The sequence below is a fragment of the Nelumbo lutea genome, chromosome 4 (genome assembly GCF_056320005.1).
Source record: "Nelumbo lutea isolate HS-2025 chromosome 4, American lotus-T2T, whole genome shotgun sequence".
In the NCBI taxonomy this organism is placed as follows: domain Eukaryota; kingdom Viridiplantae; phylum Streptophyta; class Magnoliopsida; order Proteales; family Nelumbonaceae; genus Nelumbo; species Nelumbo lutea.
The window spans coordinates 83,072,394-83,216,572 of record NC_142687.1 but is presented as its reverse complement, the minus strand read 5'-3'; the positions used below and the strand labels follow the sequence as shown (position 1 = coordinate 83,216,572).

The 144,179-nt window shown below is 40.3% G+C and overlaps 3 protein-coding genes across 11 annotated transcripts; 1 reads left to right on the top strand and 2 right to left on the bottom strand.

Annotated features, from left to right (window-relative positions):
* Positions 1 to 8,842: 8,842 nt before the first annotated feature.
* On the bottom strand, positions 8,843 to 35,203 carry LOC148861387 (Galactose oxidase/kelch repeat superfamily protein). Of its 5 annotated transcripts, none has more exons than XM_088941653.1 (4): positions 35,108 to 35,203; positions 34,515 to 34,580; positions 11,707 to 12,282; positions 8,843 to 9,920 (listed from the first exon to the last, which is right to left on the bottom strand). In XM_088941653.1, the coding sequence occupies exons 1-4, from the start codon at positions 35,146 to 35,148 to the stop codon at positions 9,359 to 9,361; spliced, it is 1,245 nt and encodes a 414-aa protein (XP_088797779.1). In that variant the 5' UTR covers positions 35,149 to 35,203; the 3' UTR covers positions 8,843 to 9,358. The 5 variants fall into 5 exon arrangements, with proteins under 5 accessions (XP_088797779.1, XP_088797778.1, XP_088797782.1 ...); XM_088941652.1 differs by lacking the exon at positions 35,108 to 35,203 and adding an exon at positions 34,697 to 35,064; XM_088941656.1 differs by lacking the exon at positions 35,108 to 35,203 and adding an exon at positions 34,813 to 34,989.
* A 36,280-nt stretch (positions 35,204 to 71,483) lies between these two features.
* On the top strand, positions 71,484 to 135,800 carry DUO3 (Homeodomain-like superfamily protein). Of its 5 annotated transcripts, XM_088986789.1 has the most exons (11): positions 71,656 to 71,797; positions 71,944 to 71,997; positions 89,306 to 89,451; positions 109,760 to 111,469; positions 111,576 to 111,939; positions 124,092 to 124,176; positions 124,958 to 125,014; positions 128,194 to 128,253; positions 128,370 to 128,585; positions 130,512 to 132,077; positions 135,090 to 135,800. In XM_088986789.1, the coding sequence occupies exons 4-11, from the start codon at positions 109,861 to 109,863 to the stop codon at positions 135,672 to 135,674; spliced, it is 4,542 nt and encodes a 1,513-aa protein (XP_088842915.1). In that variant the 5' UTR covers positions 71,656 to 71,797; positions 71,944 to 71,997; positions 89,306 to 89,451; positions 109,760 to 109,860; the 3' UTR covers positions 135,675 to 135,800. The 5 variants fall into 5 exon arrangements, with proteins under 5 accessions (XP_088842914.1, XP_088842918.1, XP_088842915.1 ...); XM_088986788.1 differs by lacking the exon at positions 89,306 to 89,451 and having other exon boundaries at positions 71,484 to 71,797; XM_088986792.1 differs by lacking the exons at positions 89,306 to 89,451; positions 124,958 to 125,014 and having other exon boundaries at positions 71,484 to 71,797.
* LOC148861386 (uncharacterized) lies at positions 72,834 to 73,768 on the bottom strand. Its single transcript, XM_088985038.1, has 3 exons — positions 73,734 to 73,768; positions 73,514 to 73,581; positions 72,834 to 73,357 (listed from the first exon to the last, which is right to left on the bottom strand). The coding sequence occupies exons 1-3, from the start codon at positions 73,766 to 73,768 to the stop codon at positions 72,834 to 72,836; spliced, it is 627 nt and encodes a 208-aa protein (XP_088841164.1).
* Positions 135,801 to 144,179: the final 8,379 nt, after the last annotated feature.

Sequence of the window (144,179 nt, the reverse complement as noted above, 5' to 3'; positions counted from 1 at the left end):
TGAACAACTATAGGAAGATCAAGATCACAAATAGGGTCATAAGAAAAAACATTACCTAGTTTAGAAGGACATACACTACTCTTCAAGTTTGCCTCCTAATAATCCACTAGTACAGTAGTTTCAAGATCCTCTTCATATGGTGGCGTATATTGCTCCGGAGGATAGGAACGAGAACTAGAACAGGAGTAAACATAATGAACAGGAGCACAAATAGGAGAATGAGAACGATGCAAAACAATAAGGGAAACAGAAGACTTAGGTGTGGAAGTGGGAACCAGAATACGCTTCTCCTCCAACCTACTATTCTCCCCTTGGGGAGAAACCAGGAAAGAAGGTTGATGTTCAACGAAAGTCATCCATGGAGACAAAGGTGCGATGGAAAGAGGGATCATAACACTTGTATCCCTTGTAAGAAGTGGGATACCCAAAAAAAATACAAGGAATAAAATGTGGATCAAGCTTACCACGAGACGAAGACAAATCCTAGACAAAACATAGTCATCCAAAGGTACAAACAAGAATAAAGAACATTGGGGACTTAGGAAACAAGAGTTGGTGTGAATCCTTGAACTTAAGAACATAAGTAGGGATACGGTTGATAAAAAATGTAGCTTGCAACACAACATTAGCCCAAAACCTCTTACGAATATGCATGTGTAACATCAAACTTCAGAACTCTTCAAGGAGATGTCTCTTCTTTCTTTCAACAATGTCATTCTGTTGCAAGGTCTTGGGACAAGTACTCAGATGAATAGTACCATGTTAGGAAAAAACTAATTCTAATCATCTCTAAAGTATTCTCGAGCATTGTCTGAATGAAATTTTTTCACTTCACATGAAACTGAGTGAAAATCATTTTTTTGAAAATCTTGAATTATTTTTGGAACCCTTCTTCAGCAATAATATTAATAGGACCCCACACATCAAACTAAAGAATTTGAAAAGGAAATTCAACAATTTTATTTCTTGGAAGAAAACTTGTTTTACAATGTTTTCTTAAAAGATAAGTTGGACACTGAAATGAAGACTCATATACTAATTTAAACAAAGTTGGAAACAAGACCCTTAAAGACAAAAAAGACAAATGACTAAAGCAAAATCTAGGCATCATTACAAGGACTATCATACTAATTCACAAAACTTGTTGTATTATTCGAATCTGAAGCTACAACATCATCTAGAATGTAGAGGCCATCAACCACACAACCCTTACCAATTGTTCTCTCAAAAGTCAAATCCTAAGGAACACAGAAATCGTGAAAAAATGTTACACTATAATTCAAAGATTTGGTAATATAACTAACAAACAAAAGATTAGTAGGAAATTTGGGAACATGATAAACTGAATGAAGAACTCCATTCTGTAAGGGCACTACACCTTAGCTAGCAATGGTGGTGTGTAAACCATCAATTAGGCTTACCATTCCTATGGTTGATTACCCTAGAATCAATAGTCCAAGGTTTGGAGGATGAAGTAGACACATGAAATGCAGAAGCTTGCTTACCTTAAGTGGACAGATGTAAGGTAGGAGTGATAAAAGTCTCCTCAAGTTAACAAAGAGTCCTACCATATTCTTCTAATTGATCATGTAAGGCATTCACTATTCAGTAGTCCCTCCTTAGGGATAGAACCAATAGAGACACCCTCTTGAGATAAACCACCATAAGCAACATTAATCGAGCTAGAATTCTTCCTAGAATGTTGTGGTGGCTTCTTTTGGAAGGACTAGAAATTTTTTGACTTCCCAACATGTCTCCTCAGTGTGTCTGGGTCTACCACAGTGAGTACATCTTAACTTGTATTTATCAACTTCCTCAGTCTTATTCATCCCTGCACCACCCTTCTTATTTGTACTATCTCCCTTGGCAAATTGAGCTCTTGTTACTCCCCCTCTAAAGGATTCATGGCTATCCTCCTACTCTCCTCAGACTACACCAATGAGTACATTTCTTGAAGTGATGGGAGTTCTTTTCTCCCTAAAATCTGAACCCAAATGGGCTCATAACTAAGATTAAGACCTGCTAAAAAGGCAAAATCTTTCTATTAATTCACAAGTACTCTCTTGCATCTGATTCATTCTTTCAGTCAACACTCTGATAATAATCAAGTTCCATCCACATGGAGGTAAAGGAAGAATATCAACCTGACAGACTTTTCTCCCTAGGTTTACAATTGGAGGACTCAACTTGTAGTTGATAAATACGAACATAGTGTCTTTTCTTAGAGAAAGTGGCTTTAGCCTAGTCCCACATCTCCTTTGCGGTTTTAGCCCCATAAAATTCTTTCTTAGAATTGGATGAATAGAAGTTATAAGCCAGGACATGATCAAATAATTCTCTTGAACCCACTTATCATAGGCTACACCAGCCTCTTTGGGTTGAAGAATGTCACCAAACAAGTATTCAAACTTTCCTTTAGACCCAACATACATCTTAACACTTTTGGGCCACTCTAAGTAGTTCAGTCCATCAAGGATTGTAATAGACTAATAGCAATAGGGAAACCCCAGTTTTAGCCCCTGGGTTAACCATATTCTGGCCTCTAGTGACTTCATGCATGGCTGAATCATTAATCAACATTGTTCTAATTAACAATCCACTTCAAACAGCCCAACAAACCCTTGAGTCAAACAAACAAATAACAACGCTAACAAGAGAGTTATCAGTTTTGATTCCCCCCCCCCCTTTTCTTGACTAACAATCTGTAAGTACATGTTGATCACCACAATTGTAGTAGCACAGAAGGTGCTAAACCAATGCCACAAATGTACCCATGGCGAGTTCAGGATTCGACACAAACCTGTGATGAGCTCTGAGTCTGCACAAGCTTGCGATGAACTTAGAGCCTAAAACGAGCTTGTGATGAGCTCAAGATCACTACAGGCATGCGATAGACCCAAAGCCACAATATCAAAGACAAATTCAGAGCCATTGCAAGCCTGCGATGAGCACAAAGCTATTACGAGTCTGTGATGAGCTCAAGTTCATCATAGGTCAGAGACAAGCAAAGAAACACGTGCTTCACCAATGCCGCACGTGAAAAAATGCCCAGTAAGATTAGATAAGACACATAAGATTAATATTGACATCACTCGTGCCATGTCAGTCTAGGAGACTCGCAAAAGGAAGTAGCCCACGTGTATTATAAGAATCCTCAGACAAAAGAAAACATCTTCCTTGAGGTATCTCAGAAGACAAGTGGCGAAACCCTAACGGTGTTCCCTAACAATTGACACCGAATCAAAGATTCCCTTCCCTAGTGGGAATCGAACACTTTTAGCTCCTTCCTTTCGGGACCTCGGGATCTCTCCCTATAAATAGGGGTGTAACTCATAATAAGAACATTAATCTATCATTCTGTCAACCATAGCCTTTAGCCTACCCTTTGCCCGCAGCCTTCCTTCATGACACACTACACTGAACACCTCCCACAAGAAGTGAATAGTAGTGTATGAAACCTCCAAACACTACCAAAATTAAAATAAAAAAAAAATAGTGTAGAAGAACACAACAATCAAACTTTACAAAAAAACTATAACAGTCTTGTGTCTTGTAGAATGGAAACGCAATAGAAATCAACCAGCACAATGGAATGTAACAATCTTGAATACTATAGGTCCAAAAAAAAATGTTTACATTATAGTCGAATGGACCTCAGAGCACAACCATACAGGATACGAGTGAAACACCCAAAACAATCACCCTCTTGGTTCCACAACCAAAGAAGAAAAGAACATAGCATAGAAAACCCTTACCCGATCAGGTCCTTCTCATATTTGTGTGGCCACCATCTTTTCCAAAGAACACTGAGAGAGAAAGGAGAGAAAGGATGAACTTGAGCTCCTCTTGCAGTCAAACCTGCCCTGGTTCCATCTAAAATAGAAAAAAAAAAGAAGAGAAGAGAGGAAGATAGCAAAGAATAAAGAAAGGATTGGCAAAAGGTGATAGGGGTGGCACCCCACTTGACTTATATATTAGGGTGTTCAAATAAAAGACAATATTACAAGTATGCCCCTGATTATAACTTAACATAAAAACACATAAATAGGCCCATTAACAGCCTACTAATGACCTATTAGCAATCATAATAACATTCCTTACAACAATCTTTTTAGCCTCAAACTTTACTATGATGGAATTAAACCAAAATAATAAATATGCTGTCATTTAGTTATTATAACTTTAAATTATATTAACTAATATATGATATTGATTTAAAAATTATCATAGCTATCAGAAATTCTAAGATACATGTAGTGGTGGAACCAGAAATTTTCTTTTTTTTTTTTTTTGGGGGGGGGGGGGGGGGGGGGGGGGGGGGGGACCCACTTTCTTATGCTTTTTTTACCCTACCTCCACTTATTAACTATATAAATAATGGTTTTAACAAAAAGTTTAGGGGGCCATGGACCCCACCAATATACTTGGCTCCCATACCATATGCAATTCATAAATTTTAATTACTAAAATAATTATTATGTTCTTATTATATCTATTTCTCTAATTATCAAAAAAATAAAAATTATTTTTGACATAATGATAAATGGATTTCATAGATCCATCTTATAGTTCATTCCTACCTTTTCCCTTTTCTAGGAAAATTTATAAATCTACTAATACAAAAACATTAATATCGATATATCAATGCATTTTAAACACTCAAATATGTAGATCTCCCATTGAATAATTAAATGAAAAGAAAATACATTTTACTTTTTATTCTTGATTATAATGAATTTTTCCTTTTTTTTAATGCAAGATTCAAGTCATTTCTATAGATAGAAATTCTCCCATAGACATCTAGGATGGAAACAAGGTTCAAAGTATCATTACGTATCAACCCGTATTGGCTGATACGTATCGTTCCAGGACCCTTTTGATACGCCCTTACAGTGAGTTTATCGGGCGGGGGTCTGACCAGTTCAGGGGATGGAGGGGTCCTAGACCGGCTCCCCTGAACCAGTTTTGAAAAAAAAATAAAAAATAAAAAGTAAAAAAACAAGTATCAAAACGCCTGATACGCCCCTACAGTCCATATCGGGCATATCGATATTTTTTATTTGAAAAAAATAAAAAATAAAATAAAAAACAAGTAAAAAAACAAGTATCAAAACGCTTGATACGCCCCTACAGTCCATATCGAGCATATCGATATTTTTTATTTGAAAAAAATAAAAAATAAAATAAAAAACAAGTAAAAAAACAAATATCGGGCATATCAACATTTTGAACCTTGGATGGAAATGGAAGGCTTGGAACCAGGAGTAAGAAAATGTGTCGGAAAAGTGAAACCAGCATAAATATAGTCCATACCGCCATACGAACCCATGCGAAGTGAATAGATACCAACACCATTCCATTTGTGCCATGTACCCATCACTATGGAAATGGATACAATGTTCCGTAAGTATATCGTATTAATACTTCAAACCTTAACATCGGCACTTATTAGGGTCCATTTCAAATCTATCATCCCCCATAACTCCTTCCTTCAGAGTTGTTTGAAGCCCTATCTTTTTCAAAAACATTATTTATTTTTAAACACAACATAAGAAATGTATCATACTTTAGAAGTTAGTCTTGGAGCAATGGTTGACCAAAGTTCAAATCTTGAAAACAGTAGGGTAAGGTTACACTGTTGCTCCCCAGACATTGCATTGACAATACCCTAAGCTTTAGAAACAAAATCCAACTGATTTGAAAACAAACTAGTTCTTAAAGCAAAGGGTAAAATACAAAAATCTCCCTTGAATTTTCTGACAATCATAAAAACCTCCCCCATAGTATCATTTTAATAAATACATCCCCTAAACTTTTGAAAAACTCAACAAAAAACTCTCTCCCATAGTGAACTAGAGGAAAAGCATTAGACTAATGCACCAATTTTTTTTCAAATACTCATTGTACCCTTTTGTAAATTATTTTGCATACAAAATTACTAAAATAAACTTGTTTTAAAGAGAGAACCTGTTCGATTCGAAGAGAGATGATCCCTATTCAAAAACTCCTATCACTGATGATGATACGTTTGGTTGCTGAGAAACGCATAGGAAGGGAAGCATCTTTAAAGAATATTCCCTTTTTCATGCGTTTGTTTCAAAGGAAGCCTCGGGAAAGGATGAGAAAAAACTGGGTCGTGAGTTCCCAAAAATCAATAAGTTTTGGTGAGACCCCACTGAGAAAGGCAAACCGTGAGAAAATATTGTCGAGAGGGACCTACCAAACTTTGTCTCCTTCCTTCCAGCCGGCCAATAGTAACATCTCCGGCACCATCTCCGGCGTTTTCGTCATCAAGTAAATTTCGATTTGGCATTCTCTCGTCACCAGCTCCGTCTTAACTTGGTCGTCCAGATCTGTCTTTTGGCATTTGAGTTTGAATAGAGAAGAAACAACTGTTCATCTTCTCTTTCTTCCAACTAAAACCGGAGGCACTGTTTATCTTCCTCATCTGGACATGGCGAGCCGGCGGCAGCAATTCTCAGCTTGGTAACCTTCTCCCTCTCCGGTGTATTGTCTCCCCTCTCCGAACTGTTCATCATCTCTGGGCTCTCGACAGAGGCGGTGAACCAGCAGCGGGCAGCGGCTACCCCTTCCTCTTTCACCCTCTCTGTTTCTTCTCGATCGTCGCTGTAATTCACAGCAGCGGCAATCTGCTTTCTCTCAGCCATTCTACCTCATCAATCCTTCCATTTTCATAATTCCTCTATTATTCATCATTCATACCAGGCGATTTCAATACACCAGCTTCCCTAACACATCACCGATCCCTATGTCCACCTTCGTATATGGCTGGAAAGAGTAGACGTTAACCACAACCTAAACTTCTATTCCTCGTTGGAACGCATTGACATTTGAGACAATACCTCCATCGACGAACCACTCGACCTCAGGCCAAATCTGACACCAGTAAATCTACCTCTCACTCTAGTCACTCCACATTGTTGTAATGCTTAGGTTTGCTAGTTTAATATTTGGATTATTGGCAAAAAATCTGGGTAGCCGAAGCTAGTGGTAAAACTCTGCTGTGACAAGACTCAAACAATTTTTTCATCAACCAAACACTAGAAATCAAATTCTATGGGATAAAAGGTCTCGGCAAACAAATAAGCACCCTAATTGAGAAAATAAAATTTTTCTTTCTCATGCCATCCCTTCTCGACAACCAAACAGACCATAAACTCGATCGAGGAACCCTAACTCCCCCCCCCCCCCCCCCCCCGAGATTCTTCTCTAAGTAGTTGTATGGCTTGATCAAGCATTTGGCCATGCTCTCCATTCTTTCTTAAGCTCTGAACTCTTGAGTATTTACAACTTCCTTCCTTTTTTCAATGTAAGAACATCAATATTCGTTGGAGTTATTAGTTCAAGAGAAATGTGAATTATTTTTTCTATGGATATCAAGGTTTGGGCATGAGAGTGTCCTAAGTATATCCTTTTCCAATGAATATCTAAGCTGAACCTTCGCTTTCCGTCCTTGCTTGTGCTTCTCACCACTTTTGGTAGTCTCTGACTCCCTGTAACCTCGGCCTCCTCTGCGTCCATCTCCATCTCAACCCCCACCTCTTCCATCAATATAGCTTCTTCTCCAGTCACAATAGCCCCTTTTCCAACCATATTGATGAGGTTGGAAAAGCTGCAAATCATTCATTTGATCTGGAACAACGGGTGATCCCCCAACAAGCTGCAAATCATTCATTTGATCTGGAACAACTTCGCATTGTTGAACATTTGGAAACTCCTCAAGCTCCTGCATCTAGTCATGGTTTGAATGCTCGATTTCCAGAGAAGGCCTATAAACACCTACACATTCCTCCTCTTCTTCTATGGCAAAGTAGAAACCCTAAATTAGAGCAACCACAAAAATCCTTACTTCACAATCTTACTACTAATTCAATTTTTCGCTACTTGGTAGTGCGAGAAGAAGAAAACTGATTGAATCAAAGGCTCAATAATCCCAGTCTCATTCAACAATTAAGATTCACTCGAAAAATTAAGTGTTGAACTGTTTCAGTGAAGAAACCGAGAGATTCAAAACGAATGGAGTGAATGAGTTTTCAAACAAAGAAGGGAAATAGAAGAACATTCGCCTGACAAGAATAGTCGCCAATGAAGAATGGTAGCCGAAAAATGGAAATTATTCTCCGACTATGGCGCCACTAGTGTTTTTTCGTTCCTTTCTTTTGTTCTGGAAGATTTTGTTTGAATGAGGGCAATTTTGGCATTTTAAATGATGCTCTGACGAATAGTCAGGGGTTATTTTGTAAATTTGTACAGTCTCCGTTTGGTTCAGTGACGGAAGGGAGGCTTTTGTCGATAGGGGATGTTTTTATGATTGTCAGAAACTTCAGAGAAAATTTTTGTTTTTAATCCTAAAACAAAAAAAGAAAAAAATTAAAAAGCACATTTTTGGTTGTGCTTTTTGTTTTGAAAACTGAAACTAGAAACCTGTTCTTGAATTGCTGGTTTAGAGAACATGTTTTCATCTGGTATTTAATACCATACTCCATTAGTCATATAATTTCTATAGTCGGCGCCTGATTATTCCCACTTGAGAAACTTCCCTCCAATTAACATATAGATGATAGATGATGGCTTAATGCAGCAAGACCATAATATGTTGTGACAAATTTTTGGTTTAAATAACATTTTTTCATTTGATTATTTAATGCCATGTTCCATTAATTATATAATTTACATACTAAAAATTTGTTTTTTGAAACAAAACCCAACATGATTTTTTTTTCATTGACGTGGCAATTTCAAAAAAAAAAAGTGAAAACAAAAGCATTCAATGGCACCCCCCCCCCCTCTCAAATGATGAACTCTGTCAAGAAAAAAAAACTTTGTTTACAGAAATAGAGATATAAATAAATAAAACAATACTATGTAAATGACAAAATACAAGTTGTGATTTATACACCAAAGAATCCAGACAATTTTCAATATTTCAATCAAAGAATACATAAAACATTTCGGAGCAGAGATAATGGCCCAATTCGCCCAATCTACTGTGCCCCAGGCTACCCGACCAACATCTAGGAACTAACATCACAATCAGCTTTCATTTTTCCTTTCCCTGTTCCCCCCTGGTCAGCATGATCTATCATTTATCTTTTTCTTTGATCGTTTGGCGTATCTTCTTATAATTGAGAAATTCTCCAACAAACTCAAGGTTAAACTCACTGAATTGCGTCAACTATTAGCTGAGATCTAGTAACGCCTTTCATTCTATCTCAATGTGCACCATCCATGTGCAAGTCCTGCAGATGGAAATCAATTGTCTCTTTTTCCTGTGGCATGTTGATTCTTTAATTTTGACTAGAATTTAGATCACCTTGCAAATGACATTAGGAAAAGTTCATTCTTCCAAGGAAGCACAACCTAGTATAGCCCCCCGTGCTGATCCGCACATTGCTCGAGTCTCCATCCATTTCAATGGCAGAACTCTGGGGTCACAGAATCTCACCAAATCCAGCTTCACTATGTCAAATCTCCCTGCCCCTGATTCCACCCACTTGAGAACCTTACCTCCGATAACATATAAATGATGGCTGACTGCAGCAAAACCATAACCAAAGGCCTCCAATTGCCGGGAATGGTCAGGGAGAACCACAGAAGGAACTGAACCTAGATTGTACCACTCTCCTTGATTGCTATCCCTGGTTTTGATTGAGCTTTCACCCCAATCAACTATGGCATATGCCTGATCATCTTGCACCACTGTAACTGCAAACTGCATTGCCCTTGAGAAAGGCCAAATAGACTCCACGGTATGCCATGTTCCTTCCACTGGATTGAAAACTTCAGAAGTGTTCTGGTCTGGAAATCCCAAATGGTCACTCAGAACATGAAGACAGCCTTTGCATGATAAGCCCAAGCAATCCATACGAGGGATGGGCATTGGGGGTAGTTCTTCCCATCTGCAACTTATTCTTAGTCAACACTAAAATAAAAATTCTTCCCAAAAACAAAGAAAATGAAGCAGAAAATAAAATCAAAGAGATCAAACATATTCTTATTCGACAATTTGTCGTCTACACAATAACACTGACAACAAGAAACCACCAGGTAGACTTGCCTAATAAATAAAGCAATAATCAAATGGAAGAACAATGGAAGTTTTTAAGCCATTATGTTGCTGAAAAACAATCCAAAGAGATTAAATATATATAAAAACAGATAATTTCAACTCCTACATGTCACATTGCTTTAAGCAATAGACATCATGTGACTGAAAATTTTCCATCCATGATCTAATATCTTATTGCTTATTTTTTTGGTCAGTATACCATTACTGCATGTCAACAACCATATTTATATTGATTGAAGAAAAGTGAATATTTTAGCACTTCCAGATTGACGACTTGCTCATCAAGGCCAATGTATTTTTTAGGGACATCAATTCAATTTATATTAACAATTTTTCTATCAATAGGTATGGTTCCTTTTAAAAATTACAAAATAATTTTAGTTAGATGAGATGTATCCAATTACAAGTGGTCTTACAAGAATATAAGCTGATGGAACCAGTGTTGCACAGAGACAACATCAGAATCATAGCTGGACGATACGTGTAGAAGTCCAATTCATCAAGACAAATAAACAAGAACTGTTGGATACATCTATAGAAAAGCTAAACCATTAAAATAGTAATCCATATTTTGCTGAATCTAACATTGTAAACCATAGGAAAAGGTCTTAAAGGTTATATTTGTTAATAAAATTTTATAGGAAAAATGCATTCATTGTAAGTTGTCTACTACAAGAAAAAAAAAAAAGAAAAAATGTTACATAGAAGTTTCCTTCAATAATCGATGGAGTGTCACGGGCCAACATGTAACAGACACTTCATCCATTGAAGAGAGTCCATGTGACCATGCAACACTGGATGGAACAGATTTTAGAAAATATTAGAAAGACGAGATAAACACCAAGAGGAACTAAATCTGTCAGAGAATATCAGCCAGTGTTCCAACAACACAAAACATCAAAGATATGTTGATTTTAGAAAATGTATGGAGAAAGAAAAGACAAACTTAAAAGAAAAGCAAAGACAACCACATCAACTATCATATGCATATTAACTGAAGATGAAAATTTTGTTATGTTGATAACTTATTCAACAAAGCACCATAATCATATATAGGAAGCACATCAAAAGAATCATGTTATCATGTTTCAGAACATAACAAAGTTTAGCTTTGCAAGCATTTGTGCTGAAAATCAGTCCTCCAATGGGATGGTGGAGATGGAGCAATTAGCAGAAATACTGATAATCATGACAAACCAAGGGGAAAACATAATTTCAGCAAACATAAACTAGAGACTGAGAAGATGTACAGAATGTATAAAGATGGATGAAAAAACAACTAAAAGAAATTACGAAATTGATCAAGGGTGGTTTTAAATGTCAAATTCCCAATTCCTAAAAGCATTACCTGCATTGAATGCAAGGGAAACAACTTGAACAATAGTATTTATGGCAATGTTATGAAACATTTGGTCAGAAAATTGTAAAATCATTATGTACCATATGAAACAAAACTGTAAACATCAGAAGGAAACCGGTGAAGGTGGATTTTATACACATGCCAGGTACTATATAAATGGAAGGCAATGTCAGTTGCTTGCTAAAGAATTATTTTAACTAGATAAAAGCACTCTATGCACTGCAATATAGTAACAATCAGTGTCTCATGAACACACCTATCATTTAATGGATCATAAACTTCAGAAAGAGCTAATCCTCTAGTGCATGATGAGGTACGCCCCCCAGCTACATAAACCTTACCAGAGACAACACTGCAAGCAAAGTGAGACCTTGTCGTTCGCATACTGGCTAGCCTACTCCATTGTTTTTTGAATGGATCAAACTGCATAACATCATTTGTAACCAAAGGTTTCTGTGGGGGAAATACCGAAACATGTGGTGCATAGGAGCCGCCAATCACCAGAAACATTTTATTCACACTTACACATGAAAACCCATAGTGGTGCCAGCTGGGATTGGCACTTGGAAGCTTAGGCAGAGGATGCCATCTATCAGCTTCTGGATCATAAGCAATCCAATGGACGTCAGTCCCTTCCGTTAGAACAAACAACCAGTTCCCAGACCATCCTTCTCTAGCTTTTAAGTTGGAATAATCTGAGCTGTGGATTGCATCTCTCCATCTCTTGGACACAGTTTCAAGCAGCCCATGATATCCATGTGACACTTTCGCCAAACATCTCAAGGCCAAGTCATCCGGCAATCCTGGAATAATAGCCTGATGCACGAATTCCCTGAGTGTAACAGTTCAGGATATTAACATAACATATTATATCAAAAATATAAACAATTTAATAGGATCGTTTAGAAAAGAAATTATATCAATCACAACTCTGATCCAACTAAATTGTTTTACCAGTACTAACTAGAACAAAAATTTCTTATCAGGGGAAAAAAACACTAGAACAAATCATTGAGCATATGAATGTCAAGGACTAATTTGGATGACCAGAGGACTAGGTGACGTGTCTCAAAATTGTATTAACTCAATTTCAATCCCAATAGTGGACGAGCTTGGTTGAATTAAATCAACACAGATGGGAGACCACATAGCCTTAAATCTGATTTCCAGCCTCTGAAAATTTTTTGTAACTCTCAGATGTTGCACAGAGAGCATCCAGATCCCTATATATGGATTTTGAGACATGGAGAGATAGAGAGAGAGAGAGAGAGTAAAGATCTCTTCCAGAATTGAAAACCAACAAAATTAAAAAACTTGGATGTATGCAATAATTTTAGATGAACTATTCTTATTTGTTCATCCTATAAAATCAAAATGATCAAATCATCTTTAATGAAATTACATAGGTATGGCGAACAACAGGAAGAAAAAAAAAACAATAAGAAAAAAACAAACATGTTGATAGTGTATTGTCATTCTTTCTTGTGTCTGAGAGGGTAATATTTTTCTTTTCTAAGATTCATTATAAATTACTAGCCTGGCTGCTTGGGAGACAATTCTCTTCTCTTCAATTGGCAGCTCTCTTTCTCTCTAACCTCCCTTGCTTCTCTGCTATTTTAATCTGAATACCATTTTTTATCAATAATTGGTAATTCATTAAATGTTAAGAGAATTACAAGTATATAGAGAACAAATGGAGATAAAACAGCTTGTCTCCAAAACCAAAAGCATTACAACTTAGCCCAAAATATTTGATTTCTCTCAACCCCTTGTTCTGCCAAAGAACCAACCATGCTGATAGCCATTATTCGTACCCATTGAATTGTAATATCCATGCCCCCGGTTATCCTTTTAAACTTTCAACTCATTTTTGTAAACCTACAAATCATTCCCCTTGTTTAGTAATAATTTTGATCACCAATTGTGAATCTCTTTCAACAATCAGTTTTTGTACATTCAGCTCCTTTGCTCTATTCACCCCTTCCATACAATAACTTCAGCCTTCAAGGAACCACCAATGCCTATTGGACCTGAGAACAGTGTCAATACATGCCTTAACTCATTTCTGAAAGCGCCTCTGATGCCTGAAGGGGTTGGATTCCTTTGCTGCTTCCATCGAAGCTAATTTTAATGTACCCATCTTCCAGTGGCAGCCAAGAACTACTAGTTCTTGATTTCAGGGTTGAAGCAAGAGCCACTTCCTCATCAAATCATCCACCAAAAAATCAGAGAACAACTCCATGGATTTTAGCCAGTGAACCACTCTAATGGCTATATACTTTAGTCTGAATAACATTTTACATTTGCAGCATTTGTACATAGAATCAAAGCATTGATCCTGCACGCACACACTCCCTCCCTCCCACTCTCTTTCTTGGTGATTGATGTTAGATCCTGTATATGTCATTCAATAAAGGACAAACATACTAGATTTGCACTCATTGTGGTAGAACATGATTCAATATTGTAGAGATTTGCATGGTGTTCACATTGTGGACATTAGGTTGTGTTGGAAAGAGTACAAAAACAATATGCATCGATAGTACAAATGCAAACTTAGTTTGGTTTTGCATTAATAAATTTTGCATTGTGTTTGGTTGTGATGGGCACAAAGTACAAAAACAAATTTCAAGACTGGAATCTACTACCTATTTTACATTGACCAACTTTGAATGCAAAGTTTGCTTACAAAGACATATTCTTACCAAATTTCAGAAAAAGAAAAGTTACTTTCATTTTCAGTACAAAGACATTCTCTTACCAAACAAGAAACAACTGCAAAACCAAACCAGAGTACAAATTTTCCTCAGCTCTACATTTGCTCTTACCAAACACAGCCTTAGGGATATACTGAGGTTTATTTCCAATTACTTAAGAAGCAAGGTAAAGTAATTTGTTGCAAGTTGAAGAAGTGTTTTAAAAGGCGCACAGGCGAGGCACATTTTGGAGTATGTGCCTCACCTAGATCCTAGGCGCACTGCACCTTGCACCTCAGCCCAGGCATGCGCCTTTCTAAAATTTTGTGCTTTTTGCTTTTTTTAGTCTAACGGCTGGGCAGGGGGCTCCACCTCACCGAAGCTCTGATACCCCCCCCCCCATTTGTTAATGTTGTTCATTAATTCATTGCAATAAAATATCTTCTTAAAAGGTAATGAAAGTTATAAAATCATTATTTTTTATGTGAGAAATAAGAATTTCAGACCCTAACATAGACTTGTTCGGGCTTGCCTCAAGGGGCGTGGTACAAAGGCAAACCATAGAATCATGAGTGCAATATGTTTTACATCACATTAGCTACTTGAAGCAATGCAATTAAGGAAAAAAAGAGATTGTCGGTTTTACATGCTTGAAAATGCTTTATATGTTTGCTTTTATTTTTAAATTTTCATTTGAATACGCTTTACATGTTATGTTTATGTATTTTAATTTTAGATAATAAATTTTTTAAAACATTTTATTTTAAAATTTAACTTTATATTTTTTATTATGTTTAATATTTTTATTTTTTGCATTTTTTTAAATTTTCTGACTTTTTTTTGTAATTTTGCGCCTTGCTTAAAAAGGTGTGTGCCTCGCTTTGCACCTTGTGCCTCAAGTGCAAATTGGCCCTTACACTTCTAAAACACTGAGTTGAAGGGAAGGGGCTAAAAGGGCTAAGGGCAGATCAAAAAGGACATGAATTGTAGTAACAAATGATTTAAGCACTCATAATTTAACAATGGATATGACATAAAACAAAATGGTGTGGCATAACAGGATTCATGAAGCTGACCCCATACAGTTGGGATAGTTATGCTAACTATGCATCACTTCATGATGACACATCTGTTCCACAGCCATCCACTCTATAGTCAAACTATGACTATCACTCAGGAGGAATATGTGATGCTCATGTGCACTTCATAAGCATCCACTCTACTACTACTATAGCACAACCTTCAGGTATTGACTCCAACAAACAAGCGATGTAGTTAGCAAAACAGGATTCATGTAGCTGACCCCATACAGTTGGGATAGTTATGCTAACTACGCATCACTTCATGATGACACATCTGTTCCACAGCCATCCACTCTATAGTCAAATTATGACTATCACTCAGGAGGAATATGTGATGCTCACGTGCACTTCATAAGCATCCACTCTACTACTACTATAGCACAACCTTCAGGTATTGGCTCCAACAAACAAGTGATGTATAGCAAGTCATTATGAGTCGTTGACTTTAGAGTGACCCACATGACAAGTACTCCCACATTATATTCTCATTTTAGTTTTTCATCTACTCCTTCACAACATGCCACCTTGGCTATGGCTAATGGTATATCATCTTGTGAGTATGGGAAAGGACAAGTTAGTCCTAACCCTAATATTCAATTGACATTTGTTCTATATGTCCCTCAGTTTCCTTTTTCATGTCTATTAGCAAACTTACCAAATCATATAGAATTGCTTAGCCACTTTTTACTCTTCTATTGTATCTTTAGGACCTAAAGATTAAGAAACAGAGGGCTTGAGTTAGAGGCCTCTATTATTTATATCAGGTTTCACTGATGCAAATTGGGCTGGTTCACCTACAGATTGTAGATTCTACAACTGAGTATAGTACTTTTCTTAGTGGAAACTTGGTTTCTTGGGAAAATAAAAATCAGAGCATTGTAGCCAAGTGTAGTGTGGAAGCTAAATATTATGCAATGAATGCAATAGGAGAAATGATGTAGCTCAAGAGCTAATTACAATATCATTCATATTGTTACATCTTACTAATATGCATGTTACTACATTCTATTATATACTATACAAATCATTCATACTTTGTTTAAAAGTTTTACAGTTGAAATTTAAGACTTCCAACGGTTTTGAGAAAATAAAAAGAAAAATAAGGAATAGAAATATAGAGAAGTTTCTTTCTTTTTTGTTTTTTCTACTCTCTCTCTCTCTCTCTCTCTCTTGTATTAAATAAAACAGTAATTCCACCGTGGTCTTTTTCCCTTTTGCATAATTCTCTGTCTTAAATTTTACCATATAAAAACATAACGTTCTTTAGTTGCTGATTTGATATGAAATTGCTTTTTTGATGAGTATATGAAATTGCTTTATTAAATACTTATCATATTAGTATCAGTTTTGAAAGTATAAATTAATATAATTGATATATAATTGTCCAAGATATGTTGATTTTCCATTTTTGAGAGGAAATATAATGTTATTAATAAAGAAAATTGCTAATTTTCCAACTAACATGCATGCTGAATTGTATATAAAAGTAGAGAACAAGGAATATCTTAGTTTTTTTATTTTATGAAATTAATATCACTAGGCACCTTAACAACTATGCAAGAGATGAGAATCATAATGACATTTCCTATGCATCTTCACTGTAATAATTAGGTAGCTACACAAATTGCATCAAGCTCAATGTTTCATGAGAAGAAGAGCATATTGAGGTGGACTGTCATTTTGCTCATGAGATAATTCAAAATGGTGTTGTGCTGTAGAGACCCCATTTGTTAAATCAAATAATCAACTTGTATATCTATTCACTAGAGCCTTGCATTGACCCCAACAAGCTAGGAAGTATAGATGCTCCAACTTGAGGGCAAGTGTTAAAAATATACATCAGCAAAATAAAATGTTTAGGCAAATATATGTTAACCAATGTATTTAGGTTCTGTATAAAAGGATCTGAACTAAACTTTTAAAAATCTAAGATATCAATGAAAATATCAATTTAGCATTAATTAACATGGGAAGAGGTTAAAACAGTGCTGCAGACATTCCAAATTAAGAACAACAAAGCATGATAAGAGACATGTGGATGGATAGACTTGTCCACAAATAACACTTGAAAATCTTTTTAGATGGCAAAAAGAAAAAAGAAGACTATAAGAAAGGTGACAAAAAGGCACATGAGAGAAGAAAAAATCATCTTCCACCCAACCAAATCATAACTCTAAACCCTCAACACCCCAATCAATTCCCAAACTAAATGAGACCTCCCAAAAACAAAAACACCAAAAACCAAAATAAAGACAGATCCCTCCAGAACAATTCTTCAACCATAGTTGGTCGAGGTTATGATATAATCCTTACACCTGACCTTATTCTCAACCCTAGAGCCTACCCCTCTTTTAACCTGCCTCCATCCAAAACAAGTTGCATTTCAACCCTATCACCCTTCCTTTGATTTTCCAAATCCCCTTGATCTCCCCTTTGTCTGCTAATACATTCCCTTTCTCTACCCCCACATTCTCCCAAACCTTCCTAACTTCCACCCTCTCCACTTGCCCCTCTTCATTTGAAACCCCCTTTTTTCACGTCCAAAGTTACTAATCTCATCATGTGATTTTTTTATCAGTAACAGTAAGATTCATTAATTAAGAATAGGATTACAGAGGGGAGCTAAAATATCTTAACTCCCCACAAATGCCAACAAAGAACAATTACAACTGAACCCAAAAAATAGAACTCTTATTCACCCTTGCCTAACTAAGTCATCTGCAAATGAATTTGCAGTTCTCCTTACCCATGTGCATCATACTTCAATGTCCTTAGTCAGCCATTTAAATTTCCTATTTTCATTGTTGTAGTTCCAGAGCCTAGAGTTGTCTTCTTTTAGCCATCTCACTGCAGTCCCAGAGTCTCCTTCTATGATCAGTTTATTGACTTTCAGATCTTTAGCCCTTTGTACCCCTTCAAGAGCTGCTAATATCTCAGCCCTCAAAGAATCTCCCACTCCAATTGGGCCAGAAAACATGGCTAACGCATTTCCTTTTTCGTCCCTTATAACTCCCCCTATACCCAAGGGCCCTGGATTGCCTATGCTGCTGCCATCAAAGTTCAGCTTCATAAAACCAAGAGGTGGAGGGTTCCAGTAGCAACTTGAGACCTTCCTGACTGAAACTGAATTTGCAATTTCCTTCTATTTTCTTAGCAAATCGTCCACTGAGAATTCTGCAACAAATCCAGTGTTTTCAACCTATGTAGTACCCTTATATGAGTCACATCTAACACTGCTTCCAAGTTTCTCTCCTTTTCTAAGAAAATCCTTGAACTTCTTTCTTCCCAAATAGTCCAATATACAGCAGCCCTAACACATCTCCACATCATCCTTACCCTTTTTGTTGACCAGTTGGAGGGAGGGGAAGTAAACAAGCTTTGCACATTCATTGGGAAAGTCCACCTGCAACCAAACAAAAAAGTAAACCATTCCCAAATAGAGAATCTCATCATGCGACTGTTTCTCAACATTGATTATACAAACCATGCAACCACCCACCAAAGCTACTAAAAGATTCCAAAACTGCATTCTTCTCATAAGTCTTAAATTCAACCACCTCACCACCCTCTTTGACAACATCCCCAATGGCTCTTTCTGATCTCAAACTATCTTAAGCCTCCTTTACTCCTAAATTAAAACTATCTTGAGCCACCTCACCACCCGCTTTTTTAGGCAACCGAAGAGACGTGGAAGATTAATGTGGAAAGCCACAAGAGTAGCTATCTTATGGTCAGTTTGGGAAGAAAGGAACAATAGAATCTTTAAAGGAGTGGAGAAATCCAAGGAGGCAATTGTAGAAAGGATAATTATTGTGACTATTCAATGGTTGAAAACTTTGGATTTGTTTAAAGACTTCTCAGTTGAAGACATTTACAAGAATTGGAAGTGGTGGCATCTACAATGTAGAGAACACTGATGTGGGCCCCACAGCTGTGGTCCCACTCTGTCCGTAGGGTAGAATGTACCTAGTCATTCTAGGGTTAGCTGATGGTCAATCTGTTATTCTAGTTGTTATTTATATTTCAGTTTTATATTGTTTTATGTATTATGTAAATACCAAGGGCAGATGTGTCCTTTCATGTAACTAGCATAACCTATAAATATTAAATAGAAGTGGCGGCGACAGAATATTGAGATTCTGTCCTTCCTTTCAAATCTTGTGTTCTACTGCTCTCTCTCTACTCTTTCTCCTCTTTCCTCTATACTTTCTCTTTTTTCGAACCTGAAATTTATTAGTGCTCAAGACTGATAGCAGTCTTGAACATCTACATGGTATCAGAGCAAGGCTAGGGTTTCTAATGTGTGTCTAGTACCAGCCGACCACATGAGAATCTCCTAGGACTAGAAGTTGAAAAGGTGGAGTTCGCAGACTGATTCTTGGAGATCACTAGAAGGTTTAGCAGCTGTTGAAGGCTTGTCACGGTTGTAGAGTGTTGGTGGTCAGGAAGAATCAGAGAAGACTAAGGTTCGGGTAACCTTGGAAGGCAGCGAACAGTTTTTTCTTGTAAGTTATTTACTTTCCAAGAGAAGTTCTATCAAAGAAGATAGGTTGGACCTATCTGGAGAGGGCGGCCGAACCATTCTAGGGTTTTCTCCCTTCTATTCTCTAGGGTTTTACAACAAACCCTACTGTTGGGCCGAACTGCCTTAGCTTTGTTTCTCTCTACTCTAGGGTTTGAAAGTGATCTTGTGGCAAGCCCTAGTGTTAGACTGAACCTTGCGATTTACCTGGAGCTGTCCTCAAGTTTTTTTTGTTAGCATTGATCAAATTTTAGGGTTCATATTAACCCTACTGCAAGTCTATCTGTACGGTACTTATTGGAATGTGCAACTAAAATGTTCTCTTTAAGGACTGATTAAAACCCTAATTCTGCCAAGCATATCAGACCTACTTCTAAGCTGTTTTTTTCAGATCCTTTTGGGGTTTTCGAACTCTCTTAAGGGGTGAGAACTGTACGGACAGCTGCTGTTGTGTTTGCTAGTTGGTTTCAAATCAGAGTTATACCAGTTTTGTGCACATACACTGTGAATACAGATCGGTCATACACTGTTTTGATTGTGATTGGTAGTCCAAGTGCTGTTTTTGAGACTTGACCGAGATGGAGTTTAACCAGGCAGAAGGCAGCTTTGGGAACATCAGTTATGGTAGTGTTTCTGAGACGGGTGGTCAGGTTACAACCGTAAAGTTTGATGGATCAAACTATTTTGAATGGGCCCAATCAGTCGTGATGGCTATTGGGGTAAGAGGTAAATTAGGGTACCTCTTGGGAGATGTGAAAGAACCCCCCAAGGGAGACCCTACGTATACCAAGTGGATCCAAGAAAACTACTTAATTATGACATGGTTGTGTAATTCTATGCAGCCTCATATTAGCCGAAATTACTTGTGGGCAAAGACAGCTAAGGAGATATGGGATGTTATGAAAGAAACTTATTCCCAACCCCTTAATGTTGCCATAGCATATGAATTGAAATGTGAAGTGAAAAACCTTAAACAAGGAGAGAAACCGATTTCAATATACTTCTCTACCTTGCAGTCACTGTGGCGTGAGATTGATCACTTAGAGACTCTTGAGTGGGAGAGTTCCAAAGATGCACAGATATATAGAAAGCAGGTCGAGACAAACTGGGTGTTTGAGTTTCTGGAGGGCCTAAATTCAGAGTATGATATTGTGTGGCAATAGATTTTGACTAGAGACAGTGTGACTCTCTCTTAGGCATACTCATTCGTACATAGTGAAGAGACCAGAAGGAAAGTTATGATGCAACCTCAGCCCCTTACACCAGCCTTTGTAACTGTCACACCCAAATCAGGGGGTGATTCAGAGAAGGACAGGAGGAAGGAAGACAAAAAGGATGTGGTATGTGAACATTGTAAGAAACCCAAACATACAAAAGAAACATGTTGGAAACTACATCCTCACTTGGTTCCGGCGAAGTTGAGAAGCAAGAAGGGCACTGCTCATGTGGCCGTGAACACTGATTCAGCATCCTAATCTAGCACAAGAGGAACACCTTTAGAGACCTTAGTTGCAGTTCGGGCTGCCCTAATACAGTTAGAAAAGGAAGTTGGAAATTCAGCTCAACCATCACAGCCACCATTAGCTCCTGCCACATCTGCCTTCGCACATTCAAGTACCCGAGCTTCAGCCTACCATGCCTCAGCTTCAGGTACTACTGAACCTTGTTGGGTAATAGATTCAAGTGCATCCGACCACATGATTAGCTTGCCTTCACTATTTACCACTTACCATTTGTCTTCTAGTAGGGATAAAGTCTCTATTGCTGATGGCTCCCTGGTTCCTATTTTTGGGAAGGGTGACATCAAGTTATCAGATACTATCTCCCTGTCATCTGTTTTGCATGTTCCTAAGCTTGATACTAATCTTCTTTCAGTCAGTAGTATTACCAAGCATATGATCTACTCAGTAACCTTCTTCCCTGACCGATGTGTTTTTCAGGACTTGGAGATGAAGAAGGTGATTGGGACTGGCCATGAGACGAATGGGATCTATCTACTCGGAGAGAGGTCCCGTCAGGAAGAGTCAGTAGGGAAGATGTCTTTTGTTTCTCAGAGTGAGTCCGGTTATGCTTTGGCATAACCGATTAGGTCATTTGTCCTTTTGGTCTCTAAAGAGTCTGTTTCCAGCTTTATTTGAGTCTATTGAGTTGTCTCAGTTGCAATGTGAAAGTTGTGAGTTTGCTAAGCATTGTAGAAACTCTTATTTATTGAGCAATAAAAGGAGTAATAATTTTTTTGATATTGTGCATACTGATGTTTGGGGGCCCTATCACATCCCTTCCACGGGTGGGTACAAATATTTCTTGTTATTTGTTGATGACCATACCCGTTTTTCTTGGGTTTATCTCATGCATTCACGAGATGAGGTCCCTGCCCTGACCCAAAACTTTCACCAAATGATCCTAACCCAATTTGATGCCAAGATCAAAGTTCTTAGATCTGATAACGCAAAGGAATACTTTGCTAAACCATTGACATCTTACCTTCTTAATCATGGGGTTATACACCAGAGCTCTTGCCCTCATACACCTCAGCAGAATGGAGTTGCAGAAAGGAAGAATAGGCACATCTTGGAGGTGGCTAGAAGTCTCATGTTTACCTCCAATGTCCCTATGCGCTTCTGGGGTGATATTATCCTCACAGTTGTATATTTTATTAATTGGGTTCCTTCCCGTGTCCTTGATATGAGATCTCCTTTTTCCCTTCTATACCCAAGTGAGGAGTTGTTTTCTATTCCCCTTAAAATATTCGGTTGTACACGCTTTGTTCAGCTTCTCGGACCCCATCACTCCAAGTTCGAACCCAAGGCCTCCAAATGCATCTTCCTTGGTTATGCACAAACTCAAAAGGGTTATTGCTGCTATGATCCTGTCTCAGGGAGGAAGTTTGTCTCCATGGATGTTACTTTCTTTGAGGAGACACCCTATTATCCTCGGGTTTCTCCTCAGGGGGAGAGTAGTGAGAGTGGGGGTTTGAGTTCTTTTCTTCAGGGGGAGAGTAGTGAGAGTGGGGGTTTGAGTTCTTTTCTTCAGGGGGAGAGCAGTGAGAGTGGGGGTTTGAGTTCTTTTCTTCAGGGGGAGAGCAGTGAGAGTGGGGGTTTGAGTCCTTGTCTTCAGGGGGAAAGCAATGAGAGTGGGGTAGTTCCTTTACCTATTCCATTGGGTGATGAGAGCTGCAATGGTGAGGGTGGCCAGAGGGATCAGGAGTTGAGGGTCTATCACAGGCGGTGCAGACAGGTTGATCCCGGTCATCAGCAGTCCAAGCCAGCTCCAATCTCATCTGCAGCTCCAAGTCCAGGTATTACAGTCCTAGGGCCCACAGAGACTTCCTCTATTGTTGCCATTTCACCTCCTACAAATGACCTTGACCTTCTGATTGTCGTCCGTAAAGGGAAACGACATTGTACCACTTCTAAAGCCCACTGTATTTCCCAATTTTTATCCTATGATCGCCTATCTCCTACCTATAGGTCCTACCTTAGTTCCATTTCCAATGTCCCTATTCCAAGAACAGTGCAAGAAACCCTATCCGTCCCGGAATGGAAAGATGTAATGCAAGTTGAGATGGATGCCCTGTTGAAAAATAACACTTGGGAGGTAGTTGATCTGCCCAAAGGAAAGAAACCAGTTGATTGTAGATGGGTATTTACTGTGAAACATAATGCAGATGGATCCATTGAGAGGTATAAAGCTCGGTTAGTTGCAAAAGGGTTCACCCAGACTTATGGCATAGATTACTTGGAGACCTTTGCCCTGGTAGCCAAGATGACCACCATTCGAGTCATATTATCCCTTGTAGCAAGTCACGCTTGGCCTTTATACCAAATGGACGTGAAAAATGCTTTTCTGAATGGAGACCTGCAGGAAGAGGTTTACATGCGTTTGCCTCCTGGATTCTATGATGCAGAAACAGGCAAGAAGGTCTGCCGGCTCAACAAGGCTTTGTATGGTTTGAAGCAGTCACCTAGAGCTTGGTTCGATAGATTCAAACTAGCCCTTGTGAAGTTTGGTTACGTACAAGCCCAATCAGATCATACTCTATTCATCAAGAGGGTAGAGTCCTCCTTGACACTACTTGCAGTATATGTTGATGATATTGTGGTGACAGGGAATGATAGCCATGAGGTTGAGTCCCTTAAACAGCTCATTCATCAAGAATTTGAGGTGAAAGACCTTGATGTACTCTGGTATTTTTTGGGTATTGAGGTTGCTAGATCTAAACAGGGGATCTTTATCTCTCAGAGGAAATATGTCCTAAACCTGTTGGCAGAAACTAGAAAGTTAGGTGTCAAGCTTGCGGATACACCCATTGAACAGAACCATAGGATTAGTGCAGAGAGTGGGGAGCCTCTTGAAGACAAGGTTATGTTCCAGCGATTGGTAGGAAAGCTCCTATATCTCTGCCTCACTTGGCCAGATATTACTTATGCTGTTAGTGTTGTCAGCCAGTACATGCATTCTCCTAGAACCACACATTTTCTTGCGGCAGAAAGAATTTTAGCATACTTGAAGAGATGTCCGGTAGGGGTATACTGTTCAAGAACAATAACCACATGAAGGTGGAGGTCTATACGGATGCCGATTGGGCTAGGAGTGTTGATGACAGAAGGTCTACCTCAGGATATTGTGCCTTTGTGGGAGGTAACCTTGTCTCTTAAAGAAGTAAGAAACAAAGTGTTGTCTCCCGATCTAGTGCTGAAGCAGAATATAGGTTCATGGCTAACAGAGTAGCTGAAATCCTATGGCTAAGATCTCTACTTGAGGAGTTGGGTATTGAGTATGAGAAGCCCCTGATGTTGTATTGTGATAATCAAGCAGCTATTAATATAGCACATAATCCAGTGCAGCATGACAAAACCAAACACATTGAAGTTGACCGGCATTTTGTACGAGAGAGGGTCTCATCTCAAGAAGTATGCCTCCCTTACATCACATCCAGTATGCAACTAGCAGATATCCTCACTAAATTCGTATCAAGAAAGAAGCTAGAGGTGGACCTATCCAAGTTGGGAATGATAAACATTTACTCCCAACTTGAGGGGGAGTGTAGAGAACACTGATGTGGGCCCCACAGCTGTAATCCCACTCTATCCGTAGGGTAGAATGTACCTAGTCATTCTAGGGTTAGCTGATGGTCAATCTGTTATTCTAGTTGTTATTTATATTTTAGTTTTATATTGTTTTATGTGTTATGTAAATACCAAGGGCAGATGTGTCCTTTCATGTAACTAGCATAACCTATAAATATTAAATAGAAGTGGCGGTGGCAGAATATTGAGACTTTGTCCTTCCTTTCAAATCTTGTGTTCTACTGCTCTCTCTCTCTACTCTTTCTCCTCTTTCCTCTATACTTTCTCTCCTTTTTCGAACCTGAAATTTATTAGTGCTCAAAACTGATAGCAGTCTTGAACATCTACATACAACTTCCATGAAACCTATTGTGCAGGAATTGTAGTCCCCACCAACACAACAAAGAGTGAAATTGAACTTCGATGGGAGTTCTAGAGGTAACCTGGGCCCTTCAGGTATAGGAAGAGTATTCAGAGATGAAAATGGCAGAATTGTGGCTTTGTTTTCAGGACCAATAGGAGTGGGGGACCTATTGAGAGCGAAAGTGATGGCCTTGCTTCAAGGTGTTAGATATGCCAAACAATTGGGGTTACACCAAATTGAGATAGAGGAAGACTCTAAATTGTTGATTGAGTGGCTACAATCTGGTAAGTTGGGAGCCTGGATTTATAGACAGCCCATAAGGGAAATCCTCAACATAACAAGGGAGATTGGTGCATGCTTCGAATGGACAAGGAGATCAGCTAATAGTTTAGCTGACACGTTGGCTAAACAAGGGACTGTGAGGGAGAGAATGTTCTGGGCAGTTTGGTAAGAAAGATTACTGGGGGCTCAACACCTACTTAGGGGTTGACAGTTGTACTTAAATCTGGAAAGTTATTCTTAAGTTATACCAATGAAGTTACCATTCCCAATCAAAACAAAATCCAATTTTTCTTTCACTCGACCCTTCTCCATCTCTTTAAAAACTTTCTTTTCTTTGCAAACCTTTCATCCCCCAAGAAAAACAAACCCAACATTTTAGTTACCTTCACCTTTGTACTTCCTTGACATTAATCAATCTATTAACTGTGTTTCATCAATAACCACCTCAACTGACTAATCATCCCCTTACTCAAAATCTACCTCAATTTCTTCATCATTTAAAGGTTTAGTTCTATAAATTCTCTTGTAAACCCTAACATCCACAAAATCTCCATTGTCCAACTCTTCATCCCTTTCAACCACCTCTTCCCCCCCTCAACTTCTCCAGCCTCCTTTGTTTCTTCTACCCACAAGACTCCATTCGCTCCTTGTTGAACCGACCCCTTCTCGCAGCCATCCTTACCCCCCCCTTTCTCCCCAAGACTTCATGAATCCCATTTGATGAGAGCAGATTTGGCCCTCCAGTGGAATTGTGACACGTGGCACCTCGTGCCAACTAAGTATGGCCTCCAGGCAGCTCGCCATAGGCAGCTCGCCACAGGCAACGTGCCACAAACTACAGTAGTAGTTTGGCATATTGCTTGAAGATCTCCTGCCTAACGACCTGGCCCAGACACTGACCCGCCGACTGACACGGGCGCCGACCTGACAACCTGGCCCAGACACCAACACGCCAACTGACGCAGGCGCCGCCCTGACAACCTGGCCCAGGTGCCGACCTGGCCGCCTGACACAAGCGCCAGCCTGATGACCTCGAGGAGTTCACCACCGTACCCCGGTTCTGACGGGATGTGACGAGTCTTACCGTTTGGAGGCTTTTCACCCACCTAACCCGCGAGGACTCCGGTATATAAAGACCTCACCCCCCAAAGGGGAGGGGAGAGGGAAAAAATGTGGAGATAATCCCTGCTCTCTAGCTCTCTCGTTTCTCCAATATTATCTTCAAAGCTCTCTACAATCAGAGTGCTAACTTAAGCATCGGAGAGCCCCCGCCGGGAAAATACCCCCGGGTCCTCTAATTCAGTCCTCACGCGTCCCTCAGCTCCCGCCGCCTACAAAGAAGAGGAAAAGATGGAGTTCCCGCAGGTCCCTCAGCTCTCGCCGCCTACAAAGCGGAGGAAAAGATGGAGTTCCCGCAGGTCCCTCAACTCCCGCTGCCTACAAAGCGGAGGAAAAGATGGAGTTCCCGTAGGTCCCTCAGCTCCCGTCGCCTACAAAGAGGAGGAAAAGATGGAGTTCTCGCAGGTCCCTCAGCTTTCACTGCCTACAAAGGAAAGAAGACCACCTCATGCAAAGGGCAGTCGGGTTGCGCTGCACCAGGGAGCTCCACCATTCTCAGTCACAGGCCGCCTAGTAGGGAGTTCGTCACCAGGTAGCTCTCCGCCAGGGAGCTCGCCACTAGGCAGTTCGCCACCAAGTAGCTCATTACCAAGGCACGTCACCACCAGGTCAAATAACGAGGTACTTAGCCAAAAAAAAATTTACATCACAAAATATTGGTACGTGGCCAGAAACGGTTACATCACCATTGATACAACTCCCTGATATCTCAATTGATACATTTTCCTGTGCTTCCTATTCAACAAACTCCTCGCCACATTCACTAATCCTCTCCTTCACCAAACCTTCTATAAGCCCACAACGTAAACCCCCACCACCATCAGACCTTAAACATCTTATCTATTGTAAGGCATTGTCATTTCCCAAACCTTCAATAGTCGCCTCCATATTCTAAATTCTACCTCCAATTGATCAAGCCCCACAACCTTTTGCCGATGACCTAGCTTCAATCCCAAAAATCACCTTAATCCTCAAAGTTCCTTGCAAATTTTGCCGACTTCGTCACTGGTAGGTACTGCCTACCACAATAGCCTGAGGGAGACTAGCCTCCTGAAATAGAGAAAATAGAGGAAGAAGAAGGGTTTTCCATTCATGTCGTTATTACATATTTGAGAGCCTTTTATACTTGCTAAATTAACTCATCATGACATCATGTGAATCAAATATTCCCATGTGCAGAGGTAACTGACTCCGGAATCGGATCTGTTGTCGTGGTTGTTGGTCTCTGTCTTCTAGAAAACTGTTGTGTGATGGGTGACTGTTGAGAATGGCTAGATAGGGTGTTTTTGGTTTTTTTCTCCTTTCTTATACTCTCTTAGTATTTGGGCACCCATATAGGGGCCTTCTTGTAATTATTATTTTCTCAAATTATAAAGTAATCTTTTGAGGGTGTGAACAGTGAATAACACACACCTCTCGACACTTGCTCTCTTCTTCCTCTTCTTCTTCTTCTTCTTCTCTCTTCTCTTCTCTTCTCTTCTTCCTCTCTCTTGAAACCCTAGTTTCTGCAACTTGGTATCAAAGCGGGTAGAAGCATCTGGGAGTTGTTCTCTGTTGATCTCCTACCCAAAGGTGAACTGCTGACATCAGCAGTCCGTACAGGTTCCGGCGGCAGTCTATGAAACCTACACAGTTTGATTTGCCCTGATTTTAGAAAAAAATTGGTACGACTCTTGTCATCATAAGAAGCTTCTATGATTTTTTATGGATTTTTTAACGAGAATTTTGCAGAAATTCCAGATTTGATGTCGAGCCATGTACAGCAAGTTTAATGATATTTTTTCTGTTGTAAAACCTAGACCATTCAGGTCGTTTTTCAATTTGGGATTGATGGGAAGTGGTCCCGTAATTTTTTGAGCACTGTGTGATTTTTGGGAGATTTTTTTTCCTTCTATTTTGCTGCCAACCTAGTATTTTCGGGCTTCCTTTGGTTCTTAACCGTGTGGTAACCTAGTTTTTGGGTCTAGAACCTCGGTTAAAGTGATGGGGGTCCTTTTTGGTTGGTGACAAGGCGTCTTCTTAGAATATGGAATCATCTATGGATTTTCAAATGGTTCCCGGTGTGCTCCTAAGAACTGTAGATATTTCTAGTGGTATGATAACTACTGTTAAACTGGATGGAACTAATTTTTTAGAGTGGTCTCAGTCTGCTAAACTTACCATTACTGGGAGGGGTAAACCAGGATTCATCACAAGAAGGGAAGTGAAGTCGAGTCCTAAAGACCTGAAATTTGCAAGGTGGGAACAGGACAACTCCCTTGTTATGTCATGGCTGATTTGCTCAATGCAACATCATATTGCCTGAAATTACATGTTTCTTCCATCTGCCAAGGATATCTAGGACAGCGTGGTAGCTACTTATTCCCAAGTTAACAAAAGAAATAGATCACATGAAATCTCTAGTTTGGAAGGACCCTAAAGATGGTGAGCAGTATCAGAAGTACATAGAGGAGAATAGAGTCTTTGATTTTTTTGGCAGGCTTAAACCCAAAGTTTGATTTCACTAGGCAACACATTCTTAGTGCAAGTGTTGCCTCTCTTGCTACTACTTACTCTCTTGTACAAGGGGAAGAAAGTCAAAGAACCTGAGTACTACAAGAAACCAAGACACACTAAAAGAAAGATGTTGGAAGCTCAATCCTCATCTAAAGCCGGAGAAGTACAAAACCGGGAAGAAGGGCAATGCACACTTGGCTATAGTTGGTAATGATGCTCAGCCCTTAGATGTGCTTGACTCCTCTGATGTGATGGACAAACTCAAGAATATATTGTTGCAGCTAGAGAATGGTGGAAAATCCTCCTCATCTGGCTCTGGACTAAGTAATCTATCTAGTTCATATGCCAAGACAGGTACTACACTTGCTTGTTCCACCTCCTTTAGCCCATGGAATATAGACTCTGGAGCCAGTGCCCATATGACTGGTATGTCTTCACATTTTACCTCATATAAGTTAACCCCGGGGAAGGGCAAGATTACTGTTTTTGATGGATCTCAAACCCCAATCACGGATCAGGGTGAAATCAGAATCACTAATAACCTTTCTCTTGACTCTGTTCTACATGTGCCCCAGCTACAAAAAAATTTATTGTCTATTAGTTCTCTAACAAAATCCCACAATTGCTCAGTGACCTTTCTCTTGTGTATTTTAGGACCTAAGCACGGGGAAGACGATTGGAAGTGGGCATGAAGTGGATGGAGTCTACCTCCTAGATGGACCTTCAGAGCATGGATTGTCAAGCCAAACCGAGTCTTGTTCCAATGAGAAAATGAGTCTTTTGAAATTATGACATTGTCGCCTTGGTCATATGTCTGTCAATTCTGTCAAGTTTTTGTTTCCAAACTTGTTTGATTCTGTATCCAAATTGAATTTTGAATGTGAAATTTGTCATTTATCCAAACAATGTAGAAACACATATTTTGCAAGTAGTAAAAGAAGTAATGTTACTGTCCACTTGATCCATACTGATGTTTGGGACCCATATGTTGTCCTCTGTTAGGGGGGGTACAAATATTTCATTCTCTTCATTGATGACTAAGATCGGTATACATGGCTTTATTTAATGAAAAGTAGAGATGAATTTCCTTTGATTGTTCAAAACTTCATGAATATGGTCGAGACACAATTTGAGAAAAGAGTTAAGATAATAAGATCGGACAATGCCAATGAATACTTTGAACATCACTTGCATATATTTTTTAAAGACAGGGGCACTATTCAACAAAGTTCATGTAGTCATACTCCATAACAAAATGGGGTGGCTAAAAGAAAAAATAGGCATGTGGTTGAAGTTACTTGAGGCTTATTGTTCCAACTCGTTTCTGGGGTGATGTTGTTGAGACAGTTGTATATCTCATTAACAGACTCCCATCAAGGGTCCTTAACCTTCACTCTCCTCATTAACTATTCTTCCCTGATGAGAAGCTCCTTTTAATTTACCCCTTAAGGTCTTTGGTTGTATTTGTTTTGTTCATGATACAAGTCCTGCCCCGGCGCAAGTTTGATCCTAAATCAGTTAAGTGTGTATTCCTTGGTTACTATCCAGTCTAAAAAGGCTATAGATGCTTTGATGCTCTCTTTGGCAAGAGATATGTCTCTAAGGATGTTACCTTTTTGGAATCCTCTTCCTTTTTCCAGTCACCACGTCCTTCTCTTCGGGGGGAGAATGCAAGTGAAGATTGTACTCCCTTCTACCTTCCTATTCCTCCCTCTCTTCCTACCTCTGTTCCTTCTCCTCCTCCTCCTGTGTATCAACCTCAGTCCTGGCAGCAGTTTTTCATCAAGCGTAGTAAGAGGGTGGCTCCTGAAGCAGAATGCCCATCACAATCTGATTTCTCAGACTCAAGTAATCTTGAACCTCCTGATAATCCTATTATTGATTCTAACCTTGATGTTCCTATTGCCATTTTAAAAGGGTAGAGGACATGTAGCAAGTATCCTATCACTATGTGTCTTGTGATGCTCTTTCACCTTCCTATTGTGCCTATATTTCTGCTATCTCTTCTGTTTCATCCCTTGCATTGTTAAAGAGGCAATGCAGTGCCCCCCACTAGAAGGAAGCAATGAACCAAGAAATTGAGGCCCTAATAAAGAACCAGACTTCAAAGGTTGTTCCTTGCCCCAAAGATAAGATTCATGTTGAATGTAAGTGGGTTTATACTATTAAGCACAAGATAGATGGCTCAATTGAAAGATACAAAGCTCGGCTTGTAGCCAAATGATACACTCAAACTTATGGCATTGATTATCTGGAAACCTTTGCTCCAGTTGCTAAAATGAACTCTATTCGTGTGATCATGTCTCTTGCCGCCCATTACTCATGGCCTTTATATCAAATGGATGTAAAGAATGTCTTCCTTAATTGGGACTTACAAGAGGAAGTGTATATGGACTTACCACCTAGGGTAATTTTTCCTAACAGTGATGGAAAAGTGTGCCGCTTGAAGAAGTCTTTGTATAGGCTAAAACCATCACCAAGAGCATGGTTTGATAGGTTCAGGAATGCCATCTTAAAGATTGGTTTTTCTCAATCTTAGGCTGACCACACCTTATTTATTAGAAGAATTGATGGTAGAGTAACAATGTAGATAGTATATGTTGATGACATTGTTGTGACAGGTAATGGTATCACAGGTATCTCTCAGTTAAAGTCATTCCTTGCTTCTGAATTTGAGATTAAGGACTTTGGTGATCTCCAATACTTTCTTGGCATTAAAGTTGCAAGATCAAAGAAGGGGATTTTTCTATTAGAAAGGAAATATGTACTTAATTTGCTTCATGAGGTTGAGAAATTAGGGTGTAAGCCTGTAGAAACTCCAATTAATCACAACCACAAGTTGAACTCTACTGAAGGAGAAGTTCTTCCAGATAGGGGGTATATCAGAGATTGGTGGGACGCCTTTGTATCTTTGTTTGACTAGACCTGACATTTCCTATGTTGTTGGAGTGGTTAGCCAATATATGCATGAACCCAGGACATCTCATATGCAGGCAATTAACAGAATTTTAGCCTACCTGAAAGGATGCCCTAGCAAAGGGATGTTGTATTCCAACCACGGCCACCTAAAGATTGAAGCTTACACAGATGTTGATTGGGCAGGGTCCATCAATGATAAAAGATCTACATCCGATTATTGTGCCTCAGTTGGAGGCAATGTGGTTTCTTTGAGAAGTAAGAAACAATCTGTGGTTGCTCGTTCTAGTGCTGAGGTGGAGTACAGGGCAATGGCTCATGGAGTGTGTGAACTACTCTGGTTGAAGACCTTATTGACTGAGATGGGCATCCAAGTAGATGTTCCAATGAGACTATATTGTGACAATCAAGCAGCCATAAATATTGCTCACAATCCAATCCAACATGATCATACAAAGCATATTGAGGTGGATAGACACTTTATTAAAGAAAGAATTGCTAGCGGAGAGATTAGTCTTCCTTTTGTAAGGTCAAAAGACCAACTAGCTGATTGCCTCACTAAAGGTGTTCACCATCCAAAGTTTGCAAAGAACCTTGCCAAGATGGGCATGATTGACAAATATGCTCAGCTTGAGGAGGATTGTTGAGAATGGCTAGACAGGGGTGTTTTTGGTTTTTTTCTCCTTTCTTATACTCTTTCAGTATTTGGGCACCCATATAGGGGCTTTCTTGTAATTGTTATTTTCTCAAATTATAAAAATTTTAATCTTTTGAGGGTGTGAACAGTGAATAACACACACCTCTCGGCACTTGCTCTCTTCTTCCTCTTCTTCTTCTTTTCTCTTCTCTTCTTCCTCTCTCTTGAAACCCTAGTTTCTGCAACTATGACTTCACCCTTGGATCGGCATGGGCTAATGGATCTAGGCCTAAGTAAGTTGCCTATCCTTTAGCTCTATGAGCATACCTTGTCACACACCATACCCAACATCCCTCAATGCAGAACTAACATCATTACTTGAAGCCTTTAAAGCGACAGGACCTTCTCTATCACCAAACTAGGTATAAGGAGGCACTACTACAAAATCAGAAAATCAACAGCCAGTTCAGCCACCGAAAGTCATCAAATAGCTTCTAAAATATATGCATAATTCAACACATTAAATTTTTTAAATTATTTGAATGAAATTACAATGATGATACTTTTTGTTTGTTTTTTATCATTTTTTTGTGAAATTTTATGTATTTTTGTCAAAAGACCCTCCCCTGAGTGGGTTTGAGATATTATTTCCAAATTGATTCATGCTTCTTTTAATGACTTTGATTTGTTAATCATAAACTGTTAAATTTTTCAAAGCCACTACTGGGGGCTAATTTAGCAGGATTTGTGAAAGGATGCTACCCCAGGAGAAAGCTCCATTTATTTTCTACCAAGGACCTTGGAGCTATAGAGACATATTTAAGATAACTCAGAGTTTTTGGGTTCCAATGGGTGCAAATTGTATGGATAATGCCTTAGCTAAATATGGGGTGCATAAGAGGGATTTGTTTTGGGGGAGGTTCCGAGGAGAGCCCAATGTGTGTGCGTATAACCATGGATGAGTATTCTTTCTGCATAATGGTCCCATGAAGCAGTAGTACAGACCAAATAACTGGACTTGGACAGACAATGACAGATTTAAGTTGAGAGATAGGTTCAATAGGAATGGAGAATTTGAAGCCTCTACTGAGCTAAGTCATGGACCTAGAGCTCATAGAGTTGGGACTCATTCAATCACAACAGCAGAGAAAGATCAGTTGGGGCTTAATGCCTTAATCTCAAAAGAGAACAATATGACCTACAAGATTTTCAGTCTATATATGAAAATGCCAATATAACACTGAATTGCAAGAGAATGGAATTGAAAAGAAAGACTAAAAGCACTTGAGGATATAATCTACTGTTTGATTATGCAAAAGTTGTGTTTGATACTTCAGGGAGTAGAGCTACAGTTACATACATGGTGGATCTTTTTTGGTTTTTCACTTATAACTCAATAATTCATGAATTGCGTATTTGATCTCATAGAGAAGGCTGTAAGGCTTACATGGACTATAACAATGTATATGAAACTGACATGAGTTTGGAAATTCTATATGTACGTCTAGTAGAGGTCAGCATGGGAACGTGGTAAGATGTCTACTATATAATATAGTGAAAAAAAAAAAGATAACATTACCTTGTACTTGGAATTCCAGGACTAAAGAAAACCCATTAATGGGCATCATATCTCTAGAATTATAGGGTAATTATATATCTTTATGTAGCAATCAGTAATTATATAATTTAAAAAAAAAAAAGAAAGAAAACCCAATTTTGTATAAATAAACTAATAAGCATTAATGGGCATCATATCTCTACGTTGTGTAAACCAAGACATGCAACCATTCAAGAACTACATCATCCCCAATCATGAATTTTACAAAACATAAGCAAAAGGTAAATAAATAAATTATTCAAAAGAGAGTAATAAATGCATACTCTTCAACAGTAGGTCCAGATATTCCAGAAGACAACATGGAAGGAAGAGCAATGCTCAAGGAGCTCCTGAAAAAACAAAACCAATAAACCACGTACAGGTTAGTAAAACATCCAAAGTCTTCGCTTTGCTCTTTAATGGAGACTAAAGAACGCATACACAGAAAGGCCGAAACCCATGTGACCTTGTAAAAGTTTTAACGAAATCGACGGTGATAGAAGAAAAGGAAGACGAAGTGTAGAAATGCACATGGGAAAAAAAAGATGATTGAGAATAGGAGAAAAGGGGCGAACCCCCTGCCTTCATAAAAATAATGAGTGGCAAAGTCCCTCTTTCCTATCAGAGAGGCGGAGAAGATTGTGCGAAGTCATGTTCTCGAATATGGAAATAAGGGGGAGGAAATTGGGGGAAGCCCCGATGTTAGCGTCAAGAAAGGAAAAGAGAGAAAATAAACATATATACAAAAAGAAGGATCATAGGTGAGAGGGCAAATTTTGGGTATCATTATCAATAAAAATAATATTTTTAAACTAATTTTTAAAGTAAGATTATTTTTTCAACAAAATATAAAAAATGGTAGAAATATTCTCCCCACCTCGGCTTTCCGTCTTTCTCTTTCCTCCTCATCCTTTTCATCACCACTTCCTAAACCCTTGGCCCTCTTTTCGGATCCCCGCCGGAACCCTTGGCTATGAAATAGTTCATGTTAAGAGCCAAAACATGGTTTTCAAAATCGGATCGGATTGGACGATTAAACCGAAAAAACCAAGAACCGACCAAAATCTACAATTTTGTTTTCCCTCAAAACCGTTTTTCCCCAAAATCGTTGATTTTGGTTAGCAAATCGTTGAACCACAGCCAGTTAACCGTTTGAACGGTTTTGACCATTTTTCAATTTTTTTTATTTTTTGTTAGAATGAGCCAACCATAACAGTTGGTCAGACCGTTCGAACGGGTATCCGGACCCTGACTGGTTCGGTTTTAAAAACCATGAGCCAAAACACTGTTATAATGAAAAGTTAAACAATTCAAACATATAAAACTTATCAAATAATCTTATTCCTTTAAAACTAGAAATTAACTAATAACGATCCGTTGCAAAGCCAAGAAAAATAATAGATTAAGAAAATTAAACATTATCATTTTGGCTTCTAATGGACAAACTAAAGAAAGGATTAAAAAGAAATGTCTACACAGAAGAAGCAAGAACTTGAAAGGATATAAATAGAAAGTTTTCGTATCTATGCTATGCATGCAACAATATATGTCTAACGGTGATTCATTGATTGAAGTCTCTGCAAAAATGTAACCCTAAACTATAGCCATTAATACTACAAGAGAGTGAATGAGTGATCAAGCATACCAATTCCAACCGATAAAGAGTCTCCCCAGAAGGAGGATTACATGGCAATGGAAACTATGCAAGTGCATGTCTCGTACTCTTAGTAGTTTAAGACTCTAAGATTTGAAACCAATAAATTTATAAATAAATTAGTAGTAGTTACGTAATGAGAGGGGTTGAACTAGGCTTGAGACGAGGGCTCAGATGAAGTCACTCTAGAGAAGGAAAGCGATAAAGCAAGAAGGAGCAAGATAGTCATACCTTAAGTTGGGCACCCCCTTTTATACTTGACCTTGCAATGGAATGGTTAGGGGTTGTTAGGAACGGACGGTTAGGATCTCATCCAACCAATGTCATGTAGCATAGTCCTAGGCCTTGCCATATGCACCTACATCACTTGCCCCCCACTCGCAAAGTCATGGTTGTCAAGGTTGAATAGTGCGATGGGTTGAGACCTTATCTTTGGCCAAAGAGAGCATTATAGTACCTTGTAGAGGCATAGGATGGAACGTTTGGTAGGGACCTCGGCTTCGATTGGAGAGGGTGTCATACAGCAATGCGGAGTTGTCAGGCTGTCGGCCTTGGCTGTTGGGAGCTTCCCTGGGTAACCCTATGGCAATTGTTTCCTTGTAGACTTTCTGCCTCTTTGGAGATCATGTCGAGCGAGGGGCGACATCGTGCATGGCAAGGGTGCGAGACATTCACGTTCATCGACCGTACTCTATACAAATGTCATCACAGATCCATGTGCGAGACGAGCGTCGGCATTGATTGGCCGCAGTTGTGCATAAGATAGAAGTTGGATTGCTCGGTTTGGGCCACTCCTGGCCTAGAGTTGATGGGCAGACCGACTAATTCACTTGGCATCGTTTCATATTCCCGAGGTTGATGCCATGTGGCATGCATCGGTTCAAGCTATCAGGTCGACGGCTCCACAACTATTGGATTGAAGCAATCTGAGCCATTTGTTTCTCTTTAAATAAAGGTACTAGTAGAAGTAACTCCCTATCATTTCTTCGCTTCCACCTATATCTCCAGAGACTTCAGCCACAAGCCAATCATTACCTTAGCCTTCTTCCTCAAACTCAGCTTGTTAGGTAAAGGACACTTCTTAGAACCGTGTCGTACTTAGACTCCAGTCCCGAGTGCTATGAGCTTCCTCACCTTACAAACACCAGCACCCTTGTTCCACCTCGTCTAGTAGTAAGGACACTAGTTGTCAATCCGAGATCTCCTCTCGGGCACCTGGAGTCCAGGTACTAAGGGAAAGGACTACCCCTGGAGGTGTCGAGTGTAGCTGGCAGGGAGAGGAATCTCCCGATGAAAGTATCGGCTCTACAAGGCCGAGGGGTGATGCTGCAAGGAATGCCTTAGTGCATCCTGAGGTGGTTGAATCGGAGGAGGCCGAGGACCCCACTCCTAAGGAGCTAGCCAAAGCCAAAGGCCGAGGTGTGACGTTGATGCATTATCCATGTTCTAACCTGGACAACGAACTCAACAAAAGAGCAAGTGAGGGATCTTGCTCAAATGTACCATATTCCTGGGGGCTATAGTCTTAGAGTCCCCAACGTCAACGATTGGCCATAGCAGCCACCCAAGGGGGAAGTGTCTCCGAGATCCTTAACTTCTACAACATCTTCCTCAGTTTGTTAGCTCCCAATGTCGTTAGGACTATTATAATTGTGCTGGTAATGGCCCCCATCTTCCGATGCATGTTCGCCTTGTGGAAGCATCCCGTTGGGGCCGATTTATTCTACTTCCAAGGCCAGTGGGGTAGAGTGGGGGACAACCTGTCGTCCATTCACAAAAAGAATAAGTATTTCTTTGTGTCCTGTCCAGAGGTTTGGCCTTTCAGGTCAAATTGGGGGAAGTCGGATATCGTGGCCAAGAGGGTATGACCATATAATAACAATGAGAGGCCAATGTGATGACCCAGATTCAGCAATCGGGGATGATTCCCATTGAACCCTTGGTAGTAGAGGAAGCCTTGGTGTGGGCTTTTTCAGCCCCGCCCGCCTTGGTATGGGCACTCCAGTTGTCGGTTGTCTACGTTGGCTCTCTTCTTTGCTTTGTCTTCATACTACCATGTAGTGTTGTGTGTTGTAGAGATAGATAGCGACATCAAAGACCGCATCATGCAGATGGCCAAGTCTACCAAGAGGGGCTCAGGCGAGGGGTCATCAAAGAGGCATGCTTTGAAGGAGACAATCGCCCCATAGGAACCGCCTCAAGCGAAAGAACCCATCGAGGCTGAGAGGAGAAGGGCGGCTCCACCCAAGAGACCTACTAAGGCCCCCTAACCCCCAAGGGCGCTGTTGGGGGTTGTCGGCAATCCAAGCCCCATTCTTCTGACTGTTGCAATGAGATGCCATTGGTGGGTCATAGAGTCTTCCACCCCAACTAGACCGTCCAAGAGGGCAACTCCCTCAACACCCCATGGGTCGGTCAAGCCCTAGTGATTGAAATACTCCCATTAGGGGATAGGTAGTCATGGACCCAAGTGTTCATCCAGGGGATCCGGGACACATTGTTGGACCAATTGGCTGAGGTAAGGCTTCTATTCTTTATACATAGGCAAGCTTCTTCTTTACTTTGCTTTCTTCACTAACAATCATTTCTCCCTTGCAAATGTCTTCCACCGTCGTCGGCTTGTGCGATAAGGTGGAGATCCTTCTTTAGCAACTAAGGACCTCCCGGGAGGAGATCGACCAACTGAAATGTCAACTGGCTAGGAGGCTTCTGTTACAGCAGCGCGTAAGGAACATAACCACAGGAAGGAGATGGAGGCCAAGGTCTCGGCTACGAGAGAGCATATGAGGACTCTCCTGGCTTCTCTAAATGAGGCCGAAGAGAAGTTGAAGAGATTGGTGAGAAGCTCCAAGAGGCAAAGAAGAAAGCTTAGGAGGCCTCAGTCAAGGCTTTCAAGGAGTGGAAGACCACTGAGGCTTACAAAGACGAAATGGCCAAGTTTGGTGTCACTTCCTACTTGGAGGGCATTAAGGACACGAAGGCCCAAATGTTGGCACTTCAGCCAGACTTCGACGTTAGCTTGCTAGGGGTCCCCTCCACGAGTGATCCAGCAGCCGATGCATTGGGGCCAACCAAGATAGTGCATCCCTCCGAGGGCCAGGTCGGAGAAGAGTAGCTTGTACAACCTGAGGTAACCAACGAGCACGTGGATGTTGAGGCTCAAGGGTACTTCACCCGGGGCTGGGGTCTTTTCCAAGGAGTTTCTTTCTTTTTTGTTTATTCTCCCCGTATAGCTCTAGGTTCTCCTTTTGTTTTTTTGTCTTTTTCTAAAGGGCTCGACCTCCCCCAACCGAGGCCGACTTTTTGTAAAGCTCATACAGTGCAAATGAATGAAAATAGATTGAGTTTTTTTGTCTATCTTGCACCTTCTTTATTCTTTTTCTTTCTTGTTGCGCTAGGAGCCGATGCCCCCCTTCAATGGATCACAAGTAGAAGAAAAATTTGCTATCTATTACTTAGCCACTTGCTTAGGAATTTAAGATGACGAAGTTAGGTTGAGGCTGAACTTCGTTATTGAGGACTTGAGGCCCCTTTCCTTAGCAAGAGGGAAAGGGAGGGTATTGCCTTAGCTCACCTGGCTTGTTCTTCTTTGCCATCAAGGTCATTATGTTGAGGTTGATTTCTGTCGCCAAGGACTCGAGGACTCTTTCCTTGGCGAGAAGGAAAGGGAGGCAACCACCTTCGCCTACCTAGCTTAACCTTCCTTGGGGATTTAGCGTACGGACTCCTGTGCATCTAAGGCCTAGAAAATGGTGCCTGGTCGAGGTCACAGGTGTTTTTGCCTTTGCAAAGTAGTGTTGCCCATTTTAGTGTGTATTAGGTAGTGGACCGATGTCGTAGGCCGATTCCGTGTCCGAGGTCCCCAAAGTTCTTTGCCTTAGAAAAAGGCAAGTAGGCGTATGACCCTCCAAGAGTCATGTGCCTTGGTTGTCGTCTATTCCGAGCATATAACCTTGGTGAAGGTGGTGTGCTATGACTAGTCGTGCAGCTGAGGGGTCCTAGCAATCAGATGGAGCAAGAATGTTTTACACTAAAAGTTTAAGTCAAGGTGGGAGGAACTTTGCACTCTTCATTAATAAACTTTCATACATGAGATTACATTATTGGTAGTATATTCAAGGGTTCTTAGAGTTCCAAGTACGAGGTACCGGTCTTTCACTCATGTACTCCAACTGAAATGTATCAGGGCTGATCACCTGCTTGATTCCATAAGGCCCTTCCTGGTTAGGGCCGGGCACCATGACCTTTATGAGGATGATGTCACCTTCTCGAAAATGGTGCTCCCTCACTCGAGAGTTATAGTTTCTCATGACCCTTTGCTGACAGGCCATGATCCTAACTTTGGCATGCTCTCGGACGCCTTCCAACAAGTCTAGATTGTTTCTCAGCTCTTCATCATTTTCAGCCTCATTGTATGCCTCAGTTTGAAGCGTCGAGTGGCCAATCTCTTCTAGGATAACGACCTCAGTCCCGTATGTCAGGTTAAACGGGGTCTCACTAGTGGTGGTTCAAGGTGTCGTCCAGTAGGCCCAAAAGATGTTGTATATCTCATCAGCCCAAAGACCCTTGACTTTGTCTAACCTTGTCTTCAATCTTTCTAATATGGTTCTGTTGGTGACCTCAATTAGGTCATTGGTTTGGGGGTAGCCAATCGAGGTGTATTGCTACTTTATTCCGAGGCTTGCACACCATTCTCTGAATCTTGCGTCGTCAAACTTTTTGTCATTGTCAGTGACAAGCATGTGGGTGATGCTGAAGTGGTAGATGACATTTTTCTAGAAGAAGTTTTGGATCATTTTAGCCTAATGATGTCCAATGGCCCAACTTTGACCCACTTAGTGAAATAGTCTACCGCGGCGAGGAGATCCGTTCTCCACTTAGAAAAAGGCCATGGACAGATGAGGGCCAAGAGGGTCGTGGAAGGCTAACGAGAGATGTTGGAGTGTCTCACTCATTGGTCACACTTCTATATTAGCTCGATGGCGTCCTTCTATATGGTTCACTAGAAATTGAAGTCCCTTCACTAAGATTAGAGGCATATGATGACAGGGCAAATGAAGACGAGCTACGTAACAACCTCGGCCTTCTTGATGAAATACGGGACTTCGCATACATCAGGACTGCAGCCTACCAGCAAAGGGTAGCTCGGTACTATAACACTAGGGTTAAAAAGCGGCCTCTTCGCATTGGCGACCTGGTTCTCTATAAGGTTATGGTGCCTGATCCCGGCATTGGCAAGCTCGGTCCTAACTGGGAAGGACCCTACCAAGTAAAGCAAAAACTTGGGGAAGGAACATACGAGCTCGAAACCCTAAAAGGAAAACAAGTACCTCGGGCGTGGAATATTGTCAACCTAAGACAGTATTACCTATGAATAACGGAGTAGACCACAGGTCACTCTCAGAGCTCCAAGGAGCCAAAACACCGAGCTGACCAAAGAGCTCGGCACCATAGCACGCCGCGCCAAGGGTGCGAGCAGACCCTACGACGCTAAGCCCACCTCGGTGTACGCCATGAGGCAGTTCAGGCACATGCCTTACTATGCCTTACTATAACAATCACCTCATTGTATGCCGCAAGACAATTCGGACATGCACCCTACTATGCTCTACTACGACAAAGCAAACCACACACAACCATGACAAACTCGGATAAGGCAATACGTGGAAAAGAAAAATCACTTAGAAAAGGGCCAATTTCATTGGCATGTAAAGTTTTATACAACAAGCTCAACAAAAAGAAAAAACAAAATACAAGGATTGAGCTCGCAGGTTCGGAATACAAGGGCAATTACTTCGGGGGCTCTCCACCCCCAGGAGCTTCGGGCTGGTCAAGGGTATCAGCTTCTTTGTCACCACCCTCCTCCTCTGAGTCCGGATCCTCCGCGGCTTAACGAGCTATCTCACTCATGATTCGCGAGGTGGTGATGGCGCTTGTGTTGAGCTCAGGGTACGTATGCCTTATCAACCATCTGCTGAGCTTGAACCCCTTGCGGTAGGCCACCCCTAGAATGACAACGAACTTATCGGACTGAATATACTCAGAGACGGCCTTGACCTACGTCTCCTCTATCTCCTGGGTAAAGATCTCAGTCTTCTCTGCGATGTCCGCCTTGAGGGACTCCAGCTCGTGCAGAAGAACCTTCTCCTTTTCCTTAAGGCTTTCTGCCTCTGCTTTAAGGGTGTCCAGCATGCCCTTCTTGTGTGTCTTCGCCGCTCTGAGGGCCTCCAATTTGCCCCTCAGCTCGCTATTCTCATGAGGTAGCCCATCCTTCTCCTTCATCAGTGCAGTGATGACGCCCCTCTATGCCATGACGCCGCTCTCCAACCGGTGGATCTGCTCACGAGTCATCCTCAGTTCGGTTTGAAGAGTAAGTGCGTGCACAGTGGAGTATATAGATTCCTCGGTAGTCAAAGCCCGCTTCAGGTACCTCTCGGTATGAAGAGTAAGTGCGTGCACGGCGGAGTATATAGATTCCTCGGTAGTCAAAGCCCGCTTCAGGTACCTCTCGGTATGAAGAGTAAGTGCATGCACGTCGGAGTTTGCCTGAGAAATGAGCTAGTTAGTACCCAAGAAACACATACAAAAAAGAAAAGAAAGAGAAGAAAGCTTACCACCATAGTGTGGGTGGCAGCTCAGGCACCGAGCTGAGAAGGATTGAGCATCTCAGCCCAAACCGCAATCTCCTTGGAGTAAGTGGCCCCCTTGCTCTTCCAAAGACCGCATTGGGGGAGCAAGATGCTTCAGCCCCATCTAGGTTCACCGAGCTAGAGATAGCCGTCTCGGCTGTGTGAATAGGCTCGACGGAGACTTTGACTACAACATTAGCAGCCCTAGTGGCAACCTTGGCCTCGATTGCAGACCTCTCTACGGTCTTAGCCGAGGCCCCAGGCTCCCTAAGTGGTAGGGACTCCTCCTAGTCGATGATCAGAGGAGCCCTAGGGAGCTTGGGCTGAGAGATTGGAGCCTGTGGAAGTTGGGGCTCGGGAGCGAGGGCAGGCGGCAACTCAATACGAGCTCTCTTGGCGGCCTGCTTCTTCATCCCCTTCACGTGTTTAAAGAGTCGGTTTCCCTTGAGTTTATCTGCCTCCATAGGACCTGCAAAAGAGTTTGGTGTTAGTACTCAAGTAAAATAAGGAAAAGAAGAGTAGGCCAAACAACTAAGGTACTAACTACCTACCCGGGCTCAAGCTGGCCTGGAAGAGCATACCCTCTTTGATATAGTCTCTAAAATCACAGCCGACCTCAGCCAACGATTGGAATGCCTCCCGGGTCTTCTTGTCGAGTATGACCCCAGGGTCTTGGATAGCCGCCCTCTATTGCATAGGGAAGGGCCACCCCGCGGGGTTCCGGACTACGAAGAAGTCCTGCTTCCAAGCCCGAACCTTGCTAGGAAGCTTATGCATTAGCTTAAAGCCTGGGTGGGTGGACAAGTAGTAAGCCCTCCTATGCTCAGGAATAACACATGAAGCGCTCTTCTTGATGGTCAAGATGGAGCAGAGTATGTCCAAGTCAAGGGGGATGACATACTCATAACAAAGAGAGATGGTCCCGACCACGTTACGGACCGAGTTCGGGTGAAGCTGGTCTATCGTAACATTGAAATGTTTCAAGATCTCCACTAAGAGTGGATGGAAGGGGAGACACAACTCGGCTACGAGCTACTCTCGGAAGATCACGACCTCGTCAGGGCCGTGCTCCCATGGGAAGTTCCCCGCAGGTAAACTATAGGTGTACTCCCCTGGCAAGTTGTATTGCCGAATGAGCTCACGGAGCCTCTCTAAGGTCATGGTGGAGGGTCCGAACCTATCAGGCATCCGAACTCGATGAGAGGTGGATGCCTGGTGACCCGAGGCCTCCCGCGCCTCAGGAGGGTTACCCTGAGCCGAGGTACCCACCTTGGGCACCCCGGGCTCGTCCAAAAGGCTATCGAAGGAAGACATAATTGAAACTAAGGAAGAGCTAGGATGACTCACCAAAGAGAAGTAAGACCGGACTGGAAAGGAACTGACCTGAGCTGGAGGCTTTGGATGCGAGCTCAAGACTACAACTGAAGATTTGTGGCAAAGGAAAATGACCAGGACCCCACTATTTATAGCCACTATCCCCAGGCATCAACGGTTGAGATCAAAGCAATCTGACGACCCTCATGAAAATCGGTTGCATGACTTTCGAGATGAAACCAGTTTAGCGTGTTTTTGGCATCTGCTGAGTCTATAAATCGCATGACATCCGCGCGTAGATCGTACGCGATCTGAACTACGCCTGACAAAACTGAGCAGGGAACCGGTCCAACCGATGAGCTGGCAGACAAGAAGGCTTAAGACCCCGAGCCAAATCCACCCGGCAGGCCTCGGACTCCCCGCACTGGGTCAGCACCCCTGGGAAGTGGGGGGCAATTGATGTAGGGTGATTTGGTAGGACCTCGTAGCACAAGGTCACGTGGACATGACCTGGCATGAAAAACAAATCAGCATGACAACCTAGCCACACCCCGACGTAACAAGCTCGACGAAGCCTGACAAAACGACTCGGCAGGAGTAACAACTCGCTAGGAAGCGAGGCTCAGCCCGCCCCGAGCTCCCCTCGAGCCTTAAGCTCTCCTCTCCTAGGGAGCCCCGAGCTCTCCTCTCTTGAGGAGGGGGCATCTCAGCTTTTCGCTAAGTGTTCCGAGGGAGAAGTACCTCGGGACTGCACCCGCAGAATCCATACCTGACGGATCAAAGTGGTTCGGCAGCCTGTAGGGAAGATCCTTCTGACATTCGTACCTGCCAGATCTAGTGGCAGTGCACACATCTTTTGCCAGGCAGCGTCATACCCGCTGTCCCTGAAAAGCTTAGCACGCCTGATGAGTCCGTAGCCTGTAGCAATAGCTCGTAGTGGCGGCCTGCACCTGCCACCTCAGTCCTGGCAGTAATGGCTAGGGCTGTGACGGTTACACCTGATGTGACCGATCTCCGGTATAAAAGGACCACCACCCTTGCAAAGCAAAGGTATTGAAGCTTGAGCACTTTCAGCACTCTGACTCTCTACTCTCTCTTTGAGATTCGTCTCCAGTCCTAACTTAGCCGTTGGAGTGTTCCCACCGGGATATCTCCCCGGGCACCCGTCACTTCCTCCTTCCTCACTGGTGTCGATCGTTCCAGTTGGAAGGCAGGTCACAACCAGCTAGGAATGCCCAGATCGTGCAACATCACCTCTCCTTGCTCCTAACCGCCTTCCTAATGGCCTTAAAAAAACCCTTTTTAATTTTCTATTTTTTAATTCCACATAATTATCCATTAAACGAATAAGGAAATAGCATAGGCTTAACTATTTCTAACAAGCATAAGGAAAGATGGATTTTTTTTTCTAATGTTTAGCCAAGTGGCACCACTTTCTCCTAAATTGTCTCTAATTCTCAATGTTTTCAAACTGTCATTGATTTGGATGGTCGAACCTTTTGGACTAAAAACCAGTCACTCGAATGGTTCCAGGTTTACCCCGAATTGTCCCCTAGTGCAATACTATTGAAAAATTAAAAAAAAAAAATCAACCTAGATAGTCAAAGTGTTGACCTAGGAAACGGTTAATAGTTCAACATTTTTTATTTTATATTAAAATAAAAATAAAACAAAAAATGATAAACATATCCTATTTCCTAACTACATTCGATGACTCTTCTCTGGGTTTTGTTTTGCCAAACCCAAAAGCCCAAAACTCTTCTATCCTTGACAAAACTTTGAGCCTTTATCGAAGAAGACGATTGCAACAGACCGACACCTTCCTTCCTGAAATCCGAACAAGCACCTGTCGGTGACTAAAGTTGCAGCGGAAACTAGCTACCAAAGTTCTGACATCTTTGAAGTTTGAAGTGAACTCTGATTTCTTGGAAGGAATGGCCCAATGACATCTCTTGAAGGGGGCGACAGTGACCACTATGGGCATCCAACCTCTGGTGATCAATCTTCGCTTTTTCTGTAATATCTCATTTAAATGATTTGATATGCGCATTAATCCATTAACTCTTATTTTTGTTTTGCAATATTATAATTTATTATTTTCTTGTGAAGGAACCAAATCACCATTTGCATCAATGACCACCCCATTGGAGTCGAGAGCCATAATAGAATTTGAGAATCACATCCCCTATTTTTCAATTTTGATTTGAAGCTTAAATTGGACTAGTATATTTTTATCTTATTCGAAGCTTAGAGCCTTAATTTTTATGGTATATTCCTGCATTGTTCTGTATATTTTATGTATTATATTTAATTTTTGTGGTATTTTTATTATATATAAATATTTTTGTTTTTTAATTAATTCATGATGTCATGGGTCGAACTGAAAGTTTTTTTTTCTTTTAGTGATTTACCCAAAGGTGTCTCACACGGGATTATTTTTTTGGATTATGCCAAGTGAATGCTTTTGACTAATTTCAAGATTTTGCACAAAGGCAAGCCACACAATGTAATAGATTTTTATGGGTATTTAATTATGCCCAAAGGTAGATCTCACGAAGTGAGAGATTTTGATGGGTATTCAATTATGCACAAAGGCAAATTGAATAAAGAAAGAGCCACACAAAGCGAATGATTTTGATGGGTATTTGTTTATGCTCAATGGAGGACCGCACGAAACGACAGATTTCAATGGACCTTGATGGGTATTCGGTTATGCCTGAAGGTGGGTCGCATGAAGTGAAACTTTTTGATGAGTTTGGATGGGTATTTGATTATGCTTGAGGGTAGATGGCACAAAGCAAGGGGCGCATGAAGCAAGAGTTTTTGATGAATTTGAATAGTATTTGATTATTCCCGAAGGCGGATTGCACGAAGCGAGAGATTTTAATGATTTTTTATGGGTATTCGATTATGCCCGATGGCGGATCACAAGAAGTGAAGGATTTTGATAAATTTCAGTGGGTATTCAATTATACTTGAAGGTGGATTGCACTAACCAAAAGATTTTTTTTTATGAATTTTGATGGGTATTCAATTATGCCCGAAGGCAAATCGTACGAAGCAAGAGATATTAATGAATTTTGATGAGTATTCGATTATGCCCAAAGGCAGACTACACGAAGCAAGAGATTTTGATTATTTTCACTTATGCCTGAAAGTAGACCGCATGAAGTGTGAGATTTCAATGAATTTTGACAGGTATTCAACTATGCCCGAAGGCGAATTGCACGAAGTGAGATATTTCGATGGATAGTCGATTATGACTGAAAGGTGGATCATTCGAAGTGAGAGATTTCAATGAATTCTGATGGGTACTCAATTATGCTCAATGGCGGATCGCGAGAAGTGAGAGATTTTGATGAACTTCGATGGGTATTTGTTTATTCACAAAGGCGGATTGTACGAAATAAGAGATTTTGATGAATTTTGATAGGTATTCGATTATTCCCGATGGTAGATTGTATGAAGTGAGAGGTTTTAATGAATTTCGATGTATATTCGATTATGCTCGAAGGCGGATTGCATGAAGCGATAAATTTCAATGATTTTCGATGGGTATTCGATTATGCTCGAAGGTGTATAACATGAAGCGAAAGTTTTTTATGGGTATTAAATTATGCCCAAAAGCAGATTGCACAAAGCAAGAGATTTTGATGGGTATTTGATAATCTTATTTGTAAAATATCAACAAATTCCAACAATCCTATTTGTAAAATATCAACAAATTCCAACAATCCTATTTGTAAAATATCAACAAATTAAATTATTTTTACTTGGTAGCCTCGAGTGGGGAAAATCTTGGGATTCCCCATCCCGACAAGGAATGGGTGCCTCGCCTTGAACCCAACCCACCACTAGGGTTGGGGCAGGGATGGGTAGAGTGTCTTGACTATGGGGGCGAAAGACAAGGAGGAGTGCCCCATCCCATGCACCACATAGGGCCCCACTAGTATATATATTAGTGAGGACCTAGATAATCTAAAAGATTGAATAATTTTATTTATTACTAATTAATTTATAAATTAATAATCAAAATTTGCTATGAATTAACTAAAAGTATTCAAAGTTATTGTTAATATTTAAAATTTTAATAATTTTATTTATCATTTAATGTTGATTTACAAAAAAATAATTATTGTTAATTTAATATGAATAAATATTTTTTAATAAAATTAATTTTATTAATCTTTTGTAGTAATTTTAACAACTGATATTATTTTCATTATTTTTAAATGAAATTTTGATTGACTTTAAATAAATAGAAATAATTACAAAAGCTAACATTTTTATTAATTTCACAAATAATTAACAATTAGATAGGATAGGGTGAGTTCGAGGCGGGACACCCCATCCTTGTCCCCACCTTGTAGTCAAGACACTCCATCCCATCCACGCCCCATCCCAAATGTTAGGCATGTTCAGTGTAACGCCCCCGCTCCCCGTTAGGGACGGAGTATTCTCAAATTTCCCCACCTCGTCCTCAATGTTAGGTGAGTTCAGGGTAAGACACCCATTCCTCATCAAGAATGGGGAATCCTTGAATTTCCCCACCCTGTCCCCAATGTTGGGTGGGTTCAAGGCAAGAAGTCCACTCCTTGAAGAGGCCGCGGGTGAAGACTCGAGGGAGGGATTCTGACGTTTCAGTTAGTATTTGCACAAGGCAAGTAGCTTGTTTGGTGCAAGAGGCCTAGAAGAGGTCACTTGTAAGCACTAAGTCCTTTGTGATGAGAATACCAAGAGTGTCTTAAGTTTCAAATCCTTTACCTTTCGGGAGGTGCCTTGCATTTATACTTGGAGCTGCTTGGAAGTAGTTGGGCTCGGATGGCTTAGATGTGAGTTGTACGAGGGCAGGGCGCGATCATTAGCGGGGCCACAAGGTGTCCCATAATTGGACCTGCATGGTCAGCACAGAGCGGCCCCGTATGCTCCGCAAGAAGTCCCTGATGGTGCTTATCGGCTGGACACGTGTCAACCCTGTACTGGCCCAGCCGAATGTGCCTATATCATTTGCCCCCCACTCCCAAGGCCGAAGTAGAGGTTTGGATAAGGCTTCGGCTTTAGACGAAAGGAGTGTCAATCCTGGTAGGCGCCATCAGGATAATTTGGTGAAGGGTACCCTGTAGCGGCGTCGCATTCGTCCCGCTTATGCTTCTGTTCGGTTTCTCTCCATGGGAGAATGGCGAAGATGTTAGGGCCTCGGCTCTGACTGAGAGAGCCAAGGGAGCGGGGCTTGGGAAGGTTGAGCCCGTGTCTTAAACTTCATGACGGCATGGGATTGTGCATGGTACAGTTTGCTCGGGCGAATGCGTTGGAGCCGTGCCTACTACGGGTCGAGCATGAGGAGAGTCTTCCGTACGGGGGATGGGTGCTCTGACTGAACCAAACCGTGCGTTCACTGGGTGGGAACGGACTTGTCGGTTCGCCTGGCATCATTTCATCTCCCCAAGGCTGAGTGCTAAGTGTCACAATACGGATGGGCTATGAAGGTGGAGGCTTTATGGTCGTTGGATCTGGTGCGATCTGGGCCTTCCATTCTTCTATAAATAGGGGACTTGGTCACGTTTTTCTTCATCATTTGTCTCTAGGCTCCCTTGTTGTCGAGTGATTTCTACTTCGAGAGCCTTCGGCTAGTTTTGTTCTTCTAGTTGCCTTCAACCTTCGCCCATCTTAGGTAATGCCTCGAACCAATGTCTTATTCCGATTCTAGCCCCTAGTGCTATGAACTTCCCAATATTTCGGAAGGGAGCTCTCCTCGGACTCCTACTCCACTTAGTTCCATTTTGGGACCACTAGTAGCCAAGGTGTCCCCTCAATGGGGGGGGGTGATGGTGCTGAGGGAGAGGGTAGCCTCTAATGGTGCCAAGGGCTCGACGATGATCCTTCCTGTGAAAGCACCGCGTCTGTGACACCAAGGGAGCCGATGGGGTCTCCTCGGAATGAAGACCCGGTCCCAAAGCTTAATCTTGGGGTGGTAGCTGATTACGCTGCCTGAGGAGTAACCCTGGATCACCTGCTGCATTTAGAGTTTGATAGAGTTCTTTTGGACGTGGACCAGGTTAAGTCCTTAGCTAGGCGGTTCCATATACCACGGTCCTACAAACTTAGGGTGCCCGACATTGGTGACCGGCCATGGACCCCTGAGGAAGGGGAGATTTGTGTATATCAACACTTTCTAGAGTTCAGCCTTAGGTTTCCCCTTCACCCCTTGATTTCGGAGTTTCTAAAGCGGTACGAGATCACCATAAGCCAGATTGTCCCCAATGCCCTTAGGACCATAATAGTCATGTTAGTGTTCTTTCGGCTTCAGGACGTGGAATTGATGCTGAAGTTGTTTCGTGTCATGTTCGTGCCGAGGAAGCATTCCTCTGAGGCTAGCATGTACTACCTTCAGCCATGGACGGGGAAACCCATTGATAACCCCTTGTTCGTCCATAACCGCATGTTCTTTTACATTTCCTGCCCCGAAGGTTAGTCATTTAGGTCGAGGTGGGGAGAGGCCTGTACGATAGTCGAGAGATGTCCCCCTCCACTTCAGGACGAGGAGGTCACTATCATAGCCCACCTACTCGTGTTTGGGAGAGTTCGGGCCAAGCCCTTGGTGGAGGTGGAGCTCCCTTTGTTGTTCGCGTGGCTCAGCCTGCCCCAATCGGTAGGAGAGGTTGCGTAGTCTCTTAGCAAGTTCCCCTTCGTCTTCGGCTTACTGACTTTTCTTTTGTTTGTTTGTCGAGGTCCCCATGGACGCAAAGAAAATGATTTTGGAGAGCGTCTGCACACGACAAAAGTCCAAGGTAGCGGTACATCCGATGGGCAGAAGCCGAGGAGGCCAACCGAAGAAGTGACAAAGGGTGACCAGGCGCTTCCCCCCCCCCCCCCCCCCCACCCCCACCAACAACAAGTCTTTGCCAGCCGAGGAGACCGAGGGAAGAGGCTGGCTGAGGAGAGCGGGAGGAAGAGGCAAGTCTGAGAGGGGGACTTCATCAGTGAGGAGAGGGTCAGAAAGGCCCTAATGAGAGGGGGGGTCCCTCTGAGGGACTGATATGACATGATGCAAACTGATCCCACGCTCATCCGTAACGATGGGCTCATCTACTTGGCCGAGGTACATTTCCTATCTCGTATTTTGCTGTGCCTCGAATTTTGCTTGCTTTACTGGTGAGGAATGGGTCGAACCCATAGGGAAGTGAGGGAAAAATTATTATTTTCTCATTCCGGATAAATAAAAGAAAATGGAACTGGGGATTGCAAAAAATAAGAAAATAAAATTTATTAATGCTAAAATTAAAGGTTCGGAATTAAACAAGACAATAATCAAAATTCAAAAATAAAAGAACACTGAAATCAACAAAATAAATAAATAAAAGTGATCCAAAATTCAGATCCAATGGCGGTAGCTGTAGATTGGCTGGACAACTTACAAGAACCCCTCCTTACAAGATCTGGGGGGGTTTTCCCTTCTTCAGCCCTCAAACCCCGCGAGACACCTTAGCCTTGAATTGGATGAATTCAGATCTGCAAAACATACAAACAAATAGAAATTAAATCTAAAAGATTGTTGAAATAAAAATAGCATGAAAGAAAATAGAAAAAAAAAATAAAATGATGGTTGATCAGATCTAGTGGCGGTAGCTGTAGATTGGTTGGACTATTTGCAGGAACCCTTCCTAACAAGAGCTGGGCATCTTTCCCTTCTACAACCCTTGAACTCCTCAAGAAACCTTATCCTTGTGAACTGGGTGAATTGACCAACCTTTTCTCTAGGGCCCCTGGGGTCCTTTTATAGAGAAGGGTGGATAAAATTGGGATTAGAGTTTAGACAAGGGTTGCAGTTGGGGTCCTTTTTATATAGAAAAGGGCCAATGGGGTACTTTTTATAGACAAGGGTTGCACCTGGGTTTTTGTAGACATATGGGCGCTCTAGGGTTTAGAATGGAGGGTTAGGATTGTTCTAAGGTGATCCGAAGGGTAAAAAGAAAAGGAGAGGGTGTCCAATACTATGTAGGGTTGAGATTTGGGCACCCAGATTTGGATGGTGGAGATTTAGGTGCCTAGGGTTGAAAGATGGAGATTAAAAGGAGTGGGTGGCACCCTGCGATGAATATCTGAGATAGAAAGTGAAAAAAAGGGTTGAGATCTAGTGGCTAAAGGCTAAATGGTGAGGATTAGAAGTAAGGTTGTGCCCTCGGGTTAGAATGCATACAAAAGAGGGTGCCCTAGAATGTAGGGTGGAGATTAGATATTTGGGAGGGATGGAAGGTGGGGATTTAATAGTTAGGGACAGATTCAGTTTGTTAGAAATGAAAAGAATGAGTGGAGAGGTGCCCTAGGGTTTATTAAGGAGATGGGAGTATGCTAATACAATAGGAGGGGTGCCATTCTAGGTTTAGAAAATAGGAAGCTCCCTCTTATGCTCAGTTTTTCACAAAAACACTCCATCTCTTTGCTGGACTTCACATCAGTTTCCCAAAAACTGTATTTTAGCCTTGAAACTTCCCTAATTTTCCCCAAGATTTGCACAAAGACCCTCAGAGGTCACAATCTTGAATTTAATTTGGAAAAAGGGAACATTTTGACTATTCTAAGGCCTAAAATACCCTTGAAATGACGCCCTTAAGGCATCAAACTACATAATTATCAGGGACCGAGTGGGGATCCTCCAAGATCGTATCGTGAAGCTCGAGAAGATAAACAAGAAGCTCCAACTAAGGGTTGGCACGATAGAGAGTAGCCAAGACAAGGCCAAGGCTATCCTGAAGGAGGAGAAGCAACTCCAACAGACGCTGGAGGATGATCTAAAGGCTGAGCAGGCTCGGCTTGGCCAAGCGTAGGAGGCCTTGAAGAAATCTGAGGAGGAGCGGGCTCACCTCGATAGGGTGTCAATGGAGACCCAAAAGTGGATAGCGGATGCTGAGGCGCAAGCAATGGAGGCTGTCAAGAACTCAAAGCAAATGAGAAAATACCAAAAGTGCCTCACCGATTACGGGTCTGCGTCCTACCTCGAGGGCATTGAGGACTCTGTTGCTTAGCTAGCAATTTGTTCTTGTTTTTTGTACTACCTTTGTTCTCTCTCCCTTTTTTTGTATGTGCTCAGCCTTTGAGGCCATAAATTTTTTTTATAAATATATGTTGTCCAAATGAATGAAATGAAGACCATTTTTTGTACATAGTGTTCTCTCCCTTTTTCTTCTTCTTCTATCTCTCTATCTCTCTAGATCACAAGGCAAAAATAGCTCATAATGGCTCATTACACGCTCACTTTAGGTAACAGGGGGAAGAGGCTGAGGCAGAGTTATGCGGCCGAGGTGCAGCTTACCTGGCTTGTTCCCTGCTAAGTGCTTACTTAGACAAGGCTGAGGCGGCCTGCCGAAGTAAGGGGAGAGGCCGACGCGGAATTGTGTGATCGAGGTGTAGCTCACCCATTCTACTTCCCTCCCAAATGCTTGCTTCAGCGAGGCCAAGGTGACCCATCGGGGTGACTGAATTCTTAGGTCGAGGTGAACCGCCGAGTTAGTCAGGGTAGCAATCTTTCTTTTATCGCATTAAGTGTGCAAAACCAGGTGGCCATCTTCCACCAAGGCGGGTGGTGAGTCGTGCGATGCCTCGGCTGTCCTAGTATGATTATGTTTGGCGAGGTGTTGAAGTTGGGGTTCATTATTGGCCCGAGGGGAGCCATATACCCTGGTGACGGTCCAACATGAGCGCATAGTCTTCAAGGAAGGATGTGCACCTCGATCGGTCGCGATGTCGAGGGGTCCTGGGGACTTAGTAAGAATACACATTAGGCATTGAGCCGAAGAGGAACTTTGCATTTGCCATTCATTGTTTGGACGTCAAAGCTTACAATCACTAGTAATACATTCAAAGATTCTCCGAGTTCCATGTCCGAGGGACGGGCCTTCTATCCAAGTGCTCTAGGCAAAAGGCGTCGAGGTCGATGACCTACTTGACTTTGTATGGACCTTCCAGTTGGGGTCGAGCTTGCCTACACCAGGCTCAAGGACCATGGCCTTCCTGAGGATGGGGTCTCGTTCTCAGTAGTGCCTCTCCTTCACCCTTGAGTTGAAGTAGCGGGCCACCCGTTGTTGTAGGCGGCCACCCTGATTTGCGCCTGTTCTCGGGCTTCTTCCAGCAGGTCTAGGTTTTCTCTAAGTGCTTCACTATTCTCAGCTTCATCGTACGCTTCGATACGAAGCGTCAACTGGCCGATATCTACTGGGATGACTACTTTGGTTCTGTAGGTTAGCCGAATGAGGTCTCTCCCGTGGTCGTCCGAGGTGTGGTCTAATATATCCATAGGATGCTGCTCAATTCGTCAGCCCATAGGCCTTTGGCTCGGTCGAGCCTGGTTTTTAGTCCGTCCAAAATAGTCTTGTTAGTGACCTTGGCTAGGACGTTTATCTAGGGATGGCCTACCGTGGTATATTGCTGCTTGATGCCGAGGGAAGCGAACCATTCCTGGAACCTAATGTCGTCAAACTGCTTTCTGTTGTCAATGACTAACATGTGGGGGAGGCTGAAGCGGTAGATGATATTCTTACAAAAGAAGATCTAGATTGCTTGAGCTGTGATGATAGCCAAGGGTTCGGCTTCGACCCACTTAATGAAGTAGTCTACGGCGGCGACGAGGTATTTCCTACCCCTCATTGCCTGAGGAAAGGGGCCATGGAGGTCCATTCCCCATTCGGTGAAGGGCCAAGGGCTGCTGAGGGGTGAGAATAATGTTGCAGGCCTATGGCATAAGGGGCCAAGGAGGTCCATTCCCCATTTAGTAATTTACTAATCATATTTATTAACTTTTGTTAATAACACTATTTAATACTCATTAAATATGGGTTGAATTAAATATTAACCATATTTAACTATTTATTAATTGATATGAATATTTAAATGGATGGGGGGAGAGATTTTAAGAATTGATTGGAGAGTGGGGTAACATGATATGCTTCAAATGGCTTAGAGGAGACGCCTTGGGAGAGAGATTCTATGAATATTTTTAACCAGTTGGGTTGGGAATTGTGACATGACTTAATGGGAGCAGTGGGAAGGGGAGATGAGAGAGAGTCAAGGAGAATGCAAGGTGGGGGTAATGGAGCAAGGAGAGGCATGCTGGCGTGTATCATCTTGCTATATATATAGATAGACAGGCATATACGTCTTTTTTAATAAATCATACATATAACGTATATTTGATTAATCAACCAAAACTCAGCCCCAACCCATACGCATCAAATTTTAGTGTGGGCTGAGTTTGGGTTAGATGATATGATCTTGATCTAAAGCTTAGGTCAGGCTCAAGTTTTAGACCCAATTCTTAGGGTTGAGCCAGGATTGAAGAGCTAAAACTTGATTAAGACCACTTGATTTGCACTCCTATAAGCAAGGTTTTAAAAAGTTGGTCAAACCGTTCAACCTAGGAAAAACAACCATGTTTTTTGGGTGTAGTTATGATTTTTGGCTCTAATGGCCCTTGAACTTTTTGAAAGGCCAGTTTTGATTCTAAAGTTTAAAAAATACCATTTTCGTCCTTAGACTATGGTGAAAAAGGCCATATTAAAGTAAAAACTAACAATGTTAGAGACACCATTATTAATAGTTACGTTATACCTATAATAAAAGGGCAAATTTCTTAAAGTACCCTTATGGTTTAGGAAATTAACTAATTCTATCCTTAATGTTTGCATATTGTCTTAAAGTACCATTGAGTTTTTAACAATTGTCTAAAACTTCCATCGTTGTTAACATTTTTCTACATGTGACATCACATGATTGATGTTTTTTTTTTTAATCATAAAATACCCTTTCTGATAAATTGTCTTAAGTCCACTCCATCTTTGAAAGGCTGAAAAGAATGAACTAAGTATGATTAGAAACCATAAGTTTAGATGAACTAAGTATATATCATGTTGATGTGGGTGGTCTTTTTGATAGTGTTGTTGGCTTTGCAATAGAGAACCCTGCCATCATAGTTGGTGGAGCCACCATTTTAGTGCTTCAATTAGTTTTGTCTTAGGTCTTGAAGAAGCCTAAGCCATAGGGTGTTGAGTCTGCAAATAATGCTGATGCGAAATTAGCCGATGTTGATGCTCAATATTTGCTATGAGAGAAGTGATGGAGTTTAAGGACGTGGGTAGGCTAGATATTAGGGGGTTCAAGAAGAAGGTTTTCTCCATTGTCTCCATTGGGAAGGCTCTTCTACTATCACTATATGAAATTTTGGTATCAAGAACAACAAATGGAGGAAGAAAACTGATTATTTCATTAAATAGAGCATTATTTATATAGATACAGGACAATTGTTCAATAATAGATTAACAATCTTTGAGCAAGTGGACAAGTGGACCAAGAAGCTCATTACAAGATTTGACACGTGGTTTATATTCTCTAACACCCCCTTCAAGTTGAAGCATGTAAAGGAGAAATGCCTGACACGGGAAGAAAATGATGAAACTTATGAGAGGTTAAAGCCTTAGTAAGTAGGTCTACTAGCATGAAAGTATAGGATAGATGATGTGTTTGGAAAATTCCACTTTGCACATGTTCTGGAACGAAATGATAGTCTATGTTAGTGTGCTTTGTACGTTCTCGGAAGACAGGATTTGCGGCAATGTGAAGTGCAGTCTTGCTATCACAATGTAATTGCATAGGGGAATTTAGTGGAAAGATAAGCTCAACAAGAACCCATAATAGCCAAAGTAATTCAGTTGTGCTAGATGCCATTGCTCGATATTCGGCTTTAGTAGATGAACGTGAAGTCATGTTTTGCTTCTTCATCTTCCAAGAGAGTGGGGAACAACCAAACATGGTAATATACTTGGTTGTGGATCTTTGTGTAATTGGACAAGAAGCCCAATCTGAGTCGCTGAAGCCACAAAGGAGAGGCTTACTTGTTGAATAAAGAAAAATGCCGTGTGATGTAGTGCCTTTGAGATATCAAACTATATGAAGTGCGACATCAAAATGTTCTTTGTGGGGCTCATGCATGTGCTGACTAAGCGTATTGACAGCAAAATAGAGATCTGGCTAAGTCATTGTACACCAATCCTCCTACAAGGCATCGATGTTGAGAAAGATATTCTTATAATGGACTAGAGGTGTCATTGAAATGGAATTGGGTTTCCATAGGTGTAGGTTCTAGTTTACAATCGAGCATGCCAACATCTGATAGGATATCAAGTAAATATTTGTGTTGTCCCAATAAGATTCCCGATGTGGAACGAGTGACCTCAAGGCCCAAGAAGAACTTGGGAGGACCAAGGTTTTTTATTTGAAATTGTTATTGACATATTGCTTTAAGTTAACAATGCAAATGGAATCATTTTCAACTACTATGACATCATCAACATAGACTAGGGCCGCAGTGTAAGAATCTCCATGGCTCCTTGTGAAAAGAGAGTAGTCAATGTAGACTGTCAAAAACCCATAGAAATGGGTGCTTGGGTGAACTTCTCAAACCACATACGAGAAGCTTATTTGAAGCCATACAAGGATTTTTGAAGTTTACAAACATGACATTCACTTTCCTTTGCAAAACCTTGGGGAATTGTTATGTAAATTTCTTCATGGAGATCCCCATGCAAAAAAGCATTTTTTACGTCAAATTGATGTAGCTCCCAATTTTTTATGGCTACTACAGTAAGAAGGCATCTAATTGTGACAAGTTTTGCCACGGGAGCAAAGGTGCCATAGTAATCTAGTCCCTCCACTTATGTGTAACCTTTGGCAACTAGACGGGCCTTAAAATGTTTTATGAACCCGTCCACCTTGTATTTGGTCTAGTAAACCCATTTAGAGCCAATGGCTCATTTACCCAGAGGAATATTCACAATTATCCATGTGTTATTACATTCTAATGTTGATATTCCATCGACCATGGTTGTGCGCCATTGAGGGTCAGCTATAGCTTGCGTAAAAGAAGTTGGCTCTAGAATATTGGTGGATGACTAACTGATAAGAGGTTACAAGTAAACTATGGGACATATAAAACATCTTTCAAAACATGTGGATCGAAGGAAACAATGCCTTGATAAGTTTCCAAAATTGATTCACTATTAGAAAGGTGAACTCATCAAAATGCTCAAGAGTTATGTATTTAGCATAATGATTGGGGCCGTATATCATATTATTAGAAGCCTTACCATCAATGATCCACTCAAAAATACCAGAGACCTTACGAAAAGCATTTGTTGAGACAATTCCAGAGGATTTTCTTGCTTAGAATAGACAAAATTTGTTGCAGTTGTGCAAAAAAATCTATGATTGTTGATTGATTTGTAACTTCAGTAGTTGAACATTTACTTGACTGGTCAGACCGAGTTGGGCATTTGTCTTGACGATGAGGAGTTTGTGATTTATCTGAATTATTTTGGTCGGTCTTTTTAGGTAGATAACCGTGTAGCTCATAGCATCTATCTTCTGTATGTCTTATTCATTTGCAGTAATCACAATGACATTTTGATCAGGGTTGTCTTAATGTGGTTCCTAGTTTTTGGCTTGGTCTAGTGATAGGAAAGGTTGTTGTCGCCGATGTAAATGATCCTCATAGAGAAGCAACCACTTAATGATGTTACTCCTAAGGAATCAATGCATACACCTTGTTGAGATGTGCTAAAGGATTAGTCCCAATGATTTATGTGCGAATTGTGTTGAAGCATTCATTAAGCCCCATCAAGAATTGATGTAAGCAATATTTTCCACATTTGGTAGCAAAGAATTTTGCACCGCAAACACAATCTAGTGTTGAAGTTAAAATTTCAAGCTCATCCCAATGTGCCTTTGATTTGGTGTAGTATGCAGTCATAGTTAAATCCCCTTGCTGAAGTGCAACAATATCTTTTTCTTTAACTGATGAATTCGTGGAACATTGCTTTGAGCGAATCTTTCACTCAGTTCCTTCCAAGTCTCAACCGTTGATTCAATGAAAGCAATGCTTTCATAAATGTCTTTTGCTAGTGAATTATAGATCCAAGACGCAACCATTGCATTGCATTTGTACCAGACATTTTCATCAGGTGAGCCGATGGCTAGTTGAAGCATATCGCATCTATGATATAGAATTTGTTTTTCACCCAAAGGGTTGTTCGCATTGCTCGCTACCACATCGGATAGTTGTCTCTAGTGAGCAGGCAAGAAACGAGCACGGTGTCCAGAGTATCTAAGGCTTGAAGAAAATGCTGGGAACTTTGTTCCGTAATCTGTGTTGCCGTGAAACTTGAAGCTCCAACCTCCATCGGCATGAATGAACTGTGAGATTATTGATAAAAATGATAGAGTTTACTGTTTTGATACCATGAAAGTTTGGTATCAAGAATAATGATTGGGAGGAGAAAACTAATTATTTCATTAAATGGAGCATTGTTTACATAAATACAGGACAACTATTCAGTAAAAGATTAATAGTCTTTAACAAGTAGGCCAAGAAGCCCATTACAAGATTTGACATGTGGGTTATATTCTCTAACACTATATATACCAATGCTCTACCAACACCTGTGGTAAGAGCACCTAATACTATGAAGAGGCTAAAGATGTTCTAGAGTTGAATATTGAGCCAAAATTAGAAAAACTGCATAACCTAGTCAAGTGGTCAATCTAGTACCCCAAACAAATGTTAAAGCAAAATCAATTATGGACTATAAATATCACTCTTTCTATACCCAAATTATCTGAATTTGAAGCCCCCAACACCTCTTTCCCCTTGGCCCCCTAAAATTTTCTTGCAGCGTGAGATTCAAGAGTATGTTTCTACAACGGACAAATGGTCTGACCCATAAATACAAGAAGCTACTCAACAATTGATGAGACTTTTCTAACATAGAATAATTTCATTACGCACATAGATCTAGGCAACCCATGACTAGAGGCCAACATTGTTGGTTGGCCTCAAGAACATGATATATACGTTCAGCAAAGGACCCATAGGGAGAATCTACAAGACTGAATCGACCAACAAGAGCAGAGAAAATTATAGTTTTTGAAATTTTTTATTAAATAGGTTTTATTTTGAATTTTTGAGAAATCGTGGTGGGCAAATTCAACATTTTTTTTCCGTGAAAACTTAATGATACTTTAAGATAATATTAAAAAATAACGATAGAATTAATCAATTTCCTAAATGATAAGGTTACTTTTAGAAATTTGCCCATAATAAAATAACAAGGTTCAGTGGTATGACATCATTTACAAAAAAAATCTTTGAAAATTTACACGTAGGTCCCACATAAAACTCACATTGTTCACATGTGACCAATAATAGAAATAAACAGTTATTTTTATTTTATAATTAATTATTAATAAAAAAAACCTAGCTCTTTCAACTTAAGTAATTTCAAGGGGAAAACAAGTGGGTCATAATTAAATTCCCACCAATTCAAATATGACCATATTTTTATTTAATTCCCAAATTTGCCCCAATAATTGTTATTATTCCATTTGCCCCCAATTTGATATTATTTACAATTGTGCCACGTCTCTCAATTCTCTCCACGTGGACACATATAAATGTGAGAATTGATTAATGGTTTACCACGTGTGCCTCAAAATATACAACTGTAATTATGACCAATGTGATTATCAGCTCTGATGACCTCAAAGAACAATTGGCAATGGCGCACAATTGATATTATCTTCCTCTTCTTCTCCTTCTTCTTTGTCTTCTTCTTCTAAGTATAGGTTTTCCTAACCAATAGTTTTCTTTCTTTTCAAGGTTGTCATGACACTAGCCGAAGGCTCGGTGCAAAACCCAAACCAAAGAAAAATCATGGTGATCTAACTTCTAAGTTTTGGGGTCGTTCCATTTTCGAAGCAATGGTGCTCTCTTTCCTTATTCAGCAGTTAGTGTGACAAAAGGAGCAAAGACCAATGGTTAGAAGCTTTGATTGAGAAGAGGAATTAACCAATTTCGATTCAAGTATTCAACGAAGGTTTGGTTTTTCTTACTATAATAGGTTAAGGGAAACTATTGCCTCATTCAATTGAGGTTTTATTTCCTATATTTTTAATTTTTGATTGAGTGTTTTCTCCAAGATTGACAAACATAACATAGAAGGATTAAATTTTGTAATTTGAAAATTGTATCCACATTTTTTATATTTTATTATAAAAATGATACACACTTTGATTAGTTGTAGATAAATAACCTGCCCATTGATAGTCTATTGGCCTATGATTAGCACAGGCCCCCTTATGCTATTAAAACTCTACCATGAATTAACTTTAGTTAACAAATAAAAAAGAAGCAATGATTATTCTCTATTTTCTCTAAATAAGAAAAAGACTAAATGAGAACCTCATGGTATACATAGATGATGTAGGTTCAAGAAAATATATCATTTTGGGAATAGTTCTCTCAGCAAAGAAAACCCACTAATTATAGGCCACTTGAAAAATACTTAAAGTTATGTATCATTAAAAAATTATCTAAGCCATGGAAAACAACTATAGGAAAAATTATGGGATCAGTACATCCTCTGATGGAAGTCCTCAAACTGAGGAAAGACAAGCTAATGGCAAGTCCTATTAAAAACTCCACACCCATAAAAAAGCTTAGAAATAACTCATGAACAATGTTCTTTAATAATATAACAAAATAACTATACCAGTGTTTACCGATAATTGATTGAGAAATAAAGAAATATGATGGAAACCCTTTTTAACTCCAAAAAGTTACCTCGACAAAAATCTATTATACTTAAAAGAGGAGAACCATTAGGAGCCCTTCAAGAGCTTCCAACAGGAGTGAAATTAAAGAAAGAATAATTGGATTTGTCTAAAACAGATTTTAGAGAGATGGCAACAAAAATGATTTCATTCTAAGACTTCTCTAAATGGAAAATAGGATAATCCTTAAAAGCACCTTATAAGAAACAACCACTAGTAAAGGAATAAATAAAAATAGATGATGAAAAGCAATCATCAAAACCATAATCCAAGCCTAATGATTTCCGATTTGTTAACATTTTGAGTAAGATAACATCAAAAAATGAATCAACTAACGAACTCATACTTGAGATAAATAAGTTAATCCATATATAGAAGTCAAAAGCTTTATTACCAAAAGCATACTTAAGTTGACCTTTTATTTAAAGAACCCCATTAAAAGGCCAAGTTAGTTATGAAGGAAATACTTTTTATGAATGGATTCTAGATGAAAAGTCTAAATATTAGATTAATGAACTTATGTCATATGTCTATGTATGTAAGTGTAAGTAAGTTAGTGGAAAATGAAGAAAAAGCTATAACAATGGTAATAATCGAATCATTTTTTAGCTAACTTAAGGGCTGATGGCACAATTATCTAACCTAGGTTGAGAGAGGCTTTATCCTAATGCAGTCAAGCGGGATGGTAGTGAAGATATAATTTTAGATAGGTATGGCATCTCAGTCCAAGATGTCGTAACTACCCTGATTCTAAACATCATTGTTCACTTTATAGGCAATTTCAATGGCATGAAAAAAATGATAAGATAACAACTTATAAATCTTAAATGAAAAATTTTATCTAATTTTAGATGGTACAAAGACGTATTTTTGTCTAAGGTTTAAAAATTATATAACCCTCAAAGGAACTATTGGAAGGAACAATTTATTTCATGACTTCCCCTTTTTTGCTGAAAAGATTTGCAATTCCCTAAGGAATTTAGGAAGAGAATAGATTTAGTACACAAATTATACTTTTAGATACCTATTACAAGTAAGGCTGCAACTAGGTTGGGTTGATGTTTGGGTTAAGATTAGGGTTGCAATTTATGAACCCAACTTTACTCCAGGTTGGATTAGGGTTTACCAGTCAAGCAACCTAACCCAACCAGAACATGATTATATAGTACATATCATATATATAATATATCATACATTAATTTGTTTAGATGCATGATAGTTGTATAGCCACCAAGACATACTATCATTTGTTTCATTTAATATAATGAATTCACTTAATCCTAATTGGAAATACTAAAACCTTAATAACATATTTTATGTTTTTTGAATATTTTATTCTTTATCTCCTCTCTATTGTTTGCCACCCATAGCTTGTTTTCCATAAAAAGATCTATTATAAGTCATAACTCTTAATAAACTATAGTAATTTCAAACACTTTTTGTTTTTTGGATTTTGTACTTAAAAAACCAATAAAAACATCAATAAACAAATATTAATAAAACATAGGATCAATATATGTAGTGAAAGTTGAGTTAAGATTTGACATTAAGAAATTCTACGAGATTTTTAAGGGATGGGAAGAAAGTTGGGTTGGGTTAAGGTTAGGATTTAAGGAATTTAGTTAAGGTTAGAGTTAGGGTTTATAACTTAGGATTGGGCTCGACCTGACTAAGTTGGCCCGACTTGTAGTTCTAAATACAAGTATAAAACAAGTTGGAATGAATCTGTGAAATTATTTAAGCTTTGAAAGGTGACTCAAAAAATAAGTCAATCTCCCATAAAGAGATAGAGGATTTATACTACCAATTTTGGAGTAGAACTTGAAAATCCTATTATTAAAACACCCATAGAAAGAATGAACAAAAGTATTATAAGAAGTATGATAAAAGGATAAAAGTTTATAAACCAAGTAAAACAAGAAAATGTCCTTACCTATTATAAATGTGAGAACATGCGACATTACGCTAATAAGTGTTTTTGTAAAAATCCTAAGAAGGTTAATGAAATAGAAAACATCGAGGAATAATGAACAACAAAATTAGAAGAACCATCTTCATCATCTCAAGAAAGCGGCTGCACTCGAGAAGATTGTCTTTGTATTTGTAAATACGAGACAAAGCACATATGAAGAATTTGAAAGCATAAATATACTCACTCTAGATGAAGAGTAATTTCTAGATATTTTGGAAGATATTCCAGATCTAATAAATTAAATGAAAACATTTTTTGATGCAAAGTAACATAGAAAAGAATAAAGTAACAATATCTAGAAAGGAACGCTTAAAACTAGAAAATATAATTCCATACACCAAAATAATGGAAAGAGAAAGCCTTGAAAATGTTTCCCTACCTTTTTCCATTAAACTAAATATAGCTTAACATAACTAAAGTAAGAAGTGCAAACACTTAAAAAGAAAATACAATAACTAAAAACATGGGTAAAACAGCTATAGTCTTATAAAGACCTAGTAACCTAACAAAGTATTTTGGAATCAAAATCTCTAGAACCTGCTAAATTTGTGGAACAAGATAAGGAATTTATTTACTCAATAAAAGAAGTTTCATATCAAAAATGGAATTTTAAAGTGACAATAAGGCTAAAAGACCTTTGCTTAATAACTATTCCACTAAAAAACTTAGGAATTGGTACAAACTACATAAAAGGACTTATTCAATCTAAATATTTTGAGAGAATCACTCAACAAATGAGTGCAATAAATGGAAGAAAGTTAGGATTTGGATACAAAATTCCTAGTACTCATATATGGAATAAATGAACCTATTTAAATACCACATTCGTTGTAGTAGTGGATCTAAGGCAAGAGTTAATTTTAGGAACTCCCTTTTTTATATCATTATTGCCCTACCATATAGATTATTCAAGGATTACCACTATCATAGGAGAAATAACAGTCACTTATGAATTATGCCAAAAACCTAAAATGACAAGTAACCCTAAAACGCAAATAGAGATATAGGAAAGATAACCCTCTAAAACCCTAAAAGACACTAAGATGCAAATTGAGATTGAAAGATTTCAATCCTAAATAGAAAAAGAGAATTGTGTATAAACTCCTAGTGCTTTTTGGCATCGGAAAAGGCATATAGTTGAATTGCCTTGTGAAGAAGGATTTCAATAATCTAAAATCCCTATTAAAGCCATACCCATCCAAATGAGTAATGGGTTATTAGGAATATGTAAGAAAAGAAATTCATGATTTGTTATCTAATCTACTACACTCACTTGTTGAGTGGTTTTATAAAAATATTAAGAAGGAATAAGTCCTTTTGTATAGTTTATATCAGATCCTAAATCTATTAGTGCAATAACTTTTAAGAAAAAAGTCTTCCACCCTTTATCTTCAGCTATTTGATTTCTTACTAGGATTTAACTAAATTTAATTTCTTCATACTTTTTAAGGTAACTTTCAATTGAATGAATCTATGTACAATCAATTAATGTAACCATTTAGGTTCTTAACTATTCCACATTTTGAAAATGTATGTTGTTCGTTGGTTAAGGTATTAAAAATTAGTTAATATGCATCTCCATTGTTATGTGAATTAATATTGGTGTTTGCTAGAAAATGAACTTATATTTCTTTTAGTCAATATTTGAACTCATAATTAACCAAGGTCTATATGTGTTGAAAGTAATAAGGAATTTAAGAATTTGAGTTGTTCTAATGCATAAGCTATTTTCTTTTTTGTTATTTATTATTTGTATGGAATATTCAATGCCTCTTCCATTTCGAAAACATCTCTTAGGAAGTCTTTATTTGTTATGTACTTAACTAAAATCACATTTGTCCACAAGTTATTATCTTTTGTGGATAGTCTCCAAGCTACCTTCGCAAGGAGTGTCAAATTAAAAGAATGGGGATCACAAAAGCCAAGGCCACCATCCACCTTTTTCTTTTTTTTTTTCCCTTTCAAGTATGGTTCTAATGTAACCAATAAATTTTCTTGTTGCCTTTTGAATTCTTTCCCCACCAGAAATTCATTTTCAAGATAGAGATTTTATCATACAAAAATATAAATATATTAAGCTGAAAATTTGTACAAAAGAAGGCATGAGGCGAGGGAAATGGAATCTAATAGTATTTTTTGCCTTTTTTTCAAAACATTACAAGAATGCCACTCTCTACCAATTCTCTCTTTTGCTTTTTTTCTTTCAAATTACAAGAATGCCACTCTTTCCTACCAACTCTCTCTTGTTTTTTTTTTCTTTCAAATTATAAGAATGCCACTCTCTCCTACCAACTCTTTTTCTTAGAAATTACAAGAATGTCATCTCCCTTTCTCCCTCTCTCTCTCTCTCTCTCTCTCTCTCTCTCTCTCCTTATGAATTATAAGAATGCCACTATCTCCAATTAAGGGAGACCTCAGCTCGGCATCTCAGCTGCTAAGGTACCTATAGTCAAAGATACTCGAGTTCAAGCGGAGCCAAGCTCAAGCTTAAGTCTCTAATTTGAATTGAGCTCGAGCTAGATGACACCTTGACCACTAAGGGAGACCTCGGCTTGACACCTTGTCAACTAAGGGAGACCTTGGCTCGACACCTCCTCTGTTAGGGAAACCTTAGCTCGACACTTCAGTAGCTAAGGGAGACCTCGATTTGGCACCTCGACAATTGAGAGAGACATCGGCTCGGAACTTTGGTTGCTTGAGAAACCTGCAATCAAAAGTAGTCGAGCTCGAACTTCCAAGCTTTTGACTCGAGCCGAGCTTTAGCTCGAACTCAAGCTCAAGTCTCTAATTCGAATCGAGCTCGAGCATAATAGTTTATGAGTGAGCCCCTACAACATAGGGCCCCCTCCGCTAGTAGAGATTTTATCATACAAAGACTTGGGGAGAATGAAGCAAAAAATCACATATGCAAGAATAGCAATAGTGACGGGTTTGGTCATGACCTCTTTTCCCGCAAGGGATAATCAAATCATACCATGAACTTGCCTTGTTTCCAACCCTCTAAAGGATACTATTAAACATAAAAAATTTTGGATTCGCTAAAATCTATAAGAAGACCATTTTTTTTTTATATTTGGGCTAGAAATAGTTACTTGCTTCAATCTAGGGTGTAGTTTTTGATTGAAAATTTTAGACTTAGAAAAATTCACTTGTCTACCCAAAGCCTTCTCATATTCATAGGGAGCTTCCACCAACATAGCATTGTCTTTAATATGTGTTTAAGTGAAAATACAGCTATCATCTACAAAAAGAAAATGTGAGATCACAAAGCAAAAATGGTTCAATTTAATGCTTAAAAACTTACCTTGATTGACTAAGGAGAGCAATTTCGATGAGAAAACATCTAAAAAGAGCAACAAGTGACATGGAGACAGGGGTCTCCTTAAGTACTTTATGAGGCTTGAAGGATTGACTAGGAATAGTCGTTTGTTGACAGTTGGTAAGAAACAAAAGTTACACAATTCATTACCCAACCAATCCATTTTTCCCAAACCCTAGTCGGGTTGGGTTTGGTCAGGCTGATGCTTGGTTAGGGTTAAGGTTGACCCCTTGGGCAACCCAACTCTATAGTAAAATTCATGTATTAATTGATATATGTTTTATATATTATATATCATACATTGATTTGTTTAAATGCATGATAGTTGTACAGTCCCATCCACATATTGTCATGTTTTTCTTTTAAAATAATCACTTCACTTAATCCTAATAAGAAAGACTATAACCTTAATAACATATTTTATATTTTTTGAATATTTTTATTCTTCATCTCCTTTCTACTATTTGTCGTTCACAGTTTGCTACTCATAAAAAGATCTATCATAAGCCATAACCCATAATAAACTATAGTCATTTCAAACACTTTTTTTTTTCAATTTGCACTAAAATAATCAATAAAAACATCAACAAACAAATAATAATAAAGCATATGATATATATATATATGGGAAGAAGGTTGGGTTAGAGTTAAAGGAATTTAGTTAGGGTTAGGGTTATAGCTGGGTAGGTTAATTAGGTTGGGATAGGGTTAGTGTTGGGGATTTAGAACTTAAGGTTGAGTTAGAGTTGGCCTCAACGCAACCTAACCCAACCCTATTTGCAACCTTATAGCTTGGTTTAAACTCCTTTAAGAAAAGCCCCATTCAATTTTATTATAAGCCTTACTCATGTTCAACTTGATTGCCCATCTTTCCTTTCTTGCTTTTGTAGGTTTTAAGATGTTGAATTATTTATTAAGTGTAGCTATTTGAATGGGAGAAGGATGGAGTTTCCACCTAAAATTAGGGTTGTTCATAGAATGTCAAAAACTGACCAAACCAAATAGACCAACCCAACTCGACTTGATGTGACTGGTTTTTGACTTAATTTGGTTGGTTTCGATTTAGAAATATGCATAACCCAACTGATCAGTTCGATTGTAGATTATAACTTTGTAAACCAAAGTTAACCTACCCGAACCAATCATATGAATGATGCTTGCATGTCCTAGTTTAATATTTGCAAAAAAAAAGCAAAAAAGACAAAAGTCTTTTTATGAGATAACATGCAAGAGGGTGGAAGTGTGAAGTCTAACTTGAGTCTTAGGCCTAGCTCTCAGATATAGTATGACAAGTCTAGATTTTTAATGCTAATAGGACAGTAGTAAGAAGTCTAATCTGAGCCTTAGGCCTAGCTCTCAAGTATAGTACAACAAGTCTGAAGTTTTAAATGTTAATAGGACATTTCTACATCTATTATGCATTATTTTATTACTTTTTCTTTTTCTATATGTATTATATTTAATTACTTTTTCTTATTTTACTGTGTAGCCATAGGCCTAGCTCTCAGATATAATATGACAGCCTTAGAAAAAGCATGCAACCGAGGCACTGCTTCTCGCCAAATGAAACTGTTCAGTCTCATATTGAGCGAAGGGTTGCAACCGTCTTGCAAGTGACAACATCAAGTTAGACAAAGTGCTTGATGACTTTGAGACAAGGTTTCAGTTGAAATTGAACAAACCGACCACTCGGTAATTTTTATTGCAAGTCATTTTTTATTTCTTTGGGTCGGTTTCGGTTGATTTAGTATTCAACCCGATATAGTCAGTTCGGTTGATAAAACTATGTATAATTGAACCAAACTAACCCGTGTACAGCCCTACCTAAAATTTTTAAATTGAGAATTTAGGTAAATTCAGGATTTTGCAATAAAAATAATTTATTTCCTTGCTGAGTCTTAGTCCCGATGGATGACAAACAAAAAACTTCCTTGTTGACTCTTAATCCCAATGGATGAAAAAAGGTATTAGATCATCTATCCCTTACTCCCCTCTCTCGTCCCAAGTCCCTAACGTTAACGTTCATTTTTTTTTCTTTTTGGTGAAGTCTTAGTTCTTAGATGTAAAGGCCAGTCTTAATCTAGGATAGATCATTGCCACAAAACGATTGAACACTACTGTAATATTGTTAGGTTATGCACTATTTTTTATTTTAAAATTGTGGCTCTTCCTCTCTCATTCAAGGAGTTATTGGATTGCATAAACTCATTTTGGGATCATGACCATTATGTGGAAATTTGTAAATGCCGACATTGTCATTCTAGATTTTTCCTCCCCTTTAGCTTGCATGTGTTTTTGCCATCTTTAATATCACTAGTAAGTGTGCACGCGACAATTCTAGATGATGATAATGATATATGAATAATATAGCAAAGTTTTTCTATAAAATTCATTTTTTTTATATTTTTTGTTTTTCACTATTAATCAGATGTAGATTGAAAAATCTGAACCTAATTACATAAGTACCTCATATTGGGCTACAAAGTTTTAGGTATCATCGATAGGCCTATTTGGATAGACTCTTCTTTTTTGTAATGTTTTATATTCTTAGTGTATACTTTTTTGTTTTATTTATAAAAAAATGTAAGATTTAAAGAGGGGGAATTAAATGAGGTGAAAACTATAGTTCAAACTACATTTTAGATCTTACAATTGAATAGGGATTAAATTAAAAAAAAAGTATTTTAGTCAAAATAAAGTTCCATAATATTTTTAATAATAGTGTAAATATGGAGTTATAGATGTGTTCAATTATATATATATATATTTCATTTCTATGTGTGTAAAAATAATATTGTTATTTATACTTATTTTTTGTCTAATATATTAAATATATGATATTATATATGTGCCCAAATGTTTTTTATTTTGTAAAATTTGTATTTTATATTTTATTAATTTTTATTATTTAGTTATGACATTAAATGTTTATATATTTGACCCAAAGGTTAAACTATTGATCCCTGCTAAATAGGAAAATAATTTAATTTTTTGTTAGTTTTAGATTATGTATTTCATTTTTATCATTAATAAAAATAATTGTTGTTTATTGCACTTGTTTTTCAGTTTGATTAATAAAAATTATCATAAATGTGCCTATTTTTTCTATATTTTTGTAAATTTTTATATTTAATATTATTTAAAAATTTTATTATCTACTATGACTTCATGGGTTTACCAATTTGATTTGGATAGTTGATGAATTGTTTCGTCATTACTTGTATAAAGAATGATTTTGTTTTTGAGTAAATTTTAAAATATATGAATTTGCATGTTAAAAGTAATGGTCATATTGGACATAGATATAATTAGTAGCATTTATTAGTGAAAAATTAACTTAAGTATGGGATTTAATAAGAGAGAATGAGAGTTAATGCCTTGAATATGAGAGTTAATGAGAGTGGATTAAATGAGTTGAAAAGCATTAATTGAAATTACATTTTCAATTTTCATAATTAGAGATGGACTAAATAACAAATGTGGGCATTTTAGTTAAGAAAAGTTCCACAACCACATTCATACTTTTTTATAACTAGTAAACATGTATGTGCATTTGCACATGACAATATTTCTAAGACAAAACTATTTATAATTTATGATCATTTTTTATATTTCATTTATCCAAAAACTAATTAAGATATTAAGTGGATAGTTTATGAACAGTTATAATTCAAGGTTCCAACACCTTAGCAGTTTTTGAACGGTTATAAGTGGATAGTTTCTGAAGTAAGAGTAAATGACATATATGCCCTCTTTATGCCTGATGAGTGCTTAGACAAAAGGTATAAAAAACGTCGAATGAAAATTCTTGAAAAAAGAGGAATTTGCTCTTTTATAGATAGTATAGATTTTGGCCAAAACAAAGGTCAATTGGATGGGGCAAAACTCAAAAACTAATATTATATATACAATAGGTCACTCCAGAAGTCAAAAACTAGATGGGGCAAAACTTTAAATAGTTGCAATATATCAACAAATGGATTGGTAAAACTCACACAAGTTAAGACAGTTCGGTGGCGTCTATAGATTTGAACTTTGAAGCCTGAAAACAAAAAAAAACTCGTCTGAAAAGCATTTAATGAAAAATTTTTTCTTTTCAATATATCTAAATATTGTGGTGTTATCTGTAATCTGAATATTGCGAAGTTTGGAAAGTTCACATTTTACAAATTTACCTCTAAAGTTGTTATTTAAATTAAATTAAATGAGAATGAGTAAAATAATATGATACTACAAAAGACATTACAAAATAATAAAAGTGTAAAATACAACAAGAATATTAAATAATGTAAATACAAATTTAAAAATAATGTTAAAAATAATAAAATAGTAAAAATTATTAGAAAACATAATAAAAATAAAGAAAAAGAAAATAATAATAATGACAAGAAAAACTTAAATATATATTAAAAAATTAGCAATAATAAAAAATAATACAAAATATAATAAAGGGATTTGTAAATAGTAAAATAATGTAAACAAGATAAAATAGTAAAGTGTTGTAAATATAATAGTAAAAATGATCATAAATATAATAAATAGTAGAAGTAATATAAAATAAGTAATGCAAAAAGATAAATTAATAAAAAACACTATAAATAAAACAAAAATGTAAAAAGGAAAATATAATGGTAATAAATAACTAAAAAATATGAATCAGATCATATAATGAGATAAAAATAATATAAAATGAATTAAACTTAATTTTTGTAAATTACACTCAATAAAAATCGGAGCTAGATGCCCATTCCATCGACCCAAATGCAAACCAATTACGCTTGATTTGACATGAATTAAAGCAGTTACCGGTTCTGAAAAAAGAATGCGCAAGAACTAAGTTTTCAGATTCTTCCCTGAATGAACCTTGGGTCTCTGGCAAAACTCATATGTATTTTGCGTCCCGAAAAATATTCGTAAACCCTCGTCTCTCTCTCTCTCTCTCTCTCTCTCTCTCTCTCTCTGTGCACAAGGTAAAATCGATGTCTCTACGGTTCAGTGAAGCTAAGATCGACCTCCCTGCGGTGAAGGTAAGATCGATCTCTCTTCTTCTTCTTTTTTGTTCCTCATCTTCTTATTCTTCTTCGCACAGAGCATGAAGCTAACAGTGAAGGTAAGTTCGATACTACTTCTTCTTCTTATCTATTTCTTACACTGTTTTTTTCTCGTTTTCTAGGTCGACCACCGATCTCGGCCCTGTAACCATTAAGAGCAAGCAGCATCGATTCAGGTATTTTATCAAATTTTGTCTCTCCATTATTTTCATTATTGGTATTTGTGTGTTGGAATCATTCTGGAGTTTTTTCCTATCCTTTCCCAATCTATGTTACTATTAGGGGAATTTATATATTAGGAAGTAGTTTGATTGGCGTTGCAATAAAAAATTCACAAATCAATTCGAAGAATCTCATCAGGTAAATGTTTGAATTTAGGCCTTAAATAGCTAAATAAACACAAATAGCTGTTTATTGATTGAGAGATGTACATCTCTATTGTTTCCCTCTTGAACTAGATTGGTTTTGGTTGATTTCCATGCTAGAATCTTATCATATTTATTTGTCTTTTTCCCTTTTTCTTAATATAATTGAAATAAGACCTATATACTACATGTCTACATCATAGAGACAACCTGCTAAAATCATAGAATCTACTTAACATTATAACATATTTATTCTAAAATAGTTTTACACTAAACTTTACTGATGAAATGATACTTCCCATTGATAAAACCCAGGAACAAAGAATGTAAAAGTAAATCTATGCCACAGGATGCTAAAGCAAACATCAAATATAGAGTTATCTTATGCACATCTGACTATACTGAGAAACATTTTCAATTAGATAGACAAAACTTTCAATTCATTAAGGTAAAACAGTAGCAAAACATGCATACAGACTTATCGAGTAGGAGACAAGTGTAGTATCATTTTAACAATACAAGAATGTTTTTTTTTTTTTGGATGAATAACTGATTGCTTCATTGAATTTAAAACAAAGTGCACAAGAGAAAGTGGGAGAGAGACAAGCCCTCTTATCTCTCCCCTTTAACTTTAGTTATAATTAAAATTACATTTGTGCCCAAAATGTTTGAATTCTCCCAACCTCTTGCTTGGTTAGTGCATCAGCCATTGAATTAGCTGTTCTTTTCACCCATTGTATTCTCAGTTCCATATCCTTTGTGTTCCATCTGAATTTTTTCTTCTCATTATTGTATTTCCACATCCTACTTTCCTCATCCAGTAGCCAAGCCACTACCAGTTTGGAATCCCCTTCAATGATTAGCTTTCTAACATTCATGGTTCTAGCCCTTTGCACCCCTTCCATAACTGCCATTACTTCCGCACTTAGTGAGTCTCCTTCACCTGCTGGGCCTGAGAATAATGCACACACTTTACTCTCCTCATCCCTGAATACACCTCCAATTCCTGATCTTCCTGGGTTTCCCATGCTACTTCCGTCAAAGTTAAGCTTTATAAATCCTCTTTCAGGAGGGTCCCAGATAGGAATAACAGGCTGCTTATTGACATTTGAGTCTGCCACTACCTTCAAGTTTCTAATGATGTCATCAGTGGATATATGTGAGAAGCTTTCTAAGTATTTCAGCCATTGAGCCACTCTAATCAGTATTGATTCAACCAAGGCCTCTTTTATTCTTTTCTATTTTTTTTTTCTAAAAATTCTTGCATTTCTTTATTCCTACACTACCCAGATTATTGCCACCCTAACAATCTTCAACATGATGTTACCTATCTTCCTCGGCCATGGACAGAAAGTTGGATCAAAGAGACTTTTGATGTCAGCCAGAGGTGTCCACCTGCATTCAAATAAGGAAAAAAGCCATTCCCAAATGCCAACAACAAACGAACAAGTAATGTTGTCAGGAAAAAAAAACAAGAAGACAACCATTGCCTATTAAGACATAATGGCGTCTCAAAATGGTAAAAGTGGTCTAGTCAAAACAGTAACCTGCTCAAAAATATAAACTTGTAGTATTTATCCATGTTCTCGAACTTTCCAAAAGCAACCAAAATTCAAGTTTTCCCAAAATATTTTTGGTTAAGTTCTCTAGAATAATCACAACTGTTCTCAGAGAAGAACTTCCATGCCGATATTGGCAATGCTCTAACATGGAGTTCGTGCAGGCAGGTCAATGGAGGAGATCCTTGAAGATAGAAGCAAAAAATCTCCTGTTCGAAGAGATGAGAATCAAGGGGAAGGTAAGCCAGAAGGTAAGGGAAGCGAAAAAGGGTACAATATTGTTGGAAGGATTAGAAGTGATCGAGTGGCTGAGAAAGTTCATAGTTGGAGCCTGTTCAAAAGGTAAGCAGATAAACTGGCAGGATTTTAGTACACTAGAAGGGAGAAGATATGTTGTTGAACGTAAGAGGAATAGAAAGGGGTTCTTCATAGCTTTGGCTGAGTTTTTTGGTAAGGGAGAAAGGCAACTGGTGTGTCTACTAGCAGGAAAACAGAACCAAGGCTGGGGGGAAGTTGGCTGGTTGCTCAAAGAGTTCTTAGTTCAAAGAGTAGCAAATGAGAAAAAAGCCTCCATAAGGGAGGAGAAGGCTTATCTCAGTAACAATAGGTTACAACAAGGGCCAATGGTCATGGCAAAAACAAAAGGCCATTGCAGAATGGTGGGAGGTCTAGAGAGAGAGAGGAGTGGGATAGTAAGTTTGTGATACAAGCCAAGGAAAAGGTTAATGATTGGAGGAGGGTAGCTGACTTACTAGCAACTAGGTTGAAGTTGAAGAGTGTTTTCATAGTAACCCTCTTCGATAACTGTAAAGCCATCCTAGATCCATTAGAGAATGATTTGGAATTAGCTATCAATGTTCAGGCTGAGTTCAGATCATTCACAGTCTTCAAATGGAATCCAACATCCAACTCCAAAGATTTTTTTGTCGAAGATGGTGTGGTGGTGCGTGTAATAGGCGTGCCATTCCATCTATGGAAACAAGAAACAACAGAGTCTATAGCTGTGTTATGTGGAGGAATATTGAAAGGTGCTTTCTGGGGCGATCTCTATTCAGTAGCAATCCTGCTAAGTGGTGTGAAGCCAGAAGAAATTCCACGAAAGGTAGAGGTACGAACAGAGGGGAGCTTTGTCTCTGTGTGGTTAGCTTCCTCCATTGAAGCAGGGCTGTGGAAGGAGGCTCGTTTGGTAGGAGGGGAGGAGGAAGAAGAAGCACTACGTGGACTTGTGAGATTGGGTAATTCAAATGGGAAGGGATGTTTCACTAAAAAGGGCCAACAAATTATGGGAAGCCAAAAAGTTTTGGGGCAATTGGAAGGTGAAACCTGGAGAAAGCAAGAAGAGGTTATGACAAATGGCAGATCCTTTGTGCAGGTGGTGTCAGGGGAAAAAGACAAAAAGCTTCTAGTGTTGAAAGGGAGAAGGCTGAACCAGCGATTTCAGACAGGGAAGGTTGCTGGTTCGACCATTAAAACAGGGGGCGTGACTCTTTAAATGGTCACGTGGGATGAAAAGAAGGGCCCAATCGAGTGGATTCTATTTATGGTGGGCCGGAGAAGGCTTCTCAAGTAAAGGAGTTGGGTTACTATAGTCTTGAGCCCAAGGCCCGTTATAAGACAAATGGGCCAAGGGACACGTTAAGTAAGCACGTGACTAGGAGGAGGGATGAGTTGATAGACGAGATAAAGTGTCTATCTTCTTCAACCCCGAACCCTTCCTCTCGACCGAACAGATCAGGCGCAAAAAAGTCTCAAGACTCGCAGTCTCGAGGCTCTCTATAGTGGGTCCCTTCCAACCTGGCGAACCGTCTCTCACCAGATAGGCGCAACCCGAGATACCAGAAGCCAGTGATGAGAACAAAACAGGGCTTGAAGATTGGTTGAGTGAACAAAACAACAATGACGATTCTAATAGAGACGAAACGCTAAGTTTGGGAAGCTTGTTTCCGAAAAGCAACAAGGATCTTCTTGAAACAAAAAGTTTGTATACAGAGTTGTTGTTTTTAGAGGAAGAGACTGAAGAGGCAGGTGGCAGGAAGACTAGGAATGGTGAAGAAATTGGTTCTAAAGCTGTGAAAACTCCTCCTCCCTTCGTCGAGGGAGCTGACCCTGAGTCTAATGAATTACAGGATGTTGGTGGAGAGGGACAAGAATCGGCCGTGAGGATGGATGCAGGTTTCCAGTGTCGAAAACACAGAGAAAGGTTTTCCAAGTGGGTAGGTCGTCAAGAAGTGTTTCTTTCACCATGTCTACTTCACAACCTTGTCCAAAAAGGGGAATGACTTTAAAACCGTTTACCGATTGTCAGCAAGTCATTTCCAGTGATTCTAGTCCTACCCCTGTTCTTTCAGGTATGGGTGTCAATTCTGTTTTAGGTACTGACTTGTTTGCTATGCCTGTAACAGATATCCCAGCTTCTCATCCAGGAGTTTCTGATGCAAGAGAGAGAGTGATAGTGGAAGGAGGAGAGAGGGTGTTGGAAGGAAGTAGTAAGGGGGAGGCAGATAGAATTTGGGAGATGGGGGGGGGGGAGAGGAACAAATAAGAAAAAAAGATCTGAAGTGGAAAGGCTAATTTCAGACATTGAGGGGGATTTAGAATTCAGTGGTAGAGGGGATAGGAGGAAGGGCCTAAAATGAGGAGAATATGGCCTCTTATTGGGTTCCTTTGCTATTTTGTATCGATGAAAATTATTAGCTGGAATGTAAGAGGGTTAGGGAGTGCAAGGAAGAGAAGGGCGATCAAAGACCTACTCCGAAGAGAAAAACCTGATATTGTGTTGTTACAAGAATCCAAACTGATGGAATTAGATGGGAGATGTGTTAGGAGTTTTTGGAGGTCTAGAGGTTTAGGTTGGAGGTCGTCTCCTTCTTGGGGAGCCTCGGGGGGGATTGTAACATTGTGGAGGGAGGATGTGGTGGAAGTAGTGGAAGAATTGATAGGCAGATTCATAGTTTCTATTAAGTGCAAGAATATAGAAAATGGGTGTATGGGTCTTAACCAATGTTTATGGCCCTAATTCCTATAGAGAGAGGAATGAGATGTGAGAGGAACTATATGCAATCAAGGGGCTATGGGATGGTCCTTGGTGCCTGGGCGGGGATTTTAACGTCATTAGATTCTCTGATGAAACCAGTAATCTCCAATAGGTAATCTCAACATGCATGAAGAAATTTAATGGTTTTATTGAAGATTGTGAACTGAAGGAAATACCTCTGTTGCAAGCTAGTTACACATGGTCCAACCTTCAGGAAACCCCTTTGTGCTCGAAGTTGGATAGATTCCTTTTTAACTTTGCTTGGGAGAATAGTTTGGAAAACTTGGTTGCTAGGGCATTACCCAGGGCCGCCTCCGATCATTGTCCTATCCAAATAGGAACTGAGTCTTTTCCTATAGGACCCAAACCTTTTAGATTCGAAAATATGTGGCTTACCCATCCAGATTTTGTGAAAAAAGTGAAGGAGTGGTGGGGTGAGGAGGAGAGGGGGATAAGATGGAAGGGGATCAAGTTCCATAAGAAATTAAAAAGGTTGAGAGCCAAAATAAAAGAGTGGAATAGAGATCAGTTTGGTAGAATTGAGGAGCAAAAATTGGGCCTAATCTCTTGAATAGAAAATTTGGATGTAAAGGAATCTCACGATGGGTTGACTGAGGAGGACAGAGTGCTAAGGAGACAATTAAAAAAGGAGTTGGAAGAAGTGTTATTGAGGGAAGAAATCAGTTGGAGACAAAAATCTAGACACAAGTGGATTAAGGAAGGTGATGGGAACACTATATTCTTCCATGATTTGGCAAATGGGAGACGAAGAAAGAATTTTGTGACCAAGCTAGAGATAGGAGAGGAGGTGATTACCAACTAGGATGACGTAGCCAGAAAATTTGTGGACCACTTCAAATCGATTTATAAAGGCCTTTGAGTGAGAGAACAGTCATAGAAAGGGTGGATTGGCCAAGAATTGATGAAGAAGTGACAAGGTGGCTGGAAAGGGATTTCGAGGAAGAAGAGATTAAGAAAGCTGTCTTTCTAATGGATAGATCCAAGGCTCCGGGTCCAGATGGCTTTACAATGGGTTTTTATTAAGACTGTTGGGAGGTGTTGAAAGAGGATCTAGCTGAAGTTTTTAAGGAATTTGTAGAAAATCACACTATAAGCTCTGGAATTAATGCCGCCTTTTTGGCCTTAATACCTAAGAAGAATGATGCCAACCACCCAAAAGATTATAGGGCTATTAGTCTGGTGACAAGCATCTATAAAATTCTGGCTAAAGTGCTCTCATTGAGGATCAAAACAGTCCTCCCTACCATCATTAGTGAAACTCAGGGGGCTTTCATTCAAGGGCGACAAATAACAAATCAGATTTTAATTGCGAATGAGTGTGTGGAGGAAATGAAAAGGTCTAGTAGGAAAGGGTTCATTTGTAAATTGGATCTTGAAAAGGCCTATGATTTGGTGGATTGGGAGTTTCTATTAGAGGTTATGCGAAATGGTGGATTTGGGGACAAGTGGTGTAGTTGGATCTTTGGGTGTATCAGTACTTGTCACTACTCTATTCTGGTAAATGGTACGGTGAGGGATTTTTTTCCAGCTTGCAGGGGTGTCAGGCAAGGGGATCCACTTTCAGCCTTCCTTTTTACCTTAGTAGCTGATGTGATTAGTAGGTACCAAGGTTGACAGCAAAGATGCCATTAGGGGTTGGAGAATAGGGAGACACCAAGTCCCCGTCACCCACCTTCAGTTTGCAGATGACCTAATGAATTTTTGTGAAGGAGGTCTTAGTGAAAAGGTAGCAAACCTAAAGGAGTTAATCAAAGGATTTGAAAGTGTCTCTAATTTGAGAATAAGTCTGGAAAAGAGTTGCGTAGCAGGTATAAATTTGGAGGTAGGGGAGGTCGAGGCTGTTGCGGAGTGTCTTGAGTGTTCCACCTCTGCTTGGCCTATGTCATATTTAGGGCTTCCTTTAGGGGCAAATCCTAGGGAGAGTAGATTTTGGACCCCAGTGTTAGAAAAGCTTGAGAAGAGATTAGTCTCATGGAAGAGGAACTATCTCTTTAGGAGGAAGAATTACCCTAATAAGAGCTACCTTGGCTAACTTACCTACCTATTATTTGTCTGTTTTTAGGATACCAGTTAGGGAAGCTAGGAAGCTAGAGAAGTTGATGAGAGAATTTTTATGGGAGCTGGGACAAGAGAGAAATGATCATTTGGTTAATTGGGAAATTGTCTGCAGAAGTAAAGAAGAGGGGGGTTTGAGAATTGGGAGGGTAACTAGAAAGAATCAAGCTCTGTTAGGGAAATGGCTGTGGAGATGGCCTTTGGAAAGAGAGAGATTGTGGCATGAGGTGGTGGGAAGCATTTATGGGAGGTCAGAGAATGGATGGGATGCTGGTGTATCGAGGCAAGCTAACCTAGCAGCACCTTGGAAGGCTATTCACAACACCCTTCCTCAATTCCTCAATTTTATCAGGTATGAAGTTTGTTATGGAAATTCTATCCTTTTTTGGGAGGATATTTGGGTAGGAGACTCACCGTTAAAGGATTTGTTCCCTTCGTTTTTTTCTATTTCTTTGTACAAAAAAGAGGTGGTCTCAAAATTTGTTTCACCTTTGGGAACACCCTTAGATCCTACTTGGGATTTTGGGTTTCGTAGAGGACTTAGGGATGCTGAAATTGAGTCTCTTTCTTTGTTGCTTGGGTGTCTTAATTAGGTTTGTTTGGATCCCTCCAAGCCAGATAAGAGGGTTTGGACTCCTAGATCCAATGGAACTTTCACTTGTGCTTCTTTTTTCAAGTCCATCTCTCAACTTACTACTCACCAACCCTTTCAGTCAAAAGAAATTTGGTGTAAACCAGTTCCCCCAAAAATTATGGCTTTTTGTTGGGAAGTTTTCCATGGGAAAGTAAACACTTTAGACAACCTACAAAAGAAAAGACATTTTCTCTGTATTTCTCCTAGTTGGTGTATCCTCTGTAGAGCTCACGGTGAGGATTGTTACCATCTATTAGTATCTTGTCCCTTTTCTGCAGACCTTTGGGCTTGGCTACTTTCATTGTTTGGGGGTAGTTGGAGTCTACCAGCAGAAGTTCACATGCTCTTCAACCATTCTACCTTTTATTGGCCTACAAAAATAGGGAGAATTATGTGGAGATGTGCTCGTGCTGCCTTGACTTGGACTCTTTGGGAAGTAAGGAATCTTAGAATTTTTCAAGGTAAGGAAAGGAACAACCAAGATTTGAAAGACTATGTGTTAAACAGGGCAATACATTGGCTGAAGACTTTGGAAATCTTTCATCAATTCTCCTTTAATGACATTTGGAGAAATTGGTCAGCAGTAGCAAGGTGTTCATCTTTAAAGGCCAAATCAATTACAAGCTGGTCTCCTCCACCCGAAGGCTCAATTAAGTTGAACTTTGACGGAAGCAGCATGGGTAATCCGGGATTATCCGGAGTGGGGGGTGCTTTGAGAAATGAGAAGGGAGAGATTTTGTTGCTCTACTCAGGTCCTTTGGGAATTGGGAATTCCATCAGGGCAGAACTTTTAGCTGCTGTACAAGGGGTCCAATTTGCAAACCAGCTGGGGGTACAACACCTAATAATCGAGGGGGATTCCAAAGTGGTGGTGGGTTGGTTGAAAAATTCTGAAGAGGCTATGTGGCGATACAAGAATGAAATGAAGAAATTTAGTTGGTTGACAAGGAATATGTTGGTCACTGTACAGTGGGTGGGGAGATCAGCAAATGCCTTGTTAGATGTGTTAGCTAAGCAAGGGGTAAATAGGGAAGAATTATTTTGGGCTCAGTTGTGATTATTGTTTTTCTTTCCTAGTTTATTTGTAAGTTTCAAGGAGGGGCTGCAGCTTGTGCCTCTCATTGGGATGATGTATGAACTCACTCTAATTTGCTTATGAATCAATAAACTTAATATTATTCATCAAAAAAAGATATTGGCAATGCTCTACTATATGAAATCTGTCTTTTACAGGGTGATGTTCTTAGAAGTTTTGTGTTGGTGATTCTCTCTAAAGAATGGAATATAACCTATGCATTTAGCTATTAAAAAGGCAAGAAAAAAACATAGTTCAATGAAATCACAATGTATTCTAGTAAATTAGTATAGCCACTTCATCTTCAAATACCAATGAAGTGGTCCCCTAAACTGAGAACGAGAGCCAAGTCAACAAAAACATGTAACATTTGGGTGTTTGTTCATCATTATGTAACTTTAACATTAGTCAATTTTAATCAATTTTAATGAGAAATTAAAGAAATAACTATCTATTTATCAAAAGAAATGTTAGGATACAAAAGTTCTACTAAACATAGTTTACATTCCAGAGGGGGAAAAACAAAAGGTCTAATAATTGTCAAGCTTCCATCCAGAACTACTTTTGGGATCCATCCATTAGTATCATGTTCACCCAGTAAAGCACAGTACACAGTTTTACATGAAGTGGGGTTTAGACAACATAACCTACATAAATGTCAAAAGCCATATGGATTGGAGAAAAGGTGGCTACAGTGTACAGCTGCAATGGTAGCGTTAAGGACTCTTGGAAGCTTTTTTGTAATTCTTGTCCAGAACTGAATTTTCCAATAAATCCACTTCTGGACTTCCCAATGGTAACTTTCATAAGCCCCAGAGATTTAGGATCTTCAGCTGAAGGGTCAAATATAAATGAAAACTTCCCAAATGCTAAATCAGGCTTCTTGAATAGATCTGTAAGAACATCTTCACATGGTCCCACATTCTTTTACACATACAACCAGGATCTCTCCTAACCTAAAACCAAAGTCTTCTTTTTCTAGTTGATTGAAATCTGGAAGAATCAGCAGCCAATCTATCACTGATCTACTAACAGCTGCAACCATCTTGTCCATGCTGTAAGCTTTGTCTTCGAAAGTCCTGTTCCTCTCCTTCCAAATGTTCCAGCAAATTGCAAATGGCATACACCTCCATAGCATTTTCACCTTCTTACTTCTATTCAGCCTCGGCCAAGTAGAGAAAATCTCTGCTGTTGAGGTTGGGTGAAAGCCTGAGACCCCGAACGTTTCCACAAGAAGTTTGAAAACTTGCATGAGATGAATAAGTGAGTAGCATTCTCTTCCTGCTCCTCACATAGACAGCATCTTCTAGCCATATTAAAACCTCTGGATTTCAGATGATCAGCTGTCCAATATTTTTCTCTATATGATGGATAAATCAATGGGAGCCAATGGGTTTCAATTATTTTTAATTCTTTTAATGTATAGAGCTGAACATGTATATTTTGTACTGTACATGGTCTCACATATAGTCCTTGTATATGGGGCTTTTTAAGCACTACTTAATCTTTAAACAAAAAAACTTGCTTCTCCACTATTATACCTAGTAAAAACATCTTCACCTATAAAAAGGAAAAGAGGAAAAGGAAAAACTATGTTTCACCAATGTAATCTACACTTAACTATACAAAAATGCTTTTGGCCATTGGACTTGGTTATATGGCATATGAACACTAGAACAATTCCACAACATGACCCTCCTAGACTTAATTGGTTGATGTGATGCATGGAACCATAAATGGATTTTGTCCAATTCATCGCCCAAAACAAGCATGGAAATCAAGAAAGTAGCTTCAAGCATCACATGGTTTTTCTTGAATCACATCCCTTCAAAATTTTTCTTCAAACAATCATAAGTATATCAAGAGCAATTAAGGAAGGTATTCCCTCACAAAAAAGTTTTTTTTTTTTTAATTGAAATAATAATGTGTGCCAAAAGACACCAATGAAGACAAGTAAACAGAAAGAACCACTATACCTCTTTCTTCATGCCACTTTCGTCTTTCTCGCAGAACGAAGGTACCATCAGCTTTTGCTATAATATAAGATTTTGTCTTTCCATACTGTATCCTCTGCATTAATCACAGAACTAGAACAGTTGATACATTTTCACCAAAGAAATAAAAGCAGTTGATACATAGAACAAAAATGAAGAAAAACAGGTATGTTAGTTGCATACTCAATTGCATTTAAACTACCAAAACAAAACTCTAAACCAAGAATAATGAGAGGACAGCTTCTACTGATACAAAAATATCAATAATAAACTATTTTAATCAGTAACAAAGCCAATAATGCAATGGACATATTTGAAGAAAAACATAAATATGGCCAAAAAACCATGCAAGAACTTGATAACAGTGTAGTTGTCGTTTCACTTCAAATTGACAAATAAAATGAAAATGTTAAAGAGGAGAAAGAGAAGAACCTGAGATACATGATAATTTCATGGCAAACAAGGCAGTTGCATCATTGGTGAATCTATAGCATCATAAGTTTGTCTCCACATTCCTTGTTTCTTCAAATTTAAGCAATGGCTTAAGTTGGGACTTATGGTTTGGGTATAAGAGATTACAAACTTTAGAATGTTCTTAATTTACTTCAACTTTTGGAGGAAGTCTTCCTTGACCCTTCCAAGCTTGATGGCCGAATTTGGACTTACTTCTTATGAATCCTTTTCTTGTGCTTCCTTTTTTGATGCCTTGTCATAACCCTCCACTAGTTCTTTGCCTTCTTTGCCAGTCAAGGAGGTATTATGTAAGCCTTTTCCCTCTAGGATTGCATCTTTTTGTGATTTGCTTCAAAAAAAGCAACAAAAGTAGTGCTTATTCCCCCATTAGCATGTCTTATGTTTCATTCCTTAGCAAGTGGGAGAAGGAAAAACTTCATAACAAGTGTGGAAGTGGATGGTAGTGAAGTTAGGAGGGAGGAAGAGGTAGTTAAGGTCTTTCTTGATCATTTTAAAGGCATTTTTTTTCTAGAATGGAGGGGAATAGGCAAGAACTACCAGAATTTGAGTGGGATAGGGTGATTGATGTTCAATCTAGTACCTCGGAGGAGCCATTTAATATTGAGTAAATCAAAGAGGACGTCTTCTCCATGGAAAGAAGATCAAAAGCCCTTGGGCTGGATGGTTTCACCATGACATTTTTTCAAGAGTGTTAGGAGATTCTAGAAAAGGACCTAAAGGAAGTGTTTGATGAGTTTTACAAGAAAGGGGAGGTTTCACCAGGAACAAATGCCACCTCCATTGTGTTAGTACCTAAGAAAAAGGAAGCCAAAACCCCAAGGGATTTTAGACCAATTAGTTTGGTGGGAGGCCTTTATATATAATCACAAAAGTTCTTTCACGTAGGCTAAAAAGGGTGTTGCCTACAATAATCTCACAAGTTTAATGTCACGGACCTAAACTCTTCTAGCATCTCGTGCGGCACTTGGGCAGTAGTTCGTCGCTCCACAAGTCAGCCTTCCCTGCTTAGAGGCTCTCCTGTCTCCTGAGACCAAGTAGCTTACTAACTTGTCCTTCACACTAAGGCACATACTTAGGCAACAAAGGCACAAAACACATAAGGAAAGAGAGATGGAGAACTCAAAGGTACTCTTTATATTGCTCAAGAGAGGAATACAACACTTGATTGCTTGGTTGCTTGCAAATGAGGGAGGGGGTCCCCTTTTATAGGCACTTCCACCTCCTTAAAGGATTTCTCTAGAACTATGTACACTTGGCATCATCTAGAAGCACCTCTAGAACATTCTACCTTCTACACTCTTCTAAGGGATGCCTTCTCCATAAGATACAAGAACACATGGAGACTTCTACACCTCTAGGTTGTTCCACACCAACCCGGATTGTTCCACAAGGTTCTAGAGAGTTCCATCAACATCTAGACCCTTCTAGACACATGGAGAGCACTCAAGAACACCCCAAAACGCTCCAGAACACCCTAAAAACATGTAGAGTTGGCTAAAAGCCTCAAGAAGCATCTAGAAAACCTCTAGCCCAAAAACCCATTATGTTTGTGACATTAAGATGCTTTTGTGGAGGGAAGACATTGTTTACCAAATTTTAGTGGCAAATGAATGTGTAGCTGAAAAGAAGAAAAAAAGAGGGAAAGGTTTTGTTTGTAAATTGGACTCAGAAGGCATACGACTTGGTGGGTTGTTCTTTCCATCTTGAAGATATGAAGAAGTTTGGGTTGGGAGAAAGGTGGAGAAAGTGAATTAAGGGATGCACGGGCTCAGTGCATTATTCAATTTTGGTTAATGGGACTACTAGAGATTTCTTACCAGCTAAAAGAGGATTATGATAGGGGGATCCTTTATTCCCTTTCCTTTTCACCTTGATTGCAGAGGTTCTAAGTAGAATGATTAGTAATGCAGATTTGGATAATTCAATAAGGGGCTAGAGGGTGGGAAGGGCTGAGGTTACCTTGTGGTTACCCACCTGCAGTTTGTAGATGACTTAATACTTTTTTGTGACGACTATAGCCCTAAGGCCTTTAGGAACTTGAATCTTCTTATTAGCTCCTTTTAGAAATTATCCAATTTAAGGGTCAATTTGTGGAAAAGCAGTCTTGTGGACTTGCATTTACAAGAAGAGGAAATCATCATAATAACAGTCCTTGGGTTGTGAAGTAAAAAATTGGGCCCTAGAGTACTTAGGGCTCGCCTTGAGTGGAAATCCATAAAATGAAAGTTTTTGGAAACCTATGGTTGAGAGATTTACTAAGAGATTGACACTTTGGAAGAGGAGTTACATTTCTTATTAGCTCCTTTTAGAAATTATCCAATTTAAGGGTCAATTTGTGGAAAAGCAGTCTTGTGGACTTGCATTTACAAGAAGAGGAAATCATCATAATAACAGTCCTTGGGTTGTGAAGTAAAAAATTGGGCCCTAGAGTACTTAGGGCTCGCCTTGAGTGGAAATCCATAAAATGAAAGTTTTTGGAAACCTATGGTTGAGAGATTTACTAAGAGATTGACACTTTGGAAGAGGAGTTACATTTCTTATTAGCTCCTTTTAGAAATTATCCAATTTAAGGGTCAATTTGTGGAAAAGCAGTCTTGTGGACTTGCATTTACAAGAAGAGGAAATCATCATAATAACAGTCCTTGGGTTGTGAAGTAAAAAATTGGGCCCTAGAGTACTTAGGGCTCGCCTTGAGTGGAAATCCATAAAATGAAAGTTTTTGGAAACCTATGGTTGAGAGATTTACTAAGAGATTGACACTTTGGAAGAGGAGTTAACATTTCTTTGGGAGGAAGGATAACCCTGACCAAAGCCAAAATTGCCAGGCAATTGGAAAAATCAATGAGGGATTTTCTCTAGGAATCGGGAGTTGATAAGAGAGACCATTTGGTGAATTGGGAATAAGTTAATAGGCCTAAAGAGAAGGGTGGGCTTGGGCTAGGAAACTTGGTCCAAAAGAATTTAGCTTTTCTAGGAAAGTGGTTATGGAAGTTTCCCTTAGAAAGCAACAGGCTTTGGTACAAGGTCATTGCTAGCATACATGGTATTTTAGACAATGGTTGGGATGGAAATCCAACCTCTCCTTGGAAAGCAATTTATGAGGTTTGCTCATTTTTCCTTAACCTCATTTGGTACGATGTAGGAAATGGTTTAAGAGTCTTGTTCTGGGAGGATCTTTGGATAGGTAAACATCCATTAAAGGTCCAATTTCCTTTTCTTCATGCACTTTCAATTACAAATCTGAACCCATTTCTAAAATTTTGAGTTTCTCTGCTTCGGGTTTAAATTGGGACTTTGGGTTCTGAAGGGGTCTTAGGGAATCAGAATTTGAGTCTCATCTCTCTTTTGGCCGGATTGGACTTGTTTTTTTTTTTTTTGGATCAAAATGTAAAGGATTCCAGGGTGTGGTCAATCTCCCCAAATGTTTTTTTTTTTTTTTACTTTTTTTTTTGGTTTTTTTACTTGTGCTTCTTTCCTTAACTTCTTAATTCAGCCATCTACCTTGGGGGCAATTTTCCCGGTGAAAGAAATTTGGAGTAAGCCAATCCCTCCTAAGATTCAGTTCTCGTCTTGGGAAGTCTCATTGGAAAGATCAACACCTATGATGTGCTGCAGAAAAGGAGGCCAAATAAGTGCCTTTCCCCCTCATTTGTGCATCTTATGTAAATGCAATGGTGAAACTGTTTCCCATGTCTTTCAATTCTGCCCTTTTGTGCTTTGTATTTGGGAGCATCTTGTTTCTCTTTTTGGCTGTAGGTGGAACCCTCCACAGGAGGTGGTGGGCCTCTTTGGTCCTAGCTTCATGAGGGAACCAAAGCAAAGAGTAAGATTGCTATGGAAAACAGCTAGGGCCACCTTGTTATGGACTATTTGGGAAGAGAGAAATGGAAGAATCTTCAATGAAAAAAGCAGATCAGAGGTGGGAATCTTATAAATAGTAAAGTTAAAAGCCGCTCACTGGGTGAAAACTTTGGAAGACTTTCAAATATTCTCATTGAATGACATTCTGAAAACTTGGAAGGAAGTGGCTGTATGAGCCCAAGGAAAGGAACAAATCTTTGTGGAGTGGAGACCCCCAGCAACAAACTTTGTGAAGCTTAGTTTTGATGGAAGTTTCCTTGGTAACCAAAATGTGGCTGGTTTAGGAGGTGTCTTCAGAGAGTCAGGCAGAAAGGTGTTAGCTATGTATTCAGGGCCTTCAGAAAATGGGGGTGCACAGAGAGAAGAACTATTTGGACTTCTCAATGGACTAAAATTTGCCAAGTGTTTTGGATTCCTTAATTTGGAAGAGGAAGGGGACTCTCAGGTGGTCATCTCTTGGAGAAGATGTAGCACCCAAATCCCTTGGATCTATAGGCATATATTTAGGGAGATTGAGAGCATTGCAAGGGAGTTGAATGTTAATTTCAAATGGGTGAGAAGAACAGCAAATGGGATGGTGGATACTCTAGCTAAACAAGGGGCTATGAGACATCAAATGCTTCGGACAAAGCTGTAAAACTGTATTTTGGGGGAAGAACCTTCTCACCCTGTTGTAACTTTCTTATTTGGCTCTAATAAAATATTATCTTATTGATTAAAAAATTGCTACCGATTACTTATCTCCTGTCCCTGTACTGCATTTATTTGAGAGTGGTTTCTCTCTTTGTTTGGGTGTAGGTGGAATCCTTCGGTGGACATGCAATTGTGAAAAACCTTTTTGCTTGAACTATGTTCACATGGCCAAAGAAAAGGGGAAGACTTATGTGGAGATGCACTAGAGCAGCAACATTATGGACAGTTTGTGAAGAAAGGAGTTCAAAAATATTCTTGGAAAAGGAAAGAAGCAAGGAAGGCATAATAGGAGCAATTAAAATTAGGGTGGCTCATTGGGTCAAACCCTTGGAAACATTTTCTAATGTTTCAATTGATGATGTTCTCAGAAATTAGAAGGAAGTGGTGGCTTCTGCTTCAAACAAGATTGTCGTTATTTGTATTTGGTCTCCACCAGAAAGAGGGGTTTTGAAACTTACCTAGAAATATCAGGAATTGGAGGTGTACTTAGGGATGAAGAGGGGAAGATAATTGCTTTATTCTCAAGAGTGGCTGGGGAGGGAGACTCTCTTAGAGCAGAAGTTTTGGCAATGATGGAAGGAATTCAAAGGGTGCGGACACTAAACATTAGGGAATTAATGAAGATGTGGATATACAATGAAAAGAAGAAATTCAGTTGGCTAACAAGAGACATGGAAGTAATTTTCAATGGTGTAAGCTAAGTGCTAACTCATTTGCAGATGCATTAGCCAAACAAGGGGTGGGGAGAGAGTAGAGAGATTCTTTTGTGGGCACAACTGTAAGTGAGGGGTTCTGTATTGGGGAGTGATAAGAGGTTTTATTTCTCAGTGACTTTACACTGTATCTTTACTCTTTGTGCTATTCTACTCTCTTAATTTTTAATGAAATCATGCAGTTATTGATAAAAAAATCTTTGTATTTTATGGCATAAAACGTGTCCACATTGTTCCTTATCTGTAAAGAACATAGGCAATCTGTATTTTCAGTGGGAACTTTTTTAGTAGTTCGAATTTCTCAAAAGTGAACCATGATGTGACAACATGAGGCATGAATCAACACTAATACAGACATGCTGATGAGGTTGCTGATTCATTGGCTGACCATTTTTCAGCTTTAATGTATTTCACACACTCAATTTTGTCACAACCTTTCTTCTCCTTTCAGAATCTCATTAATAAACTTAGAAGGAGGCTAACAACAATGTTTATTTAATATGTTGACCTCTCGGACTTCATCAAGCAACCTTCTTCATCATCCATTCTAGAAGTTTGTTGTTGTTGTTGCTTTTAGCCAGCAGGGACTTACTCAAAGCATCCGGAGTGGCATCATCTGAATGCATCTTCTTGAGATGATTTTTTCTTTTTGAAGGAAGTAAATGATAAATATTCATAAATGTTATGGAAAAAGGATGTAAATGAGGGAATCTTTACTGTATAAAAAAACTATTGAGCTCCCATTCTACACAAAAGACAATAGGAAGGGAAAGAGATATCATCAACCGCGAAATTCTGATATCTTGGGATCCATCTCAAAGATGTAGTAAATGAGTTCAAATTGTGTTTGAGGTAATTACTGGTTTTCATGAGCCAGAGCCTATTCTTTTGCCCATCCGATTTCATTTACTGAGTTCACAAACTGAAAGCAAGTGAGGCTGCATTTTTTATTTTATTTTTGCAATTCTGGAACCCATAAGTAAAGCCATCATCTCATCCTTTGCAGTATTTGCATCGAGTGGACCATAACAGAACCAGATATGAGGGCTGGTTAAATGTATTAACATGCCTTTTACTCGCACTACTAAATTTAGGCATTAGGCTTCTTCTTGCTGGGAGTTTGAAATCTGCTATCAATTGGTTCTTTAAGAGGCAAGTTTCCCCACCAAATTTAGGATAACTCTTTTTTTGTCCTTGGCTTGCAGAGTTTGGTCTTCCAATTCCTCTAGTTTATTTACTTATGCCTTCTTTTTAAACCCCTCATCTTGGGTTGTTCTCTTTGCATCATTTCATATTAAGGCTATTTGGGGTTGATGAGTTCCCCCTAATATTAGGGCTTTTTGTTAGGAGGTCTTTTTATGAAAATTAATACTTATGAATGTTGTGTAGCCTAACATTATGGGCTTGAGCCTTTTATGTTTATATTATGTTAGTTATATTTGTGTCTTCTTATTGAACTTAATGGGCTTGAATTTCTTTTGTATTTCTTATGTTTCTTACTGAATACTGACTACTAATCAGGGGCAGATTTGACATTGTAATCTCTATCTTAATGCCCTAATATAAATAACAGTTTGGGGGCTGGTTAGAGTGAGCCGCCCATTCCTTTCAAACCTTTCCTTCTTCACTGATACCATCTTCTCTATTGGTTCTGTTAGTGCCAACTAAAATAGGGGTAGAATAGTCATTTGGGTTTTATTAATATGGTGATGTGTCTTTTAGTTAAGTGCTGATGTGTCCCAACTTAAATAGGGGCATAATTGACATTTGATATTTAACTTAGTAAACTATATATCCTGGCCGACCTAAGAGAGAATGAGAACTATTCTCTTCTCTTGGGTTCAAATAGGTTTCTTCTCCTTCGTTTTCTCCTTCTCTTCTTCTCTCCCTCTCTCTCTTACTTCTCTTTTACAACAATAACAGATCTGAAATAATTATCAAAAAAAAAAAAACAATGACAGATCTGAAACTGACGAATATAAATCATCACATGGTATCAGAGTGCCCAGGTTAAGTCAGTCCAGATCTGGTTCGTAATCTCTCATCTTTCTTCCTCCTTTTTTTTGGAGTTTCGTAAAAGGGATGAAAAGGAGTTGCCGTATCTTCATTCTGGAGGTTTTAATGTATTCGGTTGGTTGTGAAGTTGTGGTTTCAGGTGATTGGTAGAGAACCCTCTAATCGATGGAACGAAGAGGGCTGCAACAGTAGGTTTCGTGGTAGGTTCAGATGTTGGTTCAGATCAGTGGTGGGTCGAAGGCTTAGTATCAGTCGTATGGTGCTAGGTTCAGATGTGTGGTACTCTTGTCTGTGATGTGTTTGTGAGGTGCCGAAACTGACAATAGTGGGGGTTAACATTGCTGAAACCTGTGACAGTGTATGTTTTAGCAATGGTCAGTCATATGGTGGTGAGTGATTAAGTTGAGTGAAGTACAGTGTTGTTGGAGTGCAGTGTAGTGATTACTGGGTAAGGCAGGTTGAAACGGAAAGAAAAAAAGTTTTTTTTTTTACAGCCATGGGAGATAATAAACATAAGTTGGTTATGATCCCTCAAGACTACTTGAATGTACAGCTGACCTCAATTAAATTGAATGGAGAAAATTACGTACCTTGGGCCAAATCTATTGAAGTGTTTCTCAGAGCCAAGAAGAAAGTAAAGCATATAAGAGAAGAAAAACCCCCAGTTGATTCCTAGGAGTATGGTGATTGGGAGCAAGAAGATGCACAGATTATGACTTGGCTGTGGAATAGTATGGAACCTAAGATTAGTGTAAACTTCATGTTCTTAGACACAACCAAGGAAACTTGGGATCATGCAAGGAAGCTTTATTCAGGGTAGGATAACACCACCAGAGTATATCAGCTCTATCAAGAGTATTTTAGTCTGCAACAGGGTAACCAGAGTCTTGAAGAGTATTATGCTAGTCTGAGAAATTTGAGGAATGAGTTGAGTGTGGATCACCCCCTTACACTTGATGTTAAATTCAGCAACAACAGAGAGAGCAACTTGTTGTAACCAGATTTCTGGTGGGGCTGAAGCCTGAGTATGAACCGGTGAGGGCTTAGATACTAGGTGGGTTGCCCTATCCTCTCTCGAGGAGGTATTTGCCTGTCTCTGGAGTTCTGTTGGCTCTCTAGAGAACCCCACCATATCCGATAAGATTGCCGTTGTGGTGGCTAGAGGGGGCGGCCATGGTGGTAGAGGTGGATACATGTACAGTTGTGGTGGTGGGTGTGTTGGAGGTCGAGATTCAGGGGGAGCTCATGGTAGAGGATGTAATCATGGTCCGAGAAAGTGTACATATTGTGGTATGGATGGGCACACTGTTAATTTTTTGCTATGATCTACATGGCCTACCGTCATCCTAGGCAAATCATGTAGTGGCAAGTGGTGATATGGAACAAGGGAGTCAACAAACCGGTCAGACACTTTCACCTATAGATGCCTCCGGACAATAGATGATGAGTATTTCACGTACTGAATATGAGCGATTGACTACGCTTGCCTACTTAGGTATGGCTTGGCTAGTATCCAAACCCTCCCACTGGATTATTGACTCTGGAGCTTCCGATCACATGACTGGGACTCTAGGTGTGTTCTCTTCACTTTCTTCATCCTCTACAACCCACACTGTCACCCTTGCTAATGGTTCCACTTCTTCCATAAGTGGTATTGGTGATGTTAAAACTGGTTCGTTATCTTTGTCTTCGGTTCTGTATGTACCCAAGTTTCCTTTTAAATCTTATGTCCGTTAATAAATTGACCAAATCTCTTAATTGCTCTATCACCTTTTACCCTTCATCTTGTGTATTTTAGGATCTCGAGACGGGGATGAAGATTGGAGGGCATGAAGTTGGTGGACTATATTACCTTGTTGGTGGTGGTGGTGGTTCTTCAACAGCTTTTCAGTCGTCTCTCACCCATCTCCAGTGGCATTGTAGACATGGGCACCCGTCTCTTAAAACACTTAAGCAACTTGTTCCAGCATCGAGTCGCTTTTTTACTTTGGATTGTGAGTCGTGTCAATATGTGAAACATCATCGGGTTTCTTTGGTCCATTCGGACATTTGGGGTCCAAATAAAATAGTGTCACACAATGGATATAAGTACTTTGTTATTTTTGTTGATGATTATTCAAGGATGACATGGCTTTATCTTATGAAAGAACGATGTGAATTATTTTCTATTTTCCACAAGTTTCATGTTGAAATCTGCACTCAATTTGGTATTCACATTAAGATCCTACGTTCTGATAATGGCTGAGAATATTTTTATACACCCTTTCAACAATATTTAGAACAACATGGTATTAGTCATCAAACCTCTTGCTGTTACACCCTCCAACAAAATGGGGTAGCTGAACGGAAAAATCATCATCTCTTAGAAACCACTCGGTCCTTGTTGCACCATATGAATGTACCCAAACGTTTCTGGAGTGATGCTGTGCTTGCACCTTGCTTTCTTATTAACAGAATGCCTATGCCCATCCTTGATGGTCAGTCTCCCTTCTCTGTTCTGTTTCCTATGTTGTCTCCTTTTCCTCTTACTCCTTGGGTTTTTGGGTGTGTGTGCGTTGTTCATAATCTAGGTCCCGGACTTGACAAATTAGATGCACGATCTACGAAGTGTGTCTTTCTTGGCTATTCTAGGACCCAAAAAGGGTACAAGTGTTACAATCCTAGTTCTCGACATTGTTTTGTGTGTTCCGATGTTACCTTCTTTGAGTCGGTTCCGTTCTTTTCTAGGTCAGATGTCTCGTCCCCTTCTTTCCTTCCGCTTCCAGTTCTTGTTGCGGACCCCATTCCTCTTGTTCCAGCTGCGCCTAAGTCTTCACCTTTAGTGCCACTTCCTCCTACACGACCATCTATCCATCAAGTGTATACGCATCGACATGCACCGGCCCCTCCAGCTTCTTCACCGTCGACGGATCTAGAAGTGACTTCTGCAGCACCATCACCTCCCGTTTCTGACTTTGACCTTCCCATTGCCTTGCGGAAAGGTAAACGTAGTTGTACCCTTCATCCCATCTCCAATTATGTTTCTGTTTCTCACCTATCTCCTTTCCATCGACAATTTGTTTCGTTGTTATCTTTTGTTTCTGTTCCTAAGGATGTTCAGGAAGCCCTTATCTCTTCGGGGTGGTGTTAGGCGATGGAAGAACTCTCCGCTCTACCTCATAATCATACGTGGGATCTCATCACTCTTCCCCTGGGTAAGCATACTGTAGGTTGTAAGTGGGTATATACAGTCAAGTATTTGCTTGATGGTAGTGTTGAGAGATTGTTGGTTGCCAAGGGTTATTCATAGTTATATAGTATTGACTACACAAAGACCTTCTTTCCTATTGCCAAGATTGGTTCTGTTCGTGTTTTGATCTCCCTAGCTGCTATACATGATTGGCCCTTGTTTCAGCTTGATATTAAGAATGCATTTTTGCATGGTGATCTTCTTGAAGAGGTGTATATGGAGCAACCACCCGGGTTTGTTGCTCAGGGGGAGGATGGTAAGGTGTGTAGGGTGAAGAAAGCTATTTATGGACTTAAACAATCCCCTCGTGCTTGGTTTGGCAGATTCAGTGAAGTTGTAAAGAAGTTTGGCATGAAACAGTGTCAGGCTGACCATGCAATATTCAGCTATGACTTTGATCGCGGAAGATTTTGTTAGTGGTTTATGTTGATGATATTGTTATTACTGGCAGTGACAGGCTCGAGATTGACATGTTGAAAACATTTCTGCATGATCATTTTCAAACATAAAGACCTTGGCAAATTGAAATACTTTTTAGGGATAGAAGTGGCAAGGTCCAAGTATGGTATTAATTTGTGCTAGAGGAAATATGTTCTTGATCTATTGGAGGAGACAGGCTTATTGGGTGCCAAACTAGCGGAAACACCCATGGAATTGAATGCCAAGTTGAACGGTGATACGAGTGAGGAGTTTGACGATCCAGGAAGGTACAAAAGTTTGGTGGGCAAGCTAAACTATCTAACTATCATACAGCCAGATATCTCATTTGCAGTGAGTGGTGAGTCAATTTATGCAGAATCCTCGGGTTCCACATTGGGACGCGGTCCTAAGGATTGTAAGGTATTTGAAGGGAGCTCCTGGTCGTGGCTTGCTATATAAGAGTGGTGGAAATATTGAAATAGAGGGATATACAGATGCTGATTGGGTTGGATCTATATCTGACAGAAGGTCTACTATAGGTTATTGTACTTTCCTTAGGGGTAACTTGGTGACATGGAAGAGCAAGAAGTAGTGCAGAAGCTGAATACAGAGCCATGGCATATACAACTTGTGAACTAGTGTGGCTGAGAAATCTCCTACAGGAGATGGGGGTACTCGATTACCGCTCCGATGAAGCTATATTGTGACAACCAAGTTGTAGTTCACATCTCCTCTAACCCAGTTTTTCATGAGAGAACAAAACACATAGAGGTTGATTCTCACTTTATGAGAGAAAAGGTTCTTAGTGGAATGATAAGTTTAGCATATGTTAATACAGGGAGTCAATGGGCAGACTTGTTCATCAAAGGGTTGAGTCGGGCAAGAGTGGATTACATATGTAACAAGCTGGGACTATATGATATATACTCTCCAGCTTGAGGGGGAGTGTTAGTGTCAACTAAAATAAGGGTAGAATAGTCATTTGGGTTTTATTAATATGGTGATGTGTCTTTTAGTTAAGTGCTGATGTGTCCCAACTTAAATAGGGGCATAATTGACATTTGATATTTATCTTAGTAAACTATATATCCTGGCCGACCTAAGAGAGAACGAGAACTATTCTCTTCTCTTGAGTTCGAACAGGTTTCTTCTCCTTCATTTTCTCCTTCTCTTCTTTTCTCCCTCTCTCTCTCTCTCTTACTTCTCTTTTACAACAATAACAGATCTGAAACCGACGAATATAAATCATCACAGGTTCATAATTAGATTTTTGTCGTCTCTTCTTTCTTGTTTCTCTTATTTCTGTTTTGGGTTGTTAAAGAAAACCTAGTTCTGCTTGTGGTGCTCTAAACCCTAGTTCTTTCCAAGGGTTTTCCCTTGGGAGAAGGTCCAAGGGAACCCAAAACAGTTTCGGTTATGTCCTACTAGGGCAAGACAAGCTGTGACTCTTTGAGTAGTTTTTGGACTACTAGAGTGACCTGTGTTAGGCAGGTTGAGACTGTGAACTGCAAGCATGTGCAGTTCAAGAGGCAGTTCAGACCACATTTGTGGGAAATTCATGTTCCTGTGCAGACTTCTACTGGATTGAAGTGAGTGATAGTTCTTTGACCTGTTACTTAAAGTGTTTAGAGGCTGAGCGGTAACAGGTTGCAAGCCAAGAAGTATCTTGCTGTTGCAGGAATTGCAGATCAGGCGTTCAATTAGTGTTGCAGCCCAAGTTTTTTCCTGTTCTTTCTCTAGCTGTCTATTGGGAATGATTTCCCAGCTTATAGGCCGTGAGATACTGATTGTGTCTGCTTTTTCTGTTTGAGTTTCAAGCTAGCAAGGATCCATTATGCCCTCAAAATTTAGTGAGGTAACTTCTAAAGAGAACTAGTCAAGTGGGGATTTCTTTATTGTGGAAACCCTAGTTTTCCTAGTCTTCAAATCACAAATGTGAAATTAGATAAATATAGCTTCAAAGAGTGGTCAATTTCAGCCGAGCGTCATTTCAACGGCTGTGGTGATGTCAATGGACAGGTTAAAGAACCAAAGATTGAAGAACCTACATATGAGATTTGGACAGAGAAAAATGCATTGGTTATGTTATGGTTGCTATTTTCCATAACACCAAAGATTTCTAGAACAGTTCAGCACTACCTAACAACCCATAAAATTTGTGAGAATCTAACATGTTTACGGGCCTGCTCATTTGCTCTGATGTCTGATGTCTGAAAGTGCAATAATTGTATTAAGAGGTATATTGGTAACGGTGAACTTTTCTTTCCTCTGAACTCTGAATGTAGAGAATGTTGTTCTGAATTCTGAATTCTGAAAATTGTCATATATCCATTTTAACCCCATATGAGAATTTTTGTTTGTGTTTTGGGGGTATCATTGGAAAACAAAAAGTTGTAAGACTCTTCTTTAAGAGATAAGAGATAAGAGGAAACAGACACCCATTTTCCTCTTAAAGTTGTAAGATTCCTCTTAAGACGTAAGAGTTAAGAGGAAATGAACAGGCCTTTATGGACAATGGAAAAAGAATGCAAGAGTCTATAGACTGACACAAGACATTGCAGCCTTAAATGAAGGAAATTTGTTAGTTGCAACTTACTTTGCCACTCTTGAGAGGTTTGGGAGGAACATGATCATCATTTGATTGGAAGAATTTTAATGACAAAGAAATGTACCAAAAACAAAGTGAAGAAGGGAGAGTGTTCAAATTCCTTGCCAGACCTGGCTCTTCCTATGACAGTATTAAATCTCAGATTTTGGGGAGAGATGAACTTCTTACTTTGCAGCATATATTCTATTTGGTTAGAAATGAGGAAATTTGGAGGAAAGAAATGAAGATAGAAGCCCCTAAACAGTTGGGTGAACATTCAACCCTTGCTTCAGCCACTCAAAAAGGAGGGAATAATGAAGGCAACATACTCGCTATGCATTCAGGAACCATAGGTTTGGGGGACTCAACAAGGGATCAATTGCGTGTAGTATGGTGTGGGCTAGAAAAAGCAAAACTTCTAAATGCAGGAACATAATCATAGAAGGGTAGTCAAGGGTTGTAACAAGGTAGCTGCAAAACAACAAGGAGGATCTTGGAAGTATGAAATATGTTAGGAGAAATTGAAGCTCTAAGGCTGGAATTGGGATCAAAGGGTGAATGGGTATACAGATTTGCAAACAGACTAGCCGATGGATTATCAAAACAGGGGGCTGAAAGAGAGCAAATGATTGAAGGGGATTCTAGGGTAGTGGTGGAATGGTTGAAGAATCCTGAGGATTTTGTATGGTGCTACAAGAATGAGTTAAAGAAATTCAAGTGGCCGACAAGGAATATGTCTGTAACAATACAGTGGGTGGGAAAATCAACTAATGCCTTTGCTATTGTTTTGGCAAAACAAGGGGCAAATAGGGAAGTCTTGTTCTGGGCTCAGCTAGTTTCTGTGTGTTCTGTTTGGAAAGGCAGTCACTTGTGCCTCTCCAAAGGATTTTTCATGTAATCTGTTTTTGAATTAATGACAATTTGATATTTTAACTAAAAGAATGAGAGCAAATGATTTGGGGTATAGGATAGAAAAAAATAACTCTTAAACTGCAGGAAAATAATCATGGAAGAGGACTCAAAGGTTGTAATGTGGCGAGAAATTAGAGCTCTAATGCAGGATTTGGGATCAAAAGTCTAATGGGTATGCATGTTTGCAAACAGACTACAGATGGATTAACAAAACAAGGGGCTGAAAGGGAGCAAATATTTGGGGATCTAGTACCATAAGGGGGAATTGTAGTTAGCTGAGTCTAGCTACTTCTATACTTGTAATTACACTTATACCCCCACCGGTTAATAAAATTTTAACAGTTACTGTTAAGAAAACATATGAATTCAGATGTCCCTTTACATACTCCAATTTGGACTAGGCAACTGATTCAAAGCAACTTCTAATTGCTTTAAGACTGTTGTTAGAGTTGTTCTTTGTTTTGCTGTTAGAGTGCTGTTCAGTCTAGGTGCTGTCAACATGTTCTTTTCTTGTTTTAATTATTTTATTATTAGGGTGTTCCACCAGGGGCATGCTTGTAATTTTCTTCTCTATTAATTACTTCTTGCTATTATAAATAAGAAGTTGGGCACCGACAGCCAGAACTTTTTTGACTCTTAAACAGTTTTCTTTCTCTTTCATTCTCTTCTCTTCTCTCTTCCCTCTTCTCTCCTCTCCTCTCCTCTCTCTCTCTCTCTCTCTCTCTCTCCCAGAAAGAAAACTTAGTATCAGAGCTGAACTCTGGGCTATAGGGATCCTTTCTCTCCTGAATCACATTCATTCCCAGTTTTTTCTTGATTTCTTGGACAGTGAAGGCAAGAAACCCTAATTGGACTGGTCAGACCACCCTGTTAGTGTTTTTTCTGGGTTCTTCCTTGGTCGTAGCACCAAGGTAACCCTAGTAGGAGGGGGCCGATGCTGTGAAGGTTTCCTTTTCCTTTGGCCGATGCTGTGAAGGCCTCTTCTCTGGGTTTGCACCTTCATACAGGTGCTGTACCAGGGTGTGTGATCCCCTTTGTCATCGGTATGTGCTGTAATTGGTTGGTTTGTGGTCTTTTTTAATGGTTGGACTGTTGCTGGACTATTTCTGTGGTCTCTTTAATTGCTGGACTGATTTCGGCAGTGCATTTCTCATTTCAGAAGTAGAAGTTTTTGGTGTTTAGTACCCTGATTGTGACTGTGAGATGTAATAGTTGGGTGGGGACTGGTCTTGTGCTCTTGTGGTTCTGTTTTTTGTAGTGTAGATCTTTTCCCTCAATGGAAAATGATGATTCTGCTTCATCCGGGGTTACATCATCCCATAGTATAGCTGATATGGGAGTTGAGAACATGATGTTTCCTATGCCAGTTACCCCTTTAAATGGCCTAAGCTACCTTGAGTGGGCTAAAGGTGTAGAACTATATGTAACAATAAGGGGAAAAGCTAGTTACATAAATGGAAGAGTGAAAGAACCCAAGAGTGAGATAGTTGAACATGATAAGTGGGACCAAGAAAATAGTATGGTGATGTTTTGGCTCCTTGCAACCATGGAACCTGTTGTGAAGAAGAACTTTGTGTGGGTAGACGCTGCTAGTGAGATATGGGAATAAACCAAAGCCACCTATTCTAAGCAAAGGCACTATGCCAAGATTTACCAATTACAAGTTGAATCCTCGACCTGTAAACAAGGGAACCGTAGTTTGTCAACCTATTATTCAACCCTTACTTCAGTATGGAAGGAATTGGACCACTATCAGGCTATAGAATGAAAACGTGATGATGATGCTAAAGCCTATATTAAGCTGGTTTCTCAGAAGCGGGCTTTTATCTTCTTGTTGGGATTAAACCCTATATATGAACCTCTTAGATTTCAGATTTTAGGAAGTAAAGAGTTACCTTCAGTTCAAGAGGTGTATGCCCTTGTTCAGTTTGAGGAAAGTAGGCATAGTATGATGGTTACAATTGAGGGGGAGCAACAGATGGCATTAGCTACAATGGGTGGTAATAATATGGGAAAGAAAAATGACTCCAAGAAAGTTCATGATAAGAACAAGTTGTTCTATACCCACTGCCAATGTTCAAGACATACACGATGGCATTAGCTACAATGGGTGGTAATAATATGGGAAAGAAAAATGACTCCAAGAAAGTTCATGATAAGAACAAGTTGTTCTATACCCACTGCCAATGTTCAAGACATACACGTGACACATGCTGGGAGCTCTACGGGAATAAAATATTTTGTTAACCCCTATTTGCTAATGTTGTTCATTCATTCATTGCAATAAAATATCTTCTTAAAGGCAATAGAAGTTATAAAATCATTATTTTTTATGTGAGAAGTAAGAATTTCAGACCCTAACATAGACTTGTTCAGGCTTGCCTCGAGGGGCGTAGTACAAAGGCGACTCATAGAGTCAAGAATGCAATATGTTTTACATCACATTAACTACTTGAAGCAATGCAATTAAGGAGAAAAAGAGATTGTAGGTTTTACATGCTTGAAAATGCTTTATATTTTTGCTTTTATTTTTAAAATTTCATTTGAATACACTTTACATGTTATGTTTATGTATTTTAATTTTAGATAATAGGTTTTTTAAAACATTTATTTTAAAATTTAAGTTTATATTTTTTATTAACATTATGTTTATTATTCTTTGATTTTTTTTTTGCATTTTTGGCTTTTTTTTTGAATTTTTAGTTTTTTTTTTTGTAATTTTGCGCCTTGCTTAAAAAGGCATGTGCCTTGCCTTACTCCTCAGGCTCAAATTGGCCCTTGTGCTTTTTTTGTGCCCTGTGCTTTTAAAACACTAGGTAAAGGGATGATCAAAGACTTCAAGTAAGCCCAATTTTTGGAGTTTTTGGTGGATTTGCAATCCCTTGTAGCTGGTCTAGGGTTTAACACCAAAATTAGAAAGAACTGGAGAAAGGTGGAGAGTTTTGATTTAGTAGGACTCTTTAATTCTGACCTAGGAAGTGGCGTTCTAGTTTTTCAAGGTTCCTTGAGTTTTTCTAAAAGGGGTGGTTCAAGTCCCAGCCTTTTTGGAGGTCTTTGGAGGGAGCGGTAGCCTCTTTTCTCTCTTCTCCCGCTCCCACGGTAAAGGGAATCATTGGAGGGAGGTGTTTCTAGGGTACCAGGAAGGTGTTTGAGGTTTCTAAAGGAGATAAATACCTTTCTTTTCATCTCAAATTGATTTCCTAATCTATTTTGGGAGTTATGGAGGGCTGTGGAGTTGAAAACAAATTTACAGGTGAAGTGTGATCGGGGGAAGGAGGTACTAGAGACCTCTTTGGGGCCGGGACCATCACTACAGTCAAGTTGGATGGTACAAACTTCTTAGAATGGTCATAATTTGCAAAGATAGCCGAACATCATCCCAGAAGCGAATCAGCTTACCATTGCCCGACCAAAGTCTAGCCCAAGTTCTGCCTGAAAGTCTCTCTGTACCAAATAATACCTTTCTAGATGCAGGATATTTAAGAGGTGGGTTGGTCAATCCATTTTTGCCATTGGAGAGGTACTTAGCAGCCAAATATGAGCACCATGGCTTTTTCTTTTCCTTTGGAAATCTCCATAGCCACTTCATAAGAAGGGCTGGCTTGGTTGAAGTCCACCTCCTTCGTTAAGGTGATTGAAAAAATCCAGACCATAAAAAAAGATTTTCTTTTTTGTATGGGATGTTAGTAAGGATGAACATGATGAGGTCTTATTGCAAGACTTACTATTTTTTTATGAAAATTAAAATTCAAACATATCTATCTCAATCTTGTGGCAATTTCCTCTTCAAATCACATCCAGATGAACTTTGAAGGAGTAGGGAAGGCTACTCTGGGAATTCGGATTATGGTGAGGTCATAAGAGATGGCAATGGTGCTGTCATGTGGAATTGAACTGGTCTCCTCTAGGAATCAAAGATGCAACCTTTGCAGAAGCAGAAACTCTCCTGCATGGCCATAGTTTTGTCCAAACTCTTGATTCTTTTCAAGTCATCATATCAAACAAAAAATAGGGTTCTCTTAACATGTTTAGATGGGCGAATGGTAATGATCAAGAACCTTGGCGCCTATGCTTTATCTTGATAAAACATTTTTCAATATTTTGGTAGTTCAAATTCATCATGTGAAGAGGGAAGCGACTTATTTAGCTGACCGTCAGGCTAACTTGGGTGTTAGGCTGCAGTCTTGTAGTCAGTGAATGGGAGGCCAGAAGAGATTGTAATTTCACTCTTTCCCCCACTTCTCATCTCTTTGTGGGACTTGTTCCCTCTTCTTATTAGCGCTTTATAGATAGGCATTTAAATTTAGAATGCTTTTTTCACCTTACCTTAAAAAAAAGTAGCCAGGAGCTCTGACAAATAGAATTTGAGTACCACGGAGAAAAGCTAGTTGGATAAACAAGACAGGGATCGCCCGCTCGGCAATGCTACCTTGGGGAGGAGACAAAACACTTTCATTTAATGTAACAATTGAAACTCCAATTCAAAAGCTTTATCGATATATGAACAAGATAACTATGGAAGAGTTGGTGAACATTGTTTTGACTCATAGCTCTAAGATGACTAGCATGAATGAGCCAGCTTCAACACCACCTAGACTCTTAATCATAGACAGACTTGCACTGACCTCAACATAAAAGGATGAGCCTGGTCTGTCTATTTGTACGCATTGGCTTAACTCACTCCTAACCTCCCTAGACACTGCCAAGGACACATAATGATAACTGCCAGGTAAGGGCAACGGAGGTTTGATAAGAAAGAGTTTGGGCTTTGTTAACAAACATCGAGTTTGGAGTCGGGGCAGCATGGATACGAGACTATTGAAGTGAAGTTTGGAATCATTGTGGTTTTTTATCTTCAGATTACCAAATTGGAGAATCACCAAGGCCTTTCAGCGATTCGACGCGCCCCCCTAAGCTAGATGCTTCACCTATCTGACCTCAGAGAGAATAGAATGAGTCGCCCTAGATGGAATGAATTGCTCTGTAGGATAGTAGGGCGGCATTAGTGCGATTTGGCCGCCCAGCGGCCTCCTTGCTGTCTTAAAAAGAAAAGCGGACCCGCCGATCTTGCAAATTTGCTTTTTTTTATATATCAACCAGGTCAACTGATGCCAGCATCACCACTACGGAAACGAAAATTCCTTAGTCCTTTTTCTGTGAAACAAAGCCAAGCCTTTTCCGCGTTCCATCTCGCGTTTCCCTGCTTGAGACTGTTTTTTATTAGCCCAGTCATGAATCAGCCTGATTGGAGCCATGGTCTACCCAGCAGTGCTTCATATCCTCCTTGCTCTTTGTCTAAGATTGGACTAAAGGCTTTTTTGTTGTTTTTCTTTTGGCTAAGAAGCCCGTAGGTTGTATGCCAGCCATACGTAGCTTGAACTCTGATGGCCACAATGTAACGAGCAAGCCGCCTTTGGTTGAATGTTCACACTTGATCCACCGTTTGCACTTCCTACATTCACTCCCGGAAATTGAAACAGGAAAACAGGAATTGTCACCTCCCGGTCTACTGTAGTCAGCCTCACGGTGTGCCTGACTAGCGAGTCTGCCGTCTCCACGACTTTCCCTTTTGCGGGCTGCTCTTCAAAAAGGCCTTCGAGTGCCGTTCTTCGCTTGGGCCGGCTCCGAGGCTCTACCCTGGCTTTTCATTGGTTCCTCCCAGGGGCCCTTTATCGTATCGCGCGCGCATCTTCAAGCAATCGGGGGAGGCGCCGAGTACATAGACGAGGCGGTCCCGGGAATGAAAGCCCATTCCCTCGTGCTCTGGAACTCCTTCACTTCGGTTGAACAAAAAAGGTTCAATCTTGTGAAACCGTAGCGTAGGCGAAACTTGGCAGCCCGCCCAGAGTTTGACCTTCTCCGGTCCTGGAAGGAAACCCGACTTTCCTTCCTTCCCCCAGCAGGCAACAACACAGGGAGGAAGACGATCAGGATCTCACGTGTGGCAGCTGTTGGAACAAACTCCGAATCCAAGAGGTACCTACCTAGAGAAAAAGGCCACTCACTGGCGAAAGAGGAGAGAGAAAGGACCAATTGAAGGCCCCGGGGCCGGAATGTGGTAGGGTGTTCAAGCCCCACACTCGATGTGGGAAATTGGGCTATGTCACCGATGAGGAAAAGAAACCTGAAACTAATCACTCCTAGTGGGTATAGGAGAACTACATGGTGATGACTTGGATGTGCAATTCCATGCTACCTCATATAAGTAAGAACTTTTTATGGGCTAACGCAACTAAGGAGATTTGGGGTGGAGTAGCAAAAACCTATTCACAAAATGAAAATGCTGCTAGAGCCTAGCAGTTGAGAAACCAAGTGATTGCTGCTAGGCAGGGATACAAGTCTGTTGCTATTTATTTTTTAGCCCTCAAAACCTTAAGGCAGGAGATAAATCATTTGGAGATTGTGGTTTGGGAAAGTAGCAAAGATGCAACAACTTGTTAGAAGTTGGTAAAGAAGAATAGGGTTTTTGAGTTTCTAGCTGGACTTAACCTTGAGTATGACATTGCATGACAACATATTCTTTCTCGAGACAGTGCAACTCTCTCTCAAGTATATGCCTTTGTGTTTGGAGAGAGTAGGAGGAATGTGATGAAGAGGAACCTAGGCCTTGAACATTCAATGATGGTTAGCATAGTGAAGCCTAAGCCGAGTGATGACAAGGGTGGAAATGAACTGAGGAAGGAGGACAAGAAGGATCTGATTTGTGACTATTGTAAGAAACCTAAACATACTAGAGATACCTGTTGGAAGCTTTACCCACACCTTGTATTGATCTAGCTTAGAAACAAGAAGATGAATGTGAATATGGCTGTGGCTCAGGACCACCAACTATAACCTCTCTAGAGTCTATTGCGATGGCTGTAGTGAGGGTCGAATTGGAGAGATATGGGCAGTTTTTAAATTAGAGGGATACAACTAGTTCCAACTCATTAGGTGAACAATAAGGTGCAGATGGATCAAGAGGTATCCATTCTACTTCAGTTGCACATACAAGTAGTTCACACGTCACTATAAATTATGTGTTCACTATAGGTAAGGGGGATCTCCTTGGATTATAGACTCAGGAGCCTCAAAATATATGACCAACATTTCCACCATTTTCTCCTCATACCACCTCTGCTCTAGCAGAGATAGAGTTTTCATGGCCGATGGATCACATGTTCTCATTGATGGGAAATGGTGTATTAGGATAACCGGTACCATTACCCTACCTTCTGTCCTTCAATGATTTTTTTTCCTGGTCATTGTGTTTTGCAGGATCTAGAATGAAAGAGGACGATTGGGAGTGGTCGTGAGGTGAATGGAATTTATCTTCTTGATACGCTTCCCAGTTATCAGAGTCATCATGTTAGCAGGAACATTGAGTCAAAGTCAGTGAGTCAGATTATGCTTTGGCATAATCGGTTAAGGCATTTGCCTTTTGCTTCTTTGTGTTTTTTTGTTTCCAAAATTGTTTGAGTCTGTCAGTTTTTGTAGCTTGGAGTGTGAGGGTTGTCAACTTGGAAAGCATTGTAGACATTCCTTTAAAGTGAGTAATAAAAGATGTTCTTCCATTTTTGATATTGTTCATACTGATGTGTGGGGGCCATATCATGTTTCCTCTATGGGTGGCTATCAGTATTTTCTTCTGTTTGTGGGTGATTATTCTTGATACTCTTGGATATATTTGATAAGATCTCGTGATGAGGTATCGTCTTTGGTTCAACAATTCCATTAAATGGTGCTGACACAATTTTGGGTATGAGTGAAAGTGTTTAGATCATACAGTGCTAAGGAATATTTTGAAAAAAATTAGGCATCATACCTATTGGAGCATGGAGTAGTCCATCAGAGTAGTTTATAGACACTCCACAATAGAATGGTGTAGCAGAAAGGAAGAGCAAGCATTTTGTGGAAGTAGCAAGAAGCATGATGTTGAGCTCTACTATTCCAGTTCGTTTTTGGAGTGATCTTACAACAATTTTCTTGATTAATCGGGTGTCTTCTCGTGTTCTTGGATATAGCACTCTGTTCAACTTTTTTTTTACCTTAGGGGGAGATGTTCCATATTCCTTTAAGGGTGTTTGGATGTGTATGCTTTGTCCATGTTCTTGGTCCTCATTGCTCAAAGCTGGATCTTAAGGCAAAGAAATGTGTCTTCCTTTTTTTTTTAATCAATAACATAATTCATTAATTATCACAATAAGTTACAGAGAGGAAGACAAAACTTTCTTGTCTTCCAGCAACATCAAGAGCCCCAAAAGAGGAAGCAAGAGAGGAGAGAACAAAAACAAAGAAATTTAAATTACATCTTTGCCCAGAACATTACATCCCTGTCCACCCCTTGTTTAGCTAGTCCATCAACAAAAGAATTAGCTGACCTTTTAACCCAGCTAATTTAACTTCCATTTTTCAAACCAGCCATCTGAATTTTCTCTTCTAATTACTATAATTCCATAAGCTGCTGTCTTCTTTGTTCAGCCACCCAACCACCACCTTCGAGTCCCCTTTATTTATGAGTTTTCTAATTTTCATCTCCCAAGCTTTCTGGACACCTTCCAAAACTGTGTGGATCTCAGCTCTGAGAGAATCACCCACACCAATTGGGCCTGAAAACATGGCATAAACAATTCCATTCTCATCCCTGAAGACACCTCCAATCTCTGATTGTCTAGGGTTCCCTTTGCTACTTCCATCAAAGTTTAGTTTCATGAAACCCATAGGTGGGGAAATCCAAGACACACTCATCCCTGCTTTAATCTAGGTACAACTAGCAATCTCACCCCACTTCCTCAGCAAGTCATCTACTGAATATTCTGTGAATAGCTCTAGGGACTTCATCCACTGAATAACCCTTATGTGGATCAGGGCCCTCAACTCTTCATCCCCTCTCTCTACATCAAAGAAGATTATAGAATTTCTTTCTTCCCACAAAGACCAGCATACCATTGCCCTCAGTCCTCTCCACAGTCTTTCCCCTTTTCGTTTGCCACCTGAAAAAAGGAGCAAAAAGGCCTTGCAAATTTGATGGCGGAATCCAAGTACACCCAAAAAGAGATAAAGCCCACTCCCACATAGACTTTGCAAATTGGCAAGACACTAGAAGATGAAAACTGGTCTCCCCATTAGCTTTACAAAAACACACCAATGAGGGGACAAACAAGCATTGGGTCTCTTCTTTTGGAGCAGATCACCAGTGTTGAATCTTTCCAAAAAGGCTTCCCAACAAAAACTACCAACCTTGGAAGGAATTGGTCTACACCAAACCTCATTAACAGGGAAGGGGAGGGGGTTACAAGATTGGAAGGCTGACATAGCAATTTAAAGAAAGAGGCACAGGAGAAAAAGCCAGTAGGGGTGGGGGGTCCAAATTCTAGTCTTTCTTAGTAGGGTCCAAGAAAACATTATCAAGAATAAGAAGGAGACTCGAAATATTGTCTAGGTTGGAGTCTCTCACAGCCCTTCTTAGACCCAAATTCCACCCAAACCCAGACATGGAAGAGGAAGGGGTCAAGGAGGAAACTGGCTTATTCTTAAAATCAAAAAGTGCATACAAAGAAGGAAATTGGTCCTTAAGAGGTGCATTCCCCACCCAAGTTTGTACAAACGTGTCTTCCTTGGGTATGCGGGAATTAGAAGGGGTATTGTTGTTATGATCCAGTCTCTGGGAGTTGGTATGTTGCTATGGTTGTCACCTTTTTTGAGTCCACACCTTTTTCTCAAGGGGTTCTTCTTAGGGAGAGTGTTTTGGAGAAGGAAGTGAGCAATCTATACTACTTCCTGTTCCAACTCATTTGTCCACTCTAGTGTCTAACCCACCTACTCCACCCACGTTGCCTCCTCCATTGCATCTTGTCTCTCAATTTTTTACACGACAGCACCTATGACAGCACAGGGAGGTTGATTCCATAGCAGAGGAACCCACGTCACTCTCTATCAGCTCATCAGAGATTTCAAGTTCAACTGAACCAGACCTAGGTATGCCTTTTGTTTCATCTGATGGTTTAGTTCCTATTGATACTACTACCCTTGCTCCTAACAATGTTGCAGATGACCTTGATCTCCCTATTGCACTCAGAAAAGGGAAGAGGAAGTGTATTGTTCATTGTATCTCATACTATTTTTCCTACTGTGGATTATCTCCTTCCTACGGTCCAACCGAGCCTTCCTTTCCTTCCTTGACTTTGTGTCTATACCTAGGAGTGTTAGTGAGGCTCTCTCCAAGCCTGAGTGAAAGACAACTATGTAGGAGGAAATGAAAGCATTGATTAAAAATCATACTAGGAGATTGTGGGTTTTACCTGATGGCAAGGAGACAATTGGATGCAGATGGGTTTATACAGTGAAGTACAAGGCTGATGTGGAAAAACGATGTGAAGAATGCTTTTCTCCAATGGGGATTTGCAAGAGGGGGTGTGTTATGTGCCTTAGGAGAACTCACCCCTAAAAGCTAGCTGTTAGAGGGAGGGAACCCAAGCACATATATACCCCACATCGGCATCCCATTCTACCAATGTGGGATACCTCACATTAGCATCCCATACTACCAATATGGGACAAATGGATCGTAACAAGGTGTATATGGATCTTCCATCTGGATTCTACAATGATGTGGAAAAAAGAAAGGTATGCAGGTTGAAAAAGTCTCTATATGGTTTGAAGCAATCACCTAGAGCTTGGTTTGACATGTTCAGAAGTACATTGGTTGTATTTGGCTATACTCAAACTCAATATGATCATACTCTTTTTGTTAAGAGGAGGGGGTCAATGGTGTCAGTGTTGATAGTGTATGTGGATGGCATTGTAGTCATAGGAAATGATTTGAGTGAGATTGACTCCTTAAAGAAGAATTTGCATAAAGAGTTTGAGACTAAGGATCTTGGGGAATGGGGAGCTGAAGTACTTATTGGGCATTGAGGTGGCAAGGTCTAAACATGGGATCTTCATCTCATAGAGGAAGTATGTTCTAGATCTATTATAGGAGACAGGAAAACTTGGGGCAAGGGCAACTGATACACCTATTGATCAAAACTATAGGATAAATGCTTCAGAAGGTGAACTAGTGAAGGATGTTGGAAGGTAATAGAGTTTAGTGGGGCGGTTGCTATACTTATGTATGACATGACCAGACATCTCTTATGCAGTTAGTGTGGTGAGTCAATACATGCATGCCTCACGAGTTCAGCATTGAGAGGCTATTAACAGGATACTTTACTATTTAAAGGGACACCCATATAGAGGCATATTGTTTGCTGACCATGGATGGTGTAAGTTAAAGGCTTGCACAAATGCTGATTGGGCAGGGTGTCTAGATGACAAAAGATCTACATCAGGAGTTTGCACTCTTGTTGGAGGTAATTTAGTTTCATGGAAGAGCAAGAAACAAACAGTTATGGCAAGGTCAAGTGCAGAAGCTAAATACAGAGCCATGGCACATGGTGTTTCAGAGCTCCTCTGGATCCGTTCCTTGTTAGGGGAGATTGGATTTGAGGCCGAAGAACCTATTATGCTATATTGTGACAATCAAGTAGCAATTAACATTGCCCACAACCCAGTTTAGCATGATAGGACGAAGCATTTAGAAGTGGATAGACACTTTACCAATATTCTACATGCAGTCATAGTTAATTATATTAGTGTTCTGCTTTGGTATATGTTCTAAGATTATATTGTTAGTGTGAATCCTTTGTTTTTTCTTGGGTGTATGGAAAATCTTAAACTGTTCCTCTTTCATTATATTAATAAAATTTCTTTTCTGATAAGAAAAGCCCTTTAGATTTTGATAAGATGAAATGGACCACTTAATCATACTGGTTCTCTTAGTGGTTTACTGATGTAGAGACTGCAGCACTTAATTATGAAGAAACACGTGACAAATCTAGAAGGAACAAGAAAGTGAAGCATTCACATGCTTTAGCTATTTTCTTGTTTTAATTTTGTTTTGGTGATTTTCTAGGTTGTTTCTCACTCAATTAATGATAAGTATATTTTTGGGTTTTCCTTACTCTTTTGGGACGGGTATTTTTTATAATTTCAGGGTTTTATTGGCTGCCGACCTAAATAGAACCCCTATATAAGAACATTATTAGCTGCTGTTCAAAGAAGAAAAAGGAGGATATTCAATTACTTCAAGCTTAAGAAAGTTGTTTCTATCTTCACTTTGTTGTCTTCATTCTCTCGAGTTTCTCAAGCAGTTTGGGTGATTTTTGCTGTAAAAATCACTAGAATAGATCTGCTAGACCTGTTCTCCTGAATTATTTATGGCTCAAATACTTCACATTTTTTAAGATGCTTTTTTGCTGTTTCTTCTAATGCAGGATGACAACCAGGGCTATAGTTTGCTTCTTGTAGATGGTCAGGATGGCAACCAGTCTTAAGTGTCCAAGAATCCAGGGTTAAATTTAATTGTTTCTTCGATATGTCTTCATGTTCAAATGTACAAAGTGTGGAAGAGGGGGGTGGCAGTCATCAGAAATCATCCATGTCTAATGCGAATTTGTCTGAAGACGGTGAAGGGCATTTGGAGCCTGAGGAAGATGAAGATGAAGATGTTGATTTCAATCCTTTTCTCAAGGAAAGTCCATCAGAAGCCTCTTCTAGCTTGAGCTCTGAAAATGAAGGTTTAGGTGCTGATGTGGTGGACAATGCAGCAAGTCCTCCTGCCTCCAAGAATAGTAATTTATTACCAGAACTAACCAATAAGATGCAGGACATTGCCGGCAGAGATTCTGATAATGATGAGGAAGTTGTGATGCAAACTAGAGTTTCTCCTGAAGGAGATTCTACAAAAGAGTCAGAAGAAGTTGTTCCAGGAAAATGTAATAGGAAATCAGCTTTGGATCAACCAAATATGGGAACTTCTTCAGGAAAGAAAAATGCTTCAATCAGTGAATCTGATTCCAATATTGATGTTATTAATGGAGAATTGCCAGATCTAAAAAACACCAGAAATCCCATAATCGATTTAGATGATGAAGATGCTATCTGCAGACGAACCAGAGCCCGTTATTCACTTGCCAATTTTACACTTGATGAATTGGAGACTTTTCTTCAGGAAACAGATGATGATGACGACCTTCAGAATGTTGATGATGAAGAAGAATACCGAAAATTTCTCACAGCTGTTTTACAGGGTGGAGATGGTGAAGGTCATTCAATGACACAGGAAAATGAAAATGTTGATGATGAAGATGAAGAAAATGATGCAGACTTTGATATAGAGATTGAGGAAGCACTGGAAAGTGACCTTGATGAAACTACACAGGATAAAGATCAGAAGGAAAAGTATGAGGGAGTTGGTCGAAGGCCTGAGACTAGGCAAAATAAACGGCAAAAAGTTTCTGTTCAAAATAGAAGAAAGCTTTTAGGACAGGTCAAGAGACCTTTACGCCCTCTACTGCCATTTGTGCCGAACAAACCAATGGAACCTTCTGCTGTTGATTGGTCTAGGATTACTCCTGAGGGTGGCCTGCGTTTTCCTTCCTCAGCCCAAGTGGATTCAGTAAACGGTTTTACTCCTCATCAAATAGGGCAATTGTATTGTTTAATACATGAACACATACAACTTCTTATTCAGCTATTCTCTCTTTGTGTGCTTGAGCCCTCTCGACAACACATTGCAAGTGAAGTTCAGAGAATGATTTCAGAGGTGGTTCATAAACGCAATGATGAATTAGCTCGGAGGAATATACCATATCCTGGAATTTTCTTTTACCCTCCTTATATTCATCCTTCAGTTTCAGATGAGCTTCCCAAATTTTGTCAGGTGCAGCACACTGGTGATTCGCCTTTCCCATCCCATGTGCAAAGTGATTGCTCTTCTACAAATAATAATACTATGGCAGTTTCTCTTAACTCTTCTCATTCTGAAGGAAGACATGATGAGAATGTTTATGATAGACAAGTGGATTTCTCTCTAGCTAGAGATGTTTCTTTGTGGATGCCTCTGATAAGTGGTCCCATACTATCCATTCTTGATGTAGCTCCACTTAATTTGGTTGGGGGATACATGACTGATGTTTCTGTTGGTAGGTCAAGTTAACAGATCTCAGAATAAACCTGGCTTAAAATGGAATGCTATGCTTGCTCAACGGTTTGATATTTATATATATTTTTTTCAAATTGTTTTGACAGCTGCTCAAAAGTATCAACAGCGCCATGTTGAAGCTCAATTTGCTAATCATTTTGAGAGAGAACCACTGTTTCCTCTTCCTAATTTTCATTCATTTCCTGAGGCTAATGTTGGAGTTTCTAGAGGGGCTACCCCTCAAGGTCCCAATACAGTACTGTCTTCTTTGCCTGCTCATCAACAACCTAAGAAGACTTTAGCTGCTTCACTTGTTGAAAGTACCAAGAAGCAATCTGTTGCACCTGTTCCAAAAGAAATTGCAAAGTTAGCACAGAGGTTTTTTCCACTGTTTAATTCAGCACTATTTCCACATAAGCCACCTCCAGCAGCTGTAGCAAATCGGGTGCTTTTTACTGATTCAGAGGATGAGTGAGTCTCCTTATCATTATTATTATTATTATTATTATTTTTGTTTTAAGGCATCCAATTTTATTGTGCTTTATTATTTTCTGTTGACAGCAGGATGTGCAACTATTAACTTTGAAGTTTATGACCTATCTTCTTTAATTTGTCTCAGAAGTTCTATGACATCCAATATGCTGATTAGTGAGGTTGTTGCTTTCTAGAAATGCTATATCCAGAATAATAAATAACGTTTTTCTTCGGTAGGAAAATTGATTGTCAAAAGCAAATAGCTTCTAATATTGTCAATGTCAGTGTGTGACTGTTACATAAGGAAAAAAACATTTTTAAAACTACTTTAGTCTCTTTGAGTAGTTATTCTTGATATGATGTTAACAGGGTAGCAGAATACTGTGACATTTTCTTTTGATTAATATTGATAAAGATTGGGAAGAGAAAAGAAGCTGAAGAAAGTACTGAAGATGGAAATGATCTGGAATCTATATACAGTATAAACAACCACAAAACATCAGACAGAAGTAGCAGACAAGCAGGAACATGAAAAAAGAGACTCGGCAATGAAGGCAGTGCCTTGTAATGGTGTTATATACTTTATGTTGCATGTGGACTTTCATTAATTGCTTATTCCATGTGATGTTTAAATTGTAAATTTTTTTTTTTGTTGAGTTTGGTTGTGGTGGTGTTGAGTAAACTTTTTACAGTAAGTAAAAGCATTTATTGAAAATAAAGAAAATTAAAAGAAAGTATAGAAGAGTGTTGAGAAAATGCTCAAACTGAATAACAAATTAACCCACAAAAAAATAAACATGCAGATTATACATGAGCTAATCAACCACAAAAAAAAAGGAAGAGAGAGAACTTTCCACCTCACCAAATTTTGGATGCATCATTATTCAAACCGACTGTCTAAAAATACATAAAAAAGAGAAGCTCACCATGCTCTTCAGTCTTAAAGCATAACCTCTTCACACAATTTTTTTTTTTAAAGATGAGAAAGGAAATTTTATTAATCAAGAAATATAGACAATACAAGCATCCCTTAGTGAGGCACAAGATGCAACCTCTCCCATCATAATAAGAAAAAATTACAGATTACAACTGAGCCCAATACAATCGATCCTTGTTCAGCCCTTGCTTAGCTAGGTTATTCACCATCTCAATAATTGGTCTCCTCACCTATTGTATCCTCAAATTCATATTTCTAACGAGCGATTTAAAGTTCATCTCATCCTTGTAACACCAAATTATAGACTCTGGTTCCTTTAGCCACCCCACCACCATTTTTTTTTTCTGATCAGTAGAAAGTAATTGAATTAAGGAAAAGTTAGAGTTACAAGAGGGTGGGTGTAAAATCCACCCCAAACAACAAGAGATCACAGATTTGCCCAAAACTGCTGTCTTAAAGCCCCTTGTTTAGCTTGGGTGTCTTAATCAGGTTTGTTTGGATCCCTCCTAGCCAGATAAGAGGGTTTGGACTCCTAGACCCAATGGAACCTTCACTTGTGCTTCTTTTTTCAAGTCCATCTCTCAACTTCCTACTCACCAACCCTTTCCGTCAAAAGAAATTTGGTGTAAGCCAGTTCCCCCAAAAATTATGGCTTTTTGTTGGGAAGTTTTCCATGGGAAAGTAAACACTTTAGACAACCTACAAAAGAGAAGACCTTTTCTCTGTATTTCTCCTAATTGGTGTATCCTCTGTAGAGCTCACAGTGAGGATTGTTACCATCTATTAGTATCTTGTCCCTTTTCTGCAGATCTTTGGGCTTGGCTACTTTCGTTGTTTGGGGGTAGTTGGAGTCTACCAGCAGAAGTTCACATGCTCTTCAACCATTCTACCTTTTATTGGCCTACAAAAATAGGGAGAATTATGTGGAGATGTGCTCGTGCTGTCTTGACTTGGACTCTTTGGGAAGAAAGGAATCTCAGAATTTTTCAAGATAAGGAAAGGAACAACCAAGATTTGAAAGACTCTGTGTTGAATAGGGCAATACATTGGTTGAAGACCTTGGAAATCTTTCATCAATTCTCCTTTAATGACATTTGGAGAAATTGGTCAGCAGTAGCAAGGTGTTCATCTTTAAAGGCCAAATCAATTACAAGCTGGTCTCCTCCACCCGAAGGCTCAATTAAGTTGAACTTTGATGGAAGCAGCATGGGTAATCCAGGATTATCCGGAGTGGGGGGTGCTTTGAGAAATGAGAAGGGAGAGATTTTGTTGCTCTACTCAGGTCCTTTGGGAATTGGGAATTTCATCAGGGTAGAACTTTTAGCTGCTGTATAAGGGGTCCAATTTGCAAACCAGCTGGGGGTACAACACCTAATAATCGAGGAGGATTCCAAAGTGGTGGTGGGTCGGTTGAAAAATTCTGAAGAGGCTATGTGGCGATACAAGAATGAAATGAAGAAATTTAGTTGGTTGACGAGGAATATGTTGGTCACTGTACGGTGGATGGGGAGATCAGCAAATACCTTGTTAGATGTGTTAGCTAAGCAAGGGGTAAATAGGGAAGAATTATTTTGGGCTCAGTTGTGATTCTTGTTTTTCTTTCCTAGTTTATTTGTAAGTTTCAAGGAGGGGCTGCAGCTCGCGCCTCTCGTTGGGATGATGTATGAACTCACTTTAATTTGCTTATGAATCAATAAACTTATTATTATTATTCATAAAAAAAGCCCCTTGTTTAGCTAAAGCGTTTGCCAAACCATTTGCTCTTCTTCTCACCCATTTAAAAGAAACATTTAACTTCCTTATTAAGTTTACAATCTCCCTAAATTTGTACCAGAAAACCCAAGGGATTTGTGTACTGCATCTTGTCCAAGAAATGCCCACCACCAACTTTGAATCCCCTCTTTTTTTCTGATCAGAAAAAAAGATTGTTTCATTAATTAAAATATGTGGAGTTAATTACAGACCAATGACCCAAAAGTCATCCCCAAGGATTACAACCAAAGTTACAACGAGGCCCAACACAGATGCTGCCTTGCAACCCCTTGTTTGGCTAGAGTATCTGCTAACCCATTTGCACTCCTCCTGATCCATCTAAAATCAGCATTTATATCCTTTGATAATCTTTCCACTTCTCTGAAGATATGCTTGAGGGTCCATAGGACTTGCCTATTACTTCTTGCCCAAGAGATTACAACTTTTGAGTCCCCTCCCACTTCCACCTGACGAAAACCCAATTGCTTTGCCAATTGAAGGCCCTATAATAAAGCCAGTAATTCAGTCTTTGTTGAGTTTGTAATACCAATTGGCCTTGAATGTAGAGCCAATATTCTTGCATTCTGCATTTCTGATTGCTCCTCCAATTCCTGCCACTCCCAGGTTGCCCATAGAGTTTCCATCAAAATTGAGTTTTACTTTGTTAACCTTTGGCGGTTTCCACTTGACTCTTAGAGTTTCCTTGTCTCTAGAGGATTGTGCTATTTCTTTCCATGCCCTTAGGATGTCAGTTACAGAGAAAACTTGAAAACTGTCTAAGGTTTTTATCCACAATGCGACCCTCAGTTTTATGCTGTCAATGATCTCTTCCGAAGTTCTAGATTTTCTGGCAAAAGCTCTGTTATTTCTTTCCTCCCAGACTCCCCAAGCAAGAATTGCTTTGGTAGCTTTCCACATTATTCTCCCTCTCTTCTTTGGTTGTCTCAAGAAGTTAGGATTGAAAATGTTTGTCACCTCTTTTAGAGGGCCCATTTGCAGCCAAAGAAAGAACAGAAAAATTCCCAAATACGACGTACAAATGAGCAGGATATCAATAAGTGGGAGAGGGACTCTCCACCATCCCTATAAAGAAAACACATGAGGAGAGAGGCAAGTGGATGGCCTCCTTTTCTGCAGCAAGTCACATGTATTTACCTTAACAAAGGAAAAGGGTCCAACAGAAAGCTTGGATTTTTGGTGGGGTAGATCTGATCCAAATTTCTTTCATCGGGAGAACCACTCCTTGGGGCCTCTAGTAGAAGCAAGATGACTGAAGAAAGAGGAGCAAGTGAAGAACTCATTTGGGGAGATTACCTAGATTCTAGAATCCTCCAAATTGGGGTCTAAGTAAACTGATTACGAGGTTCCAAGGAGATCAGTCAATAAGATACACTCTCTATCCCTAAGGCCTCTTCTAAAACCAAGTTTCCGGTTGATACCTGAATGGGAAGCCACACCCAAATTAGAAATGGTTTCATTCTTGAAGTCAGAAATGGCATAAAGGTCAGGGAATTGATCTTTGAGTGGTGATTCCCTAACCCAAAGGTCTTCCTAGAAATGGATTCTATTGCCCTTTCCCACATCAAAACGGATGGAACTAGAGAATGTAGGGTAGACTTCGTGAATAGATTTCCAAGGAGAGGCTGAAGTGGAGTGATGAGCCAATTTAGCATCCCAGCCATTGCAATCTAGATTCTAGACCATGAATGCTTGCAATTACCTTGTGCCACAACCTATCTCTTTCAAAGGGAAATCTCCATAACCATTTACCCAACAATGCGGTGTTCCTAAGGCAATGTTTCCTAATCCTAGACCCCCTTGCTCTTTTGGCTTACTAACTTGTTCCCACTTGACTAAGCGATCATTTTTTTCCTCCCCTGGTTCCTAAAGGAAATCCCTCATGAACTTCTCTAATTGTTTTGCTATCCTTGCCAGCATATGAAAGGTGGAAAGAAAGTATATGGGTAGATTTGCTAAAGTGGTCCTAATCAATGTAATTCTTCCTACCAAAGATAAATAAGTTCTCTTCCAAGTGGCCAGCTTCTTTGCAAACCTTTCAACCACTGGCTTCTGGAATCCTTCTGTCCTTGGCCAAAGGTAGGCCAAGGTTGGTAATAGGCCAACTTCTAATCTCACACCCTAACACCTCTGCAAAGCTTAAGAGCTCCTCTTCCTCCACATTAATTCTAGAAATTCTGCTTTTGTTCCTGTTAGGTTGAAGGTTTTCATGTATTGATGGTTCGGCTGATAAGAGTTCTTATTAGCCTGTATTTGAGTTTAAGTTGTTATGTACTGGGCTTGTGTTAATGGGCCTAAGTTTGTTTAGTGTTTTAAGTTGTATGGGTGTCCCATCACTAATCTAGGGCATTCCAGTCATTTCCTGTAACATTGTACTGTACTCTAATATAAATAATAGTACTGTCGACTGGGTCATTCAGTTCGACATTCTCAGCATCTCTTGGTCTTCTTCTCTCTTCTACTGCTTTGGCTACAGCATTTCAGCTTTCATGGTATCAGAGCTTTAAGCACCTTCCTGGTTACAGCCGACGCCATCTCTTCTCTCTTGCTGTCTTTCTTTTCCTTTTTTATCTGGGTTGCTGTCGTGAAACCCTAGGGTTGTAGGAGAACAACACAAGGTTTGAACCTAGGGTTTCCCTTGGTTGTAGGGCGCAAGGAAGTAAAACCCAGAAGCTGATGTCCTACTAGACTGTTTCTAGTAGTTAGTAGCTATTCGGCTACTAAGAGATGTCTGTATAGGACAAACCTAGTTGAGGACTGATTTCAGCAGTCCTAGTATTGGCCGTAAGGGGGAGAACTCTCTTTACAGTTGAAGTACTCGAAGCTCAAGTGAAGTCTGCATAGCACAGTGGTGGAGAGCCCTCAGTTTCAGGTCGGTTACCAGCCCAGAACACCTCATTTGCTGCTGTAACTGAACTGCTTCAGAACTGTGACAGTCTCGGCAATTCTGAAACAGTGTTGCGAGCTGTCAGAACCTTCTTCAATTCTGCAACTAGTCTCTTTTTCAGCACTGTGATCACTTTGGCTAGTCTTAAACAGTGTCATCTACACAAAGACTGCAATCAAGATGTCTTCAATATCCGGAGAGGTTTCTTTTAGGGATAACAGACCTGCTGCAAGACTAGTCTCTTTTTCAGCACTGTGATCACTTTGGCTAGTCTTAAACAGTGTCATCTACACAAAGACTGCAATCAAGATGTCTTCAATATCCGGAGAGGTTTCTTTTAGGGATAACAGACCTGCTGCAAGGTCTTCAAATCTGGAAAACCCTAATCTGCACAGCTTGCAGATTACAAGTGTGTTGCTGGATGAATACAACTTCAGGGAGTGGTCCGTTTCTACAATGCTTTTTATTACTTCCCGTGATCTCACAGGCTACTTAGATGGGAACAAGAAGGAACCTGAGGTTGGAAGTGCAGAGTATGCTGTGTGGCGCAAGGAGAATGCCACAGTTATGTCCTGGTTGCTTGCCTCTATGACTCCTCGGGTTGCCAGGACTGTTCATCACTTCCTACAACAGCCAAGATTTGGGAAAAGGTGTCTAAGACTTATGGACAAAAGAAAAACAATGCTAGAATCTACAGATTGAATCAAGACATTGCTGCCTTAAGGCAAGGGTATATGACAGTTGCAACATACTTTGCAACTCTGGAAGGTCTTTGGGAAGAACTTGATCATCACTTGATATTGGATTGGGAAAATGCCAGGGACAAGGAGAGACATGATAAGCAGATTGAAGAGAGCAAAGCCTTTAAGTTCTTGACTGGCCTGGACCTAGTGTATGAGGGTATAAGGTCACAAATTCTAGGGAGAGATGAATTGCCCGAGTTACATCATGTCTATTGTCTGGTGAGGAATGAAGAAGTCAGGAGAAAGGAGATGCAAGTTGACTCTCAGACTCAACCAACTGAACAATTTGGAGAACATTCAGCCTTGGTTTCTACTAAGGGAAACATACATCCAGACAAGAAGCACCTTAAGTGCACTCATTGTGGTGGTGAGAGACATGTAAAACAAAAGTGTTGGGTCCTGTATCCTTATCTGAATCCAGCTACATTGAGAAAGGACAAGAAGCACCAGAAGGGTCATGCGGCAAGTGGGAATCTTGTCACTAACAATAATGGTGACAACTCACAGAATATACCAACAATGTCTTCTTCTCCTATGGGGCAGGTTGCTGATTCCTCTGGAGCTGGTGCTTTGGGCTTCACTGCTAGTGAGGTAGAGATCCTTAGCAGGGCATTAGCCCGTCTAAGGAATAATTCTTTTGCTTCCACCTCTCTTGCCAGATCAGGTACAGTCTCTGCCTTTAGTGCAACTAGCTCTATACTTCTTGGGTTATTGATTCCGGTGCAACTGACCACATGACACATATGTCCTCCTTATTCTCTTCGTATCATTTGTTGTTTGGTCAGGATAAGATGAGAGTTGTTAACGGGTCTTTCTCCACCATCTCTGGAAAGGGGGTGGTTGACCTAAGCAAGGACCTCTCTCTTAAATCAGTTCTACATGTTCCCAGTCTTACCTCAAATCTTTTGTCTGTTTCAAAACTTACAAAAAATTTGAATTGTAGTATAACCTTTTTTCCTACTCATTGTGTCTTCCAGGACAGATTGACGAGGGGAACGATTGGGAGTGGTCATGAGTATGGAGGCCTCTACTATTTTGATGCAGACATCGGTTCAGCCTTACAAGCATCTGCTGCTAGTAGTCCGGAGAGTGTGAAGTCAATAGATAGGTTGCATCTGTGGCATGCTAGGCTAGGTCATTTGTCTTTCTCTTCATTAGAAATGTTGTTTCCCGAATTGTTTAAGGGCATTTCAAGTCAGAGTTTAATCTGTGAAGTATGTCAAATGTCAAAACATGTAGAACTGTTTATCCAGTTTCCAGTAATGAAATTTGAGCTCCTTTTGATTTGGTTCATTCTGATGTTTGGGGCCCTTCACCCATTGTTTCCATTGATGGCTTCCGTTACTTTATCAGTTTTATTGACCACTATTCTCGATGCACATGGATCTACCTGTTAAAAGGATGGGATGAAGTACCACGGATAACTATTGCATTTTGCAAGATGATTGAAACACAATTTGATAAGAAGATTAAGCAATTCTGGTCAGATAATGCTGCTAAATATTTTGAAAAATCCTTGAACTTATTCATGGAAGATGCTGGCATGTTACATCAATCATCCTGTGTTAATACCCCTCAGCAGAATGGGGTTGCTGAGTGTAAGAATAGACATCTATTGGAGACAGCTCGAGCCTTACTATTCTAGCACAAAGTTCCCAAGCAATACTGGTCTCAAGCAGTACTTACTGCATCATATCTGACAAATCGGATGCCATCTAAGTTGTTGGGTATGAAAACCCCTTTCTCTGTTTTGTGTCCCACTCTTCCAGACTTTCCTTTTCTTCCACGGGTCTTTGGCTGTATATGTTTCATACATGCGAAGGATCCAAAGAAGACCAAGTTGGATCCTAAGGCTACGAAGGGAATATTTTTGGGATACTCTCCCACACAAAAGGGGTACAAGTGTTATGATCCTGTCTCCAAGAGAAAGTATGTCACTAGAGATGTGGTCTTTTTTGAGTCTCAACCCTATTGTTTAGTTTTCTCAGAATCCTCTTCAGGGGGAGACTAGTGGGATGGAAGAGGATTATCATTCTCCCTCCTTTTTTGTTCCTCTATCTGCTTCGGGCCTTCCATCCTCTTCTTCTACTCCTAGTTGTGGCATCCCAGGTCAACCTAGTGAGGCTCCCACTGTGTCGGTTACCTCTCCTGATGCTGCAGATGTCCCTGAAGGCTCCAGTAGGCAACAGAAAGAGATACTCACATACAACAGAAGGAAAAAGGGCCCCCAACCTCATGACAACAACCAGTTGGACTCGGATCAATCTGTCTCTGCAATCTAAGTTAATTCCAACTCACATACTTCTGATTTGGATCTTCCTATTGCTCTCCGTAAGCCTATCCGTTCTTGTACCACTCTGCACCCCATTGCTGATTTTGTTTCTTACGAAAGAGATACTCACATACAACAGAAGGAAAAAGGGCCCCCAACCTCATGACAACAACCAGTTGGACTCGGATCAATCTGTCTCTGCAATCTAAATTAATTCCAACTCACATACTTCTGATTTGGATCTTCCTATTGCTCTCCGTAAGCCTATCCGTTCTTGTACCACTCTGCACCCCATTGCTGATTTTGTTTCTTACTCACATTTATCTCCTGCCTATCACTCCTTTGTGTATGCTCTTTCCTCTGTACGTGTTCCTTCTAGGTACCTAGAGGCCATTTCTGATCCAAGGTGGAAAGAAGCTATGAATGAAGAGATGAAAGCCCTGATGAAAGCAAGAACTTGGGAATTAGTGGATCTGCTAGAGGGGAAGAGCATTGTTGGGTGCAAGTGGGTGTTTATTGTAAAGCACAGGGAGGATGGGTCCATTGAAAGGTACAAGGCCAGACTTGTGGCAAAAGGGTTTACTCAAAAAGAAGGAATTGACTACAAAGAAACCTTTGCCCCAGTAGCAAAGCTCAACACAATTCGAGTTCTATTGTCACTAGCAGCAAAATTTTCATGGAACTTCATTAGTTGGATGTGAAGAATGCCTTCCTAAATGGTGACCTTCATGAAGAGGTTTTTTATGGAACCTCCACCAGGCTATGACTTTGGTAGAAAGGTGTGTAAACTAAGGAAAGCATTATATGGTTTGAAGCAGTCTATCGTGCATGGTTTGAGAGGCTTTGTGGGGCCATGAAGAAAGTGGGGTACACTCAGAGCGGTGTAGACCATACCTTGTTCATAAGGAGACAGGATAGCAAACTTAAGACACTCATTATTTATGTGGATGATATGGTGATTACCAGGAATGACTTGGAAGAGATAAAAAGACTGAAGGAGTTTTTAGCTTCGGAATTTGAGATCAAAGACTTGGGCCATTTGAGATATTTTCTTGGGATTGAAGTTGCTCGATCAAGAGAAGGAATCTACATATGTCAACGGAAGTATGTTCTTGACCTCCTAGAGGAAACAGACATGATAGGGTGTAGGCCAGCAGATACTCCAATAGAACAGAATCATGGCCTATAGGAATCAGTAGGGGAGGACTACTGTGATAGAGAGAGATACCAAAAAATTTGTAGGGAAGCTGATATACTTATCTCTCACTCAACCAGATATTGCTTATGCTATGCATGTTGTCAGAAAATCAACTTCAGGATATTGTACATTTGTGAGAGGGAACCTGGTCACATGGCGTAGTAAGAAGCAGAATGTAGTTGCTAGATCAAGTGCGGAAGCAGAATATCGAGCTATGGCTCATGGGGTTGCTGAACTCCTATGGCTCAGGACCCTTCTTAATGAGCTTGGCATTAAAGCTGAGGGTCCTCTTAGACTGTATTGTGCAAGGCTGCCATCAACATTGCAAATAACCCTGTGCAACATGACAGGACAAAACATATTGAGATTGATTGACATTTTGTGAGAGAGAGAATAGTCTCGGAAGAACTTTGCATTCCTTATACACCATCTGAGGTGCAAATTGCAGATGTATTGACTAAAGGGTTGGCTGCAGCAAAGTTCATGGACCTTCTTGGCAAGCTAAACATGATTGACATCCATGCTTAGCTTGAGGGGGGAGTGTTAGGTTGAAGGTTTTCATGTATTGATGGTTCGGATGATAAGAGTTCTTATTAGCCTGTATTTGAGTTTAAGTTGTTATGTACTGGGCCTGTGTTAATGGGCCTAAGTTTGTTTAGTGTTTTAAGTTGTCTGGGTGTCCCATCACTAATCTGGGGCATTCTAGTCATTTCCTATAACATTGTACTGTACTCTAATATAAATAATAGTACTGTCGACTGGGTCATTCAGTTCGACATTCTCAGCATCTCTTGGTCTTCTCTCTTTTACTGCTTCGGCTACAGCATTTGAGCTTTCATTTCCAATTGATTCTCAAAGTGGAATTACCCTCAAAAGTCTCAATCAGCAACTTTGGGTTTCTCACCATTTCCAGATCAAAATTCTCGCAAAACACCCATTTCCCATTTTTTGAGACACTACTTCCCCCACTTTTGGAATGCTTTATTGCTACCCTCCCTTAGGGTGCAACTTGGGTCAGGTTGGGTTGAATTTTTCAAATTGAGCAACCCAATTTGCACATCTTCCCTTCATGACCCCTGGGCTAGCATGTCCACTAAAATCCTCTATCCCTGGAACACCATTTCCCCTCCTGTTCATGTGAGTTAACCAGACATTCCTATTTTGATCATATGGAATTATTTGAGCATGTACTAGTTCTCTTTATGTATCTTCCTTGTCCAGTTCAAATGCAATTTCATTCCGACAAACTAAGTCAATTTTGTAATGACTTGAACTTCTGTGTCAACTGTCAACCACTTTCTTGAAATCAATCTTCCTATTTAACTGATTAGTTTCTTCCAGTTCAAATGAGCTTCATTTAAGCATCTACTTGAGAGGACCTCACAATTCCATACAAGCAGAATTATATGCTGTGCTTCAAGGACTGAAGTTGGCCGTATCTTCTGGATTTACTGATATTATTGTGAAAGGGAACTGTAAAACCATTAAATCCTTATTGTAAGGTGAGCTGGCTGAACAATGGACACTCAGCATCAGTTAAGAGAAGCAAGACAAATGGCAGCAAATCTGGGTGCAGAGATAACTACTGGATTCCTTGATCTGCTAATACACTTGCTGATTCTCTAGCCTGTGAAGGTGCTAGTCGAAAGGCTTTGTGGCGGGACAATCTGTTTTTCACTAATTCAGTGATTGGAAGGAGCAAGGTGGAAGCAGTATGGTTAGCTTCATGTGCATTTGTACGCTGTAGAGAGAGTACTTACTGTTACAAATACATTATATGTTTCTGATGCACTTAAAAGAAATTGTTTTAGTTGCTGAAAAAAACAGCATGAAAGGAAGTGATAAAATTGACCAAACAACTTTTTATTCGAGGGAAGGACAATCACAGTAGAATTGTTTCATCCTTTGTAAACCACTTTCTATGTCTAGAAAGTGCTGTGGTGTCATGAATCAATTGTTGCCATAACCCAGACCTTGATCAATTAATGAACAATCTTTACCAAGAGAACCCTTCAACTGCAATAGTGCAATCTACACCTTTAGAACTCGGATCTTGAATAACATGGGGCAAAGGTGCTGTAGGGAGGTGTTATATGCATGATTTTCATATCTATCTACATTTTTAGTATTGGCTTTGCCATTCAGTCCTGGGGCTTTTTGAGATTATGCATCCTTTGATGAATGCTGGTTTTGTGTTGCAAGTTTCTTGTCTAATCTAGCTTAGCATTTTTAGGGGCCAAGTTTGGCTTTTTTTTCTTTTAGGAGGCCAGATGCTATGAAGTTTGTTTTCTAATATTCTATTCTTTTCCCTATTTCCCCCTTTCTGCATGTTTGTGACACAGATTATTGGCTATGGGATTAATGGAGTATAACACTGACTGGAAGGCAATTCAACAGCGTTTTCTTCCTTGCAAATCTAAACATCAGGTTTAGTTCCTTTCTGTTTTTATGCTTTCTTTCTTTGCACTTTAGGTTTTCTTGTGGTATTATACAATCGAAATCTTACCCTAGTTTTGCTTGAGCTAAATGATGTAATGTAGTTCAGTTTTTCTATGATAGTATTTCTTTTACCATGCAATCGCTTATGAGTTATCTCACTATTCTTTTTTTCTTTTTGAAAACTAATGATTGAATTAGGTATACGTTGAAAAAATAAATAAGGCTATATATGAGTATTTTGCATGGTTAATAAGATAGAACAGTGTGACTGTGTGAGGCGATTTGAGGTATGGTCAATACTATATTGACTAGATACTTTTAATTTCTCCATTGTAACATCAAATGTTTATAAAATTCATAGTGGTTGATAAAAATATTTCTTTATGTATTAAACTATTTGATATATTTGCAATAATTTGGTAGCTAGTCTAAAAAAAGCAAATGCATTTATTACAACTTTTTATCCTTGCCAATGTCTTGAAACATATTAGCAATGAATTGCATGATTAAATTACTTGCTAATGATTTATAATTCACTTTTTATTGGTCATGTGGAGATCTTTATATTTTGGGACCAAGACATATGTTAGAGATCTCCATCTTGGTGGGTAGAAATTTGATTGAAATGATCCTTTCCATTATTAAGTAATTGTATTGACTCAAAAATAAGAAAAGGTAAATCCAATTCAAGTCTGGTGTCAGTGTAATTGGAGGAAGTTGAACCATTTTTCAGAAGACTAACAACTATTTTGCATGTATTTTATTGTAGATCTTTGTTAGGCAGAAAAATCGCTGCTCTTCTAAAGCTCCTGAAAATCCTATAAAGGTATGTTTAATAGCTTCCCTCTTAGGGGGGGCAATCAACTTCTGAACGGTGGTAGGTCTTCTTTTGTCGTTTTACTCTGAAATTCTCTCCAAATGGATAATAATTTGTTCAAATTATCAAGTATACCATCCAATAGTTGATTCATCTTTTTTTTTCTTTTTTTTTTTTTTTTTGAGAAAAGGCAAAGTATTGTCATTTCATTATATCCAAAACAAGACCCCTGTACAACTAAAGGCTGTACAATGGGAAAATAGAAAAAAGCTTCCCCATTCCTTACAAGGATACTATCCCATGACTGTTTACAAAAAGACTTTCATGTGCAAAAAATGAGCTATAGTTCATTTAAAGAGTTTATGTATACCCAACCAAGAGTATAGCTTTCCTACTTCTTTCTGAACAACCGTATCAACTGAACTATGCCTGTTGTGAAAAAAAATTCTTCCATTTCTATCCTGCCAAATCACTTAAAAAATAGCTGCTGGTATTATGCTCCAAGAAATTTTCCCTTTACAAGTCAATCCCTGAAAACCGTTTCCCTTTAAAAACTCCCCAACAGTTGCTGGAAACAACTTCTTACACCAAACATAGCCATTAGCCAAAATTCTGGTTATACCACGAAAGAGAAGCTGTGAAGTTCATCCCTCTCCTTAGATTATCTCTAGTGGGAATTTATGCAAAAAAATTACCTAGACAAAAAATGCTACTTCATACAGAATATTCTTGTACATAGACAAAGTATACACAACATACAGACTTGCTCTCATTTAGCAAACTTTGGGTCTTCTAATTTAGGCTTGGTTTCCTTTCCGGTAATAAAATCCAACTTACCTCTTCCTCCAATGGTGACCTTATCTGACTGGGACCATTCCACAAAGTTGGTTCCATCAAGTTTCACAGTGGTTATCATGCCACTGGAGGTAGCCATGTTTCCCGGAAGCACTCCGGAAACCAAGTGAACATACTTAGAAGCCTCCATTTCTTAACTAGGAATAATTTTGAGTCACAAAGAGTTCCAATGCACCACTGGCACACAACAAGGCCAAGAGAAGAACCAACACACAACTAAGAAGCAACAACAATCCCAAAAACAGTATGGGCAGCAAAATATCAGAAGAAAAGACCCAACAAATTTTCTGGGTTCAGAAAATTATGGGACATCTTCGTGTCTTCCTAGAAATATAAAACAAGCCAAATGAAATTGGTATAGAAGAGAAAACTCCATTAAAGGCGTTGAAACAGCTTCAAAACTCAAATGTGAATTTTCTTTTGGAAAAATCATAACAAGTCATGGAAGTTTCACTTGGCTGTCAAAACCTACACCAAAAAATCCCTAAATTTAAGGCGATTGGAACCATACCAGTCTCAAGGATGATTGCCACCACTTGTACTGACTGCTGATGTCATTTGGTGACGGTTTGATGACAGCAGGTTGGCTCTAGGGTAATGTCATTTGGTGACGGTTTGAATGGTGTGTCTCAGTTACTGTTCACAGCCAGGACAAATCTTTTATGTTATGCTTTTTTCATATTCTCAACAGAAGACTACATCCTCATGGACACCCTGAACTGGTATCCAGAGATAAAGTTCTCTCCTTATTCAGATCTTGAATCAAACTTGCCTGCGGAATAAACTTTCTCATTTTTTTTGTACAAACTGAGCATCCATTAGTCTGGTTCGGATCTCCAGGGTTCCAATCCATTTGGCCTGGATCACTCTCGTCCATAACCCCCTGCTGCTCTCCGAACCTCCAAAACCACTTACTTAGCAAGGCCTTATTCACATCCTTCAATCTTCTTACTGCCAACACTCCATGCTTCTTTGGTTTACACACCTTTGCTAGTTTGACAAGATGTTTCTCTTCCCTCCATCCCTTCCACATAAATTCTCTCTCTCTCTTTCCTTTCACTCTTTCAGTAGCTGCTGCCATACCTGCTGGGATTGGGTACATGTAAAATAGATGTATGGGAACATGTAAAATAGATGTATGGGAAGACATGATAATATGCTTTTTAGTAGGGTGGTCTTATCTTCCTTCGATAGATATTTAGTTTTCCATGATGCCAACCTGTCTTCAACCTTATCAAGAGTAGGTTTTTAAAATGATTTTGAATTGCATTTAGCTCCCAAAGGCATATTCATGTATTTTTTGGCAACTTCCCCACTCTACACTTCCATTCTTCTGCCCACTGCCACAAGTTTTGTACTTGCACTATCTCAAACCATGCAAGTGTTGCCATAAATATTCCCAACTGTTCTTGGGATACATTGCAGAAAAAAGTGTTATCCGCAAATTGTAGTATGGGAACTTCCCCTCTTCACCCAAACCTTCTACAAAACCTCCCTCACTGCCCTCTTCACCATTCTGCTAAGTGCTTCCATCACACAAATAAGAAGGGGGATGGTGGATCCCCTTATCTTGTCCTCTTGAACTCTTGTAACTTCCACAAGCTACCCCATCTACCATCACTGAGAAAAGAGATGTGATACACGCCTTTGTCCAGTTTCTCCACCTTGAACCAAAATTCATTCTGCTTAATATATTTTTGAGAGAAAAAATATATTCATTCTGTTTAATATATAGTCCAAGAGCTTTCAATTTGCATTGTCATTCGCCACTTGCACCCCATCTATCATCAGCCTTCCATAAACAAAAGCTCCTTGTCTGTCAGAGATTATGTCGCCCAAAACTGATTTCAGTCTTTTGGCTAGTACCTTGGAGATTATTCTAATTTTATACACACTGCCAATAAGACTAATGGGTCTGTAGTCTCTAAGCTCCACAGCCCCTTCCTTCTTTGGTGTGAGTGTAATTAAGGTAAAATTTAGGCTTCTTTTCAAGGCTACTGAAGCATGAAATTCTCCTTTATAAACTCCCAGCACGATTTGTACAGTTGATTCATCTCTTGGCTTGCACTGTGTGATTGGATATTCACTCTCAGCATGAGTGTAAATGACCCATAGACTTTATATTGATTGGATGGTCACAATTATCAAATTGATGTGATACTTAATCCCTATGCAGCTCAGTGTTGACTTATTAGTGTATTGCCATAACCAATAAGCAAATACCACATCTATATTTTCAGAATTAAACCTGGGTACCATATGGATCTTTGAGCTTTCAGATTCTCTCTCTTGTTTATAACCCTATTAAGTTTGCTGTGCTTTACTTTGTCCAGGCTGTTCGACGGATGAAAACATCTCCCTTAACAGTAGATGAGAAGGCACGCATTCATGAGGTGTGATATGATTAGGTTCCTTTGTTGCATTTTTCTTTACCATTTAATAGCCTAGTTCTGTGGTACCTAGCAAGCTATTTTCATTATTCTATTCACGCATTTATTAATTATTCCAGGGACTCAGGGTCCTAAAGCTTGATTGGATGTCTATATGGAAATATATTGTCCCTTATAGAGATCCATCCTTACTACCCCGGCAGTGGCGTATTGCTCTTGGAACTCAGAAATCATATAAGACAGATGCTGCAAAAAAGGAGAAACGGAGATTATATGAGTCCAAGAGAAGAAAGCAAGCAGCTTTGGCCAGGTGGCAAATTATATCTGACAAAGAGGTTAGTTTATTTATGATTAGTGTCTAGAAAACCTGTGGTGGCCAAGGGTCCTTTGTTTTGTCTCAATTTTACTTGTGTTGACCTGAGATGGCATGCATACGACATTGATCCTGCAACATATCAACTTGACCCCAACTTTGGAAGGACTTGTATTTAGGCCAATAGAAAGTGGTTTGATTGATGTTTGACAATTTATGATTATTTCTTTGCTATCACTTTCTTATCCGTTTGTATGCGCATTCTCAACCATCTTTCATGCCCTTTTTTGTATTGTCTCTAATTTGCACATTTTCACTACTTCATGACAAAACATGGTTCAGAATTTTGTAATTCACAAACACAAGTCAATTTGCACATGTGCACCTATCTTCATATGCTATACTCACATGCTTAGTCCGATTTATAATTCTTATACGTGCCCTAGTTTGCAATTTGCATATCTACCTTCTTAATAATGTTGTGTTCACATTTTGCTCTTATTCATAATTCTTATATGCTCCCAATTTGGCTATCAAGTAAGAATAACTTTGTATGAATCATATTTATAGTTGATTTCTTCTTTGAAGAAGATATATTTCTTATGGTCCATTGAATGTGGATCCCCTTTCTAGACAACCATAACATGGCTATAATAAATAATTGAAGCCTTCTTATTGAGTCTTTACTATTATGTTTCATCCATTTTTCAAAAAAGAAAAAAAAAACTTATCCAATCAACCCTAAATTACTATTAATATCATAGTTCTTATTATCTAATTAAAATTAATATTAATTCAATAAGAGGTGTCTTTTGTATTCTTTTCAAGTTTTGGTGTTTAGATGATTCCACATGCATGACTTTTATATCATGGAATTGTAGATGATTTAACACATTGATTGACATAGCGTAGTATTACATTAATCCTAGGTGAGGTTCATGAATTTATATTTTTTATTCTAAATATCAGGGTGGATTTATAGAGTAGTTGATATAGGATTTAAGCAAAAATATAAATAATGGTAAAATCATTGGTTATGAGATAGCGTAGCCTTACATTAATCCTAGGTGAGGTTCATGAATTTGTATTTTTTATTCAAAATATCAGGGTGGATTTATAGAGTAGTTGATATAGGATTTAAGCAAAAACATAAATAATGGTAAAATCATTGGTTATGAGATCTCCAACCAACATTTAGCAATCCCTATGTATCCTGTGTGTAATTGACAATATGTTGCAATGGGTTTTAACCATGAAAATAATAGGTGGCACGAGGGTCTTCACTGGATAGTATGCGTGGCCATTTATAAGAGATCAAACATTGGAAGAACAAAAATTGATGAGGGTAAAAATGGAAGGATACAACTATGTTTACATTTAGTACTTGTCACTTTATTGAAAAAATTTTGGCTGGCAGTGTATGGCCCACTTAATGATAGGTTATATAAATACTGGGAAGACAAAAGACATAGGGGATAAAAGGGGGAGGGAAATTAGGTTTTTTGACGAAACATTGTTACCATCCTCAATTTTATTATAGGTATAGGCAAGGTTCAAAATATTGATACGCCCGAAACGCTGGTAGGGGCGTATTGGGCAAATTGATACCTATTTTTTTACTTTATTTTATTTTATTTTCAAAATTGGTTCAGGGGGGCCGGTTTAGAGCTCCTCCACCCCTTGGGCCGGTCAGACCCCCGATACACCCACAGTAGGGGCGTGTTGGAGAGGTCCCGAAACGATTTGATACTTTGAACCTTGGGTATAGGAATGTTTAATATATACTTGATGTGCATATTTATGCTGTTGTTAAAGTTTTGACAGCCATGGGCCCATTACCATAATAATAATGCAATAGGCAATCTATCACAGAACTATGTTCAATACTTCAGTTGCATCATTAATAAACTGACTTATTGTCCTCATGGTGACTTTATTTTGGGTGCAGGACTTTCAGGTTGATAATGCTGATGAAGGAAATAATAGTGGAGATGGTAACGCAGATGATGAAGATGAAGCTTATGTTCATGAAGCCTTCTTAGCAGATTGGAGACCTGGAAATTCTAAGGACATGTCTTATGAACATCCTCTGGCAAGCCTTGGCAATAGAAACTTGCAGTTGGGTGGGCAAGGAGAACTTCAACAAAAAATTGGGTCCACACATGAAATTCTGCCTGCTTTGAGTTACACCCAACATCTGCACAATGCATCCCATTTAACTCAAGTTAGCTATAACACATCATTAACCCCAGCCTCTACTGATTTGTCTTCTGAGAGAATCTCTACATCATCCAGAAGCCAAGTCAGTTTGCGGCCATACCGAGTTCGTAGGAGAAAATTTGTCCAGGTGGTCAAGTTAGCACCTGACTTACCTCCTGTAAATCTTCCTCCATCTGTTCGTGTGATCTCTCAATCTGCTTTCAAAAGCTACCATTGTGGATCATCTTATTCTTCTAAAATTTCTGGTGGTGCTTGTGGTGGGAATGTGGGTGCTGCTGGAACAGATCTGCTTCCAAGACTTCATATTGCAAAATCAGGTTTTACCCATTTAGTAAATGTTGGGGAAAAAAATGTCGTCTCCAATGACAAAACTGCAAGTCTTTGTCCACAAGATCCAGGACTACCTGTGGAACAACATATCCCAGAAGAGAAAGGTGCCGAGTCTGATCTTCAGATGCATCCTTTACTATTCCAGGCCCCTGAAGATGGGAGTTTTCCATACTATCCATTAAAGTGTGGCACGGCTTCTAGTGCTTTTGCTTTCTTACCACAAAATCAACTTCAAACAAATCTCAATCTCCTCTGTAAGCCCCATCCCAATCCCCAAGTTGATTCTATTAACAAATCTCTAAGGTCAAAGGAAACCTCCTTGAGCTCATGTATTGACTTCCACCCACTCTTGCGAAAACCCGATAATATAAATGATTCTGTGGATGCATCCTCAACCACTAACTTGTCCATTAACTTGACCTCATTTCTAGGCAATTCTGCTCAATCACAAAATCCATCTGATTGTGTGCTGATTGATCCACAAGTCAAATGTTGTCAACTGGCTACTGGTACTGTACCAACTAGCTCTTTCGAGAAGGCGAATGAACTTGACTTGGAGATCCACCTAAGTTCTTCATCTAGAATTGGATGCAGAGGTCTAACTGAACATAGGTCTAAGGGACAACAATTTAGTGCACTAGATTGTGGACCTATGGTGGGAAAGGTCAGTAGTCCATCTTACCAAAGTAGCAAACATTATACTGCAGCCTCTGTTTCAAACAAACAGTGCAACAAGGAACATGCTCTGGGTACTCACGCAATGGTTCAAGAAAGCAAGAACATAAACATATATACTGAAGATAACACAGGGGACCAGTCTCTTCCTGAAATTGTAATGGAACAGGAAGAGCTAAGTGACTCTGATGATGAAATCGGGGAAAATGTACAGTTTGAGTGTGAGGAAATGGCTGACTCTGAAGGAGAGGAAACAGACCATGAACAGTTCCTTAACATACAAAATAAGGTACATATGCTTCTATAGCTCTTGCAAGTTCTTTTGATTATTTTTTTAATTTTTTGATAATCACCAGTAAAGAATAATCTTATAAAGATGAGGAATAAAAGGTATTATTACAAAGCCAACACATAGAAACTAACAAACTCATTTCCACATGCTACCAGAAAACTTTAAGTGATCCTCCCTAGTCCAAGTTTACCCCAACACAAGGTTTCCTTAGAGATTCCATACCTAGCAAGTAAATGAGCAAAACTATTTTCAGACCTGGAAGTCCACCTTAATGAGCACAACATTGTTCCCAAAGCTCATACCTATCTAATCAGAAACCTCTAAATCCAAGGTACATCAGTTCCAAATTTCAGCCAAAATGGGTAAAAGGATTAAATCTCCCTTGACGCTTCTCATAAATACAGAAACCTCCCCTTTTTTCAAAATGGACTAACTGACTAAGGCATCCCCTTTTGGGTGATGTCATCGGACAAAGACCTCCCTTCTGTTAGTAATCTGTCAAGTTCCTTCTGCATGTGATTTCATTTGTAGATGATTTTTTTGATGAATAATAATAAGTTTATTGATTCATAAGCAAATTAGAGTGAGTTCATACATCATCCCAACGAGAGGTGCGAGCTGCAGCTCCTCCTTGAAACTTACAAATAAACTAGGAAAGAAAAACAAGAATCACAGCTGAGCACAAAATAATTCTTCCCTATTTACCCCTTGCTTAGCTGACACATCTGACAAGGTATTTGCTGATCTCCCCACCCACTGTACAGTGACCAACATATTCCTTGTCAACCAACTAAATTTCTTCATTTCATTCTTGTATCGCCACATAGCCTCTTCAGAATTTTTTGACCAACCCACCACCACTTTGGAATCCCCCTCGATTATTAGATGTTGTACCCCCAGCTGGTTTGCAAATTGGACCCCTTGTACAGCAGCTAAAAGTTCTGCCCTGATGGAATTCCCAATTCCCAAAGGACCCAAGTAGAGCAACAAAATCTCTCCCTTCTCATTTCTCAAAGCACCCCCAACTCCGGATAATCCTGAATTACCCATGCTGCTTCCGTCAAAGTTCAACTTAATTGAGCCTTCGGGTGGAGAAGACCAGCTTGTAATTGATTTGGCCTTTAAAGATGAACACCTTGCTACTGCTGACCAATTTCTCCAAATGTCATTAAAGGAGAATTGATGAAAGATTTCCAAGGTCTTCAGCCAATGTATTGCCCTGTTTAGCACACAGTCTTTCAAATTTCAAATCTTGGCTGACCAATTCATTTGTAGATGATTTTTTTTAACCCATCTTTGTTCCTTACATCAATGGCCTTAAAACTCTGTTCCCTTCCTGTCGTCCCATAGACATTGCTCAGTACACAAAGTCAGGTAGTTATGATGCTTCCGAGCAGAGAGGGATGCTTGGTCCACCTCCATTTCCACCACCACTGTGTACTGTTAACAAGGTGAGTAAAAGTTCATTGTCCACAAAACTGAAGAAGCTGATAATCAATTTGGTGAATTGGGTGTACATGCATGGAGGGTGATTGGTTTGATCACTTGAAGGCAACATTAGATAAAAAAATTGATGTCTATATATATATTTTTTTGATCAGTAAAAATCTTTCATTAATAACAGAAAGATTAAGATACAATAGCTAAAGATTGCATAGGAAATTGCAATCTCCAGCAATCAGTTACAATTCTGCCCAATACAATGAAGATTTATTTGCCCCTTGTTTTGCTAGGGTATCCGCCATCCCATTTGCATCCCTTTTAACCCAACCAAACTGAGAGTTGAACTTCCTTGCAAATGTGTCAATTTCTCTGAAAGTAAACTTGAGCTTCCAAGGTGCTGATGTGATGTTTTTGGCCCAAGAGATGACCAATTGATGTCTATTTTTTTCACTTAAAAGAAATGATTTTATTCAGAAAAGTGAAAAACAATACATTCAGGAGGCCAACCAGAACCCATTACAGAGATTGGAATGCTGCATCCTTTTGAAGTCCAAGGATTAGACCCAATGAGACGATCCTTCTCTCAATGCAACAAATCAGAGACTGTTCTTCAGATTTCTTCCCTTCAAAATTCTATTGTTTATTTTCTTTTCATAGGCATCATCCAATTGCAAAAGGAGTTAAAATCCAAAAGATTCTCCCTCTTCTACTAAAAAGTCTTGCTAGCCATGAGTCCACTAAGACTTAAAGGCCACCAGGGATGACATAATTATGGCCAACAGCTGTTCGAAGTGCCATAACACCTTGGTAGAAAATTCACAATGAATAAGCAATGCTGCACTGTCTCCAAGATGAATTACAATACACACATTGACTTGTAACTTTTCCCCTTGCAATTAGATTGTCCATGGTCAAGATTTTATTCAGGTAAGCGGCAACATGAAAAATACACCTTGGTGAGGGCATGAGGAAACCCGATCCACTACCAAGGAAAGGAGCTAGTTCCACCTTGCATGAGGGCTCTAAAGGATTTCACCGTGAAGGAATGAGAAGGGCTGACTCCAAATATTCTTGTCCTCAATATCAACTTCCCAATCATTAATATTACATCTAAAGTGGGGATACTACACCTCATTCACCATCACCTTGTAGGACTAAAAGACTCTCTTGCTTTTCCCACACCAGCTGAAAAAGACCAGGAAAATTTCCCATAGTGAATTTGGTTAGTGGAATGGGAACAAAATATCAGATCAATTGCAATGTGACTTTAAAACCTGCAAATTTGTCCTTTAGCCCAGAACACATTGTGCTGCTGTGTATAGTAATAGAATATCATACATTCCTAGGCATTATCCTGCTGCTTTGTATAATCAACGCTGCCAACTGTATTCTTGTTGCAAGATTGAGGTGAACATGATTCATGCACACATTTTGAAAATTTCATCCATCTCTCTAGAATGGCAATTGCAATTTGTTTTAATATTTAGCTGTTTGTTTTTTATGAACTTTAATTTGTGCTCATCAAAATTTCTAATTTGTTAATTAAGATTTGGTACTTGTAAATAGGATGTTCTGCCTGTTGCAGTCGAGGATGTTGCAAGGACTGCAGCTTGTGATGATCAGCAATGCGAACCAAGAATTTGTGGTCCACAAGCAATTGCTTGTGATGCCACCGAAAGCAGTACAGCTTCCTGTAAGTTAGGATTTACGAAAAAATGCAAAGACATCATAGGCAGAGTATTACAGTCAACTTCAGATCCCTTGGGATATCTCAACAGTCCAAGACCTAGTTGTGAAGAAAGCAGAAATGGAAATGACCAAACTGGCAAAAGTTGTTCAGAAAATGGGCTTCCATCACGTCCCAAAAGATCATCAAAGAAGATGATGCCATACTCAAAGGCTGGTACAGCAGAACAGCATGGTACGGGTACCACTGGTGGTGCCCCAACAAGTAAAGCTAGAAAGCGTAAAGTTAGAAATGCTTCCATTACTGGTGTCCCTGGTTGTTCTAATATTGATAACCTGGTTGATTGTCATTCTTGTCACAGTCCCAGAATAGATGATCTAAAGTTGGTTGCAAATTCAATTACCTTGGATTCTTTGACTAGTGGAGACAACACTGGATCTCATGTCTCTAAGGAGGTAGAATGATGATCCAAGCTTCCTTTGTAGTTTCCGTTCTTTTCCTTGCTTTCATTGTAAATATGGTCTTTATCCAAATGCTTATTACCACCCCCCTCCCAAAAAAAAATCAATATTCGTTTTTTTATCTCCCAAGTAATTTGAAACGGTCAGGTCAGGTTTGATTATTATGGTTCATTCCGAGAAAAATTTGGACCATTAGACTGTTAAAGCAGATGGATGGGCTGGTGAGTTGGGACTGGGCTTGTATTTTTCAGGTCCAGTGGTTACATAATGGCATAAAAAAGGGGGAAAAACAAAAAGGTACTCGATTGTATTGCAATACAATTTCCATATGCAAAGAGTACTTACTACATATTAGGCTTGTTATAGCAAAGGGAAAATCTATGGTGTTGGGAGCAAGGTTCAAAATATCGATATGCCAGTAGGGGTGTATCGGGTGAATTGATACCTTTTTTTTTATTTTTTTTTCAAAACCGGTTCAGGGGGGGCCGGTTTAGAGTTGCTCCACCCCCTGAACCGGTCAGACCCCCGATACACCCACTGTAGGGGCGTATTGGAGAGGTCCCGGAACGATACGTATCAGTCGATATGGGTTAATATGTGTCGATACTTTGAACCTTGGTATCGGGAAGAGAATTGACCAATTAAAATCCATTCATAAATTTTGATAATTACCACCCAATTTGTTAACGTGTTTATGACACCAGTTGTTTAGTTACAACTTGCAAGTCCTACGGATATTGATGAAGGAAGATTTGGCCCGACCTCTCTATTATGTGACACGTGGCAGAAACAAGGAGACACACTACGCCGAACTGACCCTTGTAACAATTCGGGATACACTTCGCCGAACTGACCCACCTTGTAACAGTTCGGGATACACTTCGCCGAACTGACCCACCTTGTAACAGCTCGGGATACACTTCGCCGAACTGACCCACTTTGTAACAGCTCGGGATACACTTCGTCGAACTGATCCACCTTGTAACAGTTTGGGATACACCTTGCCGAACTGACCTGCCCTATAGATACCTCCGAGCTCAAGACCGCCTCGCTCAGCACTTCGCATCACCTTCTGGGCACCAAAACCAAACAAGTCGTACCATGCCTGACACTAGGGAAGTCTGTGCCTGAGGGCGCCACGCCTGATTGAATTGGGATTTGACGTTTGGCAGCAGCACTCTAAACGGCCACCTGCCACCGCCACTGACACCGCCATCTCCAGATAGACGGTTAGGTAGTGACGGTTTTGTCTCAGCAGAAAGGACGACGGCCGAATTGACAAGCACAAGGGTAATCATACCCGATCTGACAAGGGCCTCGGGACGAGTACACGAAGTGACTATAAGAGCCCCCTGCCCCCCGACAACGGAGGTATGCAAACTTTGCGCTATCTGGTATTACCTTGCTTTTGAAGGATTCTAAGTTGAGCTTCGGAGCCTCTACACCGGGTTCCCCTCGGAGCTTTCCCATCTCCTCCGTTTCAGGTTCCCTTCTACCCCGTTCGGAAGCAAGGCAGCGGACAGCTAAGACCAGTCGAATCGCGCTCCATCAATTGGTGCCGTCTGTGGGAAACGCTTCAAAAAGCCTCCCTCCAAACTTCGATAATCCCTTTTTCTTCAAAAAACCCAACACTCATGGCCTCCTCCAGCAACACCGGACGTGGCACGGAGACAAACGCCACCGGGGAGCAACTTCAGGTCCCCGTAGTGTGCGTTGGACAGTTCACCATCCCCCTTTCGGCGGATGGGATCCCCATCTTGAACGCGCCACAAGCAGTGGCACCCATAAACCCTCCTACCACAAGCGTCCCCTTTCCTCTCCCCATTGAGACAACCTTCACTGAACCAATTGACGTCCCCCTGGCAGCTAGCCAAAACCGATTGGAGGACCTGATGCAGTGCATGCGGGCAATGCAAGCCCAAATGCAACAGTTCTAGCAACACCAGCTTCACCAGCACCAGGTGCTGCACAACATCTCCCAGTATCACTATCAACAACAGTTCCCCCAACTGCCACTGAACCAACCACTACTTCCACCTCGCCACCCCGCTCCGAGGCCGGTCAAGGCCTCCCCGCAGGATGGGCGCCCCCGCCATGCGAAGGCCTCCCGGCCCCAGAACCACCCCAACAGCCAGGCCTCGTCCCCAGGCCGAAGAGAGAAAAATGTCATCCCCGCCTCGCAACCTGCAGGCGGGTCGGGAACCTCGCCCGCGAGGTTGGCACCCCGACTCTCCAAGCCCGAGCTCCCGCTCACCGAAAATCGATTCAATGCCCTGGCGGCAAAACTACCAGCATTCCGGGCCCATCGAGCTCGGTAACACGGAGGCCAGCAGCGCCAGCACAAGACCCGCTCAACGGCAAAGGCGCCTGCGAAGTCGCCGAACCGCCACCCGCGCCTTGTCGGAATTCAGAGGCAAAGACACGAGATCGGACGAGGTAGGGGCTGCCCCGGCTCTCTCCGTTCCTTCCCCCCTCGCATCGGAACTCCTGGCGGTCCCCTTACCCAGAGACTTCAAGCTCCCACCTCTAGACAAGTACGACGGGTCCTTCGACCCCAACGACCACGTTGACGCCTTTCAATCGCAAATGCACCTCGCCAGGGCCAGCGAATCGTGCATGTGCGTGGCCTTTACCACCAACCTCAGGGGGGTAGCCCGCACTTGGTACAGGAACCTGGCCCCCGGGTCGATAAAGTGCTGGGCCCAGTTCGTGCAAGTCTTCACCACACACTTCGTCATTAGCCGACGGTGCCCCAGAACAGAGGAAAACATCTTCGGAGTGGTCCAAAGAGAAGGAGAATCTATTCGGGGCTACATCAAGCGGTTCAATGAAGCATGCTTGCAGATACCACGGTTGGACCCCGCAGTGCAGCTCGCGGCGGCCAAAAGAGGGGTCACGCACAAAGAATTCAAATGGCACATGGTGGCCAACCAGCCCGCGACTGTGGCCGAATTCCTCAAACTCGCGAATAAGTTCATGAGGACAGAGGAAGAAATCAACCAACGAACCGAAGGCGGGAACGAGAAAAGAAAGAGAGAAGGCGAGCTCTCCAACCCGGTGAATAGAAAAAACCCGACCCGGGAGCCGAAGCCGAACCAGTCCTTCTGGGCCCCCCTAGCAATTCGGACGGACTACACGCCGTTAAACACGAGGCGGACAGAGATCTTAATGACGATCAAAGACGCTCCGTACGTTAAGTGGCCACCTCGCCTAAAGGGAAATCCGAACGAGAGAAACAAGAATTTGTATTGTAGTTTCCATAGAGACCATGGTCATAGCACCGAACAGTGTAATAACCTCCGGGACGAGATAGAGGGACTCATCTCGTCCCCTCGGAAAAGTAACTATCTCTGTGGAAGTCGGCACATGGCCTTGTGCAGTCAGACTCAACCATGATTTCCTGGTAGTCGCGACCCCCTCCCCATACAATGCCATAATAGGGCGGCCGATCACGCATATCCTACGGGCGGCGGTCTCCACCTACTATTTGGCCATGGAGTTCCCTACGGACTTCGGTATAGGGGTAGCGCGGGGCGACCAGCTCGAGTCCCGCAAGTGCTATGTTGCCGCCCTGAAGGGAAAAACCAAGGCGGCCGACGACCTCGAGCTGGAGCGGCCTGCGGAGCAAGGTGAGGAGCGAGCTTCGCCCACGGAGGAAACAGTCGCAATCCCGACTTCAGCTACGAACCCAGCTCGCACACTAAGCATCGGAGCTTCCATCGAAGACCCCCTACGAGCCGAACTTGTGAGTTTTTTACTTCAAAATTTAGATATTTTTGCCTGGTCCGCGGCCGACATGCTCGACATTAGCCCCGGACTGATAACTCACAAACTTAATACTGACCCTGTAGTTAGACCCGTTAGGTAGAAGAAACGCAACTTAGCCCCAGAACGCTGGAGAGCGGTCGATGAGGAGGTCGAGAAGCTCCTCGCAGCAAACTTCATAAGGGAAGTCCATTACCCAAGCTGGGTGGCCAACCCGGTGTTGGTAAAAAAGGCAAGCGGCAAGTGGCGCATGTACGTCGACTATACCGACCTGAACCGAGCTTGCCCGAAAGATTGCTTCCCCCTCCCCAGAATTGACCGCCTAGTGGACGTGACCTCGGGAAACGAGTTGCTAAGCTTCCTGGACGCCTACTCGGGCTACAACCAAGTTAGGATGGACCCATCCGATGAGGAAAAAACCAGCTTCATAACCGAGTTCGGCCTGTATTGCTACAAAGTCATGCCCTTCGGACTAAAAAATGCCAGGGCGACTTTCCAAAGACTTGTAAATAAGCTATTTTGGCCCTTGATTGGTACGAAGATAGAGTGCTATGTAGACGACATGGTCGTCAAGACTCAGTTTTCACAAGAGTTAATACAAGACTTAGATTTTGTTTTCCAAATCCTGCGTCAGTTTAGCATGAAGTTGAACTCCAACAAGTGTGTCTTCGGCGTCACCTCGGGCAAGTTCCTAGGCTACATTGTCAATCGGCGCGGTATTGAGGCCAACCCGGACAAAATACAAGCCATTCTAGATATGAAACCACTTCGGAAAGTAAAAGAGGTTCAGAGGCTAAACGGCCGCATAGCCACTCTAAGCCGCTTCTTGTCTAAGTCAGCAGATCGCTGCCTACCCTTCTTCAAGGCAGTCAAAGGCAAAGGGTTCGAGTGGACCCAGGACTGCCAGTTCGCGTTCGATGAACTAAAAGGTTACCTCGCTAGTGTGCCAACCTTAGCCCGACCCGAGGTGGGCGAGGTCTTAGAACTGTACCTCTCGGCGAGCGACGAGGCAGTCAGTTCGGTATTGATAAAGGAAACAGACCGGGTCCAACGACCCATATATTATGTTAGTAAAATTTTGCAGGGAGCAGAGGCAAGGTACTCGGAGATAGAAAAACTAGCATACGCCCTAGTAATAGCAGCTCGGAAACTCCGCCGTACTACCAGGCTCACAACGTCATCGTCCTAACTAACAAACCTCTTAGACAAGTTTTACTCAAACCCGAAGTCTCCGGTCGACTGACGAAATGGGCCATCGAACTCAGCGAGTACGACCTCCAGTACAAACCGAGAACCGCTATCAAGGCCCAAGCTTTGGTAGATTTTATCGCCGAGTGCACTTTCAGCCACGAAGTCCCACAGGTTGAGCCCGAGATCCCCAGTTCGGGCGAACCCGGAGCTCCTGAGCCCATTGAGTCCAAACCCCGTGAAGTAGCAGCCAGTGTGGCATCTCTCCTGGTCAGGCGAAGCGCGAACTGGGATGAGGAGCCCTGGATCCTTCACGTGGATGGTTCCTCAAACCGGCAAGGCAGCGGAACTGGAATAGTCTTGTGCGGCCCGAGCGGCACAAAAGTAGAATACGCACTACGCTTTGAGTTCGCGGCATCCAACAACGAGGCAGAGTATGAAGCACTGATCGCTGGGCTGGACCTAGTGCGAAAGGTGAAGGCAAAACACTTGGTCATTTGCAGCGATTCTCAGCTCGTGGTAAACCAAGTTACCGGCGAATACGAAGCACGCGATCTCTCCATGATCGCATATTTGGCCAAAGTAAAAGAAGCCCTGCTCAACTTCCGATCACACATCATCAGGCAAATCCCGAGGTGAGAAAACACTGAGGCCAACGCCCTGTCCCGGTTAGCCAGTACGAGTCACAACAATATGAGAACTGTGTACATAGAGGACTTACCTCGGCCTAGTATTCTCGGGGGGACAGAGGAGGTCGCTCCCGTCTTAGAAGCAGAGCCGAGCTGGATCGATCCACTCGCTAGCTTCCTGATAGACGGAACCCTCCCTGCAGAACGCAATGCGGCCAAGAGGGTGCAGCGCCAGGCGGCCAAATACGTCATAATAGACGAACGGTTATACCGACGGTCGTACACGCTCCCCTATTTGCGTTGCCTGCGACCTACTGAAGCCGAGTTTGTACTCCGCGACACTCATGAAGGCCTGTGCGGCGGACACTTGGGGGGTAGAGCACTTGCCCAAAAGGCACTTCGACAAGGATACTACTGTCCAACGATGAAGGCAGAACCTGTCGAGCTCGTCAGAAAATGCGACAAGTGTCAGAAGCACGCTAACATCCACCATCAACCTGCCTCCGACCTCAAATACCTCGCCAGCCCGTGGCCCTTTGCACAATGGGGCAGCGACCTCCTAGGGCCATTCCCACCAGCAACAGGCGGAAGAAAATTCTTAGTTGTTGCGGTAGATTATTTTACGAAGTGGATAGAAGCCGAACCTCTGGCAACTGTTACGGCTCGAAACATACAGAATTTCTTTTGGAAGAACATAGTATGTCGGTTCGGGTTACCTCGGGTTCTAATCTCCGATAATGGCAAACAGTTCGAGGATATCAAGTTCCAAGAGTGGTGCCAGAACATGGGGATTCGGAAAAATTTCACGTTAGTCGTGCACCCGCAGGCAAACGGTCAGACGAAAGTAATGAACAGAGCCATCCTACACGGACTGAAAGCACATCTGGATCGAGCTAAGGGATTGTGGGCCGAAGAGCTACCAAGTGTCTTATGGGCTCACCGAACGACTGAAAAAGCAGCCACGGGAGAAACCCCCTTCAACCTCACCTACGGCACTAAAGCAGTGATCCCGGCGTAAATCGAAATACCAACGTTGCGATTAGAAACATACGACGATCGGACGAACGGAGACGAGTTACGCACCAACCTCGACCTACTGGACGAGGTAAGGGACCTCGCGCACATTCGAACAGCGGCATACCAGCAGCAGGTAGCTCGCTACTACAATAGCAGAGTAAAGCAACGAAGCTTCCGAGTCGGTGACCTGGTCCTCCGTAAGATTATGGTGCCCGAACCCGGCATCGGCAAGCTTGGACCTAATTGGGAAGGGCCCTATAAAGTAAAAACAGCGCTCGGGGGCGCATACGAACTCGAAACCTTGGAAGGCAAACGAACGTGGAACATCGTGAACTTGAGGCGATACTACTTATAAACCACCTAGCGAAGTGGACGAAATCAGGCCCTATGTGCCATAAGGCAAGCCGAGGAACTTCGGCGTAGACAACACATTACAGCTCGGCAAAAAATCAGTTCGCGGCATAAAAGACCACGAAAATTTAAAAGCCCGACAAAGAAACAGCTCGGGGAAGATGAGCAAGGGGAAAAAGACACTCCATTGCAAGAAACAGTACATTGGCAAAAAAAAAAAAATTTACATGCCCGGAGCCACTTCTTCGCCATCGGAAGGCACTTCAACAACACCCGAAGGCCCTGCCTCTCCTTCAGAGTCCGGCTCGCCATCGGCAGCATTGGCCATCTCATGAGTTATATGCGAAGTGGTTATGGCACTTACATCGAGGTCGGGGTACGTATTCCGGATCATCCACCGGCTCAACTTGAACCCCCTCCTGTAAAAGTCCACCATCAGATCGTCAAAACGTGGGGAGGCAATGTAGTCTTCAACTGCCTTCTTCTTGGTGTCTTCAATGCCTTGGGAAAAAATCTGTGTTCTCTCCCTGATGTCCTCCTGAAGATATTCGACTTGATGCTGCAAATCCAACTTCAAGTCCGCCATATGCTTGACAACTACCCCCATGGCCTCAGCGTCACGCTGAGACCTCGCCTGTCTGGCCATCGCGACGCGAGCAGCCTCTTCAGTAGCATAAGCAGCCGCCTCAGCAACCTGTGTATTTTCCTCTACAGCACGGAAGGCTTCTTCAGCAGCATGAGCGGCAGCCTCAGCAGCTCGCGCCTGTCGCGAGCTCCTCTCCACTTGGGCCGCCAAGGCATGAATCGAAGAATTCACCTACCAAAAGAAACAAGTGAGCAAATGACAGCAGAAGCAACAAAATAAAAAAGGAAGACAAAATCTAACTTACCACCATGGCATGTGTTACGGCGCGGCAAGCGACCTGATTCAAGGGAAGATCGGTCCACGCTGCGACCTCCTCGGGGAAAGTAGCGTCCCTACTCTTCTGAAGAGCGTAGTTCGGCGTCAACATGCTCCTAAACTCCCCTTGAGCTCCCGAGCCTGAGGGCCCAACCTGCATATGAGCAGACCCGGAGTGAGCAGGAGCACTTGAGTATGCAGGAGCGCCCGTATGAGTGGTTTCAGCGTAAGGCGCCCCGACAGTCTCGTGCACCGGTGGAGTTACTTCGGGCTCCCTGGGCAGATCCTCTGGCGTATGGTCTGGGGCTTGGGGCTCCTTATCCAGGGGCAGCTCGATACGAGTTCGCTTGGCGACCCGCTTCCTCCTCTTCATACCTTGGAACAAACGCCCCCCACGAGTTCTCTCTGTGTCCATCACACCTACAGAAACGAGTTCGACATCAGAAAAAAATGAAAGAACAAAACAAGCAAGAAACCGCATAGCTAGAAACCTACCCGAACTCAGGCCGGCTGCAATAAGCTTGGCCTCCGTTAAGTAGTGGTGGCACTTTAAGCCTTGCCGTGCCCATTGTCGGAGACCCTTCACCGTCTCTTTATCAAGAGTTACACCCAAATCGGGAGCGGCCTCACCCCACCCGGTCTGAAAGGGCCATCCTT

Excerpts from the sequence above, each read along its gene's own strand:
- LOC148861387 (XM_088941652.1), bottom strand. The coding sequence starts at position 34,818 with ATGAAGGCAGGGGGTTCGCCCCTTTTCTCCTATTCTCAATCATCTTTT. Across the intron at positions 34,581-34,696 it reads TTCGTTAAAACTTTTACAAG|GAGCTCCTTGAGCATTGCTC; the intron begins GTCACATGGGTT and ends TTGTTTTTTCAG. Across the intron at positions 9,921-11,706 it reads TATGATCCATTAAATGATAG|ATGGGAAGAACTACCCCCAA; the intron begins GTGTGTTCATGA and ends AATAAGTTGCAG.
- LOC148861386 (XM_088985038.1), bottom strand. The coding sequence starts at position 73,768 with ATGGATAAATACTACAAGTTTATATTTTTGAGCAG. Across the intron at positions 73,582-73,733 it reads AAGTTTATATTTTTGAGCAG|GTGGACACCTCTGGCTGACA; the intron begins GTTACTGTTTTG and ends ATTTGAATGCAG. Across the intron at positions 73,358-73,513 it reads TCCATGGCCGAGGAAGATAG|AAAGCTTCTCACATATATCC; the intron begins GTAACATCATGT and ends TGAAATACTTAG.
- DUO3 (XM_088986788.1), top strand. The coding sequence starts at position 109,861 with ATGTCTTCATGTTCAAATGTACAAAGTGTGGAAGAGGGGGGTGGCAGT. Across the intron at positions 111,940-124,091 it reads TTTACTGATTCAGAGGATGA|ATTATTGGCTATGGGATTAA; the intron begins GTGAGTCTCCTT and ends TTTGTGACACAG. Across the intron at positions 132,078-135,089 it reads TCCTTAACATACAAAATAAG|GATGTTCTGCCTGTTGCAGT; the intron begins GTACATATGCTT and ends ACTTGTAAATAG.